At 45.0% G+C, this 143,579-nt stretch overlaps 6 protein-coding genes across 6 annotated transcripts in view; 4 read left to right on the top strand and 2 right to left on the bottom strand.

The window, feature by feature from the left end:
* Window positions 1-16,716: 16,716 nt before the first annotated feature.
* On the top strand, window positions 16,717-31,241 carry LOC309522491 (keratin, type II cytoskeletal 75-like). The gene is given in 10 exon segments (XM_082205794.1): window positions 16,717-17,801; window positions 21,250-21,464; window positions 21,831-21,891; window positions 22,522-22,617; window positions 24,451-24,615; window positions 25,580-25,705; window positions 26,804-27,024; window positions 29,667-29,701; window positions 30,559-30,665; window positions 30,667-31,241. Coding segments are annotated over 10 exon segments (1,749 nt in total). The 5' UTR covers window positions 16,717-17,264; the 3' UTR covers window positions 30,853-31,241.
* Window positions 31,242-34,915: 3,674 nt separating this feature from the next.
* Window positions 34,916-55,168, bottom strand: ETAA1 (ETAA1 activator of ATR kinase). Its single transcript, XM_082205583.1, has 6 exons — window positions 54,935-55,168; window positions 51,622-51,759; window positions 45,176-45,252; window positions 42,640-42,758; window positions 39,797-41,799; window positions 34,916-35,684 (listed from the first exon to the last, which is right to left on the bottom strand). The coding sequence occupies exons 1-6, from the start codon at window positions 55,083-55,085 to the stop codon at window positions 35,572-35,574; spliced, it is 2,601 nt and encodes an 866-aa protein (XP_082061709.1). The 5' UTR covers window positions 55,086-55,168; the 3' UTR covers window positions 34,916-35,571.
* A 9,128-nt stretch (window positions 55,169-64,296) lies between these two features.
* LOC309522934 (keratin, type II cytoskeletal 6A-like) lies at window positions 64,297-81,064 on the top strand. The gene is made up of 9 exons (XM_082206689.1): window positions 64,297-64,819; window positions 68,300-68,508; window positions 72,732-72,792; window positions 73,261-73,356; window positions 74,525-74,689; window positions 75,483-75,608; window positions 75,860-76,080; window positions 77,092-77,126; window positions 78,785-81,064. Exons 1-9 carry the CDS (start codon window positions 64,382-64,384, stop codon window positions 79,009-79,011), a joined length of 1,578 nt encoding a protein of 525 aa, XP_082062815.1. The 5' UTR covers window positions 64,297-64,381; the 3' UTR covers window positions 79,012-81,064.
* Window positions 81,065-95,030: 13,966 nt separating this feature from the next.
* LOC309522515 (keratin, type II cytoskeletal cochleal-like) lies at window positions 95,031-108,882 on the top strand (the record flags this gene model as incomplete). The annotated part of the gene is made up of 9 exons (XM_082205854.1): window positions 95,031-95,501; window positions 99,012-99,220; window positions 100,912-100,972; window positions 102,293-102,388; window positions 104,741-104,905; window positions 105,862-105,987; window positions 107,150-107,370; window positions 108,135-108,169; window positions 108,282-108,882. 9 exons carry the CDS (start codon window positions 95,031-95,033, stop codon window positions 108,518-108,520), a joined length of 1,623 nt encoding a protein of 540 aa, XP_082061980.1. The 3' UTR covers window positions 108,521-108,882.
* Window positions 108,883-111,657: 2,775 nt separating this feature from the next.
* LOC309522729 (keratin, type II cytoskeletal 75-like) lies at window positions 111,658-121,152 on the bottom strand. Its single transcript, XM_082206226.1, has 7 exons — window positions 120,922-121,152; window positions 119,670-119,765; window positions 118,789-118,953; window positions 118,409-118,534; window positions 115,969-116,189; window positions 114,266-114,297; window positions 111,658-112,095 (listed from the first exon to the last, which is right to left on the bottom strand). The coding sequence occupies exons 1-7, from the start codon at window positions 120,955-120,957 to the stop codon at window positions 111,818-111,820; spliced, it is 954 nt and encodes a 317-aa protein (XP_082062352.1). The 5' UTR covers window positions 120,958-121,152; the 3' UTR covers window positions 111,658-111,817.
* An 18,816-nt stretch (window positions 121,153-139,968) lies between these two features.
* The window catches only part of LOC309527482 (keratin, type II cuticular Hb2-like), a gene marked incomplete at both ends in the record, with an annotated part of 9,716 nt that continues 6,105 nt past the window's right edge, over window positions 139,969-143,579 (top strand). The window contains 3 exons of the mRNA XM_082214315.1: window positions 139,969-140,082; window positions 141,297-141,505; window positions 142,958-143,022. Of these exons, the coding sequence (XP_082070441.1) occupies window positions 139,969-140,082; window positions 141,297-141,505; window positions 142,958-143,022 (388 nt within the window). The remainder of the gene's footprint in view (window positions 140,083-141,296; window positions 141,506-142,957; window positions 143,023-143,579) is intronic.

A 143,579-nucleotide genomic window follows, 5' to 3' on the forward strand; every position in this document is an offset into this window, starting at 1 on the left:
TACATAATTGTGGGTTTAATCTGAGATGCTCAGTCATGGAGCCACAGGTATAATTTAAGGGTAGCAAAGGGAGCATCTCACCTCTCGTCTTCATGTCTCAGGACCACACCATACATTTAAAGTGCATTCAGTGCATATTTAAGGCACACATCTTTCCCCCCAAAATCATGGGAACTGTAGTTTATTAAGGGTGCTGGGAGTTGTAAGTGCGTGGAGGCTAAACTACACTCTCCAAGACTACTTGAGGAAAGCCATGCTCTTTAAAAAAAGTGACTTCAGACCACATGTACAGTGGTACCTCGGGTTACATATGTTTCAGGTTACACACGCTTCAGGTTACAGACTCCGCTAACCCAGAAATAGTACTTCAGGTTAAGAACTTTGCTTCAGGATGAGAACAGAAATCGCATGCCGGCAGTGCAGTGGCAGCAGGAGGCCCCATTAGCTAAAGTGGTGCTTGTGTGGACAGGCGGAGTCCCCCAGATCCTGGGCGGCTCCCCCCCCATCATGTGGAATAACGACAACATGCTATGGGATTAAATTGGCCACAACTTTATTATATTTCAGATGTGGGTAGACCTTGGCTCAGGCATTGGGCGCTATCCCTCCCCAGTTCCCAGCCGGGGATCTAGGAGACATCAGGGTTATCCAGTGTGTGTGTGGGGGGGGTGGGCCGGCTCTGGAGAACATATGTTCAAGCAGAGATGGTCGTGCCCCCCCCCACTCATTATGCCGCCGCCGCAGGGGAGAGCAATGACAACCTCTCGGCGTATGGTCAAAGCCTCCCTTTAGAAACCCCTTTAACGGGGAACCCTGGTATCGCCACTGCAAAGAGGAAGATGGACTAAGGATTCCGCCCAAGGCCTGATACCGCCAAAGTTGTGACGTTTTGCTACGGGAAAGGCAAAACCTGCCAATGCAGGGGAATTCCTTTCCGGCCCTTTAACAGCTACCTTGACGCAGCAGCACCCGCATACCTGTGAAGAAAAGTTAACCTGCAAATAAGACTTAACTGAGGGTGGGTAGGGTGGGAGAAGCTCTGGAGCCAAGTGAGGATTCCCAGGTAAGATCCTCCCTCTATTGTGTGGGCAGGTAGTCCCTCCCCTACCTGGCCTGGTCTCCTTGGCAACGCTTCCCCCAGGTGGGATTGGACAACCGACTGAGGTAGGCGGAGACATCCAGGTATCCCACTTGGGGGAAGGCAAGCCAAGCCTATGCTGATGGAGCCGCTCTAGATCCAGGGGCTGCACGCGTCCACGCAAAGGGCGTTTATGCGGGGAGTGGTCATTCTGGTTAAGAACAGACCTCCAGAACGAATTAAGTTCTTAACCCAAGGTACCACTGTAATTATTTTCTGAAAGCACCAATACACATTGCCATATGTATCACTGTTGAGTATTATGGAACTTACATATGAGGTGTTCATAGCAAAATGCAAACACACTTTGATTTGGTTTTTAGAAGAGTAACTGCACCATGTTGATGACCTTGCTTTAGTTATTCTGAGGTATAAAATTGTAGCCACATCACCTCTCCTGGAAACCTTTGTTTCCTTCTCCCATTTGGTTACCTCCTCCCACTTTGCCAACACACAGAGAGGGATGTGATAATAATAATAATAATAATAATAATAATAATAATAATAATAATAATAATAATATTTATACCCCGCCCAACTGGCTAGGTTTGTTTCCCCAGTCACTCTCTGCGGCTCCCAACAGAACACTAAAAACAAAATAAAACTTCAACCATTAAAAACTTCCCTAAACAGGGCTGCCTTCAGATGTCTTCTAAAAGTCAGATCATTGTTTATTTCCTTGACATCTGATGGGAGGGCTTCCACAGGGAGGGCGCCACTACTGAGAAGACCCTTCATTTCCACCTTGTTTGTAATGTAGGATTTCAGAGAGCTTGGGTCATATCCAATACTCAGAATAGACCCACTTAAACTAATGGACGGGACTAAAAGTGATCCCAAAGGCTGCACTCTGAGTAAAACTTCCTTGAATACTATCCATTCAATTTGTGTTTTTACACCAAGGTAACACTGTCACCACATTTTAATACCTTAGTCTGAACATGCAGACTAGTCAAACCATGGCTTCATCAAGAGCCAAGACTGCTCTACCTGAAGCCATTCCACAACTTCAGGCAAAACACTTGTTGTTTTTAAGCATATACTTTGTCCCTTGGGGTGAAACGAGACAATCATGAAGAGGATTTTAATGATAAAGTTACATCCCATGAACTCCACTAGATGGCTACTGCATAGCTGTCAACTTTTCCCTTTTCTTGTGAGGAATCCTATTCAGAATAAGGGAATTTCCCTTTAAAAGGGGGAAACAGCTATGGGCTACTGTTCTCTCCCTGTCTCAGGCCCACAGCTGTGATACAGGCATAATAACTGCCCTATTTTTTCAAACGATGACAGACTTTACAGAACAAATGGAGCTGAAATCACAAAAGCATGGCTAAAGAGCGGAGTTTATAGACCTTTCCCATCATCTCTCTCACTCCCACATGCTTGACACTATGAGGGCCCAGATTATTCGGATAATCTGGGAAAAAATATGACAGCCAATCTGACTGTTCACTAAGAAGGAAAACAAACCAAGAAACCTTGGGAGGCCAAAGTGTTGGTTTTTATGATGAAAGAAGAAAACTATTTCATAGCAGTGTGACCGAAAAGAAATCTTGAGCATTTGAGAAATTAGCCTGCTTTGCAAAACCATACAGGTGCGACAGCACACACCTGTTCAAGCGCATTGCAGAGGCAGATTAAGGGGAGCGCAACTCTGTTAAATTGCACTGGTTGTCAAGCCTTGGGGGCGCTACAGGGGGTGCCACAACTATGATGCAAGGCAAGAGGCAGTAGCGTGCCAAATTTTGGCATCACACAGAGTACCGCTGAAACTTGAGACCCCAAGGTCTGCCACTGTCTAATAATAATAATAATAATAATAATAATAATAATAATAATAATAATAAATTTATTATTTATACCCCACCCATCTGGCTGGGTTTCCCCAGCCACTCTGGGCAGCTTTCAACAAAATATTAAAATACTATAGTCTGTCAAACATTAAAAGCTTCCCTAAACAGGGCTGCCTTCAGATGTCTTCTAAAAGTCTGATAGTAGTTGTTCTCTTTGACATCTGGTGGGAGGGCGTTCCACAGGGCGGGCGCCACTACCGAGAAGGCCCTCTGCCTGGTTCCCTGTAACTTGGCTTCTCACAGCGAGGGAACCGCCAGAAGGCCCTCGGCGCTGGACCTCAGTTTCCGGGCAGAATGATGGGGGTGGAGTCAGGAGTCAGCTTCACCTGCTGAGCAGCAGCCTGGAGGAGCAGAAGGAGAAGTGACTCCATTCTGCTGCTGATCAGCCTTCTTTCTCCTGACGAGAACCAGCTGGCTCTAGCTTTCTTATGCACGGGTTTCCAGGCTCAGTCAGTTGCTGGAACAACCTTTGTCGTTCCTGGCCAGACCTTGCTGCTTCTTGCTTTCCGTGACCTTTGACTCGGCTTTCTTGACCCCTGGACCATCTGACTGGACTGAGCCTTGCATTTGGACTCTGCCGCCAGGCAAGTACCCCCCTGAGACTTGGCTGGCCTCACCCGTCACTCAACTCTGCCATGGCTGAGCAGCACGGGACTACAACAGTTGCAGCACATTGGTTCTATTGTATATAGGTGATAGCATTTGGAGGGCAGGTGGGACATATTCCCAAAATAGTCCCAAGACAGTGGAAAACCTGAACTTTATCTATTTTAAAAACAGTATTTAGGTAGCATTATACCCCTCTAATGTTTTCTTCTATAAACAGAAATTTACTCATTGTTCGATGGTTAAAAAGGAGAGTGGCACGGGTGCCAGTTAGTGGCACACTTTTGGGAGAGGGTATCTTTTTTTTTAACAAAATGTACCTAAATCACAAAATGTACCCAATCACAAAGCTTGTTACTCATACCCCAGCACTTTTGGGAACACGGAATAGTGCACACAGAATGCTGAAGGTTCCATTGTTTAAGCTTCCTGTATTTCTGTTACTTCTCCATTGTCCATATGATGCTTAGAACATGAGGGGAGAATTTGAATAAGGAAAATCTGGACCTGTCAGAGACCAGGCTGAGGAGTGCTGCTCTGATGAGGAATGGTGGGAGCCTCCCTCTCCCCCTGCCCCAGACCAGGATCCTGACGCTGCCCAGGAGCAGTGGAGCAGTGTAGATTTGGAGCAGTGGTTTGCAGAGGGACATAGTTCGGAAGACAAAAGCTGGGTAGAGTGGAGTGGGAAACAGCTAGGAGAAGAAGAACCGAGAGAGAGAGTTAACAAACTCCTTTTCTCTGGAAAGTGTCCAGCTGCTCAGTCCAAGGTCAAGGAGATTAGATAAGGTGGCTGCACAGAAGGCCCAGTGGTTGCGAGATCAGGTTGCAAGACAAGGAAGTGACTCGGGGAAGTGGGTGGAAACTTTAATTGGGAGCACCTTTACTCTGAGGATGGACTCTTTGTTCTGCCGCAGTGATGATTAAAATCTCTTTAAATGGTAAGAGACTCTTTTCACTTTGTTCTGCTTATCCATGGCCAAAGGGAGGGAAGAAGCCGCTTCCCCCAAAGCCTGACAGGACCATGCCTGCTGGGGGTGATGGGAGTTGTAGTTCAGCAACAACTGGATGGCCAAAGGTTCCTCACACCTAGTATAACCACATATAACTCATTGCATAGATCCCTAATAATTTGTGATATTGTAAGATAATATCAGTGGCCAACCAAATGCCTATGAGAAACCAACAAGTAGAACCTCAGTGCAACAACCCTCCCCTGTTGGAATATGCAGCAGCAGTCTTTATTCAATAACCACTATTGAGAAGAAAAGGGCAATAATGGATTAATGTTTATGGGGCCCTTCCTGAGTTCTCAGTTTATATCATTTCCCCCTCCTTGCATGCTTCTGTCGTAGCATGTTATGGCTGACCACCTGAAATAAAGGACCACAAGGGCCATCGAGTCCAACCCCCTGCCAAGCAGGAAACACCATCAGAGCACTCCTGACATATGGTTGTCAAACCTCTGCTTAAAGACCTCCAAAGAAGGAGACTCCACCACACTCCTAGGCAGCAAATTCCACTGTCAAACAGCTCTTACTGTCAGGAAGTTCTTCCTAATGTTTAGGTGGAATCTTCTTTCTTGTAGTTTGAATCCATTGCTCCGTGTCCGCTTCTCTGGAGCAGCAGAAAACAACCTTTCTCCCTCCTCTATGTGACATCCTTTTATATATTTGAACATGGCTATCATATCACCCCTTAACCTCCTCTTCTCCAGGCTAAACATGCCCAGCTCCCTTAGCCGTTCCTCATAAGGCATCGTTTCCAGGCCTTTGACCATTTTGGTTGCCCTCCTCTGGACACGTTCCAGTTTGTCAGTGTCCTTCTTGAACTGTGGTTCCCAGAACTGGGCACAGTACTCCAGGTGAGGTCTGACCAGAGCAGAATACAGTGGCACTATTACTTCCCTTGATCTAGATGCTATACTCCTATTGAGGCAGCCCAGAATTGCATTGGCTTTTTTAGCTGCTGCGTCACACTGTTGGCTCATGTCAAGTTTGTGGTCAACCAAGACTCCTAGATCCTTTTCAGAACTAGTCAGAACCTTACAGTTGTCTTTCTTGGAACAAGTCAAAGAACTCACTCTGAAAGAGGTTTTGGGTCCAGGAACCCCCATAATAACCTTGATAACTTGTAGCTGCCTGAAAGGAGTGACGTATCTTTCAGCAGAGGAACCTGGAGCTTCAGTTGCAGGCACTGAAATGTTATTGAAATCTCTTGAGACACAGAATGGCATCCCATTTGCATTTCACAGCCTTAAGGGAACCAGACAGTTTAATCTGACATGGAAAGGTTAATGAGAGCATTAGGGCCACTCCTTCGCGAGTTCAAAGGAAGAGTTGACTTGGTGGTGGTGGAAGTAATGTGATAATGAAACAAGATTTAAAAATTACAAGTGCCACAAAGGGCAGCTGTCAGTGCAGACAGTTCAGACTGACAGCAGAGCTGCCTGTGGTTGTTTTCTGAGCAGCCCAGGGAGACATCTGTGATTCGACATAGACCAGTATACAATATGCATTCAGGGGAAATGTATTTACCTGGCAGAGCAGAAAGAACTCCTGAAGTGCCCGATGGTTCAAAGCTAGTCTCGCCTTCAATTCAAAGCACTGTGTGTGTGTGTGTGTGTGTGTGTGTGTGTGTGTGTGTGACTGACTGACAGGCCCCCAGGCTAACAAGATCTTCTTCAATGCCCAGGTCCTGGGAAAGCAATAGGAAATGTGTCAGAGAGGGGCATATTTGCAGAGGAGCAGCAGAACATGAGAAACGTTGTGGGAACATAAAAGACATTAGCTTGGTTTATTGTGACATACTGAGCTTGGTTATCGGTGATGTGCTATTTCATGAGAGGAAAGTTATATGGCCCTTGTTGTTGTTTAGTCGTTTAGTCGTGTCCGACTCTTCGTGACCCCATGGACCAGAGCACGCCAGGCACTCCTGTCTTCCACTGCCTCCCACAGTTTGGTCAAACTCATGCTGGTAGCTTTGAGAACACTGTCCAACCATTTCGTCCTCTGTCGTCCCCTTCTCCTTGTGCCCTCCATCTTTCCCAACATCAGGGTCTTTTCCAGGGAGTCTTCTCTTCTCATGAGGTGGCCAAAGTATTGGAGCCTCAGCTTCAGGATCTATCCTTCCAGTGAGCATTCAGGGCTGATTTCCTTAAGAATGGATAGGTTTGATCTTCTTGCAGTCCATGGGACTCTCAAGAGTCTCCTCCAGCACCATAATTCAAAAGCATCCATTCTTCGGTGATCAGCCTTCTTTATGGTCCAGCTCTCACTTCCATACATCACTACTGGGAAAACCATAGCTTTAACTATACAAACCTTTGCAGGGATTCAAATTCCAAGTACCAGGTGGTACCTGGAGTTAGCAAGCATTTTGAGAGGGTTTGTAGCCCAATAGCCTCTGTCTCAGAGACAAGTTTTCTGGAGTAAGAGAATCATGGTGCTTGGTGCCCATTGGAACTGAAAGCGAAACAAGCAAGGAGGCCAACATTAGGTGGCGCAAGAGCCAATGACAGGCAGCAGGTGTGCCATCTCCAACCTTTATTGGAAGGGGGCCAGGCCCTCTCACTGTTGTGGTGAAGCATGTGGCTGGCTCCTCCACAGCTCTTGGCCTCCTCCAGACAACACAACATTGCGCACATGATGCTTATGATGACACATTTGTGTCATGTCACACTGGGACCCATCAATCTGGGGGGCAACCTGACACCACTGACAGGGTAAGTTAGGCTGAGAGGTGGCAGCTACTGTCCCCATAAGTCTCGTGGCTGATTGGGGGATTTGAACCCAAGTTTCTCCAACACTCTGACCTCTGCAGAATTGCTAAGTGCAGGCTTACCTGCATGGTTTCATTATGATTCAAAAGTTACTCAGGTAGGCTCTTCAGAAGTCCCAGCAGCCATCAGAAACTTCCAAATCCTAGGAAGTTCATGAGGGAATTGTGGCAGGGCAGGTTGGGATGAGAGAGACTTCCATGAGTATGCGGGTGTAAAATTCTGAGTCCATCAACTGCAAATACTAGGCTAAACCACTAGGCGAAGCATTAGTCACAAATACCATGCACAACGGCAGAATGTAAGGGAGTTGAATTGTGTTCTTTTTTCAGTATTAAATGCAAAACTGTTGAGGAGCTGTGAGGGTAACAGGAGATGTTGATCACTGCTTATAGTGCCTAGTGAATCTGACCACCCAAACACACACACACACACACACACACACACACACACACACACCCCTGTGTTTATATAGCAAAAGGGCATAGTGTTAAGAACTCAATTGTCTCTAAAAGGAAATTGAGGGTGGGAGCTCTGCTCTCATCATCAGTCACTCCCAAACTTGTAAGTACATCTCCTTATGCATAGTTTTGCCTTGTGTCATTACATTTTCCTTTCTGATGAATAAGACCTGATCCATGCCCGCCCTCCATGAAGTGCTGAATGAAGAGTATGATTTCTTTCTTCAAAAACAAATATATATATATATATATGCAGGTTTTGGTGTCTTCGGGTGTCTTCCCGTGTAAGAGTCGGGGTGTCTGTGCGACGTTTCGACGAGGTCTCACTCGTCATCTTCAGGCTGGTGCTTTCGGCTTCTTGTAACTGGAACAGAGCAGAGTCTGGTGTTTGAGTTCCTATAAATACTGTTGAGGGGTGTGGTGTATAGCCTCCAACGTTCTGGGCAGAGAGGAAGTTCCTAGATTAGTGTGCCTTTTCTTCTTTTGTTCCTTAATTACTTGAGGGATATCTTGGGTGATTTCATGAGTGATATTCTGAATACCACTGGGTGGGTCATTAAGTGTAGATTAGTTGCTAAAGCTTTCGTGTCTTGACCTCTTGAGCTTGTGAAGAGTTTTTCTGAGAAGCCAAACTATAGTGGCACCTCCGGATGCTGCACCCCCCTGCAATCCCTACACAGATCTGGCTGGCACAAGGCACAAAACCACAGCTCGCCCCTATACACGAAGCCAAGCCAGAGCACAACTAAATGCAGCACAGCCATCTTCTCAGAAAAACTCTTCACAAGCTCAAGAGGTCAAGACACGAAAGCTTTAGCAACTAATCTACACTTAATGACCCACCCAGTGGTATTCAGAATATCACTCATGAAATCACCCAAGATATCCCTCAAGTAATTAAGGAACAAAAGAAGAAAAGGCACACTAATCTAGGAACTTCCTCTCTGCCCAGAACGTTGGAGGCTATACACCACACCCCTCAACAGTATTTATAGGAACTCAAACACCAGACTCTGCTCTGTTCCAGTAACAAGAAGCCGAAAGCACCAGCCTGAAGATGACGAGTGAGACCTCGTCGAAACGTCGCACAGACACCCCGACTCTTACACGGGAAGACACCCGAAGACACCAAAACCTGCATTCCTGTACCCGTGAAAATCTACGAAAGCAAATATATATATATATATATATTCAGAATATATATATATATTCAATATTTCATGCTTATGATAAGAATGTCTGACCTGCACATAATATAAAAAAGTCCATTTTTAACAGTTCCTGGGTTGTGGTTTTTTAATCCTATAATATTTTTAAAAATCAGTTTCTGTAGTTTCTCAAATTTTACTCCCTTATTATTGAGCCAAGTGATACTTTTGAGTAATGAGGCCAGACAATTTTGGTGTGAACAGGAGATTTTTGCAATAGTGCATTGACAAATGGCCCCTATGGCAAAAGTGTACACTGTCGGATGTTCCAATCCAGTGCCAGTCAGTCAGTCTCTGCCAGGGTATTCCACTACATCCCAGAGCTTGGAAAGTACATTTTAAAGGGAAACTTGTTTATGTTCAGCATGTCCTCAAAGGAACATATTTTGCATTGCATCTATCCCTTTACAAAATGAATGAGCTCAGTTCACAGCAGGGCCAGCCCTGCAATGAGGCAGAATGAGGCAGCTGCCTCAAGCGGCAGAGCTATGAGTACCATGTGGACTTCTCTGTGTCCCTTACGTTAGCCTGCTGCCCTCAAGTGCAGCGGAAGGCATTGTCCTTTCACCAGAAGTGCAGTAAGATTCAGCTACCAATCCAGTTGGCTTCTGTGTGTTCCTTGGGCGAGGGCACCATCTTGTCCTTTGCCTCAGGCAGCAAAATGTCTTGAGCCAACCCTACTTCACAATTCAAGTTCATCCGAACGATCCTCAACAATACCGCTAACCGAATTCAGAATGTTAAAAGCTGCTGTGCTGAAGTATGAAATACACTTAAGAAATACACTTAAGAAAGTATTGAAGCACACACAGAGTGGAATGTAGATTCTTTTCTTCAACAATTACAAAGGAGATTGTTGGGGGCTTGCAGAGGTGTGTTTCCACCTGGGGGGCTTTTAAGTATCTGGGGGGCTGTATGTTCTCTTTCCTTCCAGGTAGCTTCAAAAGCTCATGGCTTGCCAGAGGCATGAGCCAAAGGGCAAAAGCTCCAAGAGTCTTGTTCTGGGGTTCATGTCTCTGCACACACAGAGAGAAAAAGAGGCCATTACACTCCCACAAAGGGACTGTGAAAAGGAATTATCTTATCCACATGGAGAAAAGATGTCACAGACAATACAGATCTTCTATGAAACCTGTGCCCCACCCCTCCGAAAGCAACAGAGAAATGATCGTCTTTTTTACTCTTTGAGGTGCAGAAGAACTCTCAAGACAAACAACTTGGGGGTGATCTTTTTGCCTATAAGTGTTCTGGTGCTGTGCTAAGTGAGGGAGCCCCTTAGCAGAGAGATCATGCCCTCTGACACAGGGCTGGTGCACCCATCTTGGTTATTTTGAGTCACTATGAGTTTGTCTTGAATTGCATTAACTGGTTGTTGAATTTCCTCCGATGCAATTGTGCTTTTGGTATGATTACAATTACCGTGATGTTTGCTAATTTTGCTAACATTTGCTAATTTTTTACATAATCGGAGCTTTTTTTCAGCCAGAACTCTGTTCCAGCATCTCTTTTTCTAGAAAATGGCACTGAACATAATCGCTCTTATTCTGAGCTTCTTTGAGCTCAGCACTGTTGTCAGAATAATGGGGAGAATCCCCAACACACACACATTTAAGAGAATGGACTTGACGATGAACTAGAAATTGTTCAAAGTCCCTACTGCATAACAAACTTACTTTTTCGCTCTATAAGATGCACCAGACCACAAGAGGCACCTAGTTTTTGGAGAAGGAAAACAAGAAAAAGAATATTCTGAATCTCAGAAGCCAGAACAGCAAGAGGGATCGCCGCGCAGTGAAAGCAGCAATCCTTCTTGCTGTTCCGGCTTCTGGCATAGCTGTGCAGCCTGCATTTGCTCCATAAGACGCACACACATTTCCCCTTACTTTTTAGGAGGGGGAAAGTGAGTCTTATAGAGCAAAAAATACAGTGATTCATGTTCAGTTCACCCAGCACCCAGCAATTATGGGACTTGCTTTCAGGTGTGGTTCAGACTTTTAAACTAATGCAGTAAACTTGATTAAACCAAAAAAGTTCATTTCACACACTGGGTACAGGGAAAAAAGGGGTTCCTGATGAGCTCACAATTAAGAGACAGCAGCAGAGGGAAGGGTAACAAGTAGATGGATATGAGCAGAATCACAGGTACCTAGGCTTTGTTTCAGCTGGGGATGGGGAAGGCTAAAGGGTTAGGCCAAAGTCTTCAGGCAACAGCAGACAAAAGAACATAAGAAATCACCCTCAACATTACGTCATCTCATTCTTGCAACCTGCAGACACTCAGATATTTGAACAATGGGGATTGCAGTGTGGTATGTGTCTGAGAGACGGCTTGTATAAACAGATTTTGGCATGAATCACCTCTTCCCTGAATAGGGTGGGAAGATGTAGAGCAGTAGATGCAAGCTAAAAGAAGACCCACCCTCTAAACATATTCTGAATTATCTGTTCTTTAGGTATTTCAGTTTCCAGATTGCCTAGAATCCAGATGTAAAAGTAGAAACCTTTTAAGGACTAAGGATAAAAGGAAGTCAAGCAACCAAGGTTATATGTACGGTTTGTATTTCCTGCACCTAGAGACAAAGAGTCTAAGGACTAGAACTAAACTTACTTGGCTGTAAATTTCAATGGATTGAGAATATGCCGATTAAGAAAAAAAGAATGCTCCCTTACTGTTAATCAGGGAACAGTTATAAAAAGTACGCAAAAAACATTAAGTAAGAGGTATCATCTCAAGGCCAAACTCACTGCAACTTTAATTGCTCTTGCGAGGGCTGAGGAAAAAGGAGGAGTCTGCATTCTATGGCTTGGCATTCATGTAATGCCATGCCATAGTTTTGTGTTACGCCCGGATCAGGACCATAAATTCACCTCGGTACCCTCCAGACTCCATTTTCTGGGAGTGATTAGATCACAAACCAGAAAATTTAGGTTTACACAATTAAGAGTGGATTAAAGTGCCCTGGCACAACAACAATTCCAATTTTTTTAAAAAATGATAACCAGACTTTTTGCAGTAAAGAAATGAGCCCAAAGAAGCCCAGGTATACACATTCACAATTTTCAGTAGTATAATGCACTTTGGTATGCTATTCTCACTAATATATGCATTTTAAAGATGCTTTTTTTGATATATGCATCATGTCACACATTGTTCCTTACTTAGTCTGACCAGGATAGAGAGTAAAAGAAAATAAGTGGCTTCTGCTTTCAGAATGTGCCGTGCATCACTGTAGCTGTAATAGGTAGTTCCAACCTTATTCAGTAGACCTTTACGGTATTCGGTTGTATGATGTGCGCATGTGTATCTTGTCCTATCAGAGTTCAGTGGAAGAACACATGCCTTGCATGAAAACAGGTTCAACCCCTGCAAGGCCGTCTTAAGCATATCCAGTGCCGTGGTGCAAATATCTCTCCAGCGCTGCCCCCCACTCCATTTCCCAGAGTTGTCAACCTTTTTTAAGGGGGGGGACTTCAGTCTGGCTCGTTTACATCACGTGGTCCGATGCGCACTCAGCGCTGTACATAAGTAAGAGGCGCCCGGATCGCAGCCCAGACGGCCTCTCGTGAAGCCTCCCTCTAAGTGCCTAGAGCCCCTTACCTGCCCCGGTTTGGGGAAGTCCGTGCGACAGGAGGGCCAGCAAGCAGATCAGGTGGCTCGTCTGCTGTCCCATCCTCACTCGGCACAGGGATTGCACAGGGCACTTCCCTGCTCCACTCTCAGACTCCGTAGGGAGGTCCGCAGGCAGCGCCGTGGCCAGGGAGGGGTGGGAGAGACACGCCTGCCCCGCCCCACAACCACCCCCGATTGCACCTGCCAGGCACCCAGGCAGCCCCGGCCAGTGGCGTAGCGTGGGGGTGCAGGGGGGGCCGGCTGCACCGGGCGCAACATCTGGGGGGCGCGCGCTTGCACTCGCAGCTCTCTGCCCCCTGCTAAAATCCACGGGTTAGGGGGCGCAAATTACTTGCCTTGCCCCGGGTGCTGACAACCCACGCTACGCCACTGGCCCCGGCTGGAGGGGACGCAAAGTAGCTTCCCTGAGCCGGACGCAGTTCACTCCAATGGGCAGCTGAGAGGAGAGGAGCGGGTTGCCCCAGAGCGGGGAAGGGAGCGTGCCCTGACTCTCCTTCCCAGACACTCAGCCTGTGGCGCCCTCCAAAATCTGGCACCCTGGCACCCTGCGCCACTAACGTCCATGGGTAAGACGCCCCTGAATCCCTGGCATCTCCAGGTGGGGCTGTGAATGAATCTTGTCTGAAGCCTGCCAGCTGTTGTAGACCAAGAGTAGGCAAAGTGGTGCCCTTCAGATGTTAATGAACTGCAACTCCCTAACCATTGGCCATGCTGACTGGCGCTGGTGGGAGTTGGGGTCCAACAATATCACCACATTGTCAGAACCTGTACTGATGGAGCAACAGGCTTCCATAAGGCAGTTTCCTAGCACCCTGATCCCACCTTTCCACCAGATCTTCACTCTTAGTGGTATCACACATATTTGGCTATATATGCAGATCCTACAAGTGTCCATTTTCTCCAGGGATGTCTCTGATTTAGAGAAGTTGTCCTGGTTTCCGATATGATCCTGGAATGTCCCACTTTTCCTTAGGATGCCCCTATTTTCATTGGAGAAATGTTGGAGGGTATGTAGTTATCTGACCTCCAAGCTGTCTGAAGGCAACCCTGTATAGGGAAGGGTTTTTTTTTAAGGTTTAATGTTTTATTGTGCTTTTATATGTATTGGAAGCTGCCCAGAGTGGCTGGGGCAACCCAGTAAGATGTTTGGGGTATAAATAGCAAAATTACCATTATGGAATGTGATGTCCCTATTTTCATCGGATAAATGTTGGAGGGTATGTATATATAAGAACACAAGTTCAGTCTCCAGCATTTCCAATTAAATGGTCTCAGAGAGTAGGACTGGAGGAAGACCTCTGCCTAAGATATAAGAGAGAGACATTAATCAGAGATCACAGCACTGGCTTAGCTGGATCAATGTTCTGAACTGGCATCATATGGTAGTGGACTTTGCACTGCACTGGACAGCAGTTCTCATCATTTCTGACCATCAGCCATGCTGGCTGAGATTGACAGGCGTTTTGGTCCAACAACACAAGGAGGGCACAGTTCCCCTGTTAATGGTATAAGAAGACATATTCATGATTTTGGCACTGCTGCAGTGGTGCTTACCCCGCACAGTGGAGAGAATAGTGGGAAACCAGAAACTCTCATTTCATGAAGTGTCCAATGGCCCTTTGGGGCTCTACTGGACCATTGCGACTTTTTTGTGTATGGCCTAGTTCTGAGACGACATGAGTCCGGTGAAATGTGTCTCTCAACTGTGCTTGTGAGGGAGCAGACAATGCTATAGCTTTGTTGAAACTATCTAGGTGTGGAATTGATTGGGGTGAGGATGAGAAACCACTGGGTGCTCGATATAAGCCACTCTGAGCTTTCTAAGTATCAGTGGTGGCGGTGTTGTTTTCCCATACCATAAAAAACTAGAGTCCTTTCTTGCACATGCATGCCTTTGTGGTTAAGGTGAACTGAGCTTTCCCTAGCCATAGAGGATCTGGGGTTCCCACCCTTCCACACACTTTGCTTCTTTCAAATAATAATTGCATAATTGAACATTCTCACTGTGGTCATTTCTTTTCCTTTTGTACCGTATATTGTTCTTCCATTCTGGAGAGTTCTAAGGAACTGCATGCTGGAACTTGTGATCAAACCTGCTTTAAAAAAAACAGACACCAAAAAAAACCTGGGGAGGAATTATCTTCCTGGTGAGTCTTGAGATTGAAATGTGGGGAACTGCAAACCAGGGCTGTGCATGGCTAGCACGTTTGTTGGTAAAATGGGTCGTTTCATATCGCTTGTCCCTTCTGCTCCCTGATTGCTGATACTACCACTGCTCTGTACCAGGATTCATTGCTGAAACACACTGTCAATGACTCCAACTCTGACACATGATTTGGTGTGCCAATCATGCATTGCTGGATTCCACCTTCTCCCTCTCGCAAAAAACCCCCCACCCCATTATCATTAATAACTATCAAGTTATAGTATTTGCTTTACCTATTTAATTAATTTATATACCACTTTATCATTTAACAGTCTAAGCTGTCTACAAATCCCAGCAAAAAAAGAAATCAGTCCTGGCCCTGATCAAGCCAACACCTAGTTTATTTATTAGCAACACCCTAGAGGTCCCGGGCCCTAAGGAAGTCAGATTAGCTTCAACCAGAGCCCAGGGCCTTTTCAACACTGGCCCCGGCCTGGTGGAACGCTCTGTCTCATGAGACCAGGGCCCTGCAGGATCTGATTTCTTTCCGCAGGGCCTGTAAGACAGAGTTGCTCCGCCTGGCCTTTGGCTTGGAATCAACTTGATCCCCTTCCCCTCTTTCCTCTTTCCTTCTGTGATGGAACTCCTATTGGGGACTTCCCTGGCTTTTTTCTGGCTCATGTAGGACCAGTCTGGATAGTTGGCCTTGGTGAAGATTTGACATTTTCACCCCCCAAAAGTTTTTGATTTGAGTTTCTACTGAAATGAGGCTGCATTTTAATGTTGTATTTTAATCTTGTTTTCAAGTTGTATTTTAATCAATTGTTTTTATACCTGGTGTTAGCCGCCCTGAGCCCGGTCTTGGCTGGGGAGGGCACGGTATAAATAGAATTATTATTATTATTATTATTATTATTATTATTATTACTACTACTACTACATAAGCTTGAGGGAAGACCCTTGCGATCTCTGCAGTGCACCTTCTCCTTCCTGCCTGACCATCCTGTCCTTCTACCCCAACCAACCTTTGTTCCAGCATCCTGCCCAACTAACTCCCCCCCCCCGACAGCCCCAGATTGCTATGGGTGGCCAGAACCAACCCAAGACCACCTACAACCGAATCCCCCTGACTCAGACCAAGCCCAATCTCTACCATGTCAGCCAGATGCAGTTCAGGATTTAGCTAACTGTCATATTGCCAGAACATTACCATGAACGACATTTTGCTGGTGGACTGATCTTGGGAAAAGTTACCTGAGGGGTCACAGATATTGTGGGGGCTGGACCCCAAAGGTGCAATTTAAAATGTTTAAAACTAAGAAGTAAATTCCTCAGCTTCGTATATGTGGAGAACAGGGCAAGGAACAGCTGTTCATAGGGCTTTAGCGTAATCTTTCTCTCATCTACCATTTAAGAAACTACTCATCCCCCAGAACACCACCATCTTGAGTTTCCAGAAGAGCAACTGGAAATAATATCAGTCTTGTGGATGCAGCTCTCCTCACCAGTTCTCTTTTAGTAATGGATGCTTTTGAATTCTGGTGCTGGAGGAGACTCTTGAGAGTCCCATGGACTGGAAGAAGATCAAACCTCTCCATTCTGAAGGAAATCAGCCCTGAGTGCTCACTGGAAGGACAGATCCTGAAGCTGAGGCTCCAATACTTTGGCCACCTCATGAGAAGAGAAGACTCCCTGGAAAAGACCCCGATGTTGGGAAAGATGGAAGGCACAAGGAGAAGGGGATGACAGAGGACGAGATGGTTGGATAGTGTTCTCGAAGCATGAGTTTGACCAAAATGTGGGAGGCAGTGGAAGACAGGAGTTCCTGGCGAGCTCTGGTTCATGGGGTCACAAAGAGTTGGACACGACTAAACAACAACAACTTACAATGGTCAGTTTATCTAACCCTGCACAAATTCATGCATTCAAGCTCTGCAGAATTGCAGGTGCTTGAGAAAGTTACCAGCTCTTGGCCACACTTTCTGATGCTTAGGTGTGCCCATCCCTGTCTTCAATTTAGGAAGAACAGTGAAGAATAGGCTTTCGGCTTGACAGAATTGAGTAAGTGGTTTTGCCATGAGATATAGCACTGGCCTGCTTTCTTCTCGTTTCCCAGCTCAAGTACAAATTGAGCTCATTAACACTGCCAGTCTCCAACGGAGGCCAGGGAAGGTGGTCATTATCTTCAGATGACAAGCAAGCCTTGCTGAGACTCTTGTACTTCCATTCATCCTTTTGTGTATGGGCGTGTGTGGCATGGCAGGGTGATGTCACCACCCAGAAAAGCCGCAGGGCATGCCCAGCCCATTAATCAGAAAGATGATCCATCTTAAATCATGCAACCAATCCCACTTCCTTCAGAATATAAATAAAAAGAAGAGCCCTTAAGTCCCAGAGAAAGCCTCCGTCTCATCGACCATCTGTGCTCTCTCTTGCTCTCTCCATGCCCGTCAAAATGTCTCACCAAACTTCAGTAAAGATCCAGAGGAGAGGCTTCAGCAACTCCTCTGCCATTTTGCCTGGCTGCGGCCGCACCAGCTTCACTTCACGCACTGTGACCAGAGGCGGAAGCTGTGGTGTTGGTGGTGCTGGGTTTGGTAGGGTCAGTGGTGGTGGCGGTGGCGGCGGCTTTGGCAGCCGAAGCCTCTGCAATCTTGGTGGATTTAATAGGGTCGCAGTGGCTGGTGGTGCTTCCAGCATCGGTTACGGTTGTGGTTACGGTGGTGGCCTTGGCAGTGGATTTGGGCTTGGTGGTGGAGCAGGTGGCAGCTATGGGCTGGTTGGAGCTGGCTTTGGCGGTGGGAGGGGCGGTCCTGGCTTCCCTGTTTGCCCACCTGGAGGGATCCAAGAAGTGACCATCAATCAGCAGCTGCTGACACCTCTCAACTTGGAGATTGACCCCAACATACAGAGAGTCCGCAAAGAGGAGGGGGAGCAGATCAAGACGCTCAACAACAAATTTGCATCCTTCATTGATAAGGTGAGAAGTCCGATTTCATGAATGCCTTATCCTGCGACCCTTGAGTTGTTTCAAACCATTCAGTCGCTTTATTTCTGCTACTCTCCTTCATTCTAGCTCAGGCCACTATCACCATTTAACATAGGCACTACCAGGCATGTGCTCAGTGGCACAGAGCTGTCAACTTTTTATTGGCCGTGCTTTTGATTCTGAGAGCAGCACTTTCTGCAAAAATAAATTGCAGCTGATCCTTTTTTCTTTGTTTTGCCATGGACCTAAAGTGATCAGGAAACCTTCTAGAGCTGCTATTGTATTACACCTGAAGTTAACGTTTCTTCAAGGCAAATTTGCAGGTTCTTTCTCGGGAGGAGCATCTGAGCACTCAGTAATTTCAATGAGACTGGTGAAATTCAACAAGACCCCTTTCCATGGATAACAGTTTCAAGTTGCTGTTAGGCACTTGTCCAGGGCTGGTAAAATAAATTGGCAAGCAGAGTCCAGAAACGTGGAGGGGTGGAGCAATTCTACCCCAGAGGGTTTGCATTTGATGCAGAAAGCAGGGCTGGAGGGAGAGATGACTCATGGTGAATAGCAGTGATGGATAGGAGAGAGTCAAATAGCAGCACTGAAAATGCACGCAAGATGAACCTTGAGTGGTTCACGGGGCTCATTCATTCATTCATTTGCTCACATTCGTAATTTGCCTCATCCCAAAGTTTGAGTGCAGGTAATAATATATTAAGAGTGATTGTATCAACAGCCTGATCCTCTGCAAGCTTGCTTTGAAATAAATCTCAGTGTTCAGTGGGAGTCACGGGTAAATGTGCTCAGCACTGCAGCCTTAAAAGCCTCATCAAATCAAATCAATTAAAACACAATGCAAAAATAATGTTATTTGCTTTACATCCTTGCAATTTTACCCCACTTTTCCTCCAAGTAGCTCAAGGTGAAATGCATAGCCCAGCAATCCTATTTTATCATTACAACAGCCCTTGGAAGTAGGTCAGACTGAGAGAGAGAGAGAGAGAGCGATTGGATCCATGGTCAACCAGTGAGCTTCATAGCTGAGAAGGGATTTGAATTTCCAGTCTTAGTACATATCCTAATGGGAACAACCAAGCTCCCTTAAAAGATGCTCAATCCTGAGCACAGATGAAGTTCGATGAGGGATGGGGAAGGAGTTCCATATAACTCAAATAACTCAAAACTTGAAAGGTTTTCTTAATGTGTATTACATAAATTGATGCAAAATCTGAGTTCTCTCTCTCTCTCTATGTGTGTGTGTGTGTGTGTGTGTGTGTAGATGGATGGATGGATAGATAGATGATAGATAGATAGATAGATAGATAGATAGATAGATAGATAGATAGATAGATATAGAGTTATTTCAACCCAGCCTATATATGTACTTAGGGTTAGGCTCCACTCAGTGTGGAATTTCCCTATGTGCCTTGTTAACACTTGACTCTGCATATCGCTAAAAGAGCCCTTAATACAACTAGTGGTCATATTAACTGTGGCCTAAGATCAGCTTTAGAAGTCTTGCCATTAAGAGACTGGCAGGCACCAAAGACAGGATCAGTTCAGCCCTGGCTTATGGAATTTATATCTAAGGGATGTGTGATTGGCCTTTACATCTAAGGGATGTGTGATTGGCCTTCTCTGTGCCAGTCTTCAAAAAGACCTTGAGGATAAACTAAGATAGTTTCATTCATGCCACTGCTGGGTTCTAGAGCATTGGTTTTAGTTTATAGAACTTTGTGTTTATTTTTGTACTAGGCTAAACATCCTTTTAAGAGTTACCTAATTCATACTTAACTGGCTTTTTGTTGTTTCGATTTTGGAATCGGTTGTTTTATCTGCCATACGTTTGTAAGCTTCCTAGAAATTGCATCGTCCTGCAGGCAACTTAAGAAACCAACAAATGAACAACATAAATAAAATGGAACATAAGTCTTGTTACCTGAATGATTTGCAGGAAACTAGCTTGTAACTCCTGCTGTTGTGCATGATCTAGGATGTCCTTCCAATCAACTGCAGTAAATACCTCCAGTATTTAGGCTTAGAATAATGCTTTTCAAGTGGGACCCAAACTGTTGAAATTAATGGCCCAAATTAATGTCCCAGCCCTTCTTTCTTCCTCAGGAGCAGGAACACACAAATACCAACACTGAACAAACATATGCCCCCCCCCCCATTCTTAATGTGAATATACCTAGGCAATAATAGAATTTAAACATGAGATACAGGAAGGGAACACAATTTAGAAGGGGCAATGTGGGAATCTGTTTCTTTAAGGGTCCTTCAATGGTTTGTTGCTGGCTTGGTAAAAGGAAGGAAGGAAGGTCCTCATTATGAGACTAACCCAGGCATGGGCAAACTTGGCCCTCCAGATGTTTTGGGACTACAGTTCCCATCATCCCTGACCACTGGTCCTGTTAGCTAGGAATGATGGGAGTTGTAGTCCCAAACAACTGGAAGGCTGGATTTGCCCATGCCTGGACTAACCCAATAATATGTCGGGACTCACCTGTAAGGAGAGACTCACACTTAGGAAAATAGGAAGCTGCCTTGTATTGTGTCAGGACAGTGGCCCATCTAACTTAATATTGTCTGCACTGACTGGCAGGGGCTCCCTGGGGTATCAGATGAGGGGCATGCCCTTTCCTACCTTAGGATGCCAGGGGTTGAAGCAGTAAACCATCTGTATGCAGAGCAGTTACTCAGCCACAGAGCGATGGCCCTTGCCAGTTTGTGAAGCACTTGCTTAGCATCCCCATTGGAGTGTGACTTTTGTTTAGTCGTGTCCGACTCTTCGTGATCCCCTGGACCAGAGCATGCCAGGCACTTCTGTCTTCCACTGCCTCCCGCAGTTTAGTCAAACTCATGCTGGTAGCTTCGAGAACACTGTCCCACCATCTTGGCCTCTGTCGTCCCCTTCTCCTTGTGCCCTCCTTGTGCCAGTGTGGTGTAGTGGTTAAGAGCGGTAGTCTCGTAATATGGTGAACTGGCTTCGCTTCCCTGCTCCTCCACATGCAGCTGCTGGGTGACCTTGGACCAGTCACACTTCTTTGAAGTCTCTCAGCCCCACTCACCTCACAGAGTGTTTGTTGTGGGGGAGGAAGGGAAAAGGAGAATGTTAGCCACTTTGAGACTCCTTAAAGGGAGTGAAAGGCGGGATATCAAATCCAAACTCTTCTTTTCTTCTTCTTCTTCTTCTTCTTCTTCTTCTTCTTCTTCTTCTTCTTCTTCTTCTTCTTCTTCTTCTTCTTCTTCTTTCCCAGCATCAGGGTCTTTTCCAGGGAGTCTTCTCTTCTCATGAGGTGGCCAAAGTCTTGGAGCCTCACCTTCAGGATCTGTCCTTCCAGTGAGCACTCAGGGCTGATTTCCTTAAGAATGGAGAGGTTTGATCTTCTTGCAGTCCACTTTTAGAAATGGTTAATGATGCTTTAGGTCTTTCTGCTTCCAGGTGCGTTTCCTTGAACAACAGAACAAAGTGCTGGAAACAAAATGGACATTGCTGCAGGAACAGGGCCAGAAAACAATCCGAAACAACATTGAGCCCCTTTTCGAAGTTTACATCAACAATCTGAGGAAACAGCTGAGCTGCCTGGAGAATAACAAAGGAAGACTGGCTGGAGAACTGAGCAACATGCAGAACCTAGTTGAGGACTTCAAGCACAAGTAAATCTCTCTCTCCCTCTCAGTTTGTTTTCTATGTCTTCCTTCTCTTCTACACGTCCTCCCCTTTCTGCTAAAGCCACAATTCACACAAGCAAACAGCTTAACAGCAACTTCAAATGCAACATGCACCATGTGGCAGTCTGTGCATGCACAGCATAACATCTGCCATGTGGTTTGACCACATGGTGGATTTCAACAGGCTTGGTTTACAGGCCCTTCAGGTAGTTTCTTTGCCAGTCGTGGTGCAAATTTGACCTTTGTGATCAAGAATAACCTCTTAGATACCACCAGCGCCATTCCAAACTTCTTTAAGCATTGCAGCCATCTCTTAATTGTTTTTCCTCTCTGTCTGTCCTGCCCAAACAGATATGAAGATGAGATCAACAGGCGTACAACTGCAGAAAATGAGTTTGTCACCCTCAAGAAGGTGAGTGTCTGTAGATAGCCCATGGGGAAATAGTTTTGCTGTGAGGGGTAGTAATCCTTTACTATTGTATCCCACAAACCCTGCAGACAACTAAGTTTAAAATATGTTTCTACAAAGAAAGCTGTAATCATTCACAGCTAGGCCACAGTCCTTTGTTTTTAAGAGACACATGTAAGTGTGTGTGTGTTCTTGTTCACAAAATGGATATATCACTCATTATTAGTGATGTAACTGGCATTAGCCAATAGGTGCCTGCCACAGTCATGCATCTATACCCCACGGAGCACACTCATGGTAGTAAGTAATCAATTTAGGAGCTGGATCACCCTCTCTTATGCCATAATTTTAGACTATCTAGTTCAACAGTACAGTGGTACCTTGGGTTAAGTACTTAATTAGTTCTGGAGGTCCGTACTTAACCTGAAACTGTTCTTAACCTGAAGCACCACTTTAGCTAATAATGGGGCCTCCTGCTGCCACCACGCCGCCGGAGCACAATTTCTGTTCTCATCCTGAGGCAAAGTTCTTAACCTGAATCACTATTTCTGGGTTAGCAGAGTCTGTAACCTGAAGCGAATGTAACTTGAAGCATATGTAACCTGAGGTACCACTGTATATTCTTTTTTTCAGGATGTGGATACCGCCTACATGAACAAAGTAGAACTGGAAGCCAGGGCAGATTCCTTCAACGATGAACTCAACTTCCTCAAAGCACTGTATGAAGCGGTAAGGATCACACCTATTCACTTTAGCTGAAGTGTCCTGTGCTGTACGGTTATTAAACGTGGACTGCCAAAGAGGCCCTCTAGCCATCTGCCTTACTATTCAGCTAGAAAAAGAGCCCTGTTTCAGAACCTCCCATGGATAATAAGGACAAAATGAAGGTTTATCCATGGGCTTTTGTTGTCTCTCAACCAGAGTTGCCATCCATTTTGCCTAAAGTGTAATTTTGAAGCAAACTCTAAAGATTCTGGTTGGGTGAAAAACAACTTTGAAAAAAAGCAATTTCGAAGGAAGGAAAAGAGAGAGAAAGGGAATGCTAGCAAAGTTTATCAGAAGGAATGAGATTTAACTTTACATCCATAACTTGCTATTAGGCTTCAACTGCTAAGGTAAAAAATAAAAGAAACACCTGATGGTATTTTTCTGGAAAATTACAAATTTAAAAAATAAATAAATGAGAGTGAATTTCTTCAAGGGATCCTGAGTACCCCGCTTTCCAACATCTTTATATGCTAGAGATAAAAGTATTACTCCTGTGAAAGGGCAAAAAATGTTGGAAGGGACTATAAGATCACACCTTTAGCCCCCCTAATAATAATAATAATAATAATAATAATAATAATAATAATAATAATTTGTTATTTATACCCCGCCCATCTGGCTGAGTTTCCCCAGCCACTCTGGGCGGCTCCCAATCAGTGTTAAAAACAGTACAGCATTACATATTAAAAACTTCCCTGAACAGGGCTGCCTTAAGATGTCTTCTGAATGTCAGGTAATTATTTATCTCATTGACATCTGATGGGAGGGCGTTCCACAGGGCGGGCACCACTACCGAGAAGGCCCACTGCCTGGTTCCCTGTAACCTTACTTCTCGCAATGAGGGAACCGCCAGAAGGCCCTCGGAGCTGGATCTCAGTGTCCGGGCAGAATGATGGGGGTGGAGACGCTCCTTCAGGTATACTGGACCGAGGCCGTTTAGGGCTTTAAAGGTCAGCACCAACACTTTGAATCGTGCTCGGAAACGTACTGGGAGCCAATGCAGATCTCTCAGAACCGGTGTTATGTGGTCCCGGCGGCCCAATGATATGAGGGTTTGTCCTCCCAGCCCTGCCTCAACATTACTCACACATTGAGGGAAGATCTGAAGGGGGGATGTCTGAAAACACACAGGGAGTCCCCATGAGCCAGAACTTGGAGTGCACAGAGTTCCAACTCACAGGAACAGCCCCCCCACTTCAGAGCTGGATCACATTGGGATCCAGGAGATTCAATGACAGGGCAAGCACACTCAGTCCCACTTTTAATCATGCAGAACACAGAACACCTGAACCCAGAGGTGTGTTGTGCTCATGGTGCTTCACTTCTTGGCAAGAAATGTATGCTGATGTTACGATCCTTTGTGAATTCCATGAGAGACTCATCTTCTTCCCAGCATACCATAGCACTAGTCTGTCCTGCTAAATTTGAATGGGTAATGGAATTTCAAGGGAACAGACAGAGCTAAGTTGAAAGTCCAGGAATTATAGGGTGGGGTTTGAGGGTCCTGTACAGCGCCTTCTTTTAATTGCCTATGAATAATCATGGCTCCGATCCCTGCAATTCATGTGTGTTCTATCTTCTTATGTTTTAAAAACCTATTTTCATTTTTAAAAAAGAAAAAGAAAACAGGTGTTTTGGAAGCAGAATGAGTTAGGTGTACGCAAGTTTGCTTGCTTGCGTAACTCCTTACAGCTGAAGGATTCGCTTGGAGCACAGTTTGGGCTGGGAATTTGCAGAGGATGCAGAATTCAGTATTACATGGCTTTGATTGAGATGTTGCTGCCTCAACTACAGGAACTTGCACAGATGCAGACACAAGTCTCTGACACTTCCGTGATTCTTTCAATGGACAACAACCGCAGCCTGGATCTCGACAGCATCATTGCTGAAGTCAAAGCTCAGTATGAAGACATTGCAAACAAGAGCAGGGTGGAGGCTGAATCCTGGTACCAAAGCAAGGTAAAACATCATAAAAGGAGCTAGAGAAGGGTGGCTTTCCTGATGGTTCGTGGCTTAGAAAATAAGCCAAGTTGCTTCCTCCCCTTATTTCTGAAATGACTAGGCTTATTTTCAAAAGCCACTGAAAAATTGCTTCTGAACCACCCCTTCTTCCTCACTAGTCTCCCAAACTCTTCCCTTTCCTTTAAACCAGATTTACTTGGCCAGGGAACCAACAGAATACTCAGGTCTTAGGGAAGGAGGGAGTGCTGATCTCTCCCTCCCTACTTCAGTGTGCTGGTAGAATGCCAGAAGAAAGGCCACCATGACCCATGGAAATGTGTTTTACCCAATGAGTATTGCAGTAATAGCATATCTAGCATATACTCATGCACCGGGCTTTTTTGTGACAGTACTCATCATTACAAGGTACCAACACCACTTCTTTGCTGCCCATCGCAGCCATTTTATGCTGGCAAAGGTAAAGGACCCCCTGACAGTTAAGTCCAGTTGCGAACGACTCTGGGGTTGCGGCTCTCATCTCGCTTTATTGGGAGAGGGAGCCGACGTTTGTCCGCCAACAGTTTTTCCAGGTCATGTGGTCAGCATGACTAAGTGAACCAGAGCAGCACACAGAAATGCCGTTTACCTTCCCGCTGGAGCGGTACCTATTTATCTACTTGCACTTTTTGGGGTGCTTTTGAACTGCTAGGTGGGCAGGAGGAGGGACCGAGCAACGGGAGCTCACCCCGTCGCAGGGATTCGAACTGCTGACCTTCCGATCGGCAAGCCCTAGGCTCTGTGGTTTAGACCACAGCACCACCCAAGATTTTATGCTGGTACTCAGAGCGTTTTGATCAATATTTGAGTACCGGCACCTGATTTTTTAAAAATAAAAAAGCACCCCATATGTATAGAAAATAAGAATGGTTGCTCCAAATGGAATTAACCTAATGTTGCTGTGTTTGCTTTCTGCCTATATTAGTATGAGGAACTCCAGGCTACTGCCGGAAGACACGGTGATGACCTTCGCAACACCAAGCATGAGATTTCTGAACTCACCCGACAAATCCAGAGGCTGCGCGCTGAAATTGACAATGTGAAGAAGCAGGTATGGTCTTGCTGGAAAATACGAAATGTGAAAATGTGTTTAGAATTCTTTAAAGGAGAACCTTAAATGTGTTGGGGGTTCTTCCTCCAAGGGATACGAGAGAGAATTTCCATAGGAGAACTTTGGTCCAATACATAACTTTTTATCTAGGCTTTCCATGACTCATAAGATTGGGTCTTGTTACTCAATCCCTGTATTTATCTGCTTTTATAATACAATTTTACATTGTTTGTGTTTTATCTCTGTTTTTATAATACTGTTTTGTAGTTTTTATGTTATATTTTTGCATATCGCTTGGAGATTTTTAAATATTAAGTGGTGTAGGTATGTGTTTAAGTAAATAAATAAAATAGAGGCAGGAGAGTTGCTCAATAGCATCTCATAATCATGCAAAGTGGCTGATTATTTATTAAGTGCAGTCAGTATCAATGGTGGTTTATGGAATAACATAAGGAAGCAATAGGTCTTTCTTGCTCCAAGGAGCTTGCGTGCCAAGGCCACATGCCCTGGAGTTCCCCATTGATTAATAAACACACCAGCACAAGTATTTAGGATTATGGGCTGAAACAGGTCACAACTTTATTGGTTACAGATGTGAGCAGTTTGGCTTAGGCATTGGGTGATACCAGGCTTTATATTGACTCCCGCCCAACTGCAGGGAGTCAAACGAAGGGTAAACCACCAGAAGGGGGAGCCCTATGACTTACATCAAATAGGTGCACCCCACGGGGTTCCCCTTGGGGTCATGGCATGGTCCTAGCTCACGCCTGGGCTTTGGACAGGATCCACACCCCCGGATCCCTTTAACAGGATACCCTTATCGAGGAGGGACAGGCGGAGGCTCCAAGCTCCCCTCCCTTAAACAAAGGCTTACCCAATGCCTAACCGCCACTCGAGCGCAAATGGCTCGCCACCAACACCCTCACACCTGCAACCAACATCTCAGCACAGGGTCATGCGAAATGGCTGATTATTTATATACTGCAGTCGGTATCAATGGTGGTTTATGGAGTAACATAAGGAAACAATAGGTCTGTTTTGCTCCAAGGAGCTTACCATTTAAGCTAACCAGTCTTTTCTCTCCCTACCTGCAAACAGTGTGCCAATCTTCAGGCAGCCATTGCGGAAGCAGAAGAGCAGGGTGAGCTGGCTCTCAAGGATGCAAGGCAAAAGCTTGCTGAGCTTGAGGATGCTCTTCAGAGAGCCAAGCAAGACATGGCCAGGCAGCTGAAGGACTACCAGGAACTGATGAGTGTCAAGCTGGCCCTAGATATTGAGATTGCCACCTACAGGAAGCTTCTGGAAGGAGAGGAATGCCGGTCAGTGAGATACAATCTTTGCAACCTTGTACACATCCCGTCCTTTCTCCAATGTTGATAAATCTAAGATGAGCTATCCAATGTGGGGCATTCCAGATACTGCTGGACTCCAGCTCCCTCAAGCCTGACCATCGGCCATGCAGGCAGGGACTAATGGAATTGGACAGCATCAGAAGGGCACCACGCTGGCTATCTCGCTGCGTAAAGAAGGGAGAGGTGATAGCTCTTCATCTAAACCTGGGCTTCCCAAACTTGAGTCTCCAGCTGTTTTTGGAATACAGTTCCCCTCATCCTTGACCACTGGTCCTGCTAGCTAGGGATTGTGGGAGTGTAGTCCAAAAACAGCTGGAGACCTGAGTTTGGGAAACCCTGATCTAGACCAAGCATGGGGGACCTTAGGCCATCCAGTTGCTGCTGAACTACAGCTCCCATCATTCCTTCTCATTGGCCATGCTCATTGACTGATGGGGGTGTGGTAGTAGTTCATCAACATCTGGAGGGCCAAGGGCTCCCTACACCTGGTCTCAGTGAAGAACTACCACCTCTGTCAGAACACAGAGCTGATAGTTGTTCCCTAGTGCAAATTGCAATTCCCACTTCAGGTCTACCATTATATCATTCTGGTTGTGACGTAATTAAAGGTTATTAAATATATCCTCCTTGAGTAATCTTAAGTGCCTATCTGTCTTGGGAGACCAAATGAGGGATAACTTGTCCTCAGTCAACAATAAAGTATTGTCTGGTGTGCTGCTCCAGTGGTTTTCCCATGCACAGCTACCAAAGTCACATGGAACAGTCAGGCTTCTCAATTTTACTGTCTGGTGGGAATATCATAGAACAGTAGTTTTCAACCAGTGTGCCTTGGCACCCTGGGGTGCCTTGAATGATGGTCGGGGTGCCAGGGGCAACACTGGCCTCTGTCCCTCTTTCCTCCTTTTCTTATGTGTACAAACACAGATATCAGTCCGCTATTGATTGCACCTCATATGAAATGCTTTACAAAAAGAAGCCATATGTAAAACATTTCAAAACTTTTGGCTCAGAGGTATGGGTGCACACTTTGCAGAACAACAAATTGAGCAAACGTGGTGAACATGGTATTTTTCTGGGTTATGAAAAAGGTTCCTATCATGTGTTAATCACTGACACAAAGGTGATTACGCTGACCAGAAATATGGATTGTAATCCAAAATGGGACTGAGTTGGCCTTTTTCAATGTCATCCCATTTCAGATGGTGATGGTGCAAAAGCAGTTAAGAGGCAGATTCTGTTGTTGCTGATGATAATGCTGATGCCAACATAGATTCTGATGATGACACAGATTATCCAAGTCCAAAAGCCTCTCTTAAACAATCCGATGAGTCTTACACTGATTCAGACACAGCACCTTCATTTACATTAGGTCGTCATTCTCCCATCTCTGCCTCCAAAAGTCTGGTGCAGCTGTTTGTTGCAGCGGCCCTGGCTACAAGCTCCCCAGGCGAATGGTGCTTCTGGGACTGGCCAGGGGGTGCTGGTTGCCAGGAGCTGAGGCGACCTCGGAGTAAGCAAGCAAGCAAGCAAGCAAGCAAGCAAGCAAGCGGGCAAGGGAGCCCAGCCAGCCAGCCTGCCAGCTCTTGCTGTTGGGAATGGATGGACAAATGGGAGGCTGTGCTGGCCTTGTTTGTGCTTCCTGTGTGCAATGCCTGCCTGGGAGCTGGGTGCCTGGCAGCAAAGGGAAGCCTTTCTGCCATGCAGGCCTGGCTGTGCCTGCTGCCGCTGCTGCTTCCAGCGTGAGAAAGGTGCTGGCCTCATGTTCACTGCTAAGGCTGGGGGCAGCCTCTTCCCAGGTCCCTGTGAGGCAGCAGGAGAAGGCACTTCTCTTTGGGGCAGCAGCAGCGGCTCAGAGACTAGGGGTGCTGGCAGCTGCTTCTTGGGGAGAAGGGGAGAGGGGAGAGGAGGCTAAGGGAACACTCCACAAGGGAGGATGTTAGAAAAGGGTGAGGGGCTGCAGGCAAGGAATGACATAACTGGGCTGCTGAGGCTCTGAGTGCGTTTCCCCACAGGGGAGCTGCAGAAAGAATGTAGTTGGTCAAGCGAGCTGTGGACTCAAAAAGGCTGAAAAACGGCCGTAGAAAACCAGAGGAAGTTCTGCACACTGCTTTTCATGCCACCTAAGGGGGCTTGCAGGGATGCGGGTTGCACTGTGGATTAAACCACAGAGCCTAGGACTTGCCGATCAGAAGGTTGGCGGTTCGAATCCCCGCGACGGGGTGAGCTCCCATTGCTCGGTCCCTGCTCCTGCCAACCTAGCAGTTCGAAAGCACGTCAAAGTGCAAGTAGATAAATAGGTACCACTCCGGTGGGAAGGTAAACAGCGTTTCCGTGCACTGCACTGGTTCGCCAGAAGTGGCTTAGTCATGCTGGCCACATGATCCGGAAGCTGTATGCTGGCTCCCTCGGCCAATAAAGCGAGATGAGCACCGCAACCCCAGAGTCGGTCACGACTGGGCCTAATGGTCAGGGGTCCCTTTACCTTTACCTTTAAGGGGGCTTGCAGATTTCATCACAATGATCTTCACAATTCTGCTTCTTTTCAAACTTGCTCCAGTCGTTCCATTTAGGCTTGAATCCTTACCCACCCTCTTTTTGTTTTCTGACAGCCTGGCTAGTGATGGAGCAGGAACAGTGAATATCTGTAAGTATCCTGGGGAAATGTTTATAGCTTTGCACTTTGGGGAAAGGAGGAAATAAATCATGCCTTGTTTCAGTTCACATTTGGAGGGCTGCACATAATGCTTCCACTCACCCATCTTGCCATGCCTCCTCTGTGCCCACATTTCTACACTGTAAAGCCCTGAACAGCTATGTCTATCCATTTGCACAGTTGCTGTTCTGATGCAACATCTTGGGTTTTCTCTGCTGGTGTAATGTTGCAGCTCTCAAAGCTGCTTTGCTTTAACAGGTTGTTCCCAAATGTTGCATACAACTCAGTGTTTTTTGCCCTATTCATTTTGTGCATCTGGAAGTTAGCCATTCATAGGGATAGATAAGAAACTCAATTCATTTAATATTTAAAGGTGAAGCTACCTAATTCACACTTTATGAACAATACTCAAAGCAAAACACAGTCACCTTTCCAAATCTGTACTTTTCCTACTTTTGCAATGCAGTTCTCCAGCCAAGTAACATGTGCAGAAATGCATATTCCGAGGGAAAGTGTGCACAGAAATGCATATACATACTAGTGAAAGTAGCATGCAGAAATGCATCCCGTTGCGGAAATATGGTTTGCAAAAATTGTCAGTATTAGGCAAAATTGCATGCAAAAGTGGAGAAATTCACAATGAAATGCAGGTGCATTTTCACTAGCACTTTTTTTTAATGCAAACTGATTTGGAAATGTGGAGTAGTGAATTTAAGATTGGAAGAATGAGACAATGAGAGAGCCAGAAGGGACAGATTTGCCCATTCCTACCCATTCATTCAGCCCAGACACAGACAGACTGATGTGCTCTCAATGAGTCTTGATGACATGTCCTTTCCCTTTCATAGCTGTTGTCTCTTCAACCATCGGACGTAGCGGTGTGGCCTCTGTTGGCAGCGGTCTTGGCTATGGAGGCGGATGCAATGTTGGCTATGGAAGCGGAAGCAGCCTCAGCCATGGGAGGAGATAGCAGTTTTGGAGTAGGAGGAGGCTGTGTGGGCCTTGGGAGTGGACTTGGTGCTGGAGGAAGCAGCTTCAGCTCTGGGAGTGGAAGAGGCGTCGGAGGAGCGAGTCTCGGAGGCGGCAGCAGCTGCTCTAGCGTGAAATTTATTTCCTCTTCTAAAAAATCCTACAGATGCTAAAGCTCAAACTTCCTTGTAGTCTTTGAAAACAAAAATGTAACTTGTGAACCCTGTCTCACCTAGGCCTCCCTCTAGACAGTACACGCTTTTATTTGGAGTGGCTTGTTCAATACCATCCCTTTGTTTGTTCACATTTGGGGGGAAATGTAAAACTCTACTTTTCAGATGATCTGTGTTGTAATGGGCTCTCTGCCACCGACAGAGTTTGCACCAATTTTTAATCTTGCTTCACCTCTCCACTTCATTGTTGATGTTTTCCAATCAGAATTCTAAAGTTTCAAATTTTGTATAAACCAGAGCAACATTTGTTGGTTCTTGCTTTAATTCTTTGATGCCTGACTTCACTTTTTGGGGGGTGTCTCTCTCTGTGTGTTATTGTGTTCAATAAAATGCATATTGTAATTTATAAAATTTTCTAGTCCTTTTGAATATACATCAGTTATCTCAAATAACTTGAGCACTTGCACAGCAGGTTGACTGTTTCTAAAGTGCTTTCCATCTCACTATTCTGGACAACAGTTCTGGGAAAGAGTCCAGTATTAGAGATGTTGCAGGTGTTGGTGTGGGGGGGGAGGGAAGGGGTTAAGGTTGAGGCAAAAGTGGCTTGCCTAAGACAGATAGTTGGCTGAGTTTATAAAGAAATTTACTAGGTGCTTCCTAGAATGAATACGATTTCCATTCTGACCTGTATTTTTCACAATCAGCAGTTTCTGGCCCAGTGCAGTTAAATTCCCACTAAATGCTACATTGTCACTGTCATCTATTGAATGTAAGTCATGTAAGTTACTCCAATGTAAGTGTCAAAAAAAACATTAAAAAGTCAATGTATCATTTGTGGGTAGAAAAAGGATGTGAACGAATACCAATCGTATTCACTTTTCTTTTTCTGACCACAAATACACGAACCGCAACAATTTCCACTTCCTTTCCTATTTTTGTTGGAGTTCTGACATCCCTATTTTTTAGCTCCTCTTGGCTGCTAAGCCAGCCTTCTGCGATGTGGTGCCCGCCAGATGCTGTTGGACAACATCTCCCATGATTCCTGACTGTTGGCCATGCAGGCTGAGGTTGATAGGAGTTATAGTCTACTCTAAAACATCTGGAGGTCACAGAATTGGTGAAGGCTAGGCTAACCACCCCTATAATAAAATAGATCAGGAGGGCTATCACATTTCAACCCAAATCTTATAGATTTACACCTGGAGTATCATATGGAGCAAAATGATTGAGGCAGCAGAAGGCTTATTCAGAATGCCACATAGATTATTTTCCTTAAAATTAATTCATCATTAAATTAAATTCTTGAATACAAGTTGGCCAACAGATTGTTAAAAACTAGGGTTGTATCCAAACTAAGTTGTTCCATTCGCACAATGACTACCTGCACAAGACATCACCTCTGTCTCCTCTCCCCATGAGCCCCATAAATCTGCTCTAGAAGGTTGGGGGGGACTCCAGATTTGAGTTTTCTATATGTAATTGTAAGAATCCTTTTCCCAGCTAGCAGCAGAAAGATGGCAGAGAAGCCATACTGTTAAAAACTAGGGTTGTATCCAAACTAAGTTGTTCCGTTCGCACAAGGACTTCTACCTGCACAAGACATCCCCTCTGTCTCCTCTCCCCATGAACCCCATAAATCTGCTCTAGAAGGTTGGGGGGACTCCAGATTTGAGTTTTCTATATGTAATTGTAAGAATCCTTTTCCCAGCTAGCAGCAGAAAGATGGCAGAGAAGCCATACTCTAACCACCTATGTGCCCTTAAGTTATACTATGAATATGAGGGTCCCTGAAAGGGTACAAGCTTCCCTCCCCCACATTTCTTTCACCCCTCAACATTATTCCTTAGTAATGAAATTGAACCCTGTTGCTGTAGAGCTTGAGACCACTAAGGATTCTTCTCACCCATCTACGCTAGGTTCCTGTGTGCAGAACAGCCTGCTCCAGGTTAGGGCAAATCGTTAGCCAGAGGCTAGAACTCACAAATTCTAAGCCACAGGTAGGGAGCCTGTAGACCCTCAAGCTGCTGGTGGACTCCAACTCCCATCAGCCCCAGCTGGTGAGGGGTAGTCAGCCAATGGTTAAGGATGCTGGGCACTGCAGTACAGCATCATCTAGTGGGCCACCAGTTCCCCCACCAGTGCATTGGCTGTCAAGCGTAGTTGTTCCCCATCCTGAGTAGAATCATAGAATCATAGACTTGGAAGAGACCACAAGGGCCCTCGAGTCCAACCCCCTGCCAAGCAGGAAACACCATCAGAGCACTCCTGACATATGGTTGTCAAGCCTCTGCTTAAAGACCTCCAAAGTAGGAGACTCCACCACACTCCTTGGCAGCAAATTCCACTGTCAAACAGCTCTTACTGTCAGGAAGTTCTTCCTAATGTTTAGGTGGAATCTTCTTTCTTGTAGTTTGGATCCATTGCTCCGTGTCCGCTTCTCTGGAGCAGCAGAAAACAACCTTTCTCCCTCCTCTATGTGACATCCTTTTATATATTTGAACATGGCTATCATATCACCCCTTAACCTCCTCTTCTCCAGGCTAAACATGCCCAGCTCCCTTAGCCGTTCCTCATACGGCATCGTTTCCAGGCCTTTGACCAGTAGGCACTGCTCAGCTTCAGAAGACATGTGCAACTCTGTATGTCTCAGCTCCATAGGGCATTGCTAAGAGGCCTCCAACATCCTTTGCCCTCTGCATCCCCACTCAGCCCATAGAAATGAAATGAGACCACCATACTTTCTTTGTGAAGCCAACATCACATAAGCCAGCCATGCCCAACTTGAAGTTGACTGTGATCCATGATTCAATATAAAAACTGGCAGTGATCTAGCCACCCAGGGATGGGTGCAGGGTGGGCAAGCGGGGCTGCTTCCCCGACGCTGGCTGCTTCATCCGATGGGGCAGGGATAGGCGTGCGTGCAGTCAAACCAGCCCCTCCTGCAAGGGCTCTGGAGGAGGCAGTGGCTGCTCAGGCATGTCTCCAGTGGAAGGCGGGTGGCGATCGACCAGAATTCATGCCAGGATCTACTGGTTGAGTACGGTCGACATTTTGTACATCTGACATAAGCCAGTGGAAAAGCCATTGAGGTGCCGGATAGTTCTGTGTCCAGGGCAGCTGTCTACAAGGGCGGCTGCCTACCAGTTCCATCTGCTATGCTGGCTGAAACCCTACCTGCCTGCACACTGTCTCACCAGAGGGGGTTATCTCCCACTTGGGACTACTACAATGCGCTCTACGTGGGGCTACCTTTGAAGGTGACTTGGAAACTACAACTAATCCAGAATGTGGCAGCTAGACTGGTGGCTGGAAGTGGCTGTCGGGACCTTATAACACCAGTCTTGAAAGACCTACATTGGCTCCCATTATGTTTTCGAGCACAATTCAAAGTGTTGGTGCTGACCTTTAAAGCCCTAAACGGCCTCGGCCCAGAATACCTGAAGGAGCGTCTCCACCCCCATTGTTCAGCCCGGACACTGAGGTCCAGCTCCGAGGGCCTTCTGGCGGTTCCCTCACTGTAAGAATTAAAATCACAGGGAACCAGGCAGAGGGCCTTCTCGGCAGTGTCACCCTCCCTGTGAAATGCCCTCCCATCAGGTGTCAAGGAGATGAATAACTATATAACCTTTAAAAGATATCTGAAGGCAGCCCTGTATAGGGAAGCTTTTTAATATGTAATGTTTTTAAGTATGTTGGAAGCCTCCCAGAGTGGCTGGAGCAAGCCAGTCAGATGGGCTGGGTACCAATAATAAAATTATTATTACTACTGCTGTAAAACATTTTGTTGCTAACAGACTTTGCTGTCGATATAGGGAAGCTATGGGCCTCCAGATGTTGGGCTCCAACTCCCATCAGCCCCAGGCAGCATGGCCAATGGTCAGGGATGATGGGAATTGTAGTCCAAAAACATCTGGAGGCCCATAATTTCCCCAGCTGGGCTGTAAGAGTTCATCTATTGGAGCTCACCACATAATGTAGGTACCACAACTTCCTGGCAGGGAGCATGATGCTGATTCTTTATATGAAGTGTTTCCCACTTATGGACCTGAAAAGAGCAACGTGATAGAAGCAGTTGCCATTTTTAATCACATTTTACAAAGTATACGTAATTTACAAAGATAAATAAGTCTTAGAAAACTTTCCTTCGTTGTACTGTCTGTTCACAAAATAAAAAAATCACTTTCCCCCTATACTGCTGTGGCAACCCAAAAATAAAAATGGTCTTGAGCTGTGAATAGATGTCTAGGCTAAACATGACAGCTTTTCATTTATTCTATGGCTACATGCCACTAACTGCTCCGTTTGAAACAATGCCAACAAAAGCCCTAGAATAAATAGCATAGGAGTTGCTTTGTATTGGGAAAAGGTTGGCAACAAGATTGCTATTCAATTCAAATACCTTGAGACACTGGACTTTTCACATATTCCCAGATAAAAACTGTCACATCTTTGACATGGCACAGTTGATGCCAAACTTCTTGTTAAGCAAAGTAACTGAGTACCAGAAAAACCATTCACAGATGTAAATAATAGTGTTTCAAAACTCAAAACAAAATAGAGCAGCTCCTTGCTTGTCAGTTATCGGTATTTCATTTAAGAATCTAGACAGAACAAGGTGAAAAAAATAGGTAGGAGGACAGAGTAATAATGTCTGCTTAGTGTCTTTGATTAGTCTCCTGCCCATCTTCTGCCAACTCCTCCATTTCCAAATCTGTGAGCTCAGGTAGGTGCTGTATTTTTGAGCAATGCCTGCATTTTCCATTTTCTCCGCTCAAGAGCTTCTTGCTTTTTCCTTGCAATTTCTTCTTGAGAACACTTTCTGCTTTTCTGTTCTGCAAAAGTAGACAAGCATTAAAGGTAAAGGTAAAGGTACCCCTGCCCGTACGGGCCAGTCTTGACAGACTCTAGGGTTGTGCGCCCATCTCACTCTATAGGCCGGGAGCCAGCGCTGTCCGCAGACACTTCCGGGTCACGTGGCCAGCATGACGAAGCTACTCTGGTGAGCCAGCGCAGCACACAGAACGCCGTTTACCTTCCCGCTGGTAAGCGGTCCCTATTTATCTACTTGCACTTTGACGTGCTTTCGAACTGCTAGGTTGGCAGGCGCTGGGACCGAACGACGGGACCGCACCCCTGCCGCCGGGATTCGAACCGCTGACCATGCGATCGGCAAGTCCTAGGCGCTGAGGTTTTACCCACAGCACCACCCGCGTCCCTTCAGACATGCATTAGTAACTGAATTATTAAGCGTCATGATCTGAAGGTGATAAGGCTTGTCTTTCAATGCATTAATGCAACAAATACAAAACCCGCTGCATCGATGTCCAGCGAGCCAAGTGAAGGTTGGTGGTTCTAATACATTTGTAAGTCAACTCTTCAATTAGATCATAAATCATGGAAACAGAGTTGGAAGGGACCCTGAGGGTCATCTAGTCCAACCCCCTGAAATGCAGGAATCTTTCACCCAATGTGGGGCTCAAAATCATGACCCTGATATTAATTCTCATGCTCTTCCAATTGAATGATTAGGAATCAGAATCCAAGGTACTGTCCAATACCAGAAAAGGGAATAGTGAAAATTGGGAAGAGAAACTTTTCTGGGTTTTACCAAAGTATGGATCACGTATAATGTAAGTTTTAAACAGGATCACTTATAAATGTGAGTTTTAAACAAATATGATAACAAAGGTTGACGGGGGAGAAGACATAACCAGAAGTTGCAAGACTGGGACACGATAACCTAGCAAAACATTTATTTGCGTCAGTAACCCACAATAGTACAAAAATTCCTTACAGCAGCACCTTAGAGCCTTATATATAGTGAGAGGGTGGGGAGGGGTATTATTCAGAAGGGTGATGGGAATGGGTGATTGGCTGATAGGTGTGGTAAACCTGTTGACGTAAACCTGAGTAATACCCCTCCCTACCCTCTCACTATATACAGTGGTACCTCGGGTTAAGTACCGTATTTTTCGCTTGATAACACGCACCTGACCATAACATGCACATAGTTTTTAGAGGAGGAAAACAAGGGGAAAAAAATCTGAATGAAACAGTGGATATATCATTTTTGTGCTTCATGCTGTGGCCACAGACATGTGATTTGACGGTGAGTTTGGGGTAGCCCAATGCAAAGATCCTGAGAATCCATGTGGATCTGTGCTTTGTAACCACGTTTTTGTACCATTGCAGCCCCAGGCAACAGTGGGTGTGTGATTTTTTTGGTGCAGGCTGTAGCCATGGATATGCTATGTGATCTGATGGTGAATTTGGGGTGACCCTATGAAAATATCCTGAGGATCCATGTGGATCTGTGCTTTGTAACCACGTTTTTGCACCATTGCAGCCCCAGGCAACAGTGGGTGTGTGATTTTTTTTGGTGCAGGCTGTAGCCATGGACATGCTATGTGATCTGATGGTGAATTTGGGGTGACCCTATGCAAAGATCCTGAGGATCCATGTGGATCCATGCTTTGTAACCACGTTTTAAGTGGGGAGGGAAGGAAAAACATAGAAGGGACAAGGAGCACCGAGAGGGGTGTGCGGAGAAGCAGCTGGCTAAGAATGCAGGAGAGGGGTTTTACCGGAGGGAGGGAGGAAAGGAAGGCAAAAGTTCCCCCCACGCACCCACCCAAGCCAGCCAGCTCGCTCTCTCCCCCCACCTGCATGTTGCAGCACCGGAGCAGGGAGAGGAATTAGAAGGAAGGGTGCTCTGCTTTCCCCTCTGCTTGCCTGGAGGGGAGGGGTTTTCTCTGCTCTTTGTTCCGTTTGAGCAAACACAGTAACAAACAGAAGAGGGTGGGCAGTAAGACCCTGAGGCAGAATGCAGGAAAGCAGCAGCTTCCTCTTTTCAAGGCTTCCCTTCTCCGGACGATTGATATTTGCCTGATTTTTGCCTTCACTCGCACCTGTCGACTCCAGGGACCACACATTCGCTCAATAACATGCACAGACATTTCCCCTTACTTTTTAGGAGAAAAAATCTGCGTGTTATAGAGGAAAAAATACGGTACTTAATTCATTCTGGAGGTCCGTTCTTACCCTAAAACTGTTCTTAACCTGAAGCACCACTTTAGCTAATGGGGCCTCCCGCTGCTGCCACTGCGCCGCCAGAGCCCAATTTCTGTTCTCAACCTGAAGCAAAGTTCTTAACCTGAAGCACTATTTCTGGGTTAGCGGAGTGTGTAACCTGAAGCGTATGTAACCCGAGGTACCACTGTATAAGGGTCTGATGACTTCTGTTTCAGTGTATCTGAAGAAGTGTGCATGCACACAAAAGCTCACACCAATAACAAACTTAGTTCATCTCTTAAGGTGCTACTGGAAGGAATTTTTTATTTGTTCCGACTACAGCAGACCAACATGGCTACCTACCTGTAACCACAATAGTACATTAAGCATGTTGCATTATTCTAAATTTTGTTCCCTGTGCGTTGCTAGGTATTTAATGTCTAACAGACAAGGTGGTTTTATCTGTCTGCTAGTTTGTAACACACCAGTGAGGGAGAGACTTAACAATCTCAGCTGTCCTTTTCAAAGAAAAGAAAATTAGATTAAAATCTTATGCTCCACCGATTGAGCTAAGTGACATGGGTTTGAGTCACACGTTGGGTGAAAGATTCCTGCATTGCAGGGGGTTGGACTAGATGACCCTTGTGGTCCCTTCCAACTCTACAATTCTATGGTAAGTTTCTAACCCACATGGTTACTAAAATGTGTTTGGTTTTCAAAACAGGAAGTGACTGAAAAAAGGCCTCCATTTCCAGAAGGTGAGGCTTCTGTGCCTAAAAGCTACTACAGTGTGGCTTCCTCAGCAAACATGCAGATCAAGATCTATGCAAGCAAGCAGTTTTTGCACAATTTCTCATCTATGCAATTGCACAAAAACTAATCCAAAGTGCTTATGTCTAGGAGTGTCTAATCCAGGTTCAGGAACTAAAATGGGCCTTAAACAGGAGCTCAAGGGCAAAAGCATGTGGGCCCTGCTAGTCTCTCTCGATGGCTCGCATCTTCCTCTTCTAGAACAATGTTTGTTATTAAAATAATCTGAATTTGGCAAAGAATGTTATTATTTTTAAAGCCACCATTTACACGTTACAAAAACATTTCTGGTGACATTTCTTCTAGATATTTTAATTGATAGTGATTAACAAATACTACAAAAAGAGAGAGTGCACTATACTCATAAGCATTCCACCGCTGGGCAATACTGCTGTTATGCTACAACATTACCTAAAACAGCATGAAGTATTGCAGAATGCAAAAAACTCCCAAGGGCAGATGAAAAATCTCGACAGACTCAGTGTTCAATCAAAAAAAAATTAGTGCTCGACCTTCCCCTTAATACAGTTCCCTGCTTATTTTATTGCTTTCCATCCTACCATTTTCTAAGAACTCTCCATTCTAACAAACTGCATTCACACAAAGTACTAAGCCATGGTTTACTGAACAAGTCCAGCAATGTAACCAAGGCGTATTTCACCAAATACTGATTATTTAATTGCTCTTGCCTTGCATTTCTATAGCTGGGGAAATATCTAGGGTATGGCTCTGAAACAACACAGGATTAAGTCAGGAGAGCAGGTCTGGACCTGTTGAGAAGCCAACTTAAACTACTGCTTCATATTCTGATCTGTCATCTAGAAATAAACCATGGTTAAGTTGCCGGGGGTAGGTTCGGATATACAAACAAACCATAGTTGGCTCAATGTTTCATGTGAACCAAGCCACTGAGCTTCAAAAAACCAAGGAATTTCAGAAATCTTACGTTCCTTTGATGGATATCACGTGTCGACATGTGAGCAAGGGAATAAGGAAATAATTTTGAGATCTTGTTTTTCAGGACTGCCTAAAAAGACATCAGCTGACCCTGAAAACCTTTCCAGTCATTTATGCTTAAAATGAAGTCTAAATTAACAGTCAGTTTGCTATTCTGAAAACCTACCTGTTTCAGACTGGGAGAAACACTCAGAGAGGTGCCTCTTAAAGACTGGCTTTGTGTTCAGCTGCTTCGCTGTCTGCAGCACGTTTGGTGGATTCTTGCTTTCCCCCAATGCTACATTTGTTCTTGAAAGGTTGCCTGCATTTACAATTTTATGGTCCATTCCTAGGTCTTGGGAGCTATAGCTCTTCCTGAACGCACACTTTGATTTCTCAGCTGGCACTTGATTAATACTGCCACTATTTTGTACTTTGCTTACATGGCACAGGTCCTTCTGCCACCGTATATTATTAACACTCAGACACATATTTGAGAGAGTAGTTGAGTCAGTTACAGAAGTGAAACAGTCTGCAGGCACTGAACTTGACCTATTGAGTTTCCCTGGAACACTGTTTATGCTGCCCATGTTACACTGTCCCCATTTGTGCTTGTCAGATGTATTTGAGCAGCTCTCGTTCATACGTAGTGTTGTAGCTGTAACAGGAGCATGGAACGAGAAGGTTTTCCTACCCATACGGCTCTTTTGAGGCTGTGGGACGTTAGAAAGTTCTTGCGTGGGTCCTGAGAGGCAAGAACCAACCTCTAACTTGGAAGCATTTCCTATCACCAATTTAGCTTTTTCATTCTCTTTCACCGCAACTTGGCTCAGACTAGTTTTTTCTACATCCCCACAGACTTGATAAAGCAAGTCGTCATCATCAGCATCATCACAGCTTGTGCCCCAAAGACTATCGGAATCACAAAACAATTCTAAAACTTGATCCGAGAACCTAGGCTCGTTCCAATCATCAAATGAAAACACATTCTTCTTTGTCACTTCCATCTGCTTTAGATGACCTGTGCTGGCTTGCTTAGCCACTTTCTTTAGGTCGTGAGGCCTTGTATTGGCAGAAACCGTAGATGACTGATGGCATATACTGTGCATACCACTCCTGTATTTTTCAGTCCGTAATTCAGGGGCATCAGAATGTACTGAAAAAGCAGATTTTTTTTCAGAAGAACTGGTGCCAGCGGCAGATTTTAGTTGAGTAAAGCCTTCCCATATACTCTCCTTTTCAGGTTTCACTGAAGCAGAAATTTTGTTTTGACTTTTAGAAACGGAATTTAGTTTATTGGGTTTTAAATTACAATCGTCATGCAGGACACCCTTTGCCTTTCCTATCTTAACACTTTGCTTTTCAACAGTGTGTGATGCTGGAACACTGTTAGAGGAATTTAAAACTGCACAATGGGCACCGTAAGGTTTCTCAGAATCTATAGTTCCTTCCTTTGTTTCACTGGTTTCATTAGAGGTATGAGCTAAAGTATTTTGTGGAACATTGATCACTTCAGGGTTCTGGGTAATTTGCATTAGAAATGAATCGTCTGGCAGCAAATCAGCACCCCAGTCATCAAAATCATCACCCACAATCCCATCAAGCTTATTTGAGACAACAGATTCTTTCTCAGAAGAGACTGCACTTGGAACCGTTTGCTCAGAAGCCATTTTAGCTTTTTCAGCAGGCAAGTGTTCCATAGATCTCGTAGCAGGTGATGAATCTTGTCTCTGATGTGCATCTTCAATCACAGATTCAGTAGCAGCTGTGAATTCATCTGGAGGGCACCCGTCCTCCAGCAAACTATCGTTCAATGAACAATCGGACAGGCCTTCGCTCAGCTGACCACTACATTGCTGGGTAGGGCCATCAAAGAGAGCATTGAGTGCTCCTTCAACATCAAGATCTATGGACTTCTGGCTGCTGTTTTCACAGTGCTCAACTGTCCCAGCACTCTTCTTAACTTCTCCAAAGGGCAAGACATCATCAGTTTGGGGATGCTCTCCAAGGAAGTGCTGCTGATTTTCCATCTGTGCTTCATCTTGATGTTCAACTGATATCATTGCCTCTGATAAAATGTGGCTATTATGGGATGGAGCACTTTGATCCTGGATTGCATCAGTCATGCTTTTATCAAATTGCTTTGCCAACTTCATAAGCTCCTCTTCTCTGTTTCTCAACTGAAGTCCTCTAGGAGAATGAGCATAAGGTGAAAATGCATTAGGAACACAATGCATTTTGAAATGGCTTACTTGTTTTATAGCTATTAGAAAACATACAGTATAACTCAAATGAGGCACATTTTTTTACTCTTCAGTTCATTATTTTACCCCACTTTTCTAAGGGTATTCAAAGCAGCTTACAAATAAAACCACAGGATTACAAAATGAAATCAATCAACAAATCACCATCAAACAACCTAAAACCATAGTATCAGATAAGCAAATGAAAGTAATTAAAATAAGACAGCAACGACAATTAAAAGCCAATATAAGATAATTTCAAGCCTACATTCTATCTTAAAAATGGCCTCAAACTATAAGGTTTTCACTAACCGTCCAACAGCTTGAAGTTCAATAAAGTTCAATGTGACTTACTCCTAACTAAGCATGCACAGTGGTACCTCGGGTTAAGAACTTAATTCCTTCCGGAGGTCCGTTCTTAACTTGAAACTGTTCTTAACCTGAAGCACCACTTTAGCTAATGGGGCCTCCTGCTGCCACCGTGCCGCCAGAGCACAATTTCTGTTCTCATCCTGAGGTAAAGTTCTAGTACCTGAGGTACTATTTCTGGGTTAGCGGAGTCTGTAACCTGAAGCGTCTGTAACCCGAGGTACCACTGTACTGTAATGCAGTCTAATAGAAGATATAGAGGAAGGACAGTAGATCTTCACCAGCAGAGTGTTTCATAATCATGGAGCTACCATTGTGAAGAGGGAAATCAATATATTTTAGGTTACAAACTTTATATCTACAAGTTTCGTGGATTTAATTACCATTCTGAAAGAATTCATTTTGGAATAAAACACACCTTGCGCCATTTACTTTTGTTCTACATCGTACTTTTGGCATTCCAGGAGTACAGGGAATTGCATCATCACCAATCCAAAACCCAAGAAGAGATCCTTCAGAGCAGGCAGGTTTTTCATCCTGAAGAATCAAGAATCAAATATGTGAACAGCCTTATTAAACATGAGTATCAATCAATTGTACCAGCTTTCAAAACTATTTTTAAAAGCATGTATTTATTACAACATTCATATTCTGCTTTTCTCATCAAAAAGTAGCAGTAGTAACAGTAGTAATAATAATAACAATACTAGCAACATAATCCAGGCATTAATGCAAACTTAATTTTATTTGTATGCCTTCTTTTCATAATTCAAACCACGCTCAAGGTGGCTTACATGGGAAAAAATTACATAGTTATAAACGTAACAAAAGTAGTCACAAATAATCAAAATATCAAAAGTACAGTGGTACCTCGGGTTAAGTACTTAATTCGTTCCAGAGGTATGTTCTTAACCTGAAACTGTTCTTAACCTGAAGCACCACTTTAGCTAATGGGGCCTCCTGCTGCCTCCGCACCGTCGGAGCACGATTTCTGTTCTCATCCTGAAGCAAAGTTCTTAACCCGAGGTACTATTGCTGGGTTAGCTGAGTCTGTAACCTGAAGCATAAGTAACCTGAAGCATATGTAACCTGAGGTACCACTGTACACAACTAAATTAAACAATTTCCACTTAAATCATAATAAGATCTAAAATAAAGATACAAAACTTAATATTGACAACAGCAACAACTACCCCCAACAAAACCCTCTAAATCAGTGTTTCCCAACCGGTGTTCCGCGGCACACTACTGTGCCGTGAGACATTGGCTGGTGTGCCGTGGGAGGGAGGCGGGCGAGTCGGGCGGTGAGAGGCGGCGGCGGCGAGGATCCGCGTCGAGCCGGGGGCGGCTCCGCGGTGGTGGTGCCGAGCGGCAGGGCAGCGCGTGCAAAAGGGAGGAGCGCAAGACAGCGGAGGAGGAGGAGGCCGGCATGTCGGGCAGCAGCAGCAACAACAGCAGCAGCAACTCCCGGCGACGGCTCCTCAAGCCCCGCTGCCGCCCCCTCCTCCGCCCGCTATCGCCGCCACCACCACAACAGCCGCCGCCGCCTCAGTTGCCGCCGTCCCTCAGTCCCTCGCTCTGCTGCCTCCTCCCACCCCCAAAGCTTGGAGGTTCCCCGGCAAGGGGGAGGGAAAAAACTTTCACTTTCGTGCGTCCCTCCCGGCGTGATGCTGTGCGCTGACGTCACGGGGCGGGGCTTTAATGGTGGTGTGCCGCGAGATTTTTTTTCAGTAAACAGGTGTGCCGTTGCCCAAAAAAGTTTGGGAAACACTGCTCTAAATAATATCCTAATCCAAGACACACAGCCAACAACAGAAAAATACCAAGGGCAAAATTTCAAAATGACTGCAGAGTACGTCCATAGAACAAAGATTTCACTACCCCACTCCAAAATCCTCCTTAAAAAGCCACATCCCTGCTGCCAACTGAAAACCAAGCAATGACGTGGACAGGTGGGTCTCTCTATGGAGGATGCTGCATAACTTAGAAGCTGTAGTTGGGGAAAGAAAATACTGTTATACTTCAGACTGAAACTGGGTAGAAGAGAAGGAAGAGAATGCCATCAGTTCTTGAACACAAAGTGTAGTTCAAGATTGATGCCAAGGTCTACAACGCTGCAGAGGGCTTGGTGCCACTTTATGGAGCCTTCTGGCCCTTCTCCTCCTTGCTGTTACTGCCTGTTCACGTCCCGTTTCTATAAGCATGCAAGGAGTGACAAGAGTGAGGAGATGGAACGGCATCCTCTGCTTGCCTTGTACTCTTGCTCTGGGGAATTAGGCAGATTTGAGTTTGAAGAGAGGGCAGTCATGTTTCATGGCCCCTAGAACTCTTTCCTTGTAGTCTGCTGGTACCATTGGGTTGTATCCCACTAAGTTCTACTCAGAGTAAACCCAGTGATATTAATGGATCCAAGTTAGCGATTTCCATTAATTCCAATGGCTTTATTCTGACTATGACCAATGCTGGATACAACCCACTCCCTTTAATACTGAAGTCAGGTCGTGGCTGCTGACAGGGTTAAAGAAACACTATGCTTAGGGGGGAAACAAAGGTGAAAAAGCAAATCAAAGAGGGCACCCCACATCACAAGCCCAATTGAGAACCAAGCATGAGCAGTAACCACAGAATGCTGATTGTTAATGAGGGAATAGCTGGCTAGAACTCTGAACAAGAGTCCACCTTGTTAAGAAAGAGAAAGCACTGCAATGGTTGGTTGCAGGTCTCACTTATATCTCCTAAAGTGAAAAGCTACATGCTAATATTAATGATAACATCAGTTAACTCTACACTACTTCAATTTGTAGGTATGGTTTACTTTTATCCAAGTTTCCTTTCTAACTATACAGACATTAGAATTTCTCAAGAAGAAACACCTTTCACAATGAAGGCTGTTTCTGCAAAAGAAAGAAAATGGGTTGGGATTATGCAGCTTTACCTTAGGAAGTAATACTTACATGGGGAGCAATCCGATTAACAATTTCTGAAATCTCTACTGTATGCCCGCCAACCAACTGCTTCTTTTGTCCATTGCCTGAAAAACAAAACAAAAACCTTTCTAGCAACTGCTAATCACTGGACGATGTAAATTTCTGTAACTTAGAAGCAAACTAGCCCCTGCAAATATTTAAGTATATGACTTCCTACATAACAGAATTTATGTTGTGATGGCAGTAAAAAAAATTAAAACAATGTGCTCCAGAGTTGGAACAGGAAATCAAAGTTGGTAAATTTTCTCTCCCATTTTTCAGTCACAAGATCTCTAAGGCAGTTTACAAATACTATACAAAATATCAATCCAATCCATAATTAAAATCCCATTTGACAAGAATCAGCATTGAGAGAGTGGAATGCCCTGTTTGGAAAGTAAACTGGAGACCAGCAGACACTTTGATGGCAGATACACTGCAACATTTTGTTGCAGTCCTGCTTGCACCTCCTAAAAATCAAGTACAGTGATACCTCGGGATGCGAACGGGATCCATTCCAGAGCCCCGTTGACATCCCGAACGGAACGCAAGACACGACAGCGCTTGCGCAGGTCGCGTTTCGTCGCTTCCGCGTATGCGTGTGATGTCATTTTGACCATCTGCACATGTGTGAGCAGCATAACCCAGAAGTAACGCACTCCGTTACTTCTGGGTCACTGCGGAGCGCAACCCGAAAGTTTTCAACCTGAAACGTATTTATCCCGAGGTATGACTGTACCTAGATATTTAAGTATACTTAAGTATCTAGATACTTGAAGAGAGAAAGAGACATGTTTTCTTTATTTTTAATTAGCACCCAGAAACCACAGAGCCTAGGACTTGCCGATCAGAAGGTCGGCGGTTCGAATCCCCGCGATGGGGTGAGCTCCCGTTGCTCAGTCCCTGCTCCTGCCCACCTAGCACTTTGAAAGCACGTCAAAGTGCAAATAGATAAAAAGGTACTGCTCTGGCAGGAAGGTAAACAGCGTTTCCGTGCGCTGCTCTGGTTCACCAGAAGTGGCTGGCCACATGACCCGGAAGCTGTACGCCGGCTCCCTCGGCCAATAAAGCGAGATGGGCACTGCAACCCCAGAGTCGGTCACGACTGGGCCTAATGGTCAGGGGTCCCTTTACCTTACCAGCCCTATAGCACCCTAGTGAAAGAACCTACAGTGAGTTCTACAACCAGGAACCAGCACAAAGATAGCCCAACTCCTTGATGCTGTTGATATAGCAGAGTCCGTTTGCACAACGGAATGATGAATAGTACATGCCACATGCTTTTTGTTGCTTTATTTTCAGTTCATTGTAGAGAATTTACAAATATGCATCTTGCCTCTGCGGGAGCAGAGAAGCAACCGTCCTTCTCCTCGGACTAACGAACTCCGAGAGAAACAGTGAAAAACAGGAAACCAGTGTACGTCACATCCAGCTTCCCATTCCCGTGTGAAAACCCAACAGTACTCTGACTGTGGAATGTAAACATTGTCTCGTGACAAGCACTTCGCTGCACAGTGAAGAGAGCTGAAACTAACATCCTCCCCCTTTCTGTGAACATCACTGGGCAGCGTGTTCGTACAATATCAGTACAAACCCAACTTCTGTACATAGGTACAGTGTTGATCCCTTGACACAATCTTGGACAATACATCAGCAGGAATTTCATTACCTGGCATATAGGACACCGTTACGAGTCCCTTCTGAATATGTTCCCTAGCATGTTGCAACTTCAATTGCAAGTGCTTCGTGCTTTGCTTACAACCTTCCGAATTCAGCAAAGCCAAACATGCTTTGTTGTCCTGGTAAACCTGGATTGGACATTTGACAGGAATTTTCATGTCTTTGCACAATTGTAACAACCATTCACAATCCTTAAGTGAATAAGACAGTGCATTCAGTTCAGCTTCACAAGTACTTAAGCTAATTGTTGTTTGCTTCTTGCATGACCAATCAAATAGACCTTGATTGTACATGTAGCAAACTCCAGACGTACTTTTCCTGTCTGTAGTGTCACTTCCAAAACTTGCATCTGCAAAAATCTCAAGACCACCAGACTTCTGATTGTTAAATCTCAGTCTGTAATGCATAGTGCCTTTCAAATAGCGTGCTATGCGTTTCAGAGCTTTCCAATCCTTAACAGTAGGATTGTTAACTTGTCTGCTTAGCAAATTACAGCTAACAGCAATGTCAGGTCTTGAACATCTGGCAATGAAGTTTAGCTTGCCTAGCACACTTCTGTACAGTGTAGTGTCAGAAAATGCTTCTTCAGTGTCTTCTACCTGATAACCTGTTGTCATCGGTGTGTCTACAGGGTTAGCATCCATCAGGTTTAGTTTGCTTAACACATCAGCAATTTTCCGTGACTGGTGTACTAGAATGTTACCACTTTGATCTTTCTCTATTTCCAGAGATAGGTAGTTGTTTACCTCACCAAGATCTTTCATGTCAAAGTGCTCTTTCAGTTGAGCTAGGGCATTATTGTACAATGTTACATCTTTCCAAAAGAATAAAATATCATCAACATAAAACAAACAGTACAGCTTCTTTTGCCCCTCCTCTTTGACAAACACACATGGATCAGCTTTCCCTTGCTTAAAACCTAGAGAAAACAATGCTTCAGTGAGTTTTGTGTGCCAACACCGTGCACTTTGTTTGAGACCATAAAGGGACTTCTTCAGAGCACAAACAAATCCCTGTTTTACCTGTACGCCATCAGGTGGATGCATATAAAGTGATTCACCTAGAGATCCGTACAAAAACGCTGTATTTACATCGTGGTGACTAATGTGTAGATTCTCCTCTGCAGCTAGCTTGAGCATAAGCCTAATGCTCTCATACCTCACCGTGGGTGAGTAGGTCTCGTGATAGTCTTCACCTGGTACCTGTGCAAAACCTCTGGCTACCAATCTGGCTTTGTGTCTGACTATCTTGCCATTTTGATCAGTCTTCGCTTTGAAGACCCATTTGCTTCCAAGCAGTTTCATTCCTGGAACTACTGGAACTAGCTCCCAAGTTTTGTTCCTTTCTAAGGAATCAAGCTCAGCCTTCATAGCATTTAACCAAGGCTCAGCTTCCTTAGAATCCAAATCCTGGATTTCTTGGAAACTTGAAGGTTCAAATACCTTCTTGGAGCTTTTAACAGCTGCTACTGCTGTCTTAGCATATTCATCAGCAAATCTCTTTGGAGGTCTGCCTTTTGTGGCTCTTTGTGACCTACGAATTAGCCTTTGGTCTTCAACACTCTCCTCTTCCTTCTTAGGAGAAAAGTGACCTATTGTGAACAATGGTTCTTCCAATTCCTGATCAGAGCTTTCAGAGGGTCGCATAGAGGCTTTCGCACTCTTGAAATCCTCTGAAGTATCCGATTCAGTTTCAGACTCAGAATCAGAACCTTCATCAGTGGGTGTGGGTTGTTGTGGCTGCTTATCCTCAGTCTCATCACTGTCATCAGGATAACATTGAAAAATTCCCACGTTCTCCCCCCACTTGGCATTGTACTCAACACTTCTTGTGAGCCTAATTGTCTTAGAGTCAGTCATCATTATTCTGTAAGAACCTTTCTGATAACCTAGAAAGATACCATGCAATCCACGTTTGCCTAATTTGGAGCTTTGTGGTGAATGAATCCACATGTCTGAACCAAAAATTCTCATGTGTTTGATGTATGGTTTCTTGCCAAACATCTTCTCATAGGGGGGTACAACCAATCGCTGAAGATAACCTGCGATTGTAACTGTAAATAAAACACGAGAGAGCTTCGGCCCAATAACTCTCTGGAAGATTTGCATCATGCAGCAAGGTCTTTAACCCTTGAAGCAATGTTTGATTTGCCCTTTCGCAAAGCCCATTCTGCCATGGCGAGCGAGGACTGGACAAATCGTGTTGAATTCCTTTCTCAGTCAGAAAAGCTTCAAACTGCTGAGAAGTGAATTCTCCCCCGCGATCTGTGAAAAGAATTTTTATTTTCTTACCATGCACATTTTCTATCCAAGCACAGAATTCCTTGAACCTTGGAAAAGCCTCTGATTTCTGCTTGAGATTGTACACGTAAATATACCTAGAAAATGCATCAATGAGAACCATGAAGAACCTATTGCCACCTAAAGAGGGCGATAGTGGACCAACTAAATCAGCATGAACAATCTGGTATGGTTCTGTAGCTTGCCTACTAGACACCTTACCTTTCGCAGCCATTTTCACCTTGTTTGCTGCGCATGCCTTGCACTTCATGTGGTACCTGCAGGGTTTAATAGTCATACCTTCAACCAAGGTAGGCATTTTAGAAACCGCCTCAAAATGTAAATGACCAAATTTTCGATGAAAATCATGAATACATTCTGCATGCAAACTTTTGTTAGAACCTGCAATGCAACAAGTCTCATTCTGCACAACATCATCATAATACAAAACAAATAAACGATCAACACATTCAGCATGCAATACATAATCGTCTTTCTTTGTGATGGTGCATTTCTTGTTCTTGAAGGTAACGTCAATGTTCCGTTCATTCAGCTGCATCACACTTAGAAGATTGTGTGTGGCATCTGGAACGTAAAGTACATCATGTATCTCTAAGTCCAAACTGTGAAGAACAACAGTTCCGTAGCCTTGACTGGGGATCGTGTGGTCATCCGCCTGGTGAATCGCACCTTCCTGCGGTGTAAAAGACACGAACAGTCTCTTATCGTTGCACATGTGGTGTGTAGCTGCTGAATCAACAACGAAGAAAGATCTAGACGTCTTCTGGACCTTTGCGACCTTAGGAGTGAAGCGTGAGACCATTGCCTTGTGCTGCGTTGTCCTGGACACCGGACCTTTGCCTTTGCTTTGGCCTTTTCCACGCGCTGAACTTCCGCTGCGCTGCTCTGTCTTGGCCTTGGGATAATTGCATTCCCTCTTCATATGGCCTAGACGTCCACACGAGTAGCATTTCACTGCCTTCAAAGCTTTGGCGCCCTCTGGTGGTTCCACTGCACTCTGGGATGACGTCTGTGAAGACTCCCCCTTACCCATGCAGCTAGCACCCCGGCGATCTGCTTCATTCTGGATCACGGCAGTAACATGGGCTACTGTGAGCTGAGCAGTTGGTTGCACAGCAATCCGAGTGGCAACGGACTCCCAACTTGGACCCAAAGAATGTAGTATCATGAAGGAATACACAGCCTCTGGAAAGTTGAGTCCTCTCTGCTGCAACTCATGTCTCAGATTTTGCATCTCCATCAGGTGTTTACGCACATCTCCACCTTCAGCAAGAGCCATATCATGCAGCTTGGCATAATAGTACATTGAGGAACCAGCCTCTGTCCTCAAGTGAGCCTGTCTTAAAGTGTCCCAAATTTCTCTGGCTGTGGTCTTTCCACGCAACAGACAGAGCTCTTCTGGGGATACTATCAACGTAAGCGTTCCCCGTGCTTTGGAATCCTTAGCATTCCAATCAGCTGTAATTGGAGCTGGGGGGTTGTCTGTAATAACATTAAACAGACCTTCTTTCCGCAGAATTGCCTCTGCATATAACACCCACTCTGTGTAATTATTCTTATTAAGCTTAGGAATCCCAAAAGCATCAATCAGCTTTGTATTAGCCATTTTCTGCTGCTTAAAACAAGCTGCGTCACAGTCCTGCAGCTTCAGCCAAAAGCACTTGTAAAAGTACTTTCGTTTTCCCCAGCCATCCAAGCCTGTGAGCTTGTGCCTTTTGGAGCCTTGCCTGTAACACGGCAAAACGGCTTTAAAAGTTCAAAGTCCAGCCATAAAACCATAAACAAGGAGCTGGCAGGCTGCTCCGGGAGCATGAGCACATACCTTCATCAATCAAACTCGACGCGCAGAGCAGATAACGCGATCCGTTCCTCTGTACCTCTGCCGGCATTCCTCAGTTTGATTTACGTCTTTCTGGGCCCGGAACCAAAAATGTTGATATAGCAGAGTCCGTTTGCACAACGGAATGATGAATAGTACATGCCACATGCTTTTTGTTGCTTTATTTTCAGTTCATTGTAGAGAATTTACAAATATGCATCTTGCCTCTGCGGGAGCAGAGAAGCAACCGTCCTTCTCCTCGGACTAACGAACTCCGAGAGAAACAGTGAAAAACAGGAAACCAGTGTACGTCACATCCAGCTTCCCATTCCCGTGTGAAAACCCAACAGTACTCTGACTGTGGAATGTAAACATTGTCTCGTGACAAGCACTTCGCTGCACAGTGAAGAGAGCTGAAACTAACAGATGCTACTCACTTCCCCATTGAAGTTAGGGGTGCCAACAGCAGGCCCACGGATGAAGTTTTTAATGATTAGACAAGTGCATACAGAAACAGGTGACCCTTCAGACAAGCTGGCACTAGACCATTTGGGTCTCTCACCATATATTCCCAAATGATTAAATACTGATATAAATAAGGCAGACGTGAAATAAGAATGATAATAAGTAGATACCTAGTTTATATGCACTTGGTGACTGAGGATCCCAGAAGATTTCTTGCTGTACATCAGTTTCATTTGAAGGAGAACTAAATATAGGGAAGCGTGAACTGGCAGGCAGCTTTCGTTTCGGAGTCTTATATGAACTTGTTTCTGTGTGAATACATGCACAAACAAAAACACTTCTGTAGAAATAAGCAAAACTGTTACATGCAATTTCTGTACCCTAATGAAGCAGTTCAAGATGTGAAACTGATTGGAGCAGATTTACCAATACAGGCAATATTTATCAACACAGGAAATTGTCTTAGATAAAGTCTGACCACTGACTACACTGACTAGCACCAGCTCTCCAGGGTTTCAGACACAAGTCTTTCCCACCTCTGCCTGAAGATACTGGGATTGAACCCAGGATCTCTTGCTCAGCAACACAGGTGTTCTACCACTGAGCTACAGCAGAGTTCAATCAGTTTTCTTCTGCCCCATCCTAAATGTTTGATTGAGGACCAATCACATTGGCTTCCCTGGAGCTCTACATAATTGCAGAAGCTATTTGCCATTTTTAAAGAACAAAAGTGCAGCCCAGATTCTAAAAAGATATTAACTTTCTAGGCCCAAGTCCAGGAATACTACACTTCCAGCTCTACAATTCTATGATTCTAAAATGCAGACCAGGCAGTGGGGACTGGATGGACTTTTTTCAGCTCGTGGAAGGGCAGCCTTCCAAGGACTACATGGCAGTGGAAAGCTGGGTCAGAGGCAAAAATATATGCAAGTTTGTACAGCGGGCTGCAATCTATTCACATAAAACCAGTGAATTATCCTGCAGGTCTAGTAACATTATTGGAAGATAATTCACAGAGTAAGGCTCAACCTTTGCACAAGGATGTGATGAGAGGAGTAGTCTCTTGACAAGTACGCTGGTGTCTACCTCCATGGCACTATGGACAAAGGGGGCAATATACCAACACAGCTGCCACAATCAATCAATAGGACACCAGCTATTATTCTCTTTTCTCTCCTCTCTTACTGTAGCATATTGCAATTCTTGCTTTTTAAAACAATGGTTCTCAAGATTTTCATGAACCACTTGAAAATTGCTGGGGGCCTTGGAAAACCACCTAATAAACTTGTTGTTGTTCAGCATATCAAAGCACATATGCAACTCCTATTTTTATAACCTTTTGTTCTTCAGTGCTGGCTTCAGTTTTTAATAACCAAGATGTTTATGAATTGTAGCTTGGGAGGGTCTGCCGTTTTCCCAAGAGAGGCATTTGTGGGTCAATGGGCACCTTTCAATCGAGGGCAGCGACAAGCAACTATGAATTTCGAATTAAAACTGATCTGCAAGTGTCCCTTAGCATTTGCACGAGATTTTCAGAAGACACCTTAAGGCAGCCCTGTTCAGGGAAGTTTTTAATGTGTGACATTTTAGTGTATTTTCGGTCTCTGTGGAAGCCGCCCAGTGTGGCTAGGGAAACCCAGCCAGATGGGCGGGGTACAAATTAATAATAATAATAATAATAATAATAATAATAATTCTAGGTGCCAGGAAGCGCTCTTTCCGTCAGGCACATAGGCTCTTCTGCATGGGTCCTACGTATTAACAGGCAGAGTGTGCTGGGGCCTCTTAAAAGACTTACAAAACTACTGCAGCACAGACCAGCCTTTCCCAACCAGGTGATCTCCATTAGCTTTGGACTCCTACTTCCGTTACAACCAGCAAGCGAACCGGGGGCCTTGTATAATCCAAAACACATGGAGGGCACCCAGCTTGTGAAGGCTAGCAGGTGTCATAGTGAATTTGTTCTGTGAACCACGCTGAGAGTGAGTGTGTGTGTACATATGTGGCTGGGTGTACATATGTGGGTGGGTGTGACTATGGGTGTGTCTGTGTGTATACACATACACATATATGTATGTGTGGCTGTGTGTGTGTATATATATGTAGCCAAACTATAGTGGCACCTCCGGATGCTGCACCCCCCTGCAATCCCTACACAGATCTGGCTGGCACAAGGCACAAAACCACAGCTCGCCCCTATACACGAAGCCAAGCCAGAGCACAACTAAATGCAGCACAGCCATCTTCTCAGAAAAACTCTTCACAAGCTCAAGAGGTCAAGACACGAAAGCTTTAGCAACTAATCTACACTTAATGACCCACCCAGTGGTATTCAGAATATCACTCATGAAATCACCCAAGATATCCCTCAAGTAATTAAGGAACAAAAGAAGAAAAGGCACACTAATCTAGGAACTTCCTCTCTGCCCAGAACGTTGGAGGCTATACACCACACCCCTCAACAGTATTTATAGGAACTCAAACACCAGACTCTGCTCTGTTCCAGTAACAAGAAGCCGAAAGCACCAGCCTGAAGATGACGAGTGAGACCTCGTCGAAACGTCGCACAGACACCCCGACTCTTACACGGGAAGACACCCGAAGACACCAAAACCTGCATTCCTGTACCCGTGAAAATCTACGAAAGCATATATGTATATGTGTATACACACACACACACACACACACACACACACATATATATGTGTGGCTGTGTGTGTGTGTGTGTGTATACACACACACACACACAGTGGTACCTTGGGATGCGAACAGGATCCGTTCTGGAGCCCCGTTCACATCCCAAACGGAACGCAAGATGCAACGGCGCATCTGCGCGTGCCACGTTTCACCACTTCCATGCATGCGCGTGACATCATTTTGAGGGCTGCGCATGCGGTGAAACCTGGAAGTAACGCGCTCCGTTACTTCCAGGTTGCCACGGAGCGCAACTCGAACGCGCTCAACCCGAAGCACATTCAACTCGAGGTACGACTGTATAGATACATATATATGTATGTATATGTGTGTGTGTGTGTGTGTGTGTGTGTATACTTGCATACCCACACAAACACACACACACATAAGTGTATGTGTGTGTGTGTGTGTGTAGGGAAGTCTTAAGGCACAAGCCCCTTGCTGGCTTTCGCCTTAAACAACACACACGGCTATCCCTCCCCGAGTTATACAAGGAGGCTAATATTATCCCCCCCCCCCCAGCCCGTGAGGAAAGCAAGTGCCAGGATGGCACCGGGACCTTTGGCAGGGGAAGAGTAAGAGGCCCTTCCGGGGGATGCTCTGCCTACGTGCTGCTTACTCGGGAGTAAACTCCCGCTCAGCCAAGGGCGGCTCGCGCGCCCACCGGAGGCGGCTGCCGTTTTGCGAGGGCGCGGAGGTGACGCCGAGGCAGGCGGGACCCGCCGAGGAGGTCGGTGCCTCGGGGGACCCGCGGGGACAAGGGGCTCTCGTCCCCCCACGGAGCCTCACCCTCGGAGCCGCGCTGCCCGCGGGGACTCTCTCCATCCTGGGCGCCCTCGGCGGGTCTCCGCCGCCTGCTGCTGCTCCGCTTCACGGGGCTCCGGAGGCGAAAATCCTCCCCTTCCGCTCTGGCCGCCGCCTTCCGCCGCTTAGCCGCCATATAAGATCCCCGCGGCGGCGCTTCCCCCCGCGAAGCGCGCCCAAAACTCACGGCGCCGCCATTTTGGCCGGCGTCACTAGCCGGCGCTGATTGGCCGACGCCGGCTCTCCGGGAGCCGCAATTGGTCAGGACTTAAGCTAAGGGGATTGGAGGAAGAGGAGCCGGCGAGCGTTCGGATGTGCGCGCGGCGGGTGTCGCGTCCAGTAGGGAGGCAGCTCTTTTTTTTTAAAGGGGCCACGCTCCTCTCGCTGAACCCTGCGGGATGTGGGGTGGGGTCAGCCTCAAAGGCTTTAAGGGAGGGACTCAGACACAGGTTAATAGATGCCAGGTCTCTCTTGGAGTGGAGCTTCCATGTGCAACTGCAGTGTACCGTGCCCTCCTGGTGGCGCAGCAATGAAACTGCTAGTACATTTCCAAAACGAAGCAGTCAGTATGGTTTCACACTGAATGGGGAACCACATATTGAGATCCTTGCACTGCAAGTGCTTCAATTATTATTATTATTATTATTATTATTATTATTAATACCCCGTCCATCTGGCTGGGCTTCCCCAGCCACTCTGTGCAGGTTCCAAAAAAATATTAAAATACTGTAATACATCAAACATTAAAAGCTTCCCTAAACAGGGCTGCCTTCAGATGTCTCCTAAAAGTCTGGTAGTTGTTCTCTTTGACATCTGGTGGGAGGGCGTTCCACAGAGTGGGTGCCACTACCGAGAAGGCCCTCTGCCTGGTTCCCTGTAACTTGGCTTCTCACAGTGAGGGAACCCCAGAAGGCCCTCGGAGCTGGACCTCAGTGTCCGGGCAGAACAATGGGGGTGGAGACGCTCCTTCAGGTATACTGGACCGAGGCCGTTTAGGGCTTTAAAGTTCAGCACCAACACTTTGAATTGTGCTTGGAAACGTACTGGGAGCCAATGTAGGTCTTTCAAGACCAGGTTATATGGTTGCGACGGCTGCTCCGAGTCACCAGTCTAGCTGCCGCACTCTGGCTTAGTTGTAGTTTCCGGGTCACCTTCAAAGGTAGCCCCACATGGAACACATTGCAGTAGTCCAAGCAGGAGATAACTAGATGACTCTTGGAGTCCCTTCCAACTTTACAATTCTATGATTCTATGTCCATGTGAGGCCAAGAGAGGCGACAGGGGCTGCAGATCCCAAGGTTGAGCTTTCTCCTTTCAGCGACAGGGTCACTGCCCAGAGGTTTGCTTCTTTTAAAAAACCTGCCACTCTCCCCTGCTTACAAAGCAGTCCTAAGCTTTGCATTATACCAAACACTGTTTTAAGCAAGTGCAGCTGAGTTGAATAGGGCTCCCCTGGCAAATATGCATTTTAAGAAATGCCTTTATTTTCTGCAGCTCAACCCCTAAAATCTGTGGTTTAGGCTGCACTTCTGTACAAACCCGTTGAACTCAATGACTTGGTTTCTGAGTAGCCTTTCAGGGTTAAGGATGCTCTGCTTGTGTAGGGACACGGGTGGTGCTGTGGGTTAAACCACAGAGCCTAGGACTTGCCGATCAGAAGGTCGGCGGTTCGAATCCCTGCGAAGGGGTGAGCTCCCGTTGCTCCGTCCCTGCTCCTGCCAACCTAGCAGTTCAAAAGCACGTCAAAGTGCAAGTAGATAAATAGGTACCGCTCCGGCAGGATGGTAAACGGAGTTTCCGTGCGCTGCTCTGGTTCGCCAGAAGTGGCTTAGTCATGCTGGCCACATGACCCGGAAGCTGTACGCCGGCTCCCTCGGCCAATAAAGCGAGATGAGTGGCGCAACCCCAGAGTCGTTTGCTACTGGACCTAATGGTCAGGGGTCCCTTTACCTTACTCTGTGTTGGATCACAGAAGGCTTAGGGGAACCTGCGGCCATCCAGATGTTGATGAACTACTATTCCCAGCAAACCCAGCAAAAATAGTCAATGGCCAGAGCTGATGGGAGCTGAATTTCAGCAACATCTGGAGGGCCAAATGTTTCCCACACTTGGATTACAGCCTTTCCAGCCAGATTCTATATGCATGTTTACTCAGAAGTAAGTGTGTTCAGTAGGGCTTACTCTCAGTTAAGTGTGCATAGGATTTGCTGCCTTAGTTAACCTTTCTCCATCCACAGTGACTCCCCTGTGTGAATTCTCATTAACAGATCTGTTTCCAGTGGGCAGAAATCCCTGCTCACTAGTCAAACATACATAAAACATGTGGGGCTCTGTTATGGAAAAATCTAGGTGTGAGGCTGCTCAGTCACCCAGCTTGTCGGGCACAGCCTGCGGGTCCCTGCGGAATAATTAAGGAGTCCAGCCAACCGGAGCAAATAGCTGTAGACCAAAGTTTATTGCGCAATAGGTTCAAAGAGCAAATTTGAACCCCAAGGATGGGGTGACAAAGACTTTTCAAACTTTCCCACCATATTCCAGAATACAGTTCGTACAGCATCATTGCTACATCACTGACATGTCACCAAAGGGGAGGAGTTAACCTTGGCAATCATGTCCAGACAAGTCCTTGGTACAAGATTAGTATAAGCAGACATGGCAGGGCAAAACTCAGGTATAAGATTAGCATAGACAAATATGTCTTAAGTACCCACCACCCAAAAGTGCAATAGAAGTTCCTTTGCATGTCTGGAGCCTGAGGAGAGTCAGGTGATGAGATTTGGCTTCCTTTGGCTAACAATGAGCCCAGCAATTGTCACCTCTGGAACTTCCTGGAGTCCTTTTTCAAGGGGAAAATAGCTTTGGAATGGAGGAAACTGGGAAAGGAGATGATTTTATATTATTTTTTAAGCTAGGTAACTTCCCTGAGCTGTCAAGTTGAAAGGGTACATTCAGGCATAATATTTGTAATATTTAACTTTAAAGATGTGCCCCCCCCCCTGTAATTTCCGTAACAGGCTCCAACCTCTGCTTTTCTAAGGTGTGCTGAACAGCAGGAGGAGGAGTGCAGGTGGGCAATGGGAAGAAGATGAGCTGATTTGCTACGGAAGGGATAACTCATATACCTTTAGGCAGGTGCATCTTAATCTCTGCATCTGCACCACTAAATGACAAGCTTCACCTGCTAAAATTCCTGGCTTTATTTTTAATTGTATATTTATTTTTAAAATACATCTTTCCAAAGGAAGAGGTGATATAGTATTTAAAAAATGGGGGGGGGGGGAGAGATTCCAGAATAAATGCAGTCTTTCCATCTTTCCCTTCCATAAGAACACAAGAAAAGCTCTGTTGGATTCCAGTTAATGACATGATTTCCAAAATTTCTTTTATTGCTCCTAAACACGGAAGGAGGCAGTTAATTTTTACAGATTGCCCTGCAGGCAGCAGGTTAACGGGAACAGAAAATGCATAACGTGATACCAAAATGTGACTGAAATATACCCATTGCCCTCAGAAGTGGAGAAAAAAATCATGAAGATGGATCATTACAGCACCATTGTGAAAATGTGTACAGTTTTCCAGAGAATTCTTGGGTGATCTCCTGCTTCTTCTGCTCTGTGTATGTACAGTGGTACCTCGGGTTACATATGCTTCAGGTTACATATGCTTCAGGTTACAGACTCCACTAAACCAGAAGTATTGCTTCAGGTTAAGAACTTTGCTTCAGGATGAGAACAGAAATCGTGCTCCGGAGGCGTGGCAGCAGCAGGAGGCCCCATTAGCTAAAGTGGTGCTTTAGGTTAAGAACAGTTTCAGGTTAAGAACGGACCTCCAGAATGAATTAAGTACTTAACCCGAGGTACCACTGTATATCATACTTGATCTCACCATCTGGCTGCCCCCAAAAGACGTTAATTGGAATAACCACCTTTTTTATGTCTCTTAGAAGCCTGGGTGCTGAAAGTTTATTTGTTCTCTCCTTCTTTCCATCATACCTTGCTAAAAACGCTCTTTACCTGTAACCCCTCACATACACCCCACCAGCTTGGCAACCTCTGTCTGCCCAGGTCCAAAATTCCCCTAGATGGGCCGTCAAAACTTTTTGTCATGCTAATGCGTCTATCCCAGAGAAGCTCCAGAGAAGCGGACACGGAGCAATGGATCCAAACTACAAGGAAGAAGATTCCACCTAAACATTAGGAAGAACTTCCTGACAGTAAGAGCTGTTCAACAGTGGAATTTGCTGCCAAGGAGTGTGGTGGAGTCTCCTCCTTTGGAGGTCTTTAAGCAGAGGCTTGACAACCATATGTCAGGAGTGCTCTGATGGTGTTTCCTGCTTGGCGGGGGGTTGGACTCGATGGCCCTTGTGGTCTCTTCCAACTCTATGATTCTATGATTCTATGATCCCAGGTGTGGCCCTGGCTTGGAAAGGAAGCTTAGCCTCAACTGGCCTCCAGTCTTCCCCTCAATACTCCAAATAATCAAAAACCTACCATTTATTATTTTCCAGGGGTTTTTTTTTGGGGGGGAGGGTGGCATGTCCCTATATATATGCATAAGCAAAATGTAGGACCTCATGGAGTCCACCTGTTATGTACTGAGTTGAATAGGATCCAAAATGCAGCAGTCTGGAGGACTTCCGGCGGATCGCGAAGTGAAAGCAAGCAAGAGATTTACCCAGGACTGGAATAAATTTACAGAGTATATTAAAAATATATGTGGAGGTAAATTGACGTTTGTAGGTTTTCAAGAAGCTCTGTGATAATAATGGAAAGAAATATTGTTTTATAATAATTGCTAAGATTAATTTGGTTTTTTAAAAAAACCCCGATACAGATGTAAGAAATGTGAATAACTGTGAAAACATGAAAATTTCCAGATAGAGTGAAGGAAGTCTGAAAGTGGAAAGATTAGAACTGGAGGTATAATTCAAATGGAATGTTTTTCTTTTATTGTTATATTTGAAAATTTTATAAATAAATTTAAAAACAAAACAAAAAACAAAATGCAGCAGTCTGATTGGTCCTAGAACAATAGGATTCAGAATGCAGCAGTCTGATTGGTCCTGGAACAATAGGATTCAGAATGCAGCAGTCTGATTGGTCCCAGAACAGTAGGGTCCAGAATGCAGCAGTCTGATTGGTCTTGGAACAATAGGGTCCAGAATGCAGCAGTCTGATTGCTCCACAGGAGCCACCCAATCCAGCTCCAGGTGGAAGTGAATCCGCAACTGATTGGCCTACAGGTGAATCCCAGAATTGGCCAATCACGTGGGGCCCATTGTATAAATAATGTATACAAGGCAGACATTCTGGGGGAACTTCCATTCCTCCTCACCACTATGAGCTGAATAAAGAGCATGAAATCCACTCTCAACTCTGAGTATATTTCACCACCCATAATCTTGGTTTCTGTTTTTAAAAGAATCCTATACCTAGTTTTGTAAGAGTCGGCCTCATGGAGCTCAATGGGACTTGCTTCTGAATAGACATGTATGGGAGTGTCCCATTAAAGTAATCTTATATCCTGGGAAACAGAGGTGTTTCCTCCTGGAAACCGTTCTTGTTCTCTTTGTACTGTAAAGACAGTTGCTGCAGGGGCTAATAAAATATAAAGCAACAAGATCATCATAATAAGAAATGGAAATGTTCTGTTAAATGACAGCATTCATTCAATCCAAAGAAGAACAGAGTCCCCTGATGGTGGTTTGGTGAAACAGTTACTGGGGTTGTGTCCGAAATTCTCATCCAAACTGATCTCCAGCATTTGGAGTTCCTGATGAACTTCCCTCATTTCTGAAGTGGGATTGATACTTCAGGAATTCTACGTTTGATTTCCAGATTTGCTGCAGGGTATCTGTGCAAGTGTGATTTGTGCAGCTCTGAGTTCATTTGTGTCCCCAGCCCACTCAAAATATTGCCATGCATTTGTTGTGTGCATTAATTAACACTACCCCAAAAAAGCACACACCCCAATATTCTTTTTGTGTGGAGTTTGACCAATGCACAGTAGCATAAAACCACAGCAGATAGGAATGTCAAGCAGTGGCTGAATTAAATGGAACCCCCCTTTCTTCTGAGGTCTCCCACTATCACAAGTATTTTAAAATACAGTAAGATAGCATCTTGCATGCATTTAACTTGTGTGCTTTCAACTATGCGTGTTGAAGGCAAGCAAGTAGGGGAGCTTTAAATCTCATTTTGTGTCAAGAAAACTTGGTGCAAAAATAGCTTTTAAGCTCTCCAGTTCCTTTGGCTGTCTCCGCTTGCTGGGTCTGGGAAGTTCTTTCCAGATCTTGCAGGAACTTGAACGGCCCCATGAAAGCTCATGAGAGCATCCAGGGGCCTCCCTGGAAGCCCTGGGGTGTTTGTGCGGGCACAGTTCCAAGGGTTTGAGTACAGTGGAACTTTGGTTCTTGAATGGGTTTGTTGACGAACAAATCGGCTCCTGAACGCTGAAAACCCAGACGTGTTCTGGTTTTCAAACATTTTTTTGGAAGCTGAATGTCCGATGCGGCTGTTGGCTATTGTTTCTGGGGCGCCTGCGCCAATTGGAGGCTGTGCCTTGGTTTTCGAACATTTTGGAAGTCGAATGGACTTCCGGAACGGATTACATTCGAAAACCAAGGTACCACTGAATATCCATTTTTGCATGTATGTGGAACCCTTGGAACCACCCCCCCACCCCCACAGAGGATGCAATTGTGCAAAGAAATTTCTTAATTGATTTGGGCATATGTAGAATAGACCTGTATTAAGAATAAATCATAGAATCATAGAGTTGGAAGAGACCACAAGGGCCATCGAGTCCAACCCCCTGCCAAGCAGGAAACACCATCAGAGCACTCCTGACATATGGTTGTCAAGCCTCTGCTTAAAGACCTCCAAAGTAGGAGACTCCACCACACTCCTTGGCAGCAAATTACACTGTCAAACAGCTCTTACTGTCAGGAAGTTCTTCCTAATGTTTAGGTGGAATCTTCTTTCTTGCAGTTTGGATCCATTGCTCCGTGTCCGCTTCTCTGGAGCAGCAGAAAACAACCTTTCTCCCTCCTCTATGTGACATCCTTTTATATATTTGAACATGGCTATCATATCACCCCTTAACCTCCTCTTCTCCAGGCTAAACATGCCCAGCTCCCTTAGCCGTTCCTCATAAGGCATCGTTTCCAGGCCTTTGACCATTTTGGTTGCCCTCCTCTGGACACATTCCAGTTTGTCAGTGTCCTTCTTGAATTGATTCATTTATTTGTGTTGGACTTCTTCTTTCCTCTAAGCACAGATGAACACTGAAAGGATCACCAGAGGGCAAAGCAAACTCAGGAGTCTGTGAAGGACAGGCTGATATCACAAAAGATGGGAAGCAGGGTAGCTGCTTGGAAGCACAATGGAGTAGGATCCCTATTCTAAAGAGTGCAGAAAACCAGGGATGGGGGAACTTGTGGGACTCCAGGTGTTGGAGTACTGCTTTCATCACCGTTGAGCATTGGCGTTGTTGACTGAGGCTGATGGGAGTTAGAGCCCAACAACATCTATGGGGTCACAGGCTCCCTACCTCAGATGTAGGCAGAAGTGGGGTGGGGGGAGAGAGACATTTCACAGGAGATCTCAGTCCTCAAGGCTTCTGTTTGCAAGAACAATTTTAGAAGGTCTCTAGAAGTTCTCATTTGTATTACATGGAAGTTCTTCTGGTCGGGGCTACCATTTGTTTGTTTGTTTCATAAGTATACTGCCCTAGACACAAGATCTACCCACTTTGGAAGAATGGCAGATGAAGGTGATGGACTATATGGAATTGGCAGAAATGACTGGCAGAATCCGGGACCAGGGAGAAGAGTCGGTGGAAGAAGATTGGAAGAAATTTAAAGATTACTTACAGAAATATTGTAAAATTAATGAATGTTAGAATGATGTTGGATAGAAATTAAGTGGTTTCCAGCTGCAATGCTTTAAGAGAATATGAAACAAAGGTCTATAAATGGGTAAAAGCTTAATGGTAAGGATTTGCTGAATTAATAAATTTAAGTGGAATGCAAAAAGGGAGGTATGAGGAGGTCCGGGGAAATAAGCTTAAGGAAAATAAGAAACGGAAAATTAATGTGTTTTTAACAGTTTTTATTTTGCATTTTTCTTTTTCTTTTTTCATTTTTGTTGTAATGTGTAAAAAAACCTTAATAAATATCTTATTAAAAAAAAACACACACATAAGTATACTGCCCTATAGCTCTCAGGGCGGTTCACAACATAAATTTACAATATCAAAAACACAGAATACATAATAGAAACAAAAACAAAGGCAACCTAATAATTTCCCCTTCCACAACACATTCAAAAAGGCATCAGATGTTAATCAGCCAAAGGCCTGTTCACCTGGCACCTAAAGATATGTAACTAGGAGTCAGCCAAACCTCCCCGGGGAGCGCATTCCATAATGGGGAGCCACAGCAGAAAAGGCCCCTTCTTGTGTTTCCACCCTCCAAACCTCTCATGGAAAAGGCACGCGAAGAAGGGCTTCAGACGATGATCTCAGAGCCCAGGTAGGTTCAAATGCAGAGAGGTGGTATACCTCAATGCCTTGAGGCATTGTGGTCCTGAGCAGTGTAAGGCTTTATAGGTCAAAACCAGCAGTTTGAATTGCGCATGGAAACTAATTGGTAGCCAGTGCAGTCAGACCAGGATCGGTGTGGTATGCTCAAACCGTCTTGCCCCGGGGAGCAACCTGGCTGCTGAATTCTGCACTAACTGAAGTTTCCAAACCATCTTCAGAGGGAGCCCTACGTATAACACATTGCGGTAATCAACGCGTTGCAATATGAGCACCTCCTGTTTCTCCCAGTGACAAACTTGAGTATATGGGTCCTCACTTGTGGTATCAATGACTTCACAATGGGTGTTGCACCTGACGAAGGAAGACCACAGGAATCTCAGAAAGAAAGAAAGAAAGAAAGAAAGAAAGAAAGAAAGAAAGAAAGAAAGAAAGAAGGATGTGCCTAGTTGAGAATCATTCTCAAGGCAGCTGCCTCAGCAGCTCTCACTGAGCTTCAGATAGCCTCCTCTATTCCCATCATGTTCAAAGAAGAAAAAGTCACTTGTTAATTTATATGAAGTTAAAAGCAATGCCTTTAGGAAACCCCAGCACTGTAAACTACAGGGTTAGAAAATTCCGCTTGGTTTTACAAGTCCTCTTGATTTTACAAGTCGTCAGGACATTACGTTAGCTACAACATAATGGAAAAGGCCTCATGCCAGACATACCAAAGAGATTAATTCAGGCCAATTACCCGTGATCTCCAGCTGCCAAACCCAGCTCTCCAATGAGATAAAAAGGGGAAACGCGTGAGCATCCCAGAGGATCCTTTCACCTTGGCTGTCCAGGAGTCTTGTCTCATCTCTCTCTGTCTCTCTCTGTTTCCCCTTCTTGCCCTGAGGAAGAACAATGGCTCAGAAATCAGTCAGAGTCTCTAAGAATTTTAGCACCTCTTCAGCTATTATCCCAGGTAGCCGAACTAGCTTCAGCACGGTTTCGGTCTCCCGGGGTGGTGGTGCAGGCCTTGGACGTGTCAGTGGTGGCTTTGGCAGCAGAAGCCTCCATGGCTTTGGAGCAAGTAAAAGAATCTCCATGGGCGGCTACCGTACTACTGCCAGATCTGGATATGGTTATGGATTAGGTCATGGAGGAGTTGGGTACCGGATTGTTGGTGGTGGTGGCTATGGCTACGGAGCTGGCGCCAGTGGCATCCATGAGGTTACCGTTAACCCAAACCTCCTGGCGCCTCTTAACTTGGAGATTGACCCCACCATCCAGAAGGTGAGGAAGGAAGAGAAGGAGCAGATCAAGACACTCAACAACAAATTTGCCTCCTTCATTGATAAGGTAAGTTTTTCTCTGGATGCCATCCTAAAAACTTTACGCTACTTTAAAACAAGTTCCTTCCTGCTACTATTTAAACAAGCTCTGCTGACAATATAGGGCAGCTGTTTTCTTTCCGTGCCTACTATACCCTACCAACATTTCATCGCTAGAAATAGACACAGTTGTGTACAGTGGTACCTTGGTTTTCAAAGTTCTCTGTTGACAAAAATTTTGTTTTTCGAATGCCATAAACCCAGAAGTAAATGCTTCGGTTTTTGAACATGTCTTGGAAGTCGAACATGCCATGCGGCTTCCGTATTGAGTTTTCCATATTGAGGATTCCATATTGTTTGTTCAGTTTTTGAACATTTCAGAACTCGAACCGTCTTCCAGAAAGGATTATATTTGAAAACCAAGGTACCACTGTATTTGTAGAGCATCCTTGCTCTCACACCATGCGTCACTTCCTGATGGTTGATCAGAGATGGGGAAAAACTACAAATCCCATTATCCCTTGTTATGAACAATGGCAGTTGGGTCTAATGGGAACTGTAGTCCAAAATATCAGGAGGACCTCAGGCTGGGAAAAGAGCATTTCCTCCCTGTGATCAGAGACTAAACTTCAAGAGATCAGGTGGAGAAAGCAAAAAGGGCACGAGTGCATGTCTGTACACACTAGAGATGTTTTGAAAAGGCATCTCCAAAAGGGATGGGCACACACAAAAGTGGTTGTGCCCAGTTAATAGACATGATAGGACTAAATGTCTTACCCGTGTGGAAATTGCTGCGAAGCTCACAGGCTGCATTCATATTTAAGCTGCTTTGTGCAACTTAACAGCACGACTAAGCATCTTAAAATAGAAGTAAATCCTCTTTCATTGGTGGGAATGTGTTTTCCTTTAAGTGTGCTTAAAGGTACCCCTGACCATTAGGTCCAGTTGCTGACAAATCTGGGGTTGCAGTGCTCATCTCGCTTTATTGGCCGAGGGAACCGGCGTACAGCTTCCGGGTCATGTGGCCAGCATGACTAAACCGCTTCTGGCGAACCAGAGCAGCGCACGGAAACACCATTTACCTTCCTGCCAGAGCGGTACCTATTTATCTACTTGCACTTGACATGCTTTTGAACTGCTAGGTTGGCAGGAGCAGGGACCAAGCAACGGGAGCTCACCACGTGACGGGGATTTAAACCGCCGAACCTCTGATCGGCAAGCCCTAGGCTCTGTGGTTTAGACCATAGCACCACCCGCGTCCCAAGACCAGTCAATAGCTGGAGCTAAATCAGGGGGTAGGACATTAGGTCATGGAGAGAAATTTCACTTGTTTATATTTTACTGACCTTAAAAATGTGTGACTAAAGAAACCAAGGTTTTTGCAGCAAGTCGCTTATAATCCTCAGTGTCTTAGAACCAGCGAAATATTTATTTATTTAGTAACTCATTTAGTTTCAACATGAACCAAGGTTGTTAGCATAGTGGCACCAGTAATATGGTACACTGTTCCTTTTGAAATCAGACAGGCAGCTACAACCCTGATATTTCATCACCTGCTCTAAGCACATTTGTTTCATTAAGTGTTTTCAGCGAATTGATAGGGATAGGGGGAGAAATTCAATTTAGTTTGCATTTAATGGCAAATGTACCTAATTTGCAGTTTCTGAAACAGTTACATGAACTGGAACACTGCTGACCTTCACATTTTGCAATGCAGTTCTCCAATGTGTACAAAAATGTGCACTTAAATACATACTGATTTGCAAAATGCGTTTATTAAGGGAAATTACATACAAAAAATGTGTACGTAAAGAGAAATTTGTGTTGAAATGTTGATGGATTTTCAAGTGGGAATTTTAAAAACAAATTCACAAAATGATTTGGAAATGTGTAGAACTGAACTTAAGCTTGGAATAATGGAAAGAAGCTGAAATTCACAAGAGTCCCTCATTCCTGTGTTGATCGTTTGTGTGAGAGAGCCAGTGTGGTGTAGTGGTTAAGAGCGGTAGTCACGTAATCTGGGAAACCGGGTTCGCGTCTCTGCTCCTCCACATGCAGCTGCTGGGTGACCTTGGGCCAGTCATACTTCTCTGAAGTCTCTCAGCCCCACTCACCTCACAGAGTGTTTGTTGTGGGGGAGGAAGGGAAAGGAGAATGTTAGCCGCTTTGAGACTCCTGAAGGGGAGTAAAAGGCGGGATATCAAATCCAAACTCTTCTTCTTCTTCTTCTTCTTCTGGACTTAATGATTTTATAACTGGATAATGTTATAGCTGTGCGATGTTTTAATGATTTTATTGTATATCACCTTGATATTTTTTATGAGTGGCATGCTTAAAAATAGTATTATAATTAAATTTAAATAAATAACTTGGATTGCCTCCACACCAGCCCCTTCCCCGAATTGTTTTCCTTCATTCATTGGCTGGTTAGAGGAAATTCATACCACCCTCAAATAATTGCATTTGAGTGTTTTTGAGTTAGCCTCCTATACATATATTTGATTTGATCTTACATAGATTTGATTTGTGGTGACACTTAAGTATTAGATGCTGGATTCCCTAGCTTTCAAGGGTCTTCTGTAGCTGAAGTGAGGAGGACACTATGGATGTTGGTGAACTCCCGTCAGCCCCAGAAAGCATGGCTCATGGCCACAGATCATGGGAATTGTATTTCAGCAACATCGAAAATGCCAGAGGCTCCTCACACCTGCTGTAGTTGGATCCAGTTTCATTCTCCTCTTGCAGTGCATTGGCACATGATGCAAGATCAAATTCTCTAACGCTGAAGGTCTGGTTCTTCCGCTAAAACAAATTGTGTCAATGGAAAATGTTTAGATAGCTTTGTGTACCTTGCATAGAGTCCAGCTTTTGCTTGTCTTGTGAGAAAGACCTAAAGATGATGAAATTTGAACAAGGTGCTTCCAGTTCATAGCTCAAGCTCTTCAAATGCTGTACCCACTTATGCAATATGTGAGAGCAAAGGAGTATTTAGTTGTAGTTGGAAGCCCAGGTAGCCGTGCAAGATATCAGACTCCACTGCTTGGTACCTACCGGCAGCTGAGAGCCCAAATTTGCTTTTAATATATAAAAGTCACAATTGATCCTGTGTCACAATCCACAGAAAATTCACCATGCTTTTATTTTAAAGCAACCAATAGACACAATAAGATGCATGTGTCAAAAGGTAACACTTCCCGGTTTCATTCCTATATCTTTCCATTTATCCACCATCTGCAAATCTCCTGGACCTTATGAATCATTTGATACTAGCCACTCTTTGAGCTGCTATTAATACTAACTCACTAGGTACAACTGCCAGCTTCCTGTAACATTTTCTATGTAAAGTATTTGCTGTGGCAATTTCTTGCAATCTATTTAAAAATAGAAGGGAAAGATATTCAGGATATTACCTCCTTTGATGGTGGTATAGCTTAGCAACCCATATTCCGTTTTGTCTGTGCACGATGCCTACATTCAACATATTTTTGTCTTGGTGGGATACATTCAGGTCCGTTTCCTGGAGCAGCAGAACAAAGTGCTAGAGACCAAATGGAGCCTATTGCAAGAGCAAAAGATCACCCGGCGTAACCTTGAACCTTTATTTGAGTCATACATCAGTGGTCTAAAAAACCAGCTGGATCATATTCTGGGACAGAGACCACAATTAGAGATGGAATTGAAGAACATGCAGGATACAGTGGAGGACTTCAGGATAAGGTGGGTACTGTAAAATTATTCTTATCATCCTTGTTGCATGGTAGGGAGTTAGACTTGATGGTCCTTGGGGTCTCTTTCACGTTTACAATTCTATGATAACCACAATTAATTTATAAATCAGCTTCTGCACAATTGTCTCAAGGCGGCGTGCAGTTAAAAAGAGCAAACAAAAAAACACCAACCAGTTAAAAGCATCACAACAGCAGACACATTTAAAAGAAGACAATGCAAATTAGACACTCAGGACAAAGACCAGTTTATCCAGTTAGGGATGTCTGTTGGAACACAGTTGTTTCTGGAAAGTGCAGGTGGTGGGTGTTTTTCAAGAGGGAAGCTGTTCCACAACAGGGGCAGCCACACTAAAACCGCTGCTTTAAGTTACTTGCACATACTGCAGCAATCTGACTGAAGGCAAAAGAATGTAAAATAGACAAATGAAAAGGAGTCTGTCAGTCTTCTCCTACTAGCGATCTCCTTGTTGTTTAGTCGTTTAGTCGTGTCCGACTCTTCGTGACCCCATGGACCAGAGCACGCCAGGCCCTCCTGTCTTCCACTGCCTCCCGCAGTTTGGTCAAACTCATGCTGATAGCTCCGAGAACACTGTCCAACCATCTCGTCCTCTGTCATCCCCTTCTCCTTGTGTCCTCCATCTTTCCCAACATCAGGGTCTTTTCCAGGGAGTCTTCTCTTCTCAGGAGGTGGCCAAAGTATTGGAGCGATCTCCTTAGCTGACTGCTGATGCTCTAAATGTGAAGCAAAATCTCAGTCAGATGAAAATCTTATTTATTTTTGGTCACATGTCAAAAGTTAGTCTGGCTGGGCATCTTCTGAGGGCCCAAACTCCAGCAGCCCCCACCCATGACAAAAGCCCCCGAACCTCCTCCTCCTCCTCCTCTTCTTCAGCATTGCAACCTGCCAGCATTCACCCACCTTTCTCTCTGGTGGTGGAGGTGCTGAGAGAGAGAAGCAGTGGATTCCCCTGCCTACTTGCTTATTGGCTCTTTGCCTGGAAAGCAAGCGGGTGGCAGGGACCAATGGGGGAGGAGGAAGGAGCAGATGGTGACAGCCTTTAGAGGCCCTGAACCAGGGGCCAACAAATTTTTTCAGCAGGGAGCCAGTCTACTGTCCCTCAGACCTTGTGGGGGGCCGGACTATATTTTTTGGGGGGAAATGAATGAATTCCTATCCCCCACAAATAACCCAGAGATGCATTTTAAATAAAAGGGCACATCCTACTCATGTAAAAACACGCTGATTCCCGGACCGTCCGCGGGCCAGATTGAGAATGCGATTGGGCAGTATCCGGCCCCCGGGCCTTTGTTTGCCTACCCATGCCCTAAACACTGAAAAGATTATGGTGTCCACCATTTGCAATTCAAAATAAAAAAGAATACTAACTAGTAAAATAATGTTTTCAACAAACAAAAAACATAGATTTATTGCAAACCATGACAGATCTAGTTTCATTGCATTATTTTTATCTACATTAGTAGAAGGTCCCTTGGTTTAGGTGAGGACAGGAAAATGGCAGAAGAGTGGAGACAACAAGAAGTGCAGGAAAGTTCTGATTTTGCCCACAATGACCGCTCCCCACATTAAATGGGGGGCGCCCTTTGCGTGGTCACGCGCAGCCCCCTGGATCCTATGCGGTTCCATTAGCACAGGATTGGCTTTGCCTTCCCTCAGGTGTGATACCTGAAGGTCTCCGCCTACCTCATTCAGTTGTCCAATCCCGCCTAGGGAAGCGTTGCCAAGGTGACCAGGCCAAGTAGGGGAGGGACTACCTGCCCACACAATAGAAGGAGGATCTTACCTGGGAATCTTCAGTTGGCTCCAGAGCTTGATTTCTTTGATGCTCTTCCTAAAATGCCAAATGCCAAATTCTTTTATATATGTATATCATTAAATTGCTGAACACCCAAGTTCCAGCAGGTTCAGTATGTTGGCCAAGGAAAGCGGAAAATTGTAAGATGATTATTATTACCGACTCTTCGTCCTAACTTCCCATGGCAGGTCACAACAGCTTAAAATACAACATTAAGAATGGTTTAAAAGGAATCATAATCACTATATATAGAAACACACACACAATATCGGTTCAAATATAAGCTGTCCCCCAATATAGGTCACACCCTTAAAATGAAATTGTTTTGAAAAGAATCTCTTAAATCTCCAGCACCATCCAATGTATTTTTGTTTGGCTTTTTTACAATCTAAAAATCAAATGCAAATTTTGCACTCGTTTCACAATTGACATAATGGGTGATCCTTTTACAAAAACCACTAAAGTACACCAAAGTCCTGCATGGGTCCAGAGATGGGCTTAAATCACAGCTTCTCTACTTGCGAGAGCACAATTATAGGCCACACTCAAGTTTTATACAAACCAGATTAATTGAGAATGTGCAGCCTGTATTCAGATGTATATGGAATGATCAGACACCCCCCCCCACACACACACGCACCCCTCTTTCATGGGGGTTTAGAGGTTGTCAAATGGCCTTTCCCCATTGCTTGGCTCCAGGGAACTAATGGCATTAAGACAAGCCAGCTGGATCAGGCCCACTGCCCATTTCATCCTGTTTTCATGACAGCCACCCACATGCCAAAACTGCATTCCCAGAAAGGGACTGCTGCACCTTCTGGCCGCTTCGTATTTGGCAAGGTTTCATGAAAAGAAAGGTGAAGGCAGACTGGTCTTGGCCTCTCCTCAAAGTAATGTCAATAAAACTAGTCCGGGCGTTTTCATTTTTGAATTCCTTCAGAAAGACGTAACATCAACCAAGGCCAAAAGCCAAAACACCAGGACACTTCAGGGCTCACAATGCTCTGTTTTTGAGGACGAGTCTCTTTGTGGGCTTGTAATAGGGGCACAGCACATTGAATGCCTATTGATCTGGGGTTGCATGGAGAATAGGCCTGAACGTGAGTTGCACTTATCACCAGGATTGATGAGAAGACAGTAATTCTGGTTTATTGTGGTGTTAGCTCTTCTTACAGCCTTCCACTCGCTTCCTTAGGCATTGCAGGTCTAAACCACCACTCTGTGTCCTTCCCAAAGCCTTCAACCCAGGGGTCAGCAACCTTTTTCAGCCATGGGCCGGTCCACTATCCCTTAGACCATGTGGTGGGCTGCACTATATTTTGAAAAAATAATAATGAACGAATTCCTATGCCCCACAAATAACCCAGAGATGCATTTTAAATAAAAGAACACATTCTACTCATGTAAAAACACGCTGATTCCCGGACCATCCATGGGCTGGACTGAGAAGGTGATTGGGCTGGATCTGGCCCCCGGGCCTTAGTTTGCCTACCCGTGCTTCAACCAGTGCTTCCCAAAGCCTTCTGTCTGAATTTGCTCTTTGCTAGCCTCCTACCCCAAGACAGCCGCCATAGATGCTCAGAGTTCAGCCTGGTCCCTGTGTCATTGACGGGTTGGGGCTAGGGCTTCACCTGCTTCTGAGCCCTGGGGCACTCCTTTCTCTAAGCTATGGGGCCTGAGAAGTCACACCAGCCTGCATTCCCAATTGTTGTATCTGGGGTTTTAGAGAGCACCAAAAAACCCCACCCCTATGACTATGTCAACAAACGGATACTTAACATTATTGCCTTAAAGCTCATAAATGACAGTTAAGCATTATCCCCCCTCACACCAAGCATTCCTCAAAGCCTAATTTCCAAAGTGAAATTCTAAAATAAAATTTGAATTCTAACATTTTGATGGCTGCTAGCTTTAAATGTTTTGAAAGGATGTGAACAAACAAGGAAGATTAGTTTATGAAATGTTATTAGCCATGTTACCTAAATGGAACCTTCATGTTCAGAGGCAATATATCTTATATAGCAGAAATGTTGGAGACAAACAACTGAGGGGGTTTCTTGTGGGCTTGCTGGAGCCAAATGGATTGCTATTTATGCTGTGCTATATGGACACTGGTCTGATCAAGTAAGGATCTTAAGAACTTATGCTGAATTTGGAATTTGTGTAAACTTTCCTCTTAACTTCAGCAAATATCAGTCTTCAAACAGGGATGTGCTTACTTTTTTGCACATGGGTTCCATCCTTCTACTTTAGTCTGGTGAAAGAGCCAAAGATTATTGTGGCAGGTGCCAGAAGGCGATGGGAGACTTTAAAAGAATTCTGTGAAATAGGTGGGAAGGTCTTTTCTTCCACTCATCCAGTGGTAATGAGTCACTCAATTTCCCCCTCTCTCCGACAGGTATGAAGAGGAGATCAACAAGCGCACAGGTGCAGAAAATGATTTTGTGGTGCTCAAGAAGGTGAGTTGGTTTCCATGAGGCAAGACACAGTGATAACAGCAAGAACCTTGATTGAACTACATAACTGGGAAACAGGGGCAAAGCAACTGCTTATATAAATTTCTGAAAGCTTGAGCCACTCCCACTCCCAACGTGATTGGCTGTCTATACTTCCAAGTTGCGAATCACAACTCAGAGTTCAATGGCCAATGGCAGAGGCCCCAATCCTGAAATGGTCTGTGATTGCACATCGTGTATCAAATCAGAACAAAGGAGCTCAGAATCCTTAGTCCAGACTCAAGCTCAGGCAAACACAGACCACTGAATACATAACAGTAACTTTAGCACATTTGCCACAGAGTGATGGGGCCACCGCTTTAAATAAATGCATGCTTTAACCCTTGTACTTTTAGGGGAAACTTGTGGTTTCGTTTTGGCTCTCACATCTGCTGTGGTGTTCAGCCCTTTGGTCTTTTTCTCTCTTTCCAGGATGTGGATGCTTCCTTTATGAACAAGGTTGAGCTGCAAGCCAGAGTGGATTCCCTAGCTGATGAAATCAACTTCCTGAGAGCTTTCTATGAAGAAGTAAGAACACCTTCTAGTTTTTTCAGGGAGAAAGAAAGAAGAGTCTAGCAAGATGAGCCTAAACCAGCTCTGGTGGCCATTTTGCATTTTCAAGCATTGGTTGCTACCAACAAGTTCAATCTCTAGGCCTCTACCCAGATGGCATCCTAACAGAGAGGAAACCAGCTCCTTGTGGCTCAATCCTATACTACTCTGCTGAAGTCTAAGTCAGAGATGGGAAACTTCTGGCGTTCCAGATATTGTTGGACTACAACTCCCATCATCCCTCACCATCAGCCATGCTAGCTGTGGCTGATGTCATCTGGAGTCTAGCATTATCTGGAAAGCCACAGGATTCCCCAGTATCAATCGGCTGTGTAGGCATCGGCATAGAGGCCCCAAGCCTTTTAGGACCCCTGAGACAACGGATCAAAATAATCTTGATTTGATCTTGAAAGAAAATTGAAATCAAGCTTTCTTAGTTCAATGCTATCCCAAGTAGAGCATTTGCACAACGGGGGTGGACTGCAATTTCAACTGCCATCCGGCCTCCACAGGGCTTAATCCGGCACAGCTCAATTATTTTTGCCATTTGAGCAATTTTTCCAGTAGCGTCTTCACTGTTCCACTAGAGAAGCTGCCCTAGAAGTATACCTTTTGCTCACTACTGAAATATTGGGACCTGTTAACAGAATCCAGCTTAATTCAAACTGTTTCTTACTAAATATGTCGCTCAGATGCCATAATAAAATACAATCCGGACTGAAAGATGAATGGATAGACAAAATACAAAGAGTTAGGCCTGGCATGTAACCAACCAAGCACCAAGGAAGTCTTTTGAGGTGTGACTGCATCCTCAATATTAGCAAGAATTGGGCGTGTTTATTTCAAGCAGGGTTGCAGACTGTTCTAGGGTCTCTCTTTTCCATCTAGTACAGTAGAGATGGGGGAACCCTCCAGACATTGCTAGACTACCACTCCCATAATCTCTGACCCGTGGGCATGCTGGCTAGGATGATGGCAGCTGCAGTCCAGCAACATCAGAAGAGCCAAAGGTTCCCCATCACTGAAATAAGCTTAAGGTTGCAAAGTTTCCTTGCTCAGTGTGGACCAGTGCTTGAATGTGGTAGAGATGTGGGAGTCTTTCATCTTGGTAAGCCCTCTTTCTTCAACTTTTTCCCTCATGTAGGAATTAGCCCAGTTGCAGGCCCACATTTCTGACACCTCTGTCGTTCTCCAAATGGACAACAACCGAAACCTGGACCTGAACAGCATCATTGCTGAGGTCAAGGCTCAGTATGAAGACATTGCCAACCGAAGCAGGGCTGAGGCAGAATCGTGGTATCAAAGCAAGGTGAGCAGTTCTTAAGTGATGGGGAAATGGGTTTGAAAGGAGGAGCCAGGGCTCTAAAGCCATGTATCTAGAGTGGCCATGTATCTTACTTTTACAGAAGACAGTCCCTATTTGAAGAGCTGTTGGAGGATATGCCTGTACCTCAAGGCATCCTCTGTTTGAAAGGCTGTCTGATCTACCTCCATGTAAAGCTAAAGAGCCCTAAGAAAGGAAAACATGGAAGATCTTGAGGTTGCCCATCACCAATGAGCACTTGGGCAGCAGACTAAGCAGGCATGAAGGTCACCTGCTCACAGCCTTCCCAATATGGGGATATGTATTGTGTGCCTATTTGACCTATATATATCTTATGTCTAAGTTTACATCTACAGTTGTACCTTGGTTGTTGAACAGCATGCGTTTTGTTCAATTCCTGGAACCATTCAAAAATTACGGGACGGCTTTCAATTGGCTGCAGGAGCTTCCTGCAGCCAATCAGAAGCCACAGAAGCCACGCTGGATGTTTGGCTTCCGAAAATCGTTCGAAAACTGGAACACTCACTTCCGTTTTTTTATTGTTTGGGAGCAGAAACATTTGGCAAATAAGCCATTTGAGATCCAAAGTATACGTGTGCACATTTTATGCGAATCTGTGCCCTCCTTTCTCCTCTTTGGAGTTTTTTTCCTTTTTTTTAGGAAGGGGTGATGCATTTGCTCTCTTTTTGGCAATTTAAAAGTGGCCACCCTATGTTTCCCTCCATCAAAGTTTGCACTTCAGTAATCTAAATAATTTTCCCCCTTTTTTGACTCTCAGTATGAAGAATTGCAGCTTTCCGCTGGAAGGCACGGAGATGATCTGCGCAATACAAAGACTGAGATCTCCGAGCTGAACCGCATGATCCAACGACTCCATTCCGAGATCGACAATGTGAAAAAACAGGTACTGCCATGCAGGGCTGCTGAAAATTTCAACTAAAGAAGTATTTCATGGCAAAGCTGGCAAGGGGCAGTGGCAGCTATGTAGGGGGTGGGTGGACTTAGAGGGAAGTAAAATAAGCTTGTTTTGTAGCAGTCTTCAAATGCCCTCTTTTGCTGATGACAATACCGTTGATCCAGATATTTTACTTAATTCTAATTAAATTACCCTAAGTTGCTCCGAGCTGAGAACATTGCCTTTTCTTCTTCCCCTAGTGTGCCAGCCTGCAGGCAGCCATTGCCGATGCAGAGCAGCGTGGAGAACTTGCCCTTAAAGATGCCAGGATAAAGTTGGCCGAACTGGAGGAGGCTCTAATGAAGGCCAAGGCGGACATGGCTCGCCAGCTTCGGGACTACCAGGAGCTCATGAACGTCAAGCTGGCCCTGGATATTGAGATCGCCACCTATAGGAAGCTGCTGGAAGGGGAGGAGAGCAGGTTGGTGGAACCCAAGTGGGCTGGGGTGAAGTGTGACTGCCAGTGGAAAAAGACCCTCTCTTGGTGGGGACAGACCCCATCCTCCTCTTTGATCTCCACCAGGCTTCTTGCCAACCAAGGTATCACCCAGGGATGGAGGAATTGTGGTCCTCCAGGTGTCATTGGACTCCAATTCCCATCAGCCCCCACCAGATTGGCTAGTGGTCAAGGATGATGGGAGTTTTCGTTCAACAACATCTAGAGGGCCCCTCCACAGCAGTCAAAACTACAACACACATATCTAATATAGTCCTCTGTTGACCAGTGGTCCCAGATACAATGTTTACATTATGATGATGGGCTCTGAAAGCTAAAGCAAACTTTTGGGCCAGTCTTCTGGGAAGAGGAGAAGTTTAGCAGGTGGGTGCCCAGGCCTATCATCACCAACTGGAACCCTTGTCACAGTCACTGGGTCCCTTGCTGATGCTGAGGCCTCTATTCTGGCTGGAGTTTGCAGTTGAAGTCTAAGAATACTGCCATGGGTTTGTGGTAGCGGCCATGGTTTTTTTAAAACTCACACTGCCATTGGGAAATGGAACTTCCTGGGCACTGCAGTTTGGAAAATGAAGATGGCAGCTGCAACTGTGGCTTCTGAGCCCCCACCAGACAACTCTCTGCCAAGCAGCCCCTTAAGACAACCCTTGGGATATCACAGCTCCAAAGACCATTTTGCTCTATCACTTTGTTGTGGTGGTGATGGGGAAAAGACAGGATTGCTTGTCCTCATTCTATTGATCATTTCCTGCACATGGAAAGCAAGTTGTAAATGAGAAAAAAGTTTGCAGCTTCCAATGGGATTTCTCTGTGCGCAGAAAACGAAAGCCTTGCCAATGCCTTAATGCTCTTGAATAGAATAGTGGTCTTACTGGCAGTTATTAGCTCTGCAGAATTGCATTTGAACCACTGCTATTTTTCCCCAAGCTGCTGGATCATAACAATTAAAGTAATTCCCTTTGCTCTCTCATTTAACAGGCTTGCTGGAGAGGGAGTTGGCGCCGTAAATATCTGTAAGTAATAAGCAAGTGAATCACAGAAACCTACAATCCTCTAATTACCGTAATTTTCGCTCCATAACACTCACTTTTTTCCTCCTAGAAAGTAAGGGGAAATGTCTGTGTGTGTTATGGAGTGAATGCCTATGGGTGGCGGGGGAATCTGCTGCAGTCGTGAGCAGTCCGTGGCTCGCTTTGAAACAGCAAAGTGGGTGTAAGCGGCTCCTGTCAGCGAGCCCAGCCGGGGAGGAGGGAGAGAAGCAGAGCGGGAGAGGAGAGGAGCCGCTTACACGAGTGTAAGCGGCTCCTGTCCGGTTGGCCGCTTTAAAACAACCCCGTGCTCTCTGTCCCTGCCTGCAGTTTTTTGCTGTCCGATTTTGGATTAGCCACTGTAGGGGCTGTGTGTGTGTGTGCTTGAGCTATCGTTCTCCTCCTCCTGCTTCCCGTTCACTCTCCCAGCACCCCTGTGACTTTAGGATTGATACTCTGTGTGTCTCTCTGTGTGTGAGGGATCGTTCTCATTCTCTTGCTTCCCGTTCACTCCCCCAGCGCCCCTGTGACTTCCAGCGCCCCTGCGACTTTAGGGCCGGTTCTCTGCGTGTGTGTGTGTGTTTTGACCTCACTGTGCTTGTTGGGGGAGAGTGTTGGTCGCAATTTTTCTTCATTTGTCTCAGAGTGGTTACTATCGTGGTTTCCTTTGTTTGTCTTAGCGCGTTGCTTTTAATTATCTTTAAGTGTGAGTGTGAGTGTTTCGGCAGCTGCCAAGCCGGGGAGGAGGGAGAGAAGCAGAGCCTACTTGTTTTAAAGGAGCAAAGCGGGAGAGGAGAGGAGCCGCTTACATGAGTGTAAGCGGCTCCTGTCCGGTTGGCTCCTTTAAAGCAGGCAGGCTCTCTGTCCCTCTCTCCTCCCCACTCAGCTCGCTAAATAGCAGCAAAGTTTTTCAAATCGCTAAGCCGGGGAGGTGGGAGAGAAGGAGCAAAGTGGGAGAGGAGAGGCGCCTTCTCCCCTTATACCCCTCTTCTGCATTATTAGCAGCAACCTTCTCCACACACCCCACGCGTGCTCCTTGTCCCTTGAGTGCTTTTCTTTTCCTTCCCTCCCCACTTAAATCGTGGTTACAAAGCACAGATCCACATGGATCCTCAGGGTTTTTGCACTGGGTCACCCCAAATTCACCATCAGATCACATAGCATGTCCATGGCTACAGCCTGCACCAAAAAACACACACGTACCCACTGTTTCATGGGGCCACAATGGCACAAAAACGTGGTTACAAAGCATGGATCCACATGGATCCTCAGGATTTTTGCATTGGGCTACCCCAAACTCACCGTCAGATCACGTCTGTGGCCACAGCATGAACCACAAAAATCATACATCCACTGTTTCGTTTAGAATATTTTTTTTCTTGTTTTCCTCCTCTAAAAACTACGTGTGTGTTATGGTCAGGTGCGTGTTATAGAGCGAAAAATACGGGTAATTACCTCTCACCACTGATCTAAAGAAATAAAGGATCAAATGTTTTGTCAGCAACAAAAAATATACCCAAAGAAACGCATAGTTACTGTATCAATACAGAAATATTAGGTTGTGGAATTCTTTATGCCTTCTTTGATGTTCCTCAGATGTTTTAACCCATGAACCCTGAACTTCTCCTCTGGTCCCTTTGCAGCTGTGGTCCATTCATCTGGAGGCATGAACTACGGCGGTGGAAGTGCCATGGGCCTTGCAGGCGGCGTCGGCCTTGGCTACGGAGGAGGCCTCAGCACTGGAGGAAGCAGTTTCACCTCTGCTGGTGGCAAGGCGCTATCTGGGAGCATGAGTTCAGCCCGGGGGAGCAGTTCCAGTATGAAGATTGTGTCGAAAACCTCTACCACCAGAAAGAGCTACCAGAACTAAAGGCGTCCTCGGCTAAGTCAGGGGTGGAGATACCTGTGGTCCTCCAGGTGTCGCTAGACTCCAACTCCCATCCGGCACAGCCAGCAGTGAGGGCTGATGGGAGTTGAAGTCCAACAACTGGAGGGCCACCAGTTTCCCCATCCTTGGAAGTAGTCAAATTAGGCAAGGCTGACTCGCAGGGGCAAACTAGACATAAGAGTGATGGGTCCCACTCAGTGAACAAGCTGGAAGAGAGAACTACAGAGTGGGATGGAGAGAGAAAAGAGGGAGATCTACGCAGGTATATCAATGCAGTGCATGAGAGATGAAGTAATGAGAACACCGCTTGCATTTTCATCGTGGGATCTTCCTGATCCAGCAGATCTTACCAGACATTACAGGTGATCTAAAGTGCTTATTAACAGCTTCTCAATGGCAATTTTTACATCCACAATTCCAGAGTTTCTGTTAGGAGATATTCCTAGCCCTATCTGGGTTGAAACTGGTATCTTCTGCATGCAAAGCCGATACTCTTATCGCTGAGCTGTGGCCCTCCCTGAACTCCCAGAGTTCCCTGGGAAGATGGGTTGCTTGTTAAACCCCTCTGGTAATTGTATTTCTGTGAGGAGAATACGTGTCTCCCAACAATTCGCAGCACCCTTAAAAAACCCACAGTTTTCAGGGGAAAGCCATGTCAGTCTACAGTGACACAACACTGATTAAATGGATAGCACAGATGGGGCTGCATCTGCTAGGGTTGCCATGCAGTGGTCAATTCAGATTTACGATATGAAAATATAACTGATATTCTTAGTTACTTCATCACCACTCATGCATTGCACTGATGTAGTTATGTAATACCTCTGCCATTTACTCTTCCTCCCACTCTGACTATCAAAAGATGTGAGATCTGTTCTCCATAGGTATCAGGATTGGAGAACACACACAGGGCATCTGTCTATTCTATATATTTCACTGTGCATCATGCAGTTCTGCCATTACCATTTACTGTGCTTTTCATTAGCTAACCATATGTTTTTTAAGTACATTTTTAATTTTCACATCTGCCATAAAGTACACATTGAAGTTAAAATGCATTAATTGTCCCCTAATAAAAGCAATTCATTACTTTCTGAAAATAATGGGCATAATATGTATGTCTCTTCTGACAAATTAATGGGATGGCGACCTGTGGCCTTGTTTCCTTCTATAGCTAACAATACTTTCTTGTGTGTGTGGGGGGGGGGGAAGAGTTGCAGGGCAAATGTTAAAGGCTTAAACCACTTCCCTCAACACTGTAAACCTGATTCAGTTCCCCCTCAATGTAGTCATTAAAATATAATCAGGAAATCAAGTAGTGGATTTCCCTTTCCATATTTAGTTTTATCCTTAAGAGTGATTGGGTAATGCTGCATAAAAGCCAACCATCATGGGATGACGTTCATTCTTTCCATGTGAAATACCTTCCAGAGGAAATAAAGAAGGATTGTCATTTGTAATTTTGGTTTCCATAAAACATATTGGGTCCATGAACATTTTTCTTGGAAGGTTTTTCTCTGGAATAATGCAGAAAACACAAACCCTATCTATATAAAATTTGGGAAATTTGAATGCTCTTCCAAAGACAAACGTGTTTCAGTGGTTCACTGAAAACATTCTCGGTTTTCTAACAACTTTGGGATTAGGAAGCAGAAATCAGGAAAAAATGAAGAAATTGTTTCAGTGTTTGCAGTAAAAATAGTAGAATTCTTTTGTGTTCTTTGTTGCTGTTTTCAAAACAATAACACGTCTACAGCTTAGCTGTCTTTACCTTGGCCTTGGGTGAATTAATTTTCCCAGAATGTTATGCCATTATGTATAAGAGCCTGGAAACAAGTATCAACACCAGAATGGTCTTTGCATAATCAATATGTATCAGAATCACCTGGAATAAGCAAAAGGGTCATATCAGTTTATTGGCTCCATGACTGATGGCTCCTTGTAAGGAAAGGAGATGTATTTCTGGTCTATAATTGTACTCAAACCACCACAGCACTTGTATTACTTTTGTGTTTATGTTGAAGTCTTTCCAATTTCATGCCATCTCCGTAATAAAACTGCTGTCGATCTAAGCTGCGTGCATCGATTCTGACTGTGTGGGGCTCCTTTCACACAACTTGCTTTAAGGCCCGTTCTTGTACTGCCACCCTCTAAACCTCTCATGGAAAAGGCACGTGAAGAAGGATGATCTCAGAGCCCAGGTAGGTCCAAATGCAGAGAGGCGGTATACCTCAGTACCTTGAGGTATTGCGGTCCTGAGCAGTGTAAGGCTTTATAGGTCAAAACCAGCAGTTTGAATTGGGCCTGGAAACTAATTGGTAGCCAGTGCGGTCAGACCAGGATTGGTGTGGTATGCTGAAATCGTCTTGCTCCAGTGAGCAACCTGGCTGCCAAATTCTGCACTAACTGAAGTTACCAAACCAACTATGTACAGTGGTGCCTCGCAAGATGAAAAGAATCCGTTCTGTGATTCTCTTCGTCTAGCGGTTTTTTCGTCTTGCGAAGCAAGCCCATTGACGGATTAGCGGATTAGCGCTATTAGCGGCTTTTAGCGGCTTATCTGCTGATCGGATCAGCTGATAAGCGGCTTAGCGGCTTAGAAAAAAGGGGGGGAGGAAAAAAAAACCAGCAGGAACTCGCAAGACATTGTCGTCTTGCGAAGCAAGCCCATAGGAAATTCGTTTTACGAAGCACCTCCAAAACGGAAAACTCTTTCGTCTAGCGAGTTTTCCGTCTTGTGAGGCATTCGTCTTGCGGGGCACCACTGTATAATGCATTGTGATAAGCAAAGCATTGCAATATGAGCACCTCCTGTTTCGCCCAGTGACAAACTTGAGTATTTGGGTCCACACTTGTGGCATCACTGACTTCACAATGGGTGTTACACCTGACAGAGGAAGACCACAGGAATGTCAGAAAGAAAGAAAGAAAGAAAGAAAGAAAGAAAGAAAGAAAGAAAGAAAGAAAGAAAGAAAGAAAGAAAATGTGCCTAGTTGAGAATCATTCTCAAGGCAGCTGCCTCAGCAGCTCTTACTGAGCTTCAGATAGCCTCCTCTATTCCCATCATGTTCAAAGAAGAAAAAGTCACTTGTTAATTTATATGAAGTTAAAAGCAATGCCTTTAGGAAACTCCAGCACTCTGGATTGCAGGCTTCTATGGGATAATTATTCTGGAAGAATTTCAATGAGATAGTGATCTGACATGGTCAACTCTTCCTGTCTATCTTTTCCTGGCTCTATTTAAAGGTAAAGGGACCCCTCACTGTTAGGTCCAGCCACAGACAACTCTAGGGTTGTGGCATTCATCTCGCTTTACTGGCCAAGGTAGCCGGTTTGCAGCTTCCGGGTCATGTGGCCAGCATGACTAAGCAGCTTCTGGCAAACCAGAGCAGTGCATGGAAACTCCGTTTACCATCCTGCCGGAGTAGTACCTATTTATCTACTTGCACTTTGACGTGCTTTCAAACTGCTAGGTTGGCAGGAGCTGGGACCGAGCAACGGGAGCTCACCCCACTGTGGGGATTTGAACTGGCGACCTTCTGATCGGGAAGCCCAAGAGGCTCAGTGGTTTAGACCACAGCGCCACCCACATCCCTTTACCTATGTTTATTACCTCCCTATTCTATCCCTTGTGAATAATCTTTGATGGTTGCCTTTGGTGTGTCGTCTGGTGGCAAATGGCTAAAAACATGCAGTGGCCAGTATGTGTCTTTGATGTAGGGCAGGGTGGCTCATAGCTGAGCCAGCATCTATAAAATATCTAGTTTTGGAGCATAGAAGTTCAGAAGTTCAGCATAGACTGTTGGACCCAGTGCTATGCATTGAAGGCTACCTGGGATTCACTTTGATGCTTCTTCAGGGCATTTCATTGGCAGATTTAAGTGCTGCTTGGCAATGTTTATTTTACTTACTGTTCAGAATAAAAACTGTAATCTTCTCACCCACTTGCCTTTGTATTGCTTCTGAATCTAATTTTAAAAGAACCATCATGCATTGGGCAAGACAGGGAAATTCCACTTACCAGTTTTACAAGTCGTCAGGACATTAAATTAGGTACATGAAGTGATGAAAATAATGGAAAAGGCCTCATGCCAGACATACCAAAGAGATTGATTCAGGCAATTACCTGTGATCTCCAGCTGCCAAACCCAGCTCTCCAGTGAAATAAAAAGGGGAAACGCGTGAGCTTCCCAGAGGATCCTTTCACTTTGGCTGTCCAGGAGTCTTGTCTCATCTCTCTTTGTCTCTCTCTGTTTCCCCTTCTTGCCCTGAGGAGAATTTTAGCACATCTTCAGCTGTTATCCCAGGTAGCTCCACTAGCTTCAGCATGGTTTCGGTCTCCTGGGGTGGTGGTACAGGCTTTGGACGTGTCAGTGGTGGCTTTGGCAGCAGAAGCCTCTATGGCTTAGGAGGTGGTGGTGGCTATGGAGCTGGCGCCGGTGGCATCCATGAGGTTGCCATCAACCCAAACCTTCTGGTGCCTCTTAACTTGGAGATTGACCCCACCATCCAGAAGGTGAGGAAGGAACAGAAGGAGCAGATCAAGACACTCAACAACAACTTTGCCTCCTTCATTGATAAGGTAAGTTTCTCTCTTGATGCCATCCTAAAAACTTTACACTACTTTAAAACAAGTTTCTTCCTGCTACTGTTTAAACAAGCTCTACTGACAATATAGGGCAGCTATTTCTTTCCCTGCTTACTATATCCTACCAACATTTCATTGCTAGAAGTAGACACAGCCGTGTACAGTGGTAGTTCAGTTTTCAAAAGTCTCTGTGGATGAAAATTTTGGTTTTCGAACACCGTAAACCCAGAAGTAAATGCTTCAGTTTTTGAACATGTCTCGGAAGTCGAACATGCCATGCGGCTTCCGTATTGAGTTTTCCGTATTGATTGTTCGGTTTTCAAACATTTCAGAACTCAAACGGTCTTCCAGAAAACCAAGGTACCACTGTATACTTGCTTTCACATCATGGATCCTTTCCTGATGGTTGGTCAGAGATGGGGAAAAACTACAAATCCCATTATCCCTGGTTATGAACAATGGCTGCTGGGTATAATGGGAACCAAAGGCTCTGCACACCTGCTGTAGTTGGATCCAGTTTCATTCTCCTGGTGCAGTGCATTGGCACATGATGCAAGATCAAATTCTCTAACGCTGAAGGTCTGGTTCTTCAGCTAAAACAATGGAAAATGTTTAGATAGCTTTGTGTACCTTGCATAGTGTTCAGCCATTGCTTGTCTTGTGAGAAAGACCTAGAGATGATGAAATTTGAACAAGGTGCTTCCAGTTCATAGCTCAAGCTCTTAAAATGCTGTACCCAGTTATGCAATATGTGAGAGTAAATGAGAATTTAGCATGGGATTGCTAGGAAGAAATGAGAACATGAATAAAGATGGAGGTTGTAGTTGGAAGACCAGGTAGCCGTGCAAGATATCAGACTCCACTGCTTGGTACCTACCAGCAGATGAGAGCCCAAACTTCACCATGCTTTTTTTTTTTAAGCAACCAATAGACACAATAAGATGCATGTGTAAAAAGGTAACACTTCCCGGTTTCATTCCTATATCTTTCCATTTATCCACCATCTGCAAATCTCCTGGACCTTCTGAATCATTTGATACTAGCCACTCTTTGAGCTGCTATTAATACTAACTCACTAGGTACAACTGCCAGCTTCCTGTAACATTTTCTATGTAAAGTATTTGCTGTGGCAATTTCTTGCAATCTATTTAAAAACAGAAGGGAAAGATGTCAGGATAGTACCTCCTTTGAAGGTGGTATAGCTTAGCAACCCATATTCTGTTTTGTCTGTACACGATGCAGGGGCAAAAGACCACCGGGCAAAGCCTTGAACTTTTATTTGAGGCATACATCAGTAATATAAGAAGAGAAGATGATAATATTACGGGAGAGAGACCACAATTAGACACGGAATTGAACATGCAGGATACTGTGGAGGACTTCAAGATAAGGTGGGTATTGTAAAATTATTAATATTGTTTTTTTGTTTTTTTTTTTTTGCATTTTAAAAATTTTTTATTAATCTTTCCATATATATACATTAAATCCTTGTTTCATACATCTCATTCTTTTGGACTTCCTTCAACGTCCTTGACATTCATTCGTATTTATCTCTTAATAACGCATTCCAGTCTTTCGTACTGCCATTAGTACCATCTTTCAAACATTGTTTTCCATAAGCAATACTTCTTAGTGTTTTACAGTGCCTCTTTAAATCCTGCTAGTGTTGTGTTTACTAAACATTTGTTCTCCAGATAATCCGCAAATTTTCCCCAGTCATCTATAAATTTTTGATCCTTCATATATCTAATTTTCCCTGTTAATTTATCTAACTCCGCATATTCCGTCAATTTTAATCTCCACTCTGTTAACGTTGGGCTTTCTTCCTGCTTCCACTTCTGCGCTATCACCATTCTAGCTGCTGTTACCGCATATTGGAAGATTTTACAATCCTTTCTTTTGATATCTTTTCCAACCATACCTAATAGAAAAGCTTCGGGTTTCTTTACAAATGTATAGCTTAAAATCTTTTTGATTTCATTATAGACTTCGTCCCAAAAGCTTTTAATCTTCCCACATTCCCACCATTGGTGATAGAACGTCCCTTCTTTTTGTCTACATTTCCAACATTTGTTATCTGTTTTATACATCTTGGCTAGTTTAACGGGTGTTATATACCACCTATATAACATTTTTAACATATTCTCCCTTAGCAGTACACATGCTGTAAATTTTATATTCACTCTCCACAATTTCTCCCACTTTTCCAATTGAATATCATATCCGAGGTCCTTTGTCCACTGAGTCATCACTTTTTTAACTTTCTCATCTTTCATATTCCATTCTAACAATATTTTATACATACTTGACAGATTTTTCCGATCACAATTTATTATCTCTTTCTGAAATTTCGATGTCTTTTCATCATAGCCCCTCTCCTTCACTTCTTTTTTAAATATTTCATTTATTTGATAGTAACTCAGCCAATCGTATGTATATCTTTTTACCTGGTCGTATGGTTTAATTTTCCACTTCCCTCCTTCCTTCAATACCAATTCTTCGTACCTACCCCATTTTTTCCCCATATTGACTTTCTTTACACTTATTAACTCCACTGGTGATAACCCGTGTGGGGTTTTTGGTTCTAGTATGTTCTTATATCTGTTCCAAACTTCTATCAGAGGTCCCTTAAAGATATGGCTGCAAAATCCCTTATGTACTTTTATCTTATCTTTCCACAAGTAGGCATGCCATCCGAATTTGTTCTTATACCCTTCTAAATCCAATAGCTCTGTATCCTCCAACTTTATCCATTCTTTAATCCAGCATAGGCATGCCGCTTCGTAGTACAGTCTCATGTCTGGTAGGGCGAAGCCCCCTCTTTCAGTAATATCTGTTAATGTCTTAAACTTAATTCTGGGCTTCTTTCCTTCCCAGACAAATTTAGAAATCACCCTTTGCCATTCTTTAAAGTTTTTTATGCCCTTTATTATCGGAATCGTTTGGAATAGAAAAAGCATTTTGGGGAGTACCATCATTTTGACCATGGACACTCTTCCCCAGAGTGATAATTTCATTCTTGCCCAAATCTCCAGATTTTTCTTAATTTCATTCCACACCGGGATGTAATTATTTTGGTATAGGTCAATATTTTTTTCAGTAAGCCAGAGTCCTAAATATTTAACTTTTTTAACTGCTTCAATTCCCGTTTGTTCCTGTAATGATTCTATCTTATCTTGGTCTAAGTTTTTAACGATCATCTTTGTCTTATTCTTATTTAGTTTGAATCCAGCTAATTTCCCGAATTCCTCCATCTCCTCCAGAATTCCCTTTAAGCTATTTATAGGGTCTTCTACCGTTAATACCACGTCATCAGCGTATGCTTTAACTTTGTGTTCGTTTAAACCTAATGATATTCCCTTAATTTGTTTGTTTTGCCTTATTGCGTTTAGCAGAACCTCCAGCACTACTATAAAGAGCAGCGGAGAAAGCGGGCAACCCTGTCTTGTCCCTTTAGATATTTTTATGTCTTCTGTTATAGCATTATTTATTATCAGCTTTGCTTTCTGTTCGGTATATATTGCTTTTATCCCATTCCAAAATTCTTGACCCACTTCCATAATTTCTAAATTCTTCAGCATGAAATCCCAGGTGACATTATCGAAGGCTTTCTCCGCATCAATAAAAATCAGACTAGCTGGCTTATCAATTCTGTCCGATAGATATTCTATTATATTGATTATGCCTCTTGTGTTGTTTTTTATTTGCCTTCCCGGTAGAAACCCCGCTTGGTCTTCATGCATTATCTTCACTAGTATCTTTTTGAACCTTTTTGCTAGAATTCCCGCAAAGATCTTATAATCTGTATTTAATAAGGAAATGGGTCTATAGTTTTTTACTTGGGTTAGGTCAGTATCTTGTTTTGGGATTATTGTAATAAATGCCTCCTTCCAGGTACTTGGGATCTCTTTTTCCTTTAGGGTCTTATTCATCACCTCAGCTAGCGGAACCGTCAATATATCTTTCATTTCTTTATAGTAGCTCGCAGTAAACCCATCTGGGCCCGGTGCTTTACCTCTTTTAAGTTCCTTTATCACTTCCTCTACTTCGTCTCTGGAAATGGGGGCATTTAACATTTCTCTTTGCTCTGTCGAAATCTTCCTTACCATTTTCTCTTTTAAATATCTCTCTATTTTCCTATTGTTGTTTCTATCCTTATTTCTGTATAGTTGCTCGTAAAACTCCACAAATCCTTTTCTAATCCCTTTTGGTTCAGTTATCTCTTCTCCGTTTATTTGTATTTTATTTATTGTGTTTTGTTCCTTTCTTTTTTTGACTTGCCATGCAAGCCATTTTCCTGGCTTATTAGCAAATTCGAAATTTCTCTGTCTTAATCTTTTGATGTTCCACTCAACCTCCTTATTTATCAACATTGCAAATTGGGTTTGGAGAGATTTTATTTCCTGCAGTATCCTTTCATTATTTGGTTTTTTAATTAGTTTTTGTTCACAATCCATAATCTGTCTCAAAATCTCCTTAGTTCTTTTTTCTTTATTATTTCTTTTCCATACATTTTGTTGAATGAACAGGCCCCTCATAACTGCCTTGCTCGCGTCCCATACCACGTTTATTTTAACCCCTTTGTCTAAGTTATCTGAGAAGTACTCCAATAGTTTCGTCCGACTCTTTTCCACAAATTTTTGATCATCCCATAGGTTATCATTAAGTCTCCATCTGAAAGTTCGTTATTAATATTGTTATCATCATCATTGTTGCACGGTATGGGGTTGGACATGAGGGTCCTTGGGGTCTCTTTCACATTTACAATTCTATCATAACCACAATTAATTTATAAATCAACTTCTGCACAATTATCTCAAGGGGGTGTGCAGTTAAAAACACAAACAAAAAAACCCCAACTAGTTTAAAGCATCACGACAGCAGATCCATTTAAAAGAAGACAATGACCGCTCCCCACTTAAAACGGGGGGCGCCCTTTGCGTGGGCGCGCGCAGCCCTAGATCTGGAGCGGCCCCATCAGCATAGGCTTGGCTTTGCCTTCCCTCAGGTGGGATACCTGGAGGTCTCCGCCTACCTCAGTCAGTTGTCCAATCCCACCTGGGGGAAGCGTTACCAAGGAGACCAGGCCAGGTAGGGGAGGGATTACCTGCCCACACAATAGAGGGAGGATCTTACCTGGGAATCCTCACTTGGCTCCAGAGCTTCTCCCACCCTACCCACCCTCAGTTAATGTCACCTTTTGCAGATTAACTTTTCTTCATAGGTTTTGCAGGTTAACTTTTCTTCACAGGTATGCGGGTGCTGCTGCGTCAAGGTCACTGTTAAAGGGCCGGAAAGGAATTTCCCTGCATTGGCAGGTTTCGCCTTTCCAGCAGCAAAACATCAGAACTTTGGCGGTATCAGGCCTTGGGCGGAATCCTTAAGTCCATCTTCCTCTTTGTGGTGGCGATACCAGGGTTCCCCGTTAAAGGGGTTTCTGAAGGGAGGCTTTGACCGTACGCCGAAAGGTTGTTATTGCTCTCCCCTGCGGCGGCGGCATAACGAGTGGGGGGGCACGGCCATCTCTGCTTGAACATATGTTCTCCAGAGCCGGCCCATCCCCCCCCCACACACACTGGATAACCCTGAAGCTCCCTAGGTTCCCGGCTGGGGACCGGGGAGGGAGAACGCCCAATGCCTGAGCCATGGTTTACCCACATTTGAAATTTAATAATGTTGTGGCCAATTTAATCCCATAGCACGTTGTCTTGAGTCGTTATTCCACATGACGGGGGGGGGACTGCTCGGGACCTGGGGACTCCGCCTATCCACGCAATACAAATTAGACTGTCAGGACAAAGACCCATTTATCCAGTTAGGGAAGTCTGTTGGAACACAGTTGTTTCTGGAAAGTGCAGGTGGTGGGTGTCTTTCAAGAGGGAAGCTGTTCCGCAACAGGAGCAGCCACACTGAAACCCCTGCTTTAAGTTACTTGCACATACTGCAGCAATCTGACTGAAGGCAAAGACTGTAAAATAGACAAATGAAAAGGAGTCTGTCAGTCTTCTCCTTAGCTGACTGCCGATGCTCTAAATGTGAAGCAAAATCTCAGTCAGATGAAAATCTTATTTATTTTTGGTCACATGTCAAAAGTTAGTCTGGCTGGGCATCTTCTGAGGGCCCAAACTCCAGCAGCCCCCACCCATGACAAAAGCCCCCGAACCTCCTCCTCTTCCTCCTCTTCTTCAGCATTGCAACCTGCCAGCATTCACCCACCTTTCTCTCTGGCCCAAACGGTGGTGGAGGTGCTGAGAGAGAGAAGCAGTGGATTCCCCTGCCTACTTGCTCATTGGCTCTATGCCTGGAAAGCAAGCGGGTGGCAGGGACCAATGGAAGGAAGAAGGAGCAGATGATGACAGATGGCGAGGAGGTAGATTCATGGAGAGAGGGAGCAGGGCATGGAGAGTGTTCTTACCAGGGCCAACTTAAGACCTTTAGAGGCCCTAAACACTGAAAAGATTATGGTGCCCACCATGTGCAATTCAAAATAAAAATAATACTAACCAGTACAATAATGTTTTAAACAAACAAAAAACATATGTTTATTGCAAACCATAAATCATAAAAGAAATTATAATCACTCTTAGCTTCAGCAAATATCAGTCTTCAAACAGGGATGTGCCTACTTTTTTGCACATGGGTTCCATCCTTCTACTTTATTCTGGTGAAAGACCCAAAGATTAATGTGGCAGGTGACAGGTGGTGATGGGAGGCTGTGAAATAGGTGGGAAGGTCTTTTCTTCCACTCATCCAGTGGTAATGAGTCACTCAATTTCCCCCTCCCTCCAACAGGTACGAAGAGGAGATCAACAAGCGCACAGGTGCAGAAAATGATTTTGTGGTACTCAAGAAGGTGAGTGGGTTTCCATGAAGCAAGACACAGTGATAACAGCAAGAACCTTGATTGAACTACATAACTGGGAAACGGGGGCAAAGCAACTGCTTATATAAATTTCTGAAAGCCTGGGCCACTCCCAGCCAACGTGATTGGCTGTCTAAACTTCCAAGTTGCGAATCACATCTAGCTCCGATGTCAGTTCCCTGACAGATGCCATAATAAAATACAATCAGGACTGAAAGATGAATGGATAGACAAAATACAAAGTTAGGCCTGACATCGAACCAACCAAGCACCAAAGAAATTTCTTGAGGTGACTGCATCCTCAATATTAGCAAGAATTTTGCGTGTGTGTTTTCAAGCAGGGTTGCAGACTGTTCTAGGGACACTGTTCTCAACCAGTTGGTCCCCAGATGTTGCTGGACTACAACTCCCATCATCTCTGAGCTCTGGCCTTGCTAGCTAGGGGTGATGGGAGTTGTGGTTCAACAACATCTGGGGACCCACAGGTTGAGAAAGGCTGTTCTAGGGACTCACTTTTCCATCTAGTACAGTAGAGATGAGGGAACCCTCCAGACATTGCTAGACTACCACTCCCATAATCTCTGACCCTTGGCCATGCTGGCTAGGATGATGGCAGCTGCAGTCCAGCAACATCTGAAGAGCCAAAGGTTCCCCATCTCTGAAATAAGCTTCAGGCTGCAAAGTTTCCTTGCTCGGTGTGGACCAGTGCTTGAATGTGGTAGAGATGTGGGTATCTTTCACCTTGGTAAGCCCTCTTTCTTCAACTTTTCCCCCATGTAGGAAATAGCCCAGTTGCAGGCCTACATTTCTGACACCTCTGTCATTCTCCAAATGAACATCAACTGAAACCTGGACCTGAACAGCATCATTGTCGAGGACAAGGCTTAGTATGAAGACATTGCCAAAAGAAGCAGGGCTGAGGCAGCATTATTGTATCAAAGCAGGGTGAGCAGTTCTCAAGTGATGGGGAAATGGGTTTGAAAGGAGGAGCCGGGGCTCTAAAGCCATGTATCTAGAGTGGCCATGTATCTTACTTTTACAGAAGACAGTCTCTGTTTCAAGAGCTGTTGGAGGGTATTCCTGTACCTCAAGGCATCCTCTTTGAAAGGCTGTCTGATCCAACTCCATGAAAAGATAAAGAACCCTAAGATAGGAAAACATGGAGGTCGTATCAGTTTATTGGCTTCATTACTGATGGCTCCTTGTAAGGAAAGGAGATATATTTCTGAACTGTAATTGTAATCAAACCACCACAGCACTTGTCTTACTTTTGTGTTTATGTTGAAGTCTTTCCAATATCATGCCATCTCCATAATAAAAATGCTGTCAATCTAAGCTGTGTGCATTGATTCTGACTGTGTGGGGCTCCTTTCATACAACTTGCCTTTAGGTGGAATTTCATTTGCACAAGAGACCTTAATTGGTCTATGAGCTCACCAAAGTTCTGCTCTGCAGCTTCTTTGAAAAAGAAACATGAAGGCTAAACTCTGAACCGTTATGAACATAAGATAGTATTCAACCAACTTGGTCATGCTCATTAATTTCACTGGGTCTACCCTGTGTAAAGCCTAGTTGAATACCATCCAAAGGAAGCTGCCTCTTACTATGACCACTGGTCCATCTAACTCACTGGTTTTCAGTGATGGGGTAGAACCCACTAGTGGGGCACAGCCTGATCCAAGATGAATTGCAACAGGAACACCAATACCATGCAAATATATGGTCAGTGATGGGCACTGGGGTCTCAAATTTCAACAGCAGCATGTGCAATGACAAAATTTTGTGCCCCTCTGCCTCTCACACTCCATTCTAAATCATAGTTGCAGCTCCATACCCAGGGAGACCAAACCAAATATGGGTCCCCAAATGCATGTTGGTCCTGAGTCTGAAAAGGCTGAAGATATCTGACCTAGCTCATTGGCTGGCAGCAGCTGTGCAGAGCTTCGGACAGGAGTCTTTCCCAGCCCTATTGGAAGATGCTGAGAATTGAACCTGGAATCTTCTGCATGTAGAGCACATCCTCTACTGCAGAGCTATGCCCCCCATGCTAACTGGAGTGGTAAACTTTGTTTATTCAAAAATGTTTTTGAGAATGCGTAGAATGCCCTTCCTTCGTCAGCACTGAAGAGGGTCCATAGCAGTGGAAAAAATTAATTTCCCCTCCGTGCCTGTTCTGATCACATTAATTATCATCACACATGCACACACCTACACCTGATGCAATTTTCAAAACCTGCACATGGAATGCAAATGTGCATTTAATGCTCCCTGCCACGCCTCCAGTTGAAAGTGCTTTGATATGCTCTGAGAAAACCGGCTGCAAAGAAATCCTTTAGAACAATGCAGCTCAAATTCTGATTCTACAGAAGGCATAAAGTCAGTGGCGGACCATGGGCTCTCAAATTTCAGGAGCATCTTGTACAATGCCCAAATTCAGTGTAGCTCCCACCTCTCACAATCCACTCTAAAGAATAGTTGCAGTGCCCCTGAGGTTCTGTGCCCAGTGCAACTAAACTGGTAAAGGTAATGGGACCCCTGACCATTAGGTCCAGTAGCAAACGACTCTGGGGTTGCGCCACTCACCTCGCTTTATTGGCTGAGGGAGCTGGCATACAGCTTCCGGGTCATGTGGCCAGCATGACTAAGCCGCTTCTGGCGAACCAGAGCAGCGCACGGAAATGCCATTTACCTGCCCACCGGAGCAGTACCTATTTATCTACTTGCACTTTGACGTGCTTTTGAACTGCTAGGTTGGCAGGAGCTGGGACCGAGCAACGGGAGCTCACACCATTGTGGGGATTTGAACCGCCAACCTTCTGATCGGCAAGTCCAAGGTGCTGTGGTTTAACCCACAGCACCACCCATGTCCCAAACTGGTAGCACTCCCCTAAATCTGCCTCTGATAAAGTGGGAAGGTTCAGTTGCAAGATCTGCACCATGTCATTACACACGCCACTCAGACAGTAAGAATGAGCGAAATGTCAATGTCAATTTCTCTCCATTTCTCATTTTTCCAATCTTAAGTTCTGGTCACCACATATCAGTTTGCACCTCTTTTTTGGCACCATTCATCATAAATTTAAATATTTGTGTTTCAGAATTTGTCTTTTCTGCAAACCATAAAACTCGGGGCCTCTTCATACGTTCTTTTTTGTACATGTAGGATTCTTGTTAAAGTGTCCACCTAAAAGTGTGAAGGGTGAATATGAGAAAGAGGCATTTGACAACATGTGCACCACATGAGTATGCTCATCACAGAGTTGGGGTTGGCTGCTGAGCAAATGGATGGTGGGGAACACAGTTTTGTTGCCAGCTGGAGCATTTAAAGGCCAGCCTAGTTTCGGATTGGTAAGACTTCTCAGTCAAGAACATTGAGGGAGGCATATTACTCTGTCTCTTGTATTTTCATCTTGTGATGGCTGGTAACTAATAGCAAAACAGGGATTCGGGATGGAGAAATAAACACTAAAATACTGATGAATTACGGTGCAGAAATGTCACAAAATAAACAGAAAGAAAACGTGGAAAAAGAGAAGCTGAAAAGTTAGCTACCTTGGAGACATTTGGTCCAAAGGCAATTTACAGACATTTCCAATAAATAAATGAACGGAATATGATGCCATCAGAATATGATGCCATCGCAATGTGAGTTTTCCGTGCCCTTTCCACTTCATTGGCTGCTGTTTGCAGGGATGATCAGAATTTCAGCTTGATGGCATAGCAAGTGTTTGGTTCTATCAAAAATTACATGGGACGAGGATGTGCAATGGAGTCAGTGTTCATGTGGGACTGCCAACCCAGACATATAGTTCCAGCCACGCTTCCTTTGCTCAATGGGTCCAAGCAGTGCCATTTTTTTCTAGAAAAAGAGGTGCCAGAACTCTCCATGAATACCTCTCTTGTTCTCTTAGAATGGCAACGGAGAGGTGCCAGTACCCACCTGAGAGGTGCTGGAACTGAGTTCCTGTGAGTTCCCCCTGGAAAAAACCTGGACCCAAGGTAAATCAACAAGGAGCTCCAGAGTTACAATGGCATAATCTGAATTCAGATTCTGACCACATCTGTTCATCACCAGCTAAGCATTCTCACAGGCTTATGTATCACCATTTGTTTTTTCTCACCTGTAAAATGAATCAAGCGCCTCTTTCCTAACTCTGAACATGCTGAGGACATCAAAAGAGTCATTTTCTCTTGCTTTTCTCTTTTCATCATCACTATAAAAAGTGGAGGCCTTCAAGTCTAGTTTTTATGGAACTGGATTTCCCTGCCATTAAATCAGAAGTTACGGCAGACGTGCTTTTAAGTATAGCTCAGATCTCTGCTTAGCAAAACGGGCAAGCATACTGGTTAACCAACACCCCAAGCTAATAAACGGGATGTAAATGGAGATTTGGGGCTGATGAGAGCTGCCCATCGTGCAGATAAAAAGAGGAGAAAGTTCCAGTTCTGGTTTCAGAGTGAGGGTACCGCCTGTGGATAACTTCCCTGCCTGCTCCAGCACACAGAGACACAAGGCATCATCATCCTTCATTCCGCTGTCTGTCAGCTGCTATGTCTTGCCAGTCATTCCATGCTAGTACTAGAGGGGGTGGTGCAGTCAGGAATTACAGCTCATCCTCAGCTGTGGTACCAAGGAATGTGAAACGCTACAGTGCCGTTAGCACCGTCTCATACAAAGGGGGCAGCAGTGTGGGCCCCCGAGGGCTAGGATTTGGTAGCAGAAGTCTTTCTGGTGTTGCGTCCTGCAGGCCCAGAATAGCTATTGGCAGCTACCGCCCAGTGAGATATGGATATGGTCTGGGGGCCGCTGGTTTTGGACATGGCTATGGTACTTCCAGCTTTGGCTACAGGGTTGGCGGAGTCGGTGGGACTTGCTCACCAGGCATTGCACCTGTCACGGTCAACCCTCACCTTCTCCAGCCTCTCCACCTGGACATTGACCCCAACGTCCAAATGGTGAAACAACAGGAGAAAGAGCAGCTGAAGACCCTCAACAACAAATTCGCTTCATTCATTGACAAGGTGAGTCATCAGATGGTGGTCTCCACTCTAAACACCTCGTATAGATATCTCAGTGGATGGAGTTAAAGTTATTTGTTAACCAAAATCTTCAGCAAGAAAGCATGCGGCTGGTAGTATTCAACTAAGTTTTACTCAGCGTATACACAATGAAATTAATGGACCTAACGTATTGATTTCAGCAGGTCTACTCTGAGGAAAACTTATTTTAATAATAATAATAATAATAATAATAATAATAATAATAATAATAATAATAATAATAATAATATATTATTTATACCCCCACCTATCTGGCTGGGTTTCCCCAGCCACTCTGGGCGGCTTCCAACAAAATATTAAAATACAGTAGTCCTTCATATATTAAAAGCTTCCCTAAACAGGGCTGCCTTCAGATGTCTTCTAAAAATCTGGTAGTTGTTTTTTCCTTTGACATCTGGTGGGAGGGTATTCCACAGGGCGGGTGCCACTACCAAGAAGACCCTCTGCCTGGTTCCCTGTAACTTCGCTTCTTGCAGTGAGGGAACCGCCAGAAGATCCTCAACGCTGGACATCAGGGTCCGGGCTGAACGATGGGGGTGGAGACGCTCCTTCAGGTATACTGGACCGAGGCCATTTAGGTCTCAGCGGCCGCTCCTAGTCACCAGTCTAGCTGCCGCATTCTGGATTAGTTATAGTTTCTGGGTCACCTTCAAAAGTAGCCCCACTTAGAGTGCATTGCAGTAGTCCAAGCGAGAGATAACTAGAGCATGCATCTTTCTGGTGAGACAGTCTGCAGGCAGACAGGGTCTCAGCCTGTGTGCCAGATGGAGCTGGTAAACAGCTGCCCTGGACACAGAATTGACCTGTGCCTCCATGGACAGCTGCAAGTCCAAAATGACTCCCAGGCTGCGCACCTGGTCCTTCAGGGGCACAGTTACCCCATTCAGGACCAGGGAGTCCTCCACTCCTGCCCGCCTCCTGTCCCCCCAAAACAGTACTTCTGTCTTGTCAGGATTCAACCTCAATCTGTTAGCCGCCATCCATCCTCCAATTGCCATCCATCCTCCAATACCATCAAGTCATGTCCCAATGGGGAGAAGAGAATGAAACCATGTTTTACATCAGAAACATCTTGACATGGGAATATTTTGGGTAATTTGTAATTCCCTAGTAAAGAGCCTTGCTGACTTGAAACACATTGGATGTTACTTCTGGACTGATGGTTATTTTAAAACTCTCAAAGCGAACCAGCTTAGCTCAGCGGTTCCACTGACCAACGCATTGCTTGGATCCCCCAATTGCTTCCAGCACTTTGAGACCCACAGGCGTTGCTTGGCTTTTTTAAAACAACAACAAAACACAACTCTCAAAGCATCTTTGGGAGGAAGAACATTAAGTAGCCTCATCCATCTAAGTCAGGGATGTGGAACCCAACAGAGGCTACTGGATTTCAGCCCCAGCCAGCAAGACCAATTGTCAAGGATGATGGGAGTTGTAGTCCAACAACACCTGGAGGGAGGGCCACAGGTTCCTGCTGTGTTGCCAGGGTCTCAGATAGAATGTTTTACCCACTTTGCTTACCTGAGGATGATCCGCTAAATTGATACGTCAGGAATTGAGCCTGGGACCTGCCACATAGAAAATACTTGTTCTACTACAGAGCTATGATGCACTGTTACTTTCTGTTGTGCTACTGTCTCGCCTCCTCTACTTTCTGTAGTTTTGTGGTATGGCCCTTTTGGTCTTCTCTGAGACCAGTTCCACGTTGGTGCTTATAGGGCAGTGGGTTAGCATGTGGCCGCAGTTGTAGCCCAATTGCCTTAGGGTGCAAGTGGTTGCTAAAGGTTAAACCAATTAACACCTGTATTCCCAGTGACCATGGTTCTAGGGGGTTCCTTGATCCACCCTCTAAAGGGTGTAATGCAACCTTAGCATAAAGCTATGGCATTTTCACAAGAGTAGAGATGTGAGGAACTTGAACCTTGAGTTTTCAGCACGCAAAGTAGTAGAATGGGTTCTACTACTTAATGCCAAACAAATTCAACTCCCAGTTTCAGAATACTGGATTTCTGTACACACTGGCCAAAATATTAGATCCTACAGCACTGGAAGAAAGCTGGAAATCTCTCACCCAAATTGATACATTTGGAGGACACATTCCAGTATTCTGTACAACTTTGTCCCATGGGTAGACACAGAGCTTTTCCAAATGATTGGTGGGTAGGGAGTATTGTGAGAGGGAAAATGTTCTCATGCAACGATTGGGTTGGGCGTGGAGATCAGGAATGAGGGGAAGTAGCTTGCAGCAATATATATAGCTTGCAGCAATTCAGTATGCCCAAGCAGTAGACTATAAACATAGTAAAGGTGGTGATAAAATGTCAAACTAGGATCTCAAAGACCAGGGTCCAAATTCTCACTCAGCTATGATGCAGCACAGTTCTGGGCGCCACAGTTTAAGGACATTGACAAACTGGAACATATCCAAGGGAGGGCAAGAAACATTTGGATGGGGCCTGGAGACCAAGTCCTATGAGGAAAAGGTGAAGGAGTTAGGTATGCTTAACTTAGAAAACAGATTGTGGCCACATCTATTCCATATATTTAGGTAAAGGTAAAGGGGCCCCTTACCATTAGGTCCACTTGTGACCAACTCTGGGGTTGTGGTGTCCTTCTCACTTTATTGGCCGAGGGAGCAGGCGTACAGCTTCTGGGTCATGTGGCCAGCATGACTAAGCCGCTTCCGGTGAACCAGAGCAGCGGACGGAAACGCCGTTTACCTTCCCGCCGGAGGTATTTATCTATTTGCACTTTGCCGTGCTTTCGAACTGCTAGGTGGGCAGGAGCAGGGACCGAGCAACAGGAGCTCACCCCGTTGAGGGGATTCAAACTACCAACCTTCTGATCGGCAAGTCCTAGGGTTTAACCCACAGCGCCACCCGCATCCCTCTATTTCATATATTTAGGGCACTATTATACCACGTTAACAGTCATGGGTTCCTCTAAAAATGTTCGTTACGGGTGCTGAGAGTTGTTAGGAGAATCCTATTCCCCTTCACATTTCTCAGAGTTCCCTGGCAAGAGGGATTTATTCTTAAACTACTCTAGGAGCACCTCAACACACCAAACTACAGTAAGCTATTTGAGATGTGGCTGCAAAGCCAAGTTTGAGTAGGTAGGGTCTGAGTGTTCCATATCCTCCATTATCCTGTCTCCATGCTGGAGGAAGTTATAACTATGGTGGCAGGAAGGAGAAGGGCTGTTGGAATAGGACACATGCAGATAAATACATAGGGTTTTGTCTACTTTCATCATAACAACAGTTGTTTTGTGGGCGGGGGGAGCTAGGTCCGCTTCTTGGAGCAACAATCATCATAACAACAGTTGTTTTGTGGGCGGGGGGAGCTAGGTCCGCTTCTTGGAGCAACAATCATCATAACAACAGTTGTTTTGTGGGCGGGGGGAGCTAGGTCCGCTTCTTGGAGCAACAATCATCATAACAACAGTTGTTTTGTGGGCGGGGGGAGCTAGGTCCGCTTCTTGGAGCAACAAAACAAGGTGCTGGAGACAAAATGGAGCTTACTGCAAGAGCAGAAACGAGTTAGGAGCAACATAGAGCCCTTGTTTGATTCCTTTATCAATAACCTGAGGAGGCAGCTGGAGGGTCTCGGATGCGACCGAAGTAAGCTGGAGACTGACCTGACCAACTCAAGAGATGTACTGGAGGATTACAGGAGAAAGTAAGTGGCATATATTTATCTGTGACACAGCATGTTTACTGAAGTTGCATAAGCTTCATTTGAAGAAGAAAAAGCTTTTTTTGTGGGGTATTCTACTACACACGAACACCATACAAACAGGCCCTTAATATATGCAGCTCTTCAAAAGTTCAGTGACACATAGCAGATTGAAATAAATTAAATCTCTTTACTGCCAGTCTGAGTCAACATAGATTTTGCTTATGCAAAGTTTGAAGATGTTGCTTCTGTGAAGTATTCCCTCAGAAGCAGCCATTTTCAAGGCCTCAGATAAGCCCCACTTGCCGCTGTTTCTCCATGCATAGCGCGCTAAGCTATCCTGCAAAGACTTCACCCTTCCCTCCAGGACTTCATTCTGCAAAGAATTGTGATGTTCTGCATTTGATGCACAATGCAAGTCTTATGCAGTGCAGCATAGATATCTGTTGGGTCTGCATATTTTAGTTCCAGGGTGTGGTCTGAAGGTTCATGAGATTACCACCTTGCTGAAGCTGAGCAGGTCTGAAGATCTGTCTGGGTGACCACCTGGAAACCACATCACTGCTTCCTTGGGTTCTCATGATGGAAGGAAAGCAGGATAATAAGAAAACTAAATACATAAGTGTGATATATCCCTCTCCCTGGCTCCTGTGTGCTGATGAGAGGTTCAGGAGCCCATTCCCCGCTTTCATGGCTTATCCTCTTCCTATCTTTACTACAGTGATAGCTTGACTTGAGAACCAGTGGTCCTTCATGAGCTGGTGCACTCCAGCATGGACGATGGTCAGGGATGATGGGAGCTGTGGTCCAACTACTTCTGGAGGGCCACAGGTTCCTCCCCCCTGGTCTATAAAGGATCCATATTCCCATGCTAGGTTAAAGAACTTGACCCTTAGCCAAAGCTACATTCCCAGTCTCGTACAAGAAATTAGATGATAGCTCTGCCAAAGAACATAGCACTGGTACATCTTGATTTATTGAACTTTGCAGAAATTGTGTTCTTTTACAAGTTGAAGGACTGGAAGAGCTGCTGCTGCTGCTGCTGCTGGGTTGGAGACGAGGCTGCAGAAACCTGTACCCGTTGCACAGCGACTCCTGCGACTCCTGCTGCACTTTACCAGGGCACTAGTGCAGCTACAGGCAGCCCACCCACTTAATAGACTACAGTAGAGTGTAAACATAATTATATGCACTGGGAAACAAAATAATAATAATGTGTAACTTTATTGCGATATTCACTGTGTTGAAGTGGTCTGGAACCAAACCCCCAATATCTCCAAACGATGCCTGTATTTCTTTGAACTATAAGAAAAACCAATTTGCTATGCTGTTCAAATGTCACAGACCTTTTTATGGTATAAGAATAGGGCCAGTTGTGGACTGTTGCTATTTTGCAGTATGACTCAATCGTGCACCAGCAAATTCAAGTTGCACAAATAAGGTGGATTTGGTCTCCTGGCCAACAGATCTGCTTCACACATAATACGTAGTAAGGAAACATGGGAAAATGCACTCGGAAAGGTGGGATAAAGACGATGTTGAGTGACGTCATATACCCACAGTGCAAACAACTCAGAAGGAATGTCAATATGCAGTGGGAATCGTATAAGCTCTGCACACATCTTGTGCAATCAGATCAGGTTGAGTGCCCCATGCACGTTGCCTTGTCCAGAACTGATCCACTTTCTCACCAGGTATGAAGAGGAGTGCAATGGACGAACCCGTGCTGAGAATGAATTTGTAACACTTAAAAAGGTAAGTGATGCACATCTTGATTGAAATAAATGAGCATGGGGCAGAGGAAGCTGTCTTGTACCAAGTCAAACCATTGGCCCATGTCATCTACAATGACTGGCAACAGCTGTCCTTGGGTTTCAGGCAGAGGACATTTCCAGCTCCACCTGGAGATCATGCCATGGATTGGACTTGGGACCTTCTGAAGATGCTCTAGCACTGTGCTATGGCCCCTTTCCAGTGACATCTCTTCTTTCTGGTGTTGGATATAAAAAGTGTCCATTTACTAGTTGTTTATCTAAAGGCAGAGATGTGACTGGAGGTCCTCTTTCCAAGTTTCAGCATTGTAAAGATTGGTTTGCAGGCTTTTGAGAAAAATATGTCAGGCACAGCCAGTGATTTTTTCCCCTGCGGGGACGCAGGAGTACGCATACCCCTAAACACTTTGTGAATCTAAGTTTGGACTCATTGAAGGGCAGTATTTCAATATGCATAGGAAAATGAGAGCACCCCTAAACATTTTTTTAAAGAAAAAAAGCAGTGGGCGCAGCCATGTTGGGATGCTTCGTGAGGTGACTTCCCCGGTCTGTCTAATGGTAGGACCAGTCCTGGGGTACAGCAGAGGGGGAAGCAGAATTGCATGTTGAGGATACAGACAGGCAAATAGATCAGAGACTAAGATAGTAAGTGCAGGTAATGGGGAAGTATCTAAAGAGGTACACAGTCAAGAATCTAGCTGCTGCCCAGGTTAAAAAGCAAAACGAAACAGGCTTCACCTGTGATGATTCATAGCTAGGCCATAAGGAACCAATGAGGTACTGAAACCATGTTGAGACATGGAAGGATGGTACAATTCTAGCCCTCTCCAGACAGAAGATGATACTCGAGGGCCGAGCCAAAACTTCTTCTTTCCTGAGAATGAAGAATGAGATGGTTCTTCCCCAAGGAGCCAACCAGATTGGCAGGTGTATCTGACTTCAGCACTGGTGAAAGGACAGTCCCCTCCAAGGCACAAAAGGAGACTGAATTGCATAAAATGGTCTGATTCAACAAGGGTCTTTTCTCTAGTGAGAACTGAGCGTGCTCAGTGGCCATGGGATGTTGATTGGGTATTGAAGGGGGGAAATGGAATGGAGAGGCTGAAATCCTAAACAGCAAGCACTCCACACTGTCAGATGTCCCACTTGTATCTGCTTCAGACAGGCTTCCTGCTCTGCTGCATGAAATACTGGGTACGGGCCATTATCAAAGTATTCTACCAATGGCCCACGGTTGTGTTCTGGGAAATTGTAATTTAATTTAAAAGCACCCTGTCTTACCATATGTTTAACTGGTCCCTAGGATGTTGACTGCATATACATGAACAAGGCTGACCTGGGAGCGAAAGTGGAAAGCTTAATTGAGGAGATCAACTTTCTGAGATGCTTGTACGAGGCGGTAATGGCATTTCCTAATCTGCAATACACATTGTAGCCCACTTTTTTTTGACGAAGTGGGGAAAGTCTATATACCTTTAAACAGCAACAGCAACAATGAGAATGTATGGTAATAAAAGAGGGGGAAAGTCTAAGGTTAGCCCGTATAGAGAGGCATTTTGACATATGTCTGATGAGCCCATTTGATTTTTCAGAAGCACAATCAAACTTCAGGTATGTTATTTTTTTAAAAAAGATATTTATTAAATTTTCACAAATTATAAAATCAAACACAATACAAACAAACACACACAAAGACAAACAAATATTATTTCAAATCCTTATTCTCTTAAAACTTACTTCACCGACCTCCTCATACCTCCCCTTTCTGCATTCCAATTTCAAATATTTAGTTCAGCAAATCCTCACCCTTAATTTAATCTAATTGTAATCCTTTCTTTTCCTTTAACCTAATCTTTACAGCTGTAATCCACTTACTTCTATAGCCGCAACATTTTAACACTCATTAATTTTACAATGTCTCTTAAGATATATCTTAAATTTCTTCCAATCTTCTTCCGCCGTCTCTTTTCCCTGATCCCGGATTCTGCCAGTCATCAAACTTCAGGTATGTTAAGTCAATGCATAGTATTCAACCTTACGCAGCTGGAGCTGAACACACACACACACACACACACACACACACACACACACACACACACACCTATGGTGAAAACTGGCAACCCACAGGCCAGATCCAGTCTGTCTTCTTTGAGACAAAAGTTTACTGGAGTCTCCCAGGCAAGCATGGAAGAAGTCCAAGATAGGCCAGTCAGGACCATAGACTGCCCACTGCAGTACCTGATTACAAGTTCAAACTTGATGCAGGCAAATTGACACCCAGAGCACTTGGAATGTCTCCCTAGCATAAATCTGGAGCAAAGTGCAAGCTTGAAGTGGTCTTGCTGTCTGGAGAGTTCCTCACACTCCATCTCCTTAGGACTTAGGAAAAACTGACAGGCACTGCCTCCTCCATTGGAGCTGGGAAACTTCCTTATGCCCCTAGATGTGGCGTGAGAGTGGAGGGGTGGCTCCAGAGCTGCAGGACATACTGTGGGGAAATAATGTGAGTCAGAAGAGCGATAGGGTTACCTCCTCAAGCAGAGAGGATGGAGGCATCACCAGACCTAAGTTCCCCTACTGCAAGGGGTCTCTGGTGTGGAGCTTTATCTGGCCTCTGATCACTTCATTACATTTTAATTCAGGTGTGCTGAAGGTTTTTTTAGTGTTCTTCTCCCCCCATCAACCTCCTTTCTTATGCAGCCCTGTGCCTTGCTGTGTATTCCACATCAGTCTGGGTGAATTCCCAATGGCAAAGAATCTCTTTAATAATTCCTGGAGCCTTTCAGGAAGTAAAGAGTGGCTAACCGGTTTTGGGCCCAAGAATTCCCCCATGGCCAAACTTCAGGCAGGATGGGCACATGCCAGCAGTTGATGTGGCCAAAAGGGGGTGTACCCATCACATATTCACATGTATTTTCTTGCACGCACGCACACAGGCAGAGACAAACATACACAAACACAGAAGCACGCAGCTTTCCTTCCTCAGTTGATTCATACAGAACAGCTGAGGAGGCAGGGCTGTCACTGTCCTCTCTGCTCATCAAATGTTTGATCTGAATCAAGGCTCCGGGCTCCACCCAGCACTGTGTCTACTTTAACACGCCTCCCCTTTTTGCTACAGCCAGCAAAAATGGTGGGATATTGGGGGTGGGTGGGTACATCAAGCCATTGACCTGGGAGTTAGTCACCCCTGACTTATTCCACCCCAATATATTTGGATCCCATACTGCTATGTCATGCAAATGAAATCCAAGATGGAACTGGTTTGTTCCCGTCCCCAAGGCCTAGCTTCTGAATAAGAGAGTGGCCCTTGAGAATACAGAAAATGGTCATCTAATAATAACATACCCTTAACATTTCTCCAAGGAAAATAGGAGCACCCTATTCAATATTAATAATTATAATAATGATGATGATTTTACTATTTATACTCCGCTCATCTGACTGGATTGCCCCAGCCACTCTGGGCGGCTTCCAGCATATATAAAAACATAACAAAACATTAACCATTTTATAAAAAACCTTTACTATACAGGGCTGCCTTTAGATGACTTGGGGGTTGGATAACTCCATACTCGCCAACATTTATCCAATGAAAATAGGGACATCCTAAGGAAAAGTGGGGCATTCTGGGATCAAATCAGAAAAAAGGACAGCTTCTGTAAATCTGGGACTGTCCCAGGAAATTAGGGACACTTGGAGGGTCTGCAATAACAGGTGAAAGAGGAATCTCACACCTAGCTTCTTACAGGAACTCCAGGAACTCCATGCCTGTATCTCAGATACCTCTGTTATTGTGCAAATGGATAACAGCCGAGCCCTAGATTTGGATGACATTATTGCTGAGGTCAAAGCCCAGTATGAAGACATCGCAAACAGGAGCCGCTTTGAGGCAGAGTCATGGTACCAGTGCAAGGTGAGATTTAGATTTCTCTGGGAGGAAAGGATAGTTGATATTGTATATGTTAGCAGAGAAAGATAGGTAGCCATGTTGGTCTGCCATAGTCAAAATAAAAAAATTCCTACAGTAGGAAACCAGTAGGAGAACACTTCAATCTCCCAGGACATTCTATACAAGATCTCAAAGTAGCTGTTTTACTACAAAGGAATTTCAGAAATAGACTGGAAAGAGAAGCTGCTGAATTGCAACTCATTACCAAACTCAAAACCATGGAGAGACCTGGTCTGAACAGAGACATTGGATTCTTATCTCATTATACATGACTAAGCCATTTTTCACCTTCTCACCCCTTGCCTTTCCCTGTAAGACCTATTGCAGTCGTTAAGAGTCGTCAACAGGCTCATCTCAGCTATCTGCCAATCTCCCATTCCCACCACCCTTCTGAGTAATACCCCTCCCCACCTTCACACTATATAGAAGGATCTGGCAACTTCTGTTTCAGTGTATCTGAAGAAGTGTGCATGCACACGAAAGCTCATACCAAGAACTAACTTAGTTGGTCTTTAAGGTGCTACTGGAAGGAATTTTTTTATTTTAGCAGAGAAAGTTCACAACCAAAATCACTAGCAGCTCCTGGAGCATTGCTGAAACATTTTCTGTCTTGATGGCTAAGATAATGCCGTTCACAGGTGCTATCAGATAGATGCTGATTGCATTGTTGATGTTTAAATACAAACTTTTTTAAAAAACAAAGATGACGTTTTAATAAAGCTTGGTGTTTTTTGTTTTAAAAAAAGGTGTATAGGAAGATTGGTGTGTTTAAAAATGAGATGCAATCTATGGTTAATTGTTGTCTACCATGAAAATTACTGAAACTTCAGTGAACCATGGATTATTAAGAGGGTTGCTTGGATAATTATGAAGTCTGACTGTCCCAGAAGGTATTTCACATGTCATGTTTTCTTTCTAAGTATGAAGAGATGAGGGCAACCGCTGGCAAGCACTGTGACAACCTACGTGACACAAAGAACGAGATCATGGAGTTGAACCGCGTGATACAGAGGCTGAAGGCTGAAATTGACACTGCCAAAGGGCAGGTAACTCTGGGCAACTTTTGTGTGGGTGTCTGCCACAATTATACCAGTTTGTGCCTGGAAGAAACTCCTGATCAGCACAGCGAGCTGAGGAAAAATATGAAGGCTGGGCAACCTCACCCTCCAATTCTTCATGCTATTTGTGGGCAGGAAAATTGAGGGGTGTGCTTTGCGGAATATTGTTGGCATGGGATGTGATATTCGTTTCTCAATAAATAATCTTCTGGGAATGTTTTTAGCCGGCTCTTAGTGCTGAAGAAACTCTATTGTTTGTTTATATTGATGAAAGCAAAGGGTGAAGGCGAGAGGACTGGAAGGAGTAGGAGCCATAGCGTCTATTAGCTAATAAGCAGGCACCAGACAGAACCAGAGCCGCCTAACTTCAGCAAGGACTATATTGACAGAAAGAAGAAATATAGTCAATTTTTAAAAAACCTAGTGAAAGCCTGATCAACTTTCTGTTAACTACCCCGAAACCTCCCACAGATATTTCACCTGAGCAGAATCCTCAGAATTGATTTCCAGTTTTGCTCTATGCAAGATTCGGGGGGATCTTCATGTTTCCTGCTATAAAGTGTATAAATGAAGTGCCTGGCACAACAGAGAGCCTTGACTTGAATTATGTAATTCTTGCAAAGATGATACAATTGCTGCCTCTCTGGGGTCTCCAGAACTCCTTTGGTAACTTTACTTCAATGTGAAGAGTTTTAGGTTCTAATAGCAGTCACTCTCACTACAGTCCCTCTAGAGCAGGGATGGGTAAAAGCTCAGGCAAAAGTAGCCCTCCAGCCTTCTCCATCTAGCCCTCAGGACTTTTCCCAGGCCACATCTGCTCCCTGACTATGCTTTGCATCCTGCTTAAGATTCTTTGGCCTGACTTGAATGTGTCCTTGAACTTTTGGTTGCCTGGATGGAGGATACAGAGGGGTGTGTGAATGTGCATAGAAGCTACTGTACAGAGATAAAATTTACACTCCTTACACAACCCTTTTTTGCCTCTGTCTCCATCCACCACTGTTTCCCAGAAGGGAATGTCGTTCTCGGGCTGGAAAAATCTCCTTTAGAACTTTAGCCCTAATATCCAATTTATCCATGGTAGCTTAAATTGTTCAGCCCAATGGATGAGAATGTGTCGTGACTATGTCTCTGGGTTTTGCCTCTGCAGCGCAGCAAACTGGAGGCTGCCATTGCAGAAGCAGAAGATCGTGGAGAGATGGCTCTCAAAGATGCTAAGTGCAAGCTAGCAGAGCTAGAAGATGCCCTGATGAAGGCCAAAGCAGACATGGCCCGACAGCTGCGGGAATACCAGGAGCTCATGAATGTCAAGCTGGCCCTGGATATTGAGATTGCCACCTACAGGAAGCTGTTGGAAGGAGAGGAGAGCAGGTGAGTTGATTGTTTCGATGCAAGGTGCACACACCAGGTTGGATCCAGAGATAGTCACATGTAGAATAGGTTTGCTGAAGTCACTGGGACTTTGGCTAGTCATTACAAACAAGTCCCATAGAATTCCTGAGGTCTATGCCAGGGACGCGGGTGGCACTGTGGGTTAAACCGCAGAGCCTAGGGCTTGCCGATCAGAAGGTCAGCGGTTCAAATCCCCGTGACGGAGTGAGCTCCCATTGCTCACTCCCTGCTCCTGCCAACCTAGCAGTTGGAAAGCGTGTCAAAGTGCAAGTAGATAAATAGGTACCGCTCCGGCAGGAAGGTAAACAGTGGCTTAATCATGCTGGCCACATGACCCGGAAGCTGTACGCCGGCTCCCTCGGGCAATAAAGTGAGATGAGTGCCACAACCCCAGAGTCAGTCACGACTGGACCTAATGGTCAGGGGTCCCTTTACCTTTTTATGCCAGACTAGCCAACATGGTCCCCTCCGGATGTTGCTAGGCTCCAACATCCACCAGCCCCAGCAAGCCTGGCCAATGGTCAGGGATGACTAGAAGCTGTAATCCAGCAACATCTGGAGAACCCCATCTTGGCTACCTCTGATCTTATCTCAGCATGACCCAACCCTTGATGGCCACCATTTGGAAACCGATTTCAACTGCAACATGTGGTGAACCACATGAACCAAGACAAGGGGGGGATCACTTCAGATCAGAAGTCAACATCCATAATACAATGGACTTTCCCATTCTCTCTGAACAGGTTGTGTGGTGAAGGGGTCTGCCCCGTGAATATCTGTAAGTCGTACTTTGCTTTCTATATTTTCACTTTTGTTATGGATCTCCTGTGGATCTCTCTTGAGTTTTGAACTAATGAAGCCTGTGTTGTGTTTCCCTGTTATTGCTGCAGCAGTGTGTCGGACCCAGGGAGGAGCTATGTATGATTCTGATCCTTGTATCGGTGGAGGATATGCTTCGAGCAGCAGGACCATAGTCCGAGGTGGAGGGATTGTTGGAAGAGGCGTCATGGCTGGTGGCAGTGAACTGGGTGCCCCTTGCCTATCAGTTGGGGCACACAGTGTGGGAAGTGCAAAAAGCTCTAATGTCAAATTTGTGTCCACTTCCACTTCTTTTAGAACAAAATATTAAAACGGGGGGGAAAGGAGCATTCTGAAAGGGGAACTCAGTGCTTCAGCGGGGACACCTAAGCCTTCTAGAAGAGCATTTAGGGCTACTCTGCATACTCCTTTCTTTAGCCAGGTATGCACACCTGGTAGGGATGGGTGAGACATTCGTTCACATTAAAATGCAAACCTACCTAATTCACAGTTTTTGAAGCAACATGTGAATCAAAACACAGATGTCCTTAAAATTTGCACTTCTCTGGGACTTGATATGTTGTTCTCCAACACAAATGACACCCAAAAGCATGCAACAAAGCATGTGTTACGGGAAAGTGCACCCAAAACTTCATTCCTTGGGTTTATATATTAGGTGAAATGCAGATGAAAATGCACCTTAATTTTCAGGTGGTCTTTTTTGTTTTGTTTTTTAAGGGTTGCAGACTGGTGTAGAAATGGGAAGAATTGAACTTGGGGCGGGGGCGGGGGAGAGCACCTGAGACCAATTAAAACTATTCCATCCCTATCACCTAGTTACAAAATATATGTGGACTGTGTCAAATATGCACAGTGCATGCTAGTATTATGCACTCAGCTTTTTTTTTTTTTTTTGCCTTCCAGCAGGGAAGCCCATCTTTTCCCCCTACCACTCACAAGATCCCAACTGACAGTAAAATGCAGAACACACCCACCCAAAACTTATTTGCTGACTTGGTCCTGGTGGCCAAGCTGTTTTCCACCATTACCAATCAGCTAAAATAAAAAGCAAAGAAAAAAGAAAAAAGGTTTTGATAAGCTTCTGGGGAACTCTGAGGTTCCTCAAGAGCAGACTATTTAAACAACTGTTTTTTGCAATAAGCAGGGATTTGATTTTGTGGGGATCTCTTGGATAGATGAAGCTAAGTGGTGGCTAACTCCTTCAGATCATTTCATGCACACCAATGGGGCAACTACACACATGCAAAAACTGTCGTTTTTCAGCTTACCACACTGTCAGCTAGCTGCACTGATTTGCAGTTGCATTCCTTTATTCAGTGTACAAGTAGAGGTGGGGACATTGCTGATTATTCCTCCTGCTGTCCCCATGGTTTGCGTTTCTCTTGGATTATTTCTGTATTTTCCAATAAACCTATACAGCAGCACATGACCTACAGTGTGATGGTATCTTAGCTTTATGAAAAAAATGCAAGGCTCCATAAATAATTGTTATTTTTTGTGATGTGAGTCCCAGCCAGATCCTATAATATATACGAAGTCATTCTTCAAGTGTGAATCTTTATGTAACCAAAATAGCATCACCTATGCACAAGAGGGAAGTAATCTGCAAGTTTGGGGAAATCCCAAGGTTTGCAGAAGCACAAAAAAGCAAGTTTGGGGGTCGAGACTAAAATCATTTTGGTAAGGACTGAGCATGCATAGTGGGTATGCAGCGCTGACTGCCTGTTTCGGAGGGGTGGAGGAGAATTGAATGGGAGAATCCTGGAAAAAGAGTTTGGCTGGCTGGCTGGTATTCTGAACAGGAGCCCACCATACTGCAACATTTTGTTGCAGGTTCTTCAAATTCTCTTTTGAGTATCCACAAACAACCTTTCTCAAAGCTTTGAATATATGAAATGCCTCTGTGTCTAATGGTAGGCAGAGTTCTTCTCCCACAAATTTAGGTAACCACAGCCAATCTTCTACATCCTTTCAGGATCAGAGTGCACCTTTCTTTAGTCGCTGGCTGTTTTCTTACAACAATTCAGAGTTGATTAATACTTACTTATAAGGCTGCTGACATCATATTCCTGTACTAGAAAAAATCCTAAACACCTGCTTAGTGGAGGGCAGTCTTTATGGGGCTACAGTGTCACACTAGTGCGCAGCCTCTCGCTGCTCTCATGCCTGGTATAGTTTTGCTTCTGGTCTACTTGGGGGGCAAGTAACTTTGGGTGGCAGATAAGTGGGTGGATCCAATTCTGTGCCACAACCAAGCCCAAGAACCCACATGCCCAGGTGTGCCATCCCTCCCCCATGCCTTTGCCACTAGTCACACTTATGGGGGTCGTAGACTATTTGTCTTGCATGCAAAAAGTAACAGCTCAGCCCACTTCTTCCAACACTGGAAGGACAGCAGGATGACAAGGCAGGGATGGAGTACTGGAAGCTGAGGTCCTGAAGGGGTGAGAAGCAGCCAAAGGGGAAGTTAGGAGGCAATGTGCTGATCCCTCCAGGAGGAAATCAGGTAGTCCTACCAAGGACCTGATCTCATGACCCATTTCCAGCCCCACAAGCCATCAGAGATAAGGTGAGTCCCCTTTACCACCTGCCAGATTAAGAGAAGCTCAAGAGGCCTCCAGGTGGCTGAAGCCAAGGTACCATAGTGGTTGGACTAGGACCTGGGAGGTGGACCGTAAAGCCCACAGCATGGTCCTGGGCCAGCCATTGTCTCTCAGCCAAATCTAGCTCAGAGGGTTGTTGTGTGAGGATAAAGAAGTAAGGAGAAGAACCATGTAAATCACCTTGGAGCGTGGGTAGGGAAACTAAGGCCTGTGGGCTGGATCAGGCCCAATTGCCTTCTGGATCTGGCCCACGGATGGTCCGGGAATCACCGCATGGATCGCCAGCATGCACATTCTTTCCCTCTCCCTCCTTCTCCCTCACACGGCAGGGCCGCCTCCTCTTCCCTCCCTCCTCCTGGCTTCTCCCTGCCCTGCCAAGAGGAGGAAGGGGGTGGGCTTTGTTGGTGCCAGCAGCAGCAGCTCTCGAGTGGCCACCATTTTTAAGCAGCCCCTCTCCAGAGCCCTTTTGTTCACTGCTCATCGTCCCTCCGCCACCGCCAGCCCCTGCTGCTTGCATCATCCCCCCCCCCCCAAATATAGTCTGGCTCCCCACAAGGTCTGAGGGGACCGGCCCTCTGCTGAAAAAGTTTGCTGACCCCTGCCTTGGAGGAAAGGTGGAGGGATCTAAATGTAAGAATAAATATGACAAATGAAACCTTCTCTGGTCAGAAGCTGAGGCAGTGCTTTTATGGGAAAGTGTTGTAGATTCCTCCCAAATAATTTTGGGCTTCCATTGTTACCAGAGCAGCCCCAGAGGGAGACAGATGGCAGCAGCCTCCTACTCTACCGAGATGATATCAGAAAGGGCCTTTTATTAGACAAAGACTACAATGAGAAAACAGGGTTTTTTCCACTTTCAGATTTATATATCTCGCTTCTTGTTCTCCAAATCATCAACAAGCGGCCCCCGCTTCTTGCTCAGCAATGACAGAAGCAGACATTCTTTTTCTGATATCAGGAGCTGAGAAACATTCGTGTTTCATTCTACACAGGACTCCTTATTTTCAATGTGGTGGCCCACATGAGTAACTAGCAGACACAAAGCGCAATGTGGTGGTCTTAGTACTTCCACCACTGAAGCCCTGAGCAGGGGCATGTGTCACTGGGCAAGAAGAACTGCGAACATCCCCACCACTTGTCTGGACGCTCCTTGTGGTTGTGCCGCTGCCAGAGGTGTCACGGCTGCAAACACCTTCACTTTTATGGCTGCTTCCATGTGTGTCTCCTGCTCCACGGTGGGGGCCACCATCACTCACTATCGCCCCCTCACTTCTCTGAACAGCTGAGGAGGAAGAAAAGAGAACAGCACATTTACGTTTTTAAGGGAATCTAGACTTAACTTCCTACCAGAATAAGGACACACTTCTTATGGAAGCTTCCTGGCTTTTAGTGATCTCAGCTAGCCAAGTATCTAAGAAGATGAATTCATGTAGGGCAGACCCATCAAGGCCAGTTGTAAGACATACTAATGGGTGAGCATGGGACTTCCATATTCAGATGTCAGAGACAAACAACAGCAGATGCCTATAGCCACCTGGTCCTGCTGAAGACCCTTTGGGGTACAGCATCTGCAGTGCATGTGGAAGATTCCAGGTTCAGTCCCCAAAATCTGCAGTTGCTGACGTATCTTGCCTGAAACTTTGGAGAGCTGCTGCTAGTTCACATGGAGCCACGTGGACCAATGGTGTGACTCAGTATAAGGCCATACAAGACAGAGAAGCCAGTAGGAGAACACTTCAGTCTCCCAGGACATTCAATACAGGATCTTAAAGCAGCTGCCTTATTACAAAAGAATTTCAGAAACAGACTTGAAAGAGAAGTTGCTGAATTACAGCTTATCACTAAACTGCAAACTATGGAGAGACTTGGTCTTAATAGAGATAATGGATTCCTGTCTCATTACATATGCTAATCATCTGCATACTATTCCTTGCTTTTTCCTGTAGGACTAATTGCAGTTGTTAACAGTCGTCAACAGGTTTACCTGTTGCATGGAGCCAATCACCCGTCTCCTACTGCCCTCCTGAGAAAAACCCCACCCTACCCTCCCACTATATATAAGGGTCTGGTGACTTCGGTTTCAGTGTATCTGAAGAAGTGTGCATGCACAGGAAAGCTTATACCAAGAAGAAACTTAGTTGGTCTCTAAGGCGCTACTGGACAATTTATTTTTATTTATTATTTATATATTTCAGTATAAGGCAGTTTCTCATGTTTTCATTATGATCTATGAGCTTATAGGCAGCCACAGGCCCAGCACTGGAGAAGGAATGCAGGAGGACAAGATAAAGCTTTGAACTGATGTAACAAGGCACTTTTTGTTTTTAAGGTGGCAAAGCTGGTGGCTGGTTTACGCTGGTCTCACACTTACTGCCTCTTTGTGGTGTGGGTGGGTAGGGATTAGTGCTGTGCACCCAATCCATAAATCTCCTTTTAAAACTCAAATGCTGAACTTGATTCGACTGTGTACTTGATCAATAAATACATCAATAAAATCTGCGTAACTTTCAATTGGAGTAAAAGCAATACAGTGGTGCCCCGCAAGACGAATGCCTCACAAGACAAAAAACCCGCTAGACGAAAGGGTTTTCCGTTTTTTGATGCGCTTCACAAGACAAATTTCCCTATGGGCTTGCTTCGCAAAACAAAAAAGTCTTGCGAGTCTTGTGATTTTTTTCCCTCCCCCCTTTTTCTAAGCCGCTAAGCCACTAATAGCCTTTTAGCCGCTAAGCCGCTAAGCCTTTAATAGCGCTAAACCGCTAAGCCGCTAATAGGGTTGCTTCGCAAGACAAAAAAAAACGCTAGATGAAGATACTCGCGGAATGGATTAATTTCGTCTTGCGAGACATCACTGTATTCCAAAAGGAAAACAAATTATACTGGAATGTTTAGATGGCGCACACATCACCGCAGGCACCATCTTAGAAGAGTCACTGGTAAGAGTTTAGGTGAAATCACTCTTTCAAAATGGAGCCTGCAGTCTGGAGTTCTGCAAGTGCTTCTAGTAAATCTTGTTAAAGAAGTAAGCAATAGTGATCCAATAGATGCATGTTTTTAAACAGTTCGAAGGTTTTTAATCCACTAGTCTAATTAATCAACTGAGTAAATGTTTTAGCCCTAGGAAGGATACTTTGAGGGTCCAGGAAGGGACTGGGTTGCAAATATGTGTGGATTTGGGCAGGGCTGTCTTAAGCATTTGTGGCACCAGAGTGCCAAGATCTGCCTGGTGCCCCTCCACAGGTTGCCCAGTCCCAGGTGTGCAGGAGGGCGTAGTAGTTCGGCCGCCTCAGCTTGGCCACCCCCAAACTCGTGGTGCAGAGCCGCCCACAGCAGAAGAGCCTGCCACAGCACTCCGACCAACGGGCAGGCTTCCTTTTTAAACCACCAAGAGGATGTGGACTAGGGTCTCATAGAACTTGTCATATAGTTATCTCAGTTTATAAGCTACTTACAGATGTTCACAGCACACTCCCCTTCATTCAACCTAGTGAGAAATGAAAAAAAGAAGAACCATTTCAGATCTCTGTCTATGCTCAACAGGCTTGAGGTGCCTCTTAGGGCTCACTGATGTGTTAGTAGCCCTTGTTACTTGATGACTTACAGTCACATGACTGAAATGTCTTTATTGAAAACCATCATGCAGAGGCAAGGCTGGTGCCAGGTATGAGGGGGACTCTGAGCAAGGGACCCTCCAGACCACCCCAGTGACACCCTGATGGGCCCTTTGCTCGTAATCCCTTAAAAAACCATATTACTAAGGAGACAGGCTGTGGTCAGTCTGGTTGTTGTTGTTGTTTAGTTGTTTAGTCGTGTCTGACTCTTCGTGACCCCCTGGACCAGAGCACGCCAGGCACTCCTGTCTTCCATTGCCTCCCGCAGTTTGGTCAAACTCATGCTGGTAGCTTCGAGAACACTGTCCAACCATCTCGTCCTCTGTCGTCCCCTTCTCCTTGTGCCTTCCATCTTTCCCAACATCAGGGTCTTTTCCAGGGAGTCTTCTCTTCTCATGAGGTGGCCAAAGTACTGGAGCCTCAGCTTCACCATCTGTCCTTCCAGTGAGCACTCAGGGCTGATTTCCTTAATTTCCTCAGCCTGGTACTGTTCAGCATATCGTTGAGTGAGGCTGCAGCCAGTGAGGCTGCAGCCAGTGAGCAGCCAGGACCACATCATTTCCCCTACCAGGCTGGGTGCTGATAATGGGCCTCATGGGAGCCAACTCCTAGGGGCCAAGGTCACTTTGGCCCCACCAATAAAATATTTGAGGGGGGCAGGCCTCCCCAAAGTTGATGGGCATTGGCATTCAAATGGTGTGTGTGCATCTGGGGCCCCCAATATTTTATTCAAGTTGGCACCCCCAATGAGCTTGTGCAGATATCCTACCTGTGATGGCTGTTTTACAGATGCAAGTCACTTCTTGATAACTATAGTCAATAAGTGAGTGGACAACATGTGAATTAGCCTTTGCAGCTCCTTTTAAAGTATTAAAAGTGCTTTAAAAAATATCCGTTCTGTTTCTGAGTATATGAAAGGATAATGTGTACCAGAAAAAAAGAAAATAAAAAACCCTGAAGGTCTAAAAGTCAATCCGGAAGTGAAATACTTGTTATAAATGCATCCCTCCCCCTTTCAAATATTATCTCTAGATTTTGTCAAGATGCAGCATTCAAAATGGAACTATTTTATATTTCAATGTCCAATTTCAAAGCCTGAAATCTTAGATGAATTCTGGAGTGGGAGTCTGCTTTAGTAAGAGAACAAGCAGCCCTCATATTGGAGCACCTAACTTTCATTTCCATAATGAAACTTTTCATTTTGATATTTCAAAATTCAAATGCCTGAACCCAATTATTTCAGACTTGGAAATCTGCCACATGTTGAATTTTGTGCAAATAACTTCATTTCTAATTTGAACACAGGGGGTAAAGCAAACATTGTTTGGAAAGCAGAGGCGCCAACTTCTCCAGAGGATTGAGGAAAACAGACACAATGTCCTGACATCATGCAGGGGCCCTCTGAACACTGAGGGAGCACAGCCCCCTAAAAAATATATCTGCCTACCAGGAGCCAGTGCCCTTTTTGGAATCATACTGGGGAAAGACATATTGCTTGGAATTCTTCCCACAGAATGTTTTTAACAAGGTTAAATTACACTCACCAACTTTCCTCTCCTTCCAGAAGCTTCCTGTATGTGGCAATCTCAATACCCAAAGCCAGCTTCATGTTCATCAGTTCATGGTATTCCCGTAGCTGGCAAGCCATGTCCTGCTTGGCCTTATGCAGTGCCTCCTCCAGATCTGCCAGTTTGCATTTGGCATCCTTCACCGCCATCTCCCCGCGTTCCTCAGCTCCAGACACCTCCTCTTCCAATTTGCGACACTGTCAATGCAGAATACACAGGACATTTCCTTATGTACCTTCCTCGGTGTGCTTGGAAGTTTGACCCAAGCCAACCTTTGTTCCATATGAAGAGAGCCATTGGCAAGCTGTGATATCCTGCAGTGCTCCACTGTGCTATTATTTCTTAAACTTCCAAATCAGGGCCAGTATACTGCATTTTATCAGATCTCCTGCCATCTTCACTACTACTTAAAAGCAGTTGTGTGGATACACAGAGTAAAGAGATTTGCGCTTTGTATCTGATTCCAATGTACTGTTATTATTGGTCCAGTGTACTGCTATTATTATTGTAAGCTCCCCGGTGATATATTTGAACAGAGCGGTATTAATTTAATAAAATAAATACCGTATTTTTCGCTCTATAGGACGCACTTTTTCCCCTTCAAAAACGAAGGGGAAATGTGTGTGCATCCTATGGAGCGAAGACGCCATAGCCCCGCGACCCTCTCCCGGCTGGAGAGGTGACGCGCGGCTATGGCAGGAAGCTCTACAGCCCCGTGTCACCTCCCCAGCCGGGAGAGCGTGCGCGCGGGGCTAAAGCATCCCCCCCCCGTGACCACCGGAATAAAATTTACGGCATGTAATGCCTTGAGAGAGAATATTATGAAAATGATATATAGGTGGTACATGACCCCAGTCAAGCTAGCAAAAATTTATCATTTGCCCGATAATAAGTGTTGGAAATGTAAAGAAACTGAAGGTACTTTTTTTCATCTTTGCTGGATGTGCCCGAAGATTAAGGTCTTCTGGGAAATGATAAATAATGAAATGAAAAGGGTACTTAAATGTACTTTTCCTAAGAAACCAGAAGCCTTTCTCTTGGGCATTGTCGGCCAATCGGTGTCAAAGAAAGATAGGACTTTCTTTATGTATGCTACTACAGCAGCAAGAATTCTTATTGCAAAGTATTGGAAGACACAGGATCTACCCACTCTGGAAGAATGGCAGATGAAGGTGATAGACTATATGGGACTGGCTGAAATGACTGGCAGAATCCGAGACCAGGGGAAAGAGACGGCGGAAGAAGATTGGAAGAAATTTAAAATTTATCTTAAGAAATATTGTAAAATTAATGAGGGCTAAAATGTTGAAGTTATAGAAAATAGGGGATTACAGCTGGGGAAGATTAAGTAAAAGAAAAGAACAAGGGAAAATTTGATAAAAGTAAGGGGAGGATTTGCAGAAATAAATCTGGAATTAGAATGCAGAAAGGGGAGGTATGGGGAAGTCGGCGAAGTAAGGTTTAAGAAAAAAGGATTCGAAATTATACATATTTGTTTATGTTTTTGTATGTTTGTATTGTGTATGGTCTGTGTTTATACAAAATGTGAAAAACCAATAAAAAAATTTATATAAAAAAAATAAAGCAGCCCCCCGCGACCCTCTCCCGGCTGGAGAGGTGACGCGCGGCTATAGAGGCTCCTGCCATAGCCGCGCGTCACCTCTCCAGCTGGGAGAACGCGTGCGGGGCTAAAGCAGCCCCCCACGACCCTCTCCCGGCTGGAGAGGTGACGCGCGGCTATGGCAGGAGCCTCTCCACTGCGCCTTTCCGCTGCTCCCTGACCTGCTCTTTGGGGCTGGTGGTGGGCTTCCCCCCGCCAGCCCAAAAGAGCAGGTCGAAAGGAACCTGAAGCCTGGAGAGCGAGAGGGGTCAGGGCACACCGACCCCTCTCGCTCTCCAGGCTTCCAAGGTAGCCACCTGAACGCACCTTAAACGGCACCTTGTTTTAGAGCGGGAAAACAAGAGGGGGAAAGTTCTCCACCTCTCTGTGCAGCGCCTCCTGCCGCTTCGCTGAAGGGGCGCTGGGCAGAGAGGGGGAGATATTTTTTTTCTTGTTCTCCCCCCTCTAAAACAAAGTGCGTCCTATTGAAATGAGAAGGGATCACAGGGAAACAGCTTAAACATCTTTGTGGGGAACATCTGTATCTGCCCTTAGGCTGTTTACAAAATTTGTGAGGGGCTTCCTGAGAAATGCCCCTCTATGTGGCACTTGATATTCAGGTTTGCTGCCCAAAGTTGTCTATTGAATGGACAAACCAATGGACCAGAGGAGGGGAGCCTGTCACATTCCACTTCTTCCTGGGCTCCAACTCCCATCAGCACCATTCAACGTGGCCAATGGTCAGGGATGATGATGGGGGCTGTAGTTCAACACACCTGGATGACCACAAATTCACCATCCCTGCATTAAACTCACCTGAGCCTTGACACTTGCAATTTCTGACTCCAGCCTGTGAGCAACACGGGTCAGAGCCTGAAGTTCTTCCTTGACGTTATGCAGATCGTCACAGCGTTTCGCTGCTGCTGTCCTGAGCTCATCATACTACCATGAAAAACAAAATAACTGGTTAAGAAGTGGAGCAGGCAAGAATTCGGCCATGTTTCCCCAAGGACAGGGGTGAGGAACCTGTGGCTCTCCTGGTGTTGCAGGGCTATCGTTCCCATCGCCCCTGACAGTTGGCCATGCTGGCTGGGGCTGATGGGAGCTGGAATTTAACAACATCCGAAGGGCTCCAGGTTCCCCACCACTGATGTAGGAGAAAGGATCCCTGGGGCGAAATCTGCCCAATTCCTTACCCTGCACTGGAACCAAGCCTCAGCTTCAGCTCGGCTTCTGGAAGCAATTGCTTCATATCGACGCCGGAACTCCTCAATCGCCTGGTCCATATCTAGGCCTCGGCTATTGTCCATTTGCACCATAACACAAGTGTCAGAAATGCAGTTTTGGAGCTCACAAATTTCCTGCAGTGACATAGTATGTGAAGTCTCAGTTATGTATGTGTAACCAGGAATTGAGACAAGTGCTAAATTAACTTCATGTTTAGAAACTTTTGACCAAACCTGGCTTTTAAGAAATCACACTGGCATTAATCTAACAAACAAAATTAGATTTAGTAGGTAGGTAAACAACACAAAGGCCTAGACAGCTTCTGTAATATGTTAGGCCTTTCTTTAAAGTTATGGAAATAGTGCTTTATTTAATACAGTCATACCTCGGGATAAATACGCTTCAGGTTCAGCACGTTTGGGTTGCGCTCTGCGACAACCCGGAAATAGCACAGTGCATTACGTCCAGGTTTTGCCACTCGCGCATGCGCAGACAGTCAAAATGACATCACACGCATGCACAGAAGCAGCAAAACGCGATTCCGCACCCGCGCAGACGCGCTGTTGCATCTTACGTTATGTTCAGGATGTGAATGGGGCTCTGGAACAGATCCCGTTCACATCCCGAGGTAACACTGTAGTGCTTTAAATCTATCCCTGCCAATGTGGCCTGCCAGTCCAATCAGCTTCTGGAATGGGTGAACGGGCTACCATCATGTCCTTTGCTTCCAAGAGCAAAGATCTTGGCTACATCCTGGGAGCCAAGAGAACTTTGTGTTTTACTGTTTTAGACCTTTCTTTAAGAGAACCGAGTGAGAATACTTCACCACAATAGCAGAAAACCTTATCACCTGTTTATATGCACATTTCAAGAAGCTGATTTGTTTCATATGACTTTCTGCCTTGGCTTCCAGTTCTGCCTTGTGTGAATAGACACAGTCCAAATCCTGCAAAAGAAAGGAAACCACAGCGATTTGTACCACATTTTACTACCTGGGACAAGGAATGGGATGAGGCATGAAGCTCAAAAGGCAAAAGTGGTGATTGGTCCCCAAGGAACCCAAGAATCATTGGTGTGGGTTAGCTTCTGCCCTCACCCACGTATTTGCATGGAGATCTCTCCCTTGAACTAGATCCAAGCAGTTTTAAGAATCTAGGAGTCTTGGTTGACCACAAACTTGACATGAGCCAACAGTGTGACGCGGCAGCTAAAAAAGCCAATGCAATTCTGGGCTGCATCAATAGGAGTATAGCATCTAGATCAAGGGAAGTAATAGTGCCACTGTATTCTGCTCTGGTCAGACCTCACCTGGAGTACTGTGTCCAGTTCTGGGCACCACAGTTCAAGAAGGACACTGACAAACTGGAACGTGTCCAGAGGAGGGCAACCAAAATGGTCAAAGGCCTGGAAACGATGCCTTATGAGGAACGGCTAAGGGAGCTGGGCATGTTTAGCCTGGAGAAGAGGAGGTTAAGGGGTGATATGATAGCCATGTTCAAATATATAAAAGGATGTCACATAGAGGAGGGAGAAAGGTTGTTTTCTGCTGCTCCGGAGAAGCGGACACGGAGCAATGGATCCAAACTACAAGAAAGAAGATTCCACCTAAACATTAGGAAGAACTTCCTGACAGTAAGAGCTGTTTGACAGTGGAATTTGCTGCCAAGGAGTGTGGTGGAGTCTCCTACTTTGGAGGTCTTTAAGCAGAGGCTTGACAACCATATGTCAGGAGTGCTCTGATGGTGTTTCCTGCTTGGCAGGGGGTTGGACTCGATGGCCCTTGTGGTCTCTTCCAACTCTATGATTCTATGATTCTATTCTATGATTCTATGGAGTGCTCTCGGAAAATATTTCTCTGTTTTTATAAGCTCGACCTGTCTGTGACAAAGAAGTCCCCGTCCCCCCAGCAAAACATCTACCCCTTCTGTTATGAACTCTGGGCATTTTCCTAGTTAGCTTGGCTTTTTCCCCTGAGGGGAATGGCTGTGCATTTTGTTTTCGATAGCAATGGCCACTTGGAAACTTAGGGAATCCCTGGTGTGCCTTGAGAAGCCTTCTTAATGGCGCAATTGGAAAAGTGAAATATTCATGACCCAGATCACCCTCAATAATTCAGGGCAAAGCGTGTTCTCCTTCATGGAGAGCACATGTTGCGGTGGGGTCTGCTGAGCCACCCCTCTGTTACCAGGCAGGGTCTCTAAAGATGGCCTGGGGCAGTGATTGGTTCACTGGGTTGCTGGGGTAAAAGTTATGTTGCAATTTTGGTGGGAGGGGTAAAATGTTTAAATACTCTGCACGCAGCCTGGAGCTTTCTCTTTGCTGTGTGCAACGGATCACCCGCCCACCCGCCCTTGAGTAAGGGGTTGTTGCATTGACCTTGCCATGCCTGTCATGGGGTCATCTGCCATTGGGGCAGGGGCCTGGTAGGAATTTTGTCCATCTGGCCATTTGGCCATTTGGTTTTTGCCTACTGTGTAGCAAATCGTCACAACTTGTAAGGTTGCGGTTAGGCATTGGTTATAAATTGGTGGAGGAGGGGTTAGGATAGGCTGGGCCTGCCCCTCCATGGTTGCTGCGGAAAGGGAATTCCGTTAAAGGAATCCTGGGGCTTGCCATCTTTTCGTCCAATCCCTGGAATGGGACTAGGGCCGGCAAGCCTTCGGGGAGCATGCGGATGAGAATTGAGGGTCTGTGACTCAGCTCCATTTCTCCCCGACTTGCTTTCCCCCGCACTGTCTTTCAGTGGTGCCCGGAAGTCAGTTCTGTCCCCAGGCGGGGGGACAGATAGTCTTAACCAATGCCTAAACAACCACTCACGGTTTTGTATTTAAATAAAGTTGTGGCCAAAATTATGCCAAAAACCTTAAACAAAAATTAAGTGTGCGTTGTGAGTTATTTGGGGGGTGGCTTGGGGACCTCGACACGCAAACACAGAGATTATATAAATACATTTCAGAGTTTTTAGATAAAGTGATTACATAGGTAGTAAGCTAAAAATTGCAACTTCTGACAAAAATGTTGCTGTGCATAACCTTTTTCAGTAGCACAAATTCATTCTCTGTAGACGTTCGCCTGTTGCATTCCTCCTCGTACCTAATACAATAAGGGAAAATATTTTTTAATCATTTTAATCATTAAAACAAAACACCAAAGAAAATAGTAATTCATAAAGAATTAGATATTGGAAAGACATTTTTAGGGGAAGTTATAAAACCCACACAGAAGCTTTTAAAAGGATAAAGGTAAAGGTAAAGGGACCTCTGACCATTAGGCCCAGTCATGGCCAACTCGGGTTGCAGAGCTTATCTCGCTTTATTGGCCAAGGGAGCCAGCGTACAGCTTCTGGGTCATGTGGCCAGCATGACTAAGCTGCTTAGAACCAGAGCAGCGCACGGAAATGCCGTTTACCTTCCTGATGGAGCGGTACCTATTTATCTACTTGCACTTTGACGTGCTTTCGAACTGCTAGGTTGGCAGGAGCAGGGACTGAGCAACGGGAGCTCACCCCATCGCGGGGATTCGAACCGCCGACCTTCTGATCAGCAAGTCTTAGGCTCTGTGGTTTAACCCACAGCGCCACCCGTGTCCCTTTTAAAAGGATATAATCTATTTATAACTACACAACACTTCATGGCAGTCTTCTGCAAACTCCAGATATTTTGGGGTAACAATTGTCATCAACCTTGACCACTGGCCATGTTGTCTGGAATTGATGGAAGTTGGATTCTAACATCTGAAGGAGATCATTTTGGGGAAGGGTAATATGATGAGGGAGAAAGCTGGAGGATTCTTGTGAGGCTTACAGAAATATGAGGAAAGTACTAGATGATTCTTTCTTGTGACCTCAGGTGGGTATAAATCCCTGTGTATGTTTTGATTTTTACATTATGCAGTAAATCTGAATTCTCCCCCACAATGTTTTTTTCCATGCCTCTCAGTGTTTGTGTGTGTGTGTTTGTGTGTGTGTGTGTGTACACACACACACACACACACACACACACACCTTCTTATTTCTTTATAGGTGCTCTATATAACATGGAATTTGAAATATTTAGAGACATCTTTAGAGCTCACCTCGCTTTATAGCCCTCCACAGTGTGCTCCAAAGTGTTGCGCTCAGCCTGTAGCTTCTCTCTCTCTTGCTCAAGACATTCCAGCTCCTTCTTGAGTTGACTGATGTGTTCATTAAAGAGGGGCTCCATGTTGCTCTTGCAACGTTTCTTTTGTTGCACAAAATCCCACTTAGTTTTCAGCATCAGATTGTGCTGCTCCAGTAATCGGACCTGAATCCAAAAAGGAAAATGTTTGTGGCTCTTCCAGATATGGGACAAATAAACAAACACCAGCAATTTCTGCTTCCGTTTCCGTTTTCCTCAGAATTCTCCAACACCCCTACCTCCATCCAGACGTTACTAGAATCCATGGGGTAGGACCACAGAGACGACAGGCCTGTGAACCACAATGGTGATGTAGGAAACAAGGTTGATCTGGGGGCCAGAGTAAACATTCCATAATTTTGCACTGCCAGCCAAACTATCTGTAAATGACTTAAGCAGCACTTCACACACAACAATTTCCGGTGTGGATTAGTGTGCTGACCATGTGCACTGTCACAGATGTGACAACTGCTCATGTGTCAACCTGTTGTTCAATATCAGCCTGCCTATTCATTAATATTTGTAGAAGAGTCCCGCCTAGTGGTTCCACCACCAGGAGAGGCCCATGGCATGGTGGCATGAAAGGGAGCCTTCTCAGTGGTGGCACCTTGGTTGTGGAATTCCCTCCTTCCTGAAACGAGGCAAGCACCATTATTGTTTCTCAGTGAAGCCTAAAACCACAGCCTTTTGTGGGGGGCCAAGTAAATGTTCCACCAGTCACTATTGATAGTCTAGAGCAGCGGTTCTCAACCTGTGGGTCCCCAGATGTTGTTGGACTACAACTCCCATCATCCCTGAGCTCTGGCCTTGCTAGCTAGGGGTGATGGGAGTTGTAGTTCAACAACATCTGGTGACCCACAGGTTGAGAAAGGCTGGTCTAGAGCAATCCTACTACCGCATCATTAATATTACTTATAACAAGAACTAATCAGTGCTGGAAATGTAATGAAAGGGAAAGTATCTTCTACCACATGGGGTGGACTTGTAAAGAGGTAAAGGCTTTCTGGGAAAATGGTATATAATGAGTTTTAAAAAATGATTAAAAATACTTTTGTTAAAAAAAACAGAAGCCTTTTTACTGGGTATAGTGGGTGAGGAGATAGCAAGGGAAGATAAAAGACTGTTTATGTATGCAACAACTGCGGCAAGAATTCTTTTAGCCCCAAAATGGAAACAACAAGAAGTACCAATGAAAGAAGAGTGGCAGATGAAGATGATGGACTTTGCAGAACTGGCGAAGCTGGCAGAAAAAATCTGAAACCAAGATGGTCAAGTATTCCAAAAGGACTGGAGTAAATTTATACAATATTTGTAATGATAATAATAATAATAATAATTTATACTCCGCCCATCTGGCTGGGTTTCCCCAGCTACTCTGGGCAGCTTCCAACAGAATATTGAAATACAATGATTCACCCAGATTATTGTAAGCAATTAACATCACTAGCAGGGTTGTCTGAAGACTTGTAATGAGAAATCTTTCTATTTTTATTTAAATTTTGAGCTATTTTGTAATGGGTGTAATTAGAATTGGAAAATGTACAAAATGCAATGATATAAAGGTTAATTTTGAAAACCCTGAGGCGGGAGGGAAGGTAGTCGATAGGCTCTAAAGAGCCAAAGCGGTAAAGTGGATAGGACCTGACCATTAGGTCCAGTTGTGACCGACTGTGGGGTTGCAGTGCTCATCTCGCTTTATTGGCCGAGGGAGCCGGCTTACAGCTTCCAGGTCATGTGGCAAACCAGAGCAGCGCACGGAAACACCGTTTACCTTCCCGCCAGAGTGGTACCTATTTATCTACTTGAATTTTGATGTGCTTTTAAACTGCTAGGTTGGCAGGAGCAGGGACTGAGCAACAGGAGCTCACCCCGTTGTGGGGATTCGAACCGCCGACCTTCTGATCGGCAAGTCCTGCGCTCTGAGGTTTAACCCACAGCGCCACCCATGTCCCTGGTAAAGTGGATAGTGATTTTTATTTATATAAAATAATGCATTGCATGTAGCATGCCCTAGGATCAGTGAAACTGATGAAGGGTGGGACATATATGGAACAAGCAAACAAATAACATTTCCTCATGACTTCTCACAGTATCTCAATGTGTCTACACATAGCACATACACTGTGTTAAACTCGTTAAACACAGTAGCTGCTCTAACATGTGTTCATCCTATGAGTAAAGGCTTGCAACCATGAAAGCAAGACTGTTCATATGCACTTTCCCCATTGACTCAGCACTCTGATGGGATGAAGGATGTTGATTCCATGGGAAAGGCCTGTGTGAATGGCTTTCTCCATGTGGTTGTGAGTCATTAAACACTATAGCCAGTGTGGTGTATTGGTTAGAGCAGTGGACTCGTATTCTTGCAGCTGCTGGGTGACCTTGGGCCAGTCACACTTCTCTGAAGTCTCTCAGGCTCACTCACCTCACAGAGTGTTTGTTGTGGGGGAGGAAGGGAAAGGAGAATGTTAGCTGCTTTGAGACTCCTTCGGGCAGTGATAAAGTGGGATATCAAATCCAAACTCCTATAGCAGTGCTTTGGGGTGAACCCATGGCAAAGCAGTTCTCACAGAGCTGAGAGAATGTGTCAAAGGTGGGATAGACATGCGAGCATTTGTTATGAATCATGGTGGTGAACAAGTGTCCTCCACATGCTGACCTCCTACATGGAGGCGATAGTCATGTAGACAATTGCCATATGGGAAATGAGTTTGAGGCACACTTGAAAAAAAGCTTATACCCAAACAGAATTTTCCTCTGGTCTCAAATACAGTGGTGCCCCGCAAGACGAATGCCTCGCAAGACGGAAAACTCGCTAGACGAAAGAGTTTTCCGTTTTGGAGGTGCTTCGCAAAACGAATTTCCTATGGGTTTGCTTTGCAAGACGACAATGTCTTGCGAGTTCCTGCTGGTTTTTTCCCCTCCCCCCCTTTTTCTAAGCCGCTAAGCCGCTTATCAGCTTATCCGATCAGCAGATAAGCCGCTAAAAGCCGTTAAAAGCAAATCCGTTAATGGGCTTGCTTCGCAAGACGAAAAAACCGCTAGATGAAGAGAATCACAGAACAGATTCTTCGTCTTACGAGGCACCACTGTAGGTCCATTGAGGCTATCCTGTCCCATAGACAATTCTGGGCATCAGGCCTGTGTAGGACCATTGCAACTCCTTTGTTGGAAACTGCAGGAGCCCATGGCAGTTTTGCTGTTGCAACCCCAGAAAAGAAGCCAACTGAGAACAGGTAAGTTCCACCCACTGTTGTGTGGGCTGGTCGATCCCTCCCCTTACCTGGCCAACTCTCTCCTGGCAACGCCCCCCCCAGCTGGGATTGGGTATCTGGCAGAGGTAGAAGGCTACCTCCAGGTGTCCAGTGGAGGGGGGGCATATCCAGCCTCTGTACTGCCGGGAGCCACATGGGATGGGGGGGGGGCTGCAAGCAACCACGCAAAAGGCGCCCCCTGTTTGATGTGGGGAGCAATCATTATGTAACACAAGGCCCACTCATCAGCTATCTCTAGGGTCAGTACAGTACATTTGCCACATATAAAGGTAAAGGAACCCCTGACCATTAGGTCCAGTCGCAGACGTCTCTGGGGCGCTCATTTTGCTTTATTGGCTGAGGGAGCCAGTGTACAGCTTCCAGGTCATGTGGCCAGCATGACTAAGCCGCTTCTGGCAAACCAGAGCAGCGCACGGAAACACCGTTTACCTTCCCGCTGGAGCGGTATCTATTTATCTTCTTGTACTTTGATGTGCTTTTGAACTGCTAGGTGGGCATGAGCAGGGACCGAGCAATGGGAGCTCACCCTGTCACGGGGATTCGAATCGCCAACTTTCTGATCGGCAAGTCCTGCGCTCTGTGGTTTAGACCACAGCGCCACTTGCGTCCCCACATTTGCCACATACTTGGGCCAAATAGGGTTGCCATACATCCAGAATTTCCAGAAAACTGTAGCTACAAGCCGCAAGTCCAGGCTGAAATATTGCAGAAATATCTGGGAAAATCTGGACATATGGCAGCCCATATCGGCCCATATCACTGTTGCCTACTTCTCTTTGAAACGCTCAAAAACTTTGGCAAAAAGGTCAACAATTTTTCTGTCCAGGGACAAACGTTTCTATAACAAAACCTTGCTCAATGTTTGTGCAAGACATTTGTCCAATTCCCTTTGAATTGCTCTTAGAGAACATAAAGGCCTTTTCATCAGTAGTATTTGCAAGGATAAGGTCAAGAATGTCAAGTTCTTCCAGATTGTTCTGCTAGGCCTTTTGCCTAAAACTTGGCATTAGAATCTCATTCTATTCTGACTCCCTTTCACCATAACCATTCTGCCGTGTTCCTCTGATAGATCCTGATTGACACCTATTCCCCCCCACCCCTCCCACAACTCACCTTGTCAATGAATGAGGCCAATTTACTATTGAGGCTCTGCAGCTCATTCTTTGCTTGAAACTTCACCGCTAGGGCTGTGGTATCAATCTCCAGGTTCAGAGGTTGCAGGAGAGACTTGTTGCAAATCACAGGAGCGATGGTGCGTGATGTACCGGTCATGACGCTTCCAGTATCCATGAAGCTGCAGCTATATCCAGTGCCATGATAGCTATGCTCAGCAACAACACCACGACGGCCACTTCTGCTACCGGTGGAAAGTTTGTGTCCATAAGTGCCAACACTCTTGCTGCTAAAGCCCCCTGCTCCTCCATAATATATCCCAATACCCATTGGAGGGCAAAGAGGTTGGCTCATAAGGCCCTGGCTTCCTTTGGTGGGCAGAACCTCAGAATAAGAGCTGTAATTTTTTGGATCAGATCCAGAACCACAGTGGGAAGACATTGCTGCTTGGAGGAGCTGGAGCAAAAGCAGATGAAAGGAATTGCAAAAGGTGCACTCCCGGGGGGGAGGAGGAGAGGGGGAGAGGAGAGGCAAAGGCTTTGTGGGTTTAAGTAGGGCAAGTCGTCCTTTATATCCATTTGGGGAAGCTGGGTTTGGCTGCTTCGTTGTGGAGGAATAGCAATTTCTAGGCATTTATGAGCTGGGAATTTGGGGCAATAGGCTTCTTACGTGATGGGCTTAATAACCAGGCGAAACCCTGGCAGCTCCCCTTCTGAGTGTGCCTCCTATAAAGCAGCCATGGATCTGTGTCACACAATATTAGGCCAGGGCCAAGGCAGAACCCCACTCCAGTTGCCCATCCTTCTAAAAGGAGGCATTTTTGAACCTTTCCATGCAACCTAATTGCAAAATCTGCAGGCTGGCTAACTAGCTCATTGTGAGTGAAGACATCCAGGGAGAAGGGCTCTTGAGTGCTAAACATTCATTAACCCCCATGGAAGCTTTTGCAGAAATGTCATCACCACACAAGAAGCACATTCCTGAGTGTGGCGGACGCTTCATGATGCTTGCTTAACCGGCTGCACTACAGACTGATGACCATCACGATGCTCAAGCCAAGTATCTAAGCCCTTGTGGGGGATAGCGAAACGAGCAGATGCCATAATTAACCTTGTGGTTTTTGTTGCCATCCCAGCTTCATCTGCCAATAAAAACTATGATTATAGGATCTGTTGCTGCCGCCCTTTTGAAGGCTTGCTTAATAATTATTAGTAGCTTTGGGTTTCTCTGTCTCTGTTTCTCTCTATTCTCTGGTTGCTCCACAACTAGCAGCTATATTATTGTTTTGTTTGGGGTATCTAGGGGTCTATAGTGAACTCAGACTTCGGGGACTTTGTCAAGCTCCTCCCTGATTTTTTTTTAAAAAATATACTGTATTTTTGCTCTATAAGACTCACTTTCCCCCTCCTAAAAAGTAAGTGGAAATGTGTGTGCGTCTTATGGAGCAAATGCAGGCTATGCAGCTATCACAGAAGCCAGAACAGCAAGAGGGATTGCTGCTTTCACTGCGCAGCGATCCCTCTTGCTGTTCTGGCTTCTGAGATTCAGAATATTTTTTTTCTTGTTTTCCTCCTCCAAAAACTAGGTGCGTCTTGTGGTCTGGTGCGTCTTATAGAGCAAAAAAATACTGTATTTATTGGGGTCTTCTGAGGGGATCAGCTAAGCCTACCAGTAAAGAGAGGGAAATGTCTGGGTCACAACTGGTTGAATTTAACTAACTGCTACTCAAAGAAGTCCCACTGGAATTAATGAGCCAAAGCTGCTCATGCTCACCTATTTCATTTTCTGAAATGATATGTGAAGCAAAGCAAAGCAAAGCAAAGCTGTCCTTCAAAATTCACACTTCTCTCAATTTTGTAATGCTGTTCTTCCTCCAAGAAGTCATTGCTAAAATGTACACATAAATTCATATATTAGCAAAAAGAACATACAAAAAATGTGTTTGCTTTGTAACCGTGTGTGTGTGTGTGAGGCAAAATTGCATAACAACTTGTATATTAGGAGAAATTTGCATGCTGATTAATTTGCATGAAGACTTTTAATAATAATTATAATCAGTGCTTTTTTTCTGGGAGGATGCAGGGGTACATGTACTCCTAAACATTTTGTGAATCTTTGTACTTTTGTCCATTTACTGTATTTATTTTTCCTTATCTGAACTATAAAATGGTGGTTTTCTTGAGTCAAAATGAGAGTACCCCTAAACGTCATTGGGTTTGGTTTTGTTTTTTTTAGAAAAAAAGCACTGATAATAATTGCAAAATGATGTGGAAATGTGGAGAACTGAATTTGTGAGAAACCGAGAGAAACCAAAACCAACATATTTGCCTACCAGTTGGCAGGAAAGACCCACAGTGGAGAAAGAGAGATGAAATAGGGAAGGAGGCAATTTATGGTTCAATTTGCTGTAGAACAGGAGACATTGCAATGATGGTGGGGTGATTTTAAGGGAAGAGGTCACATGCATGCAGTAAAGGTAAAGGGGACCCCTGACCATTAGGTCCAGTCGTGGACGACTCTGGGGTTGCAGCACTCATCTCGCTTTATTGGCCGAGGGAGCCAGCATGACAAAGCCGATTCTGGAGAACCAGAGCAGCGCACCGAAACACCATTTACCTTCCTGACGGACCAGTTCCTATTTATCTACTTGCACTTTGACGTGCTTTTGAGCTGCTAGGTTGGCAGGAGCAGGGACCGAGCAACGGGAGCTCACCCCATCGTGGGGATTCGAACCGCCGACCTTCTGATCAGCAAGTCCTAGGCTCTGTAGTTTAACCCACAGAGACACTTAGCCATAAGCATGCTTAAAAACGTTTTGCAAAAATAAAGGTTTAAAAAAGTATAAAAGGGTGGAAGAAAACACACACAGCATTCCCTCCTTTTGTTATCTGGTAGATTTGCAGGTCTAGTCATCAGCTGCTGCTGGGCATTCAACATAGTGTCCCTGCCTGCCACCCCCATTGGCTAATTCTCATTGAGCCAGTCCACGTTCCCCTTGTGATCATAATTCAGGGAAGAGCATAAATATACGTGAAATTATGTATTTATGGAAATCTATCTAAATCTATGCAAGTTTTATCTGTGTTTATTGATGCGTTTGGCTGTATTTGAATGTATTTGAATTCGGGAAAATATTTGAAGAAATGTGTAAGTTGAGATTTTCATTCCTTGAGATGCTAGAGACTTTTCACCCATTCTGTAGGTATATCAGGAAATAATATTGTACCAGCTATTGCTATTTTGAATTAGTCATACTCAGAATAGATCCATTGAAATATTGGTCTATTGATCTCAATAGGTCTATCCTGAGTATGACTTCTTATTATTAGTAGTAATAATAATAGTCTTTTAATGGTTGGCTCATCATTGTTTTATGTTTGCTTTTTATTTGTAAGCTGCTTTGAGCACATGCTTTGTAGGGGGGAAATGTAGGGTACACACAAACACACACACACACACACACACACACACACTTATATTTATTGCATTTTTCATTTCAACAGCTTTCAGTGTTAGCTTTCCAACTTGTGTAGAAGAAAGGGGGCTGCCCCCAAAGTTGATGGGCATTTTGGAGTGCATGTGCAGCATTCTGTGATCACTTACGCGAGGCGGGGCTTACTTGCCCCCTCCCAATATTTTATTCAAGTTGGCACCCCTGCCATTAACAATCTAAAAAAGAATAACCAGGGAGTGTAAAAAATACAGCTTTGTAGATTGTGCATTCTGGACAATGACTAGTAGCTGTGTATATTTTATAGGCTCAATAAGCCACACTTGGCTTTTTTTAATTAAGCACAGCATTCCAAGCTCATAAATGCTGGAAACGTTCTGATCTCCCCATTATGAGACTGCCAAACCCAGTTCTCCAAAGAGATATAAAGGCCAAGCTCTTTTCAGAGTGGATCAGGCTGTTTTGTGTGGGCCCTTCCTGCAATTTTTAACTCTCCTCTTTTTCGAACGCATTGAACTTCAGAAGCAATGTCTTCTCCATCGAGCCCTGGAAACGGACCCAGCAGCTTTACTTCCTGCTCAGCTGTCCTTCCACCAATCGGGAGCAAAGACCGTACCAGCTCTCCCAGCCCTTCAAGGGGATCCGGCTCTGGGTTCAGGGCAGCTGGTTACTTTAGCAGCAGAAGTCTGGGTGGCATCAGCTCAAGAGGATCTAGAAATTCCAGCGGTGGCTACCACTCCGCTAGATATGGATATGGCCATCGGGGAGTCGGCTATTCTGGAACTGGATTCAGTCACAGTCCTTATGGCTTGTATGGGTTTAGGCGACCCGTTGCCAGCGGAACTGGGAATCCCTTCATCACTCCTGTGACTTGCAATGAGTCTCTGTTGCAACCTCTCAACCTGGAAATCAACTCTGCCGCCCAAGCGATGAAATGCCAGGAGAAGAACGAGCTCCAGTGCCTGAACAGCAAATTTGCCTGTTTCATTGACAAGGTGAGTTAAGAGGTCAGCATTCAATGCGATGCTTTGACCATGTGTCTTTAAAGCCTGCTGTTCAATCATTTACATGCCATTTGCCCCAAAGCCCCTAAATTCCAACTGCATTAAAAAAATACTGGAAAGCAAACAGAAATAGGAAAATATGAACTTGTGCAAGGAAATGACAGAGATGGGAGACATTTGCTCACCAAAAACAGATGCCAGCTGCTTCCGATTCTCCTGTGAATGCAATGGCATCTTCAGGAGAGAACAGGCCCTTTCTCTGTTCCCCCTCCCTTCCCAGTTGATACTAAACTGATTTGCATCTCTTGGACCAATGTGCAGATTGGAACTTTGTTGTCCACTGCCTTTGTTGTCCAAGTGTTCTGATCCAGTTTTCTATGCAAAAAAGTTTTGGATTACATTTAAAAAATGTGTATTTTGTAAGAAAAGACTGTTTAGAGATGCATATTTGGAGAGAAAATGTTTTTAAAATACATATTTAAATGTGGGTTTTCATGTGGCTGTTGTGGGGCAGGGGGAGCATGTGGAAAGAGGGCAGGGCAGACTTCTGGTTGAACACATGGAAAAGTGTCACAAACCATGAAGGGACTGGTTTGCCCATCCTTACTCACTTTGAGAGCACATGGACAACAGCTGCTATTACATAGAAGAAGTGGCCAGTGTGAGATTCTCTTATACATTTTCAGACTTCGCTCCTCTCCAAGGTAGTAATGCAGTTAGGTAATCTTAGACTCTGAACCTTATGGCCTTGTGTCCTCTGCAACCCCTTTAGATGGCAACATGGAATACTTCACTCACTTTAAATCTGGTAAGCCACCCCTGAGGCATTTGACGGCCCTCCTGCTCATTGTGTGACCAGGCGGCGACAGCCCCAGCCCCCAGGGATCATAAGGAAGGAATAAAGACTCTGAGAACGTTGTATGGAATTAAAATTAGGCCACAACTTTATTAAACTTCCAAATGTAGGAAGAACTTGGTTTAGGCCTTGGGCGTGTATCCCTCCCAGCCCCACAGCCAGGGGAACTGGGGCACATCAGGGTAAATGGAATATGGGACTGCTCTGCGAGATGTAAGTGTAGCAGGCAGCCCAGCCCATATCCCTGCATGCAGGGTAGTTCACCGACAACCTTTCAGGGTATGGCTAGTTACACCCCTTTAAGAGGGGACCCTGGAATCACCATCGCAGGGGGGTGAGTCACCACTTCACACACACACACACACCCCATTATAGGGAAGAAAAGACTAAAGGATTCCACCCAAGGCCATAACTGCCAAAGTTGTGACAAATTGCTACGGGGAAGACAAAACCTGCCAAAGCAGGAAAATTTCTTCCCAGTCCTTCAACAGCAACCAGTCATAGACTGTAGCAGCATCCGCTAAACAAGAAGAAAAAGTTTACCTGCAAACAAGAAAACATTAAACTAAGGGAGGGCAGGGAGGGTGAATCTCCTAAGCCGACTGCCTGGATACTGTCAGCTCTACCGTATTTTTCGCTCTATAGGACGCACTTTTTCCCTTCTAAAAAGTAAGGGAAAATGTGTGTGTGTCTTATGGAGCGAATGCAGGCTGCGTGGCTAAGCCCAAAGCCAGAACAGGGAGACAGAGCGCTGCGCAGCGCTCTGTCTCGCTGTTCTAGCTTGGGGTCAGCTGCGCAAAGCCTCCGAAGGCACCCCACTGCCCTGCAGAGGCTTCAAAGGCTGTCCCCAAAGCCAGAACAGCAAGAGGCTATTCCAGAAGCCAGATCCCTCTTGCTGTTCTGGCTTTTCAGGTTCAGAATTTTTTTCTTCTTGTTTCCTCCCCCCCAAACTAGGTGCGTCTTATCGTCCAGTGCGTCCTATAGAGCGAAAAATACGGGACTGGCCCCACCTCCCAGCAATGAAACTTGACTACTGAGGCTGGGCATAAACCTCCAAAAAATAAAACTGAGAGGCTGGCCAGTCCCTGTTTGCCAGTAAGTTCCCTGGGAACTGTAGCACCGCCTGAGATCCCGCAAAGGGCACCCACAATGTAAAGTGTGAACGTTCATTCTGCTGAGTGAACCCTTTGGCCTGTGCCCTGAAGTCCTACTCTGGTGGTGCCAGCTGCTCTCTTGGCCTCACTGGCAAGTTACTCAGTCATGTTCCAAACACATTTGGAAAGCTGGGGTTTTGAAAACAAAGAGGGATGGTGGCGTAAGAATATGGGAGGTGTACCCAGTCCATGCCGCAGCTGGTACTGATAAGCAAATCAGCTGAATGGTCCACCCTCTGCAAGAGAAGCACTTTTCAATTTGTTTCAATGGCCAGTTTCTGGGGTGTGTGGAAACAGATTACCCTAGGAATCAAATGCAGAAAGGAGAAATGGGGATAAAATGGGAAGGGCCACAGGTTACTGGTTGAACATCTGCTTTGCATGCAGAAGACCCCAAATTTAATCCCTGGCATCCCCAGATAGGACTGGGAGTATCCCCTGTTTGAAACCCATGGACAAATTGGCCCTCCAGATGTTTTGGGACTACAACTCCCATCATCCCTAGCTAACAGGACCAGTGGTCAGGGATGATGGGAATTGTACAGTGGTACCTCTGGTTAAGAACTTAATTCATTCTAGAGTTCCATTCTTAACCTGACACTGTTCTTAACCTGAAGCACCACTTTAGGTAATGGGGCCTCCTGCTGCCGCCACACCGCTGCTGCACGATTTTTGTTCTCATCCTGAAGCAAAGTTCTTAACCTGAGGTACTACTTCCGGGTTAGCAGAGTCTGTAACCTGAAGCGCTTGTAACTCGAAGCGTTTGTAACCCGAGGTACCACTGTAGTCCCCAAACATCTGGAGGGCCACGTTTGGCCATGCCTGGAGCAATGGACCAGTTGTCTGATTTAGCATAAGGCAGCTTCCCAAGTTCCTATAGCTTATTTGCAGAAGATTTGGGAGTTTTCTTTTTTCTTTTTCTACTACATTCTGGTCTGTTTAGAGCTTATTGGATTTGTGGCTCTAGAAACCATGTGGTGTGGAATCAAGAATGACCTGTGCGCACCTGAAGCAACTTTTTCAGCATGCCAATGCCAACAGAAAAATCCAGATTAGAAATTGTCCAGAAGAACAAATGGGGAGAGCAGTGTAGCACTCATAGCGTGTTTGTGGGCTTCTAAGAGGTGTCTGGTTAGCCACTATGGAAACAGGATGCTGAGCTGAATGGGCTTTCAAGCCAATCAAGCAGTGGTCAGATAATTGTATGTGGTTGAAGACAAAGGGGGAATTCCATTTTGACCCGAGCATTAACAGTGTGAAAATCGCAGGTCATTGGCTCTGTATTTCTGTGTAGATAGAGAATGCTGAAGGACGCAGAGTAATCATGAGGGAGAAGGGAGAAATTGGAACTTTCTTTCTCTTTATTTTGCTGAGATCATTTTGCATATTGCTTTTTGATTTTTTATTTATTTTTTAGTTGCAGGACTGTTCACAGCATACAATAAAAACAGTTTCAAAAGAGCCAACAGTGGGTTCATTCAGTGGGACATATTGTGTTGCTTTACCTGATTATAATGCTAGTTCTTTGCTCAAGTTTGCTAATGTTCCTTTCACACTTCAGTGCCTGTTGCACTATGGGTCTGTGGTCTCTCCCCACCCCCTTACTTATATACCAGCATGTTGCATTAAATGTCACTCACGCCAGTGACACACTACTCTCCCACAATTTCTGCACATGTGTGAATTTGTTTCCCCATGATCCTCGCCTGGAAACAGCTGTATGCTGGTAAAGGCAAAGGTAAAGGGACCCCTGAGCATTAGGTCCAGTCGTGGCCGACTCTGGGGTTGCGGCGCTCATCTCGCTTTATTGGCCGAGGGAGCCGGCGTACAGCTTCCGGGTCATGTGGCCAGCATGACTAAGCCGCTTCTGGCGAACCAGAGCAGCGCACGGAAACGCCGTTTACCTTCCCGCCGGAGCGGTACCTATTTATCTACTTGCACTTTGATGTGCTTTCGAATTGCTAGGTTGGGAGGAGCAGGGACCGAGCAACGGGAGCTAACCCCGTCGCGGGGATTCGAACCACCGACCTTCTGATTGGCAAGTCCTAGGCTCTGTGGTTTAACCCACAGCGCCACCCGCATCCCAAATGTATGCTGGTATACTGCCCCAAATTTCACCACTTTCACAATTTTTCAGGTTAAGGGGGCTGCATAGGGATCGCCCCCGAATTATGTAATATAGATATGACCCCTAAACATGATTTATATTCCATTACCTCTCCAGAAGTAGCTTTTACATCATGTGAATGCTCAAGTATAATGTGGAAATTAACAGTTTGGGAAATGCCAGAGAATGGAATAAAACACTTCCAGCAGCAATTTAAAAACCTGCTGAAGCTCTTCTGGGGGGCACTTTTTTGTTGCTGTTGTTGTTGAGAAAATTTGGGAGGGGGTGAATTGATTTTGGGAAGACATTGAAAGGAAATTAATGTTTTGGGGCTTGGGTTATCAGAACTTAATGTTTTGGGATTTGAATATTTTGATGGTTTAGTTTTGCAGAGACTGGAAATTTGTTGCGCATCCGAGGTGGTGGGCTGAAATCCTGGCCAAAGTCTTTGACGCAATTAATTCTACAGGGCTTATCCCTAGGTCATGGAAGGAGGCCGTGATCGTGCCAGTCCATAAAAAGGGTCCCCCTGCTGCCCCGGAGAACTATCGGAACATCAGCCTTTTGTCTATCATCGGGAAAATCTATGCAAAATTTTTGCTGTCTAAGCTATCCCATTGGGCAAACAACTCAAATTTGATTGGCCATGAGCAAGCGGGCTTTAGGAACAATTATTCGACCACTGACCATATGGTAATTATGTATCATCTTGCCAGAAAATATTCTGCCCCGAGTCGGGGGCGCCTATGTGTTGCTTTCATAGACCTAAAGGCCGCCTTCGACAGTATCCCAAGAAACTGTCTATGGAAGAAATTAGAGAGATGGGGCATAGATAGAAGGCTGTTATGGCTTATAACCCAATTACATCAGGGGTCGTCGGCTAGAGTGAGACTCACACCGGCGGGAAACCTATCCAACGAGGTTCCAATAAATAGAGGTGTGCGCCAAGGCTGCATTTTGGCCCCACTCCTCTTTAACTTGTTTATCAGCGATATGAAGCTCTTTCTGAATGAGTCTCAAGCCAACATTCATGCCCCCCGCCTAGCTGATTTCCGCTGCCCTCTGCTCCTATATGCTGACGATGCAGCGATCCTTTCCTACTCTAGAGTCGGTTTATGCAGAGCTCTAAAGACTTTTGCGGCTTATTGCAAACTTAACCATCTGACAATTAATTATGAGAAATCTAAAGTCCTGGTCTTTACCAGGTCTCGGAAAACTTACAGCTGGAAGTTGGATGGAGTCCAATTAGAACAGGTTTTCAAATTTAAATACCTGGGAGTCTTCTTTCACTACAACCTAAGCTGGAAGCCACAGATACAGTATTTACTAAACAAAGGGAGAACAATACTTTATACTCTACTCCAATTTTTTGCGGCCAACGGAGCCTCCCACATCCCTTCTGCATTGAAGGTATACCACGCAAAAGTGGTTTCCACCCTCTGTTATGCTGCCCCGCTCTGGGCCCCAGGGTCCAATTTAACATCGCTTGAGACATTGCAGAGTCAGTTTCTCTGTCGCCTCCTGAAACTCCCCATGTGTGTGAGCAACGCAGCCATACGTTTGGAGTTAAGGATTGCATCATTGGTGACTGTCATCTGGAAGCGAGTCTTTGGCTATTGGCTGTCTAGCTGGCATAGGCTTCCCGACCATTACCTTTTCCAGTGCCTCTGGCGGGATGACTTTGTCAATCCGTGGGTAGGAAAAATCCAAGCCAAACTTCTGAGCATCGGAATTTCCCCAGCGGACTCCTTAAAGACGAACTTACGCTCAGCCAAAAGCCTTATAGAGCAAAGATTAGCAGACATTGAAAATCAACACAACCTCGCCTGGGGTAGGGGTGTCTGCTCCCCCAGGTATCACGGAATAACCCCACCACTTGGCCTTCCATCATACATGTCATCTCTTTCATCTGTACCACACCGACTTGCATTTATTCGTGCAAGGTTCAATGTCCTTCCATCGAACCTGCTGAGCCACAGATTTTCCAAGGGTTTGGTGTCTCCGCTATGCGTGTGTGATGGGAAAACTGTTGAATCTCTTCCACATATAATGTTCAACTGTCCCCTACATAGCATAGCCAGGACTAAATTCCTAGGTCCTGTTTTATTGCGCTTGGTTGGCAGGCCTGTTGAGTCACACGCCGCACTACTTTTGCAGGACACAGATCCCTCTGTAACTCTGCAGGTGGCGAGATTCCTGAATGCGGTTATCTCACACACAAAAACCACTAAAAAAACAACAACATCACCAAAACTAATCGGACAGCTATGATGAGAGTGCATGTCAGATCTCGTCTTCAGTTTTCCTCTTTCTGCGACCCGTCCCTTGGAGCTCCCCGGGCCCCAAGCTGTTATTTGGCTCTGCTCAATGACCCACCCTTGCATCGTGATGTTCTCCTTCTGGTGCCGAATATATCGGTTTTTATGCCTCTGTCCTTTTATGTTTGTATATATTTTATGGGCTAATAGCCGTAAATAAATAAATAAATTATCACAGGACAAGAAATAAAATTATCACAGGTCTCGGCCAATTCACTTGTTCCCAAGTCTGACACATTTGCCTTCTGAAGCAGAAATGGTTGTGGGGATCAAGTGAGGCTTGGGAATAAGCCCCCATATCTGCTTTGCATTCAGTTTGTTGTCTTGGGCAAGTCACATCTAGTCCAGTATCCTCCCTGAACAGTGAATTTGTAAGATGCTTTTGAAAAACTTATTGCAAACACATGAATTAAACCATTCAGTAATCCATTGTTACAGCTATCAAAACTTTTTTTAATAAGAAAAATAATTATTAGATTTTCCACAATTATAAGAAAAAAACCACAAAGCAGAATGACACATAAAAACAGAAAAAAGAGAAAAATACATCAATGAACGAAAGAAGAAAAAAGGAACAATAAACAGATAAATAATAACAGCAAACTTAATTCTTTACAAATCCAACCTTTTAAACATCTTGGTTGACATCCTCTAGTCCCTCCCTTCTGAGTTTCCTTGTAGTTAAAAGTAACAGATTTCCAATATCATTATTAAACTAAAACAATTTCCAGTTATAGTCCATCTTATTCACTTTTCTTTCAGCTATCAAAACTTATTTACATTGTTGAATTTATCCTAATGCCACCACCGTTTTTAAATGAACACAATTTTCACCCATATATTCAGTAAACATTTTCCAGTCTTCTTTAAACATACATTCTTCTTGTTCTCTTATTCTATATATTAAATCTACACTGCCCACTTTTTGAAAGGAGAGATGGGTGCTCTCTGTATTCTCCCATAATGCTTGGTCACGTACCCTATGCATTTGCAACAATACAACTTTACTTATTGTAAAGGCACAATAAGCCTCCAGCATATTCTGTTCTGAGGAAACTAACCCTGTCAATGTTTATTTGAATTTTCCTTCTTTTCTTCCTTCCAGAGCACAAAATACTATTCCAGGCACTAATGTTTACACTTATAGTATACATGTAGCAGAATGTGCTTGGGAAATCAGACATAAGAAATAAAAATACAAAATATTTTTTTCCAGGATCACTCCATTAGCATAGCACTTGCTGGCTGCAGGCAGGAGCTAATGGATAGGCGTTGTGAATTCACCGTATTTTTCGCTCTATAAGACGCACCAGACCATAAGACGCACCTAGTTTTTGGAGGAGGAAAACAAGAAAAAAAAATATTCTGAATCCCAGAAGCCAGAACAGCAAGAGGGATTGCTGCGAAAGCTGTTCTGGCTTCTGGGATAGCTGCGCAGCCCGCATTCGCTCCGTAAGAAGCACACACATTTTCCCTTACTTTTTAGGAGGGAAAAAGTGAGTCTTATAGAGCAAAAAATACGGTAAATGCTGCCTGTTCCTCTCTCAACTTAGAGATAGTATTCTTTCAGTGTCAATCCCTGCTCCCCTCTGCAAATATATTCATCTGCCTTCCTTACAGGGTTGTTGTAATGGATACAGAAACAACATATGTAAGGATCTGTTGCAATGGCAGATAGGATAGTCCTCATGCAGAACTTTTCTGCAAAACTGATATGGGGGTTTCAGTCCCAGTGAAATCCCTTTGCATGTGTTTTCCTCCTTATGGATACATCCAAATCAGCTACATGGGAGAAAGGCATGGCCGGGGTGGCCCTCTATGTCACATGGTACAAAAAAGAGTGAAAATAATGCTCTCTGATACCGTAATCAAGGGGTGATGACATTTTTTAGCTCAAAGACCACATTCCTTTCTTGGCAACCTTCTGGGGGCCACCTGTTAGTGAAGGTTAGAGCAAAAGTGGGCAGAGCAAGGAATGGGAATTTTACTTTTTAGGCATAGCCTGGTTTATTCATATCTCACACACCCCTCCCTATCCTCTGCCCAGGCAAGCAAGCTGCATTATCAAAGTTTTAGAACATATTCCAGCTAGGCAAAAACATGCAAGGGAAGTGCAAAGAAAGGCTGGTGTTGCTCAGAATTGGATGTGGCCTGGGGGACTGTCAAGGACCAGATAGGGAACTCCAGAAGGTCACATGTGGTCCACCCAGGACATGGGAATCCTCAACCCCAATCTATGCCCTTATAGACATTCTGTGTTGTATGGAGGCAGATCAGCAGAAGCATTTCTCTGCACATATATCTGCCTTCTCAACTGAAGTACATGTAGGACCTTCCTGTGTCTGTATCACAGTGCACATGGGGACCAGTTCAAAGTGCATAGGGGTTTGGATGGTTGAACATTCCAGCCAAGCATTTTTCTCCAGTTTAGTTTCTTACATTGTTGTTTAGTCATGTCCAACTCTTTGTGTCCCCATGGACCAGAGCACACCAGGCACTCCTGTCTTCCACTGCCTCCCGCAGTTTGGTCAAACTCATGCTGGTAGCTTCGAGAACACTATCCAGCCATCTCATCCTCTGCCGTCCCCTTCTCCTTGTGCCCTCCATCTTTCCCAACATCAGGGTCTTTTCCAGGGAGTCTTCTCTTCTCATGAGGTGGCCAAAGTATTGGAGCCTCAGCCTCACGATCTGTCCTTCCAGTGAGCACTCAGGGCTGATTTCCTTCAGAATGGATAGGTTTGATCTTCTTGCAGTCCATGGGACTCTCAAGAGTCTCCTCCAGCACCATAATTCAAAAGCATCAATTCTTCGGTGATCAGCCTTCTTTATGGTCCAGCTCTCACTTCCATACATCACTACTGGGAAAACCATAGCTTTGACTATACAGACCTTTGTTGGCAAGGTGATGTCTCTGCTTTTTGAGAAGCTGTCTAGTTTCTTACATAGCATGTGAATAAATGACATGATCAACCAATACATCACCCTTTTTAAAAATACAAATAAAAAATGGTCTCCCTTAAGCTGCTTTTGCTCTCCATTCAGGTCCGGTTCCTGGAGCAGCACAACCTGATGCTGAAGACCAAGTGGGACTTCTTGAAGGAGAAGAAGCGCCAGAAAAGCCACATGGAGCCCCTGTTTAGCGAATACATCTGTAGGCTGAGGAAGGAGCTGGAGTGCCTGGAATGGGAGAGGAATCAGCTGAAGGTCGAAATGAACAATTGGAGAGAAAGCATGGAAGGGAACAAGAAGAGGTGAACTCCAGGGCTGGGTTCAGCATTTTTCTTCTAAGTGGCCTGGTCTGAGGTGGGTCGCAACAGCAGCATGGCTGAATAACAGGGTTATTCTCTGCAGGTTATTCTCTGCATTAGGCCCACCATGTTTTCCTCAATGAAGTGGTAAATCTGGGTTCAAGGTAGATTGTTAAAGGTGCTGGGAACTGTAGCTCTGTGACGGTTGAACTACAGCTCCAAGGATTCTTTGTGGGAAGCCGTGTGGTGTGAGTTGCACTGCTTGGCAGCAGGTGGCCATTGGCTCAATGCTCTCAATGCTCACATTGAGAACTCTTCAACTTTTTCAGACCTGGCACCCACCTTTAACCCAATCATGCACTGGGTGCTGAAAAGGTAAAGGACCCCTGACAGTTAAGTCCAGTAGCAGACTCTGGGGTTCCCATGCTCATCTCACTTTACAGGCCGGGGGAGCCAGCGTTTGTCCTCAGACAGTTTTTCCGGGTCATGTGGCCAGCATGACTAAGCCGCATCTGGCGCAATGGAACACCGAAACCAGAGCAACGCACGAAAACGCCGTTTACCTTCCCACTGGAGTGGTACCTATTTATCTACTTGCACTTTTTGGTGTGCTTTCAAACTGCTAGGTTGAAAGGAGCAGGGACCGAGCAATGGGAGCTCATCCCATTGTGTGGATTTGAACCGCCGACCTTCTGATTGGCAAGCCCAAGAGGCTCAGTGGTTTAGACCACAGTGCCACCTGCATCCCCAATGCACTGGGTGACCCAGTGCCAATAGATATTTGTATGGTGGCTGTGCTGCTGTTGTGACCCACATCAGACCAGGCCACATGGGTCATGATGACCAATGGCCCAAACTCCTGTTCATTCATTCATTCATTTCCCACTTTCCCCCAACTGGCTACATGGGCATATGCAACTGGCTACATTTTCTATATGCTGGGACCTTTGCATGAGGGGGGCACCTTGAGTCATGTGAGCCATGGAGCCTGTGCCTAGAATATGAACAACAGGGCCTGCCCAATACATTTTGCTGCCCGATGCAAAGGAATGATGGTGGCTTCCTGACACCACCACCATTCTGTATACACAAACCAGCCAGACAGGCAGTTGAATCTTATTCCAACATTGGTGATGGGACAGCTGGCTAGCTTAGACAGTGCAGGGCAGATCACACAAAACTCACTGCTCTGTCTTCCAACAACTTGTTGCCACTCCTTGCCATTGCCACTACTCTGCCTAATGTTAGGGCCAGCTTTGATTAGGAAGTGGTCCAGCCTACCCATAAGTGGACTATTTCAATGAGACCCCAAGCCTTAACAAGTCACTATACGGCTAGTCATTTGAGGACATAATGACCTTCTATTTAGAAAGGCCTTCCTTTCTTTGTGGTTCAACATGGTGATATTAATTATTAGTCACTAACGCACAAAGTCTGTCTTTATAACCTCCCCAGGTTTGAGGAAGAATGCAGTCGAAGGACCTGTGCTGAAAACGAATATGTTGCACTTAAAAAGGCAAGTGATGGGCCATATTTCTGCTAAAGACCTTGAGAGAATTGTTGGTGGTTTGTTGGTATGGTATCAGAATGGATCAGATGTAGAGAAGAAGTATCGCAAGAATATGATCATTTTGTTCTGGAGAACCAATGCAGTGTAGTGACTTGACCAAAGGAGGTTAATCTGTGGCCTTCCATGTGACGAGGGACTACAATTTCCATCATCTTTCCCCATTGCTCATGCTGCCTGGGGCTGATGGTAGCTGGAGTCCAGCAACATCTGAAAGGCCTCAGGTTCTCCTTCCCTGGTCTAGGTGAAGACTCAAAAGACCTGGCTTGAAGCACTTCAAGCAGATCAGTATTTATTTATGTTTTATTGATTTTTAACAATGTCTTCATGGATGCTTTTGATGATTTTATTATAGCTTTGCATATTGTATACCAGCTAGATAAACCTTTTATGAAAGTGCAAATTATTCATAAATGCCCTGAACGCAACCAGAACAATGAGGGTAAGCAACTGGATTTTTAATTCTTTATTGACAAAGGACTCGGTTACATCAGCTGTAACCGAGTGCAA

This window comes from Podarcis vaucheri, assembly GCF_965113315.1.
Source record: "Podarcis vaucheri genome assembly, chromosome: 2".
In the NCBI taxonomy this organism is placed as follows: Eukaryota; Metazoa; Chordata; class Lepidosauria; order Squamata; family Lacertidae; genus Podarcis; species Podarcis vaucheri.

Coding starts and splice junctions, on each gene's coding strand:
- LOC309522729 (XM_082206226.1), bottom strand. CDS start 120,957: ATGAAGGAGAACACGCTTTGCCCTGAATTATTGAGG. Junction 118,535..118,788: donor AGGCTTGGTTCCAGTGCAGG/GTAAGGAATTGG, acceptor TTTTCATGGTAG/TATGATGAGCTCAGGACAGC. Junction 114,298..115,968: donor CTGGAAGGAGAGGAAAGTTG/GTGAGTGTAATT, acceptor ATTTCTCACTAG/GTTGAATGAAGGGGAGTGTG.
- ETAA1 (XM_082205583.1), bottom strand. CDS start 55,085: ATGGCGGCTAAGCGGCGGAAGGCGGCGGCCAGAGCGGAAGGGGAGGAT. Junction 51,760..54,934: donor CGGGCAGCGCGGCTCCGAGG/GTGAGGCTCCGT, acceptor GTATTCACACAG/AAACAAGTTCATATAAGACT. Junction 45,253..51,621: donor ACCAAGTGCATATAAACTAG/GTATCTACTTAT, acceptor TTTGTTTTTCAG/GCAATGGACAAAAGAAGCAG.
- LOC309522934 (XM_082206689.1), top strand. CDS start 64,382: ATGGCTCAGAAATCAGTCAGAGTCTCTAAGAATTTTAGCACCTCTTCA. Junction 72,793..73,260: donor ATTTTGTGGTGCTCAAGAAG/GTGAGTTGGTTT, acceptor CTCTCTTTCCAG/GATGTGGATGCTTCCTTTAT. Junction 75,609..75,859: donor TCGACAATGTGAAAAAACAG/GTACTGCCATGC, acceptor TTCTTCCCCTAG/TGTGCCAGCCTGCAGGCAGC.